The sequence below is a fragment of the Moschus berezovskii genome, chromosome 4 (assembly GCF_049115385.1).
Source record: "Moschus berezovskii isolate FMDL1 chromosome 4, NW_MosBer_1.0, whole genome shotgun sequence".
In the NCBI taxonomy this organism is placed as follows: domain Eukaryota; kingdom Metazoa; phylum Chordata; class Mammalia; order Artiodactyla; family Moschidae; genus Moschus; species Moschus berezovskii.
The window spans coordinates 80,816,545-80,957,312 of NC_142463.1; the positions used below are offsets into that span (position 1 = coordinate 80,816,545).

Sequence of the window (140,768 nt, forward strand, 5' to 3'; positions counted from 1 at the left end):
AGGCGAAACATCTGGTTTAGTGAAGTCCAGTGTTTCTTTACCAGGAGGCTATTCTCTTTGACTTTATTTTCAAAGTTCTAGATGCTAAGCTGAACTCCTGTACAATTTTAGGTCAAAGGAAAGAAACATGGGTATGTTTCTGTGGAAGAGAACCTGCTTTATAGTGAAGGACTTGCATCACATCCAATCATGTTTTTCAAAAGTAAGGGGGAAATCAGGAAAGCAGATGAAGCAATTACTGAGGTTGCCCTGGAGGCCCCAGGTCTGCACAGCTTGTTGGTTTACACTGTCTGCTTACTGACCTCTTTCTATGCAGGTGAGGGTTTCTCCTCTGTTTGCCTTTGCTGCTTCCTATTGAAGGAACCAGAGGTGATGGACCATTTTGCACAGTATATAGGAGCAAAGTGAAAGTAGCTATTTCTCCTTCAGAAATCTACTAAAATGTCACCTGCAGTGAGCATACATTAGACAAAAGCAAGGTCATAGACTTGGCCATGTAAACAGCTTGATCAGAACCAATGGCCCCAGTTTTTTAAAGGCTACAACTTCAATTATGACTTGGCCTAAATGTGTCAGCACCTTCTTTTGAGGGCAACTGTCAATCAAGTGGACACTATTTCATTTTAATATTTTCCCGCATTGAACTTATTTACTAATTCTACTTGTACTGAATTTCTTCCATAGTTGTGCTTTCCTGTATGATATGGATTTAGCTGCTTCTAGGTGCCACTGATAAATAGTGTGGTAGATACAACTTGTGGACTCTAGAGCCGTATTATCTTGAGTTCTGACACTAATTAGCTGTATGACTTTGGGAAACTTACCTAATCTCTAAGTGCCTCAGTTTCCTTACATATAAAATGGGGTCAAGGTTAGTTGTGAAGATCAAATGAGTGTGACTGGCATATTATAAGAACTCCATCAGTGTAAAATATTATTTTCATTATTGATTATGATTAAGCTTTGATACATCATTCAGTCCTTTTTTTTTTGATGATTCAGAAAAATGAATGGTATCATCATACAGTGATTCTGGAATGTTTATTCACTATATCTGTTACATCTATATCATTGTCATAAATGCTGCTGAAGACAGTAAACCAGATTATTAGCCCCTGAATATCTATGGTGAAGTCTGACATGGGGGATACTGGTGACACAAAATTAACATTGGCAGTTTTTAAGGGATCTTTGCAATTTGTTTTTACTGCACCAGTTAAGTTTGCAAGCAAAACGTGTATAGCAGATATTGCTATTCAATATATTGGAGGCACTGAATACAGCATTGGAAAGCCAAAGAAATAAACTGAGTCCTTTTGGGTTGATGGAAGTATGTTGAACCTTAGTGTCTCATCTCTGCGCATTTAGGTTTAACTTGAGAACACTACCTGGTTTCTAAGACAGGGCCTGATACACAATCAATATTCACTGTGTTTTTAATTTACAAAGCATCTCATCCAGAATTTCTCAAGCTTGGCACTATTGACTGTTTGGGCCAGATAATTCTTTGTTGGCATGTAAGATGTTTAGCAGCACCCCTTGCCTCTGTCTACTAGATCCACAGTCCTTTCTCCCTTCTCAGTTGCTATAACCAAAAATGTTTCCATACATTTCAAAACATACTCCAGGGATCATATTTAGCTTCGTTTGAGAACCACTGATCCTAATTTTATCATTATATTTCCTTATGGGAAGAATGGCCACATCAGGCTTGTCACTTACAGCTGGGAGGATTGAATTTTGATGTTTATGTGTCTTATGCTGGAGAAGGCAATCCCACCCCACTCCAGTACTCTTGCCTGGAAAATCCCATGGATGGAGGAGCCTGGTAGGCTGCAGTCCATGGGATCGCTAAGAGTCGGACACGACTGAGTGACTTCACTTTCACTTTTCACTTTCTGGCATTGGAGAAGGAAATGGCAACCCACTCCAATGTTCTTGCCTGGAGAATCCCAGGGACAGGGGAGCCTCGTGGGCTGCCATCTATGGGGTCGCACAGAGTCGGACACGACTGAAATGACTTAGCAGCAGCAGCAGCATGTATCTTATGCAGTGTCCTCTGGCTGGTGACTAGTAGAACCAGCACTTGAATTTGACAGGGCTTTTGGCTGAATCCTCTGCCTTCTGACTTACATGACCGTGTGTGGCATAAAGGCAAATGTGGTGGGGAAAGTGGGCATGACTGACATAGCTCAGTAGGCAGCAAGGGCTGCCTGGCTGATTCAACTGGGCTTGCTGGAATCATGACCACACAGCAACTCTTCAGCTATGATTCTGTTCTCAGTTGATATCTTTGAAAAGAATTTTAAAAATGGCCACAGTTATAGTTTCTGAGGATAGTCCCAAAAAGAATATGCTGTAGACTTTACTTATTTTAAGGGGCAACAAAGTATCTTATTTACAGAGATGGAAAGGGTAGCTTGCTTCAGTTTTCCTGGTGATGGACACAGTTTCCTAATATGGAAGGACATTCTGATTGTGTTTACATTTGTGATAGTCTAACTTAATTTTCCTTTCTTTCTTTTAGTAAAATATTCAAATTGTTCCTGGGGGGAAAAGGTGAGGAAAAGAGTGCTTGATGTCTTAGAGTCTGGTGTAAATCACTGGTACAGACTAGCCTGTGAAATACAATAGCTGCTGCTTCCAGGCGGTTTTTACAGACATAGGAGATCTAAATTTTACATAACTGTGAAGATAAATTAGGGCCTTCTCCAAATGATGCTCCCTGAACTATAAATCTCCTTTGCAGTTTCAAATTCTATCTAAACAACTTGGCATTAAAATTCATTCACTAAGATAAGTTGGGCTAGAGCAGGTGTAAGCAATGATCACGATTAATAAAAATAAGCCAGAGAAGAAGAGATAAAGTGAAAACAGCAGAAAGAGAATGAGGCAGCTGGAGAGAGTTAGAGTACAATTTGAAAATAAGCACATGAAAATGATTTATAAAGAATTTGGTTTAAAAAATGCAGTGATGAGAACTCAGGATTTTAAATCAGATCTCTTTGTACCCATCACAGTGAACAAAAATGTACTCAAGATAGGTTTTAGCTAAGAAAGTAGATACCATCAGAAGTGAGTTTAACAGAAGATTTAGCATTGCTTCCAAACTTATTATTAACGTCATCAGTAAATCTTCCTTTATTGCATCAAGGTCAGAATCGAGGTTCTTGAAGCAAAGATGGGACTAAAGCCATCTGAAACCAAGGGTTTACCATCAACTAATTCTGTAAGCTTAGATCAGTTGTTCTAAGGTTTAAGTCTAAATTGAATGATATGCTGCTGCTGCTGCTAAGTCGCTTCAGTCATGTCCGACATTGTGCGACCCCATAGAAGGCAGCCCACCAGGCTCCCCCGTCCCTTGGATTCTCCAGGCAAGAACACTGGAGTGGGTTGCCATTGCCTTCTCCATGAATGATATGGGGGACTTGTAAAAACACAGATTACTAGGCTTTAACCCAGAGTTTTTGATTCAGTAGTTCTAGGGAGAAGGGCCAAGAATTTACCTTTGTGACACGTTGCCATGTGACGGTGATTGAAGGGAGGCCACACTTTGTGAACTGGGGGTTTCCTCACTGGGACCTACATGAGCATCATTTCCTTAGGCATAGAATGTGACCAAAGACTATCTACCACTATAGTACTTATGTGTGTAAAGTCTTTTAAATGTATATATTTTCTTAAAAATTGCTTTCAGCTACAATCTAAGACTATTTCATTGATTTGGCCTACTTTATTGGGAACATAATCAGATTATTCTAGTACAAAAAAACTATCAGTGATAAATTACAATGTCCTCTTAGAAATTCTGTATTCTCAAAAATGGACATAAATATTATAATTTTTTTAAGAGGAGGCAGACGATTGGCTCTCATGTCTTTTAAGATGGCCTGTCTGAATATGTTTTCCTTTAGCTTTCTGATAGCTTTTGACAGGAAAATGGAAAATACTCTGGTAGTAGGTGAATTCTGAAAATAATACTTCCACAGATCAGTGATAATATAGTTTTTAACATCTCAAAATTCCATATCTCCAACAGGTACTACTCTCTAAGCAGTGTTATGATTTTTACTTATACACTAATTTATGAGCCTGAACACTTTACAAATGACTCATGGAGACTCCTGATTTAGACAGTAGCTAACCTGAATTCTATGGAGTTCTAAAGGACAGAAATGTTAATTAAAAAGTAGTGGGAATTTGAATATTTTATAATACAATCCTCAGTAGTGTATATAGAAATATATTCAAGAATAAAAACTTGAAGCATCTGGGGAAGTGAAATTATTCTTTGGAATTTTGGAGGAATATTCTCATGTTTAAACAGATATTTTGAGTCATACCATGTTCTTGATCCTATGCCAGTTGCCAAGGAAACATTTAAATGAAGGATTGATCTTAGATTTTTTTTTTTTACATATTTTTATTTATCTATTGGCTGCTCTGGGCCTTAGTTGTGGCATACAGGATTTTGATCTTCCTTGCAGCATGTGGGATCTTTAGTTGTGGCCTGCAAACTATTAGTTGTGGCATATGGTTACCTAGTTGCGGTATGTGGGAGAAAGGAGCAGTGATCCAACAAGAGACTGACCCAGACTTACCCATGAGTGTACAAGAGTCTCTGGCAGAAGCCTGGGTTGGCAGTGGCCTGTTGCAGGGTCCAGGGCACTGGACCTTTAGAAGGAGGTAGACATTATCTTCATTACTTCCACCATAGTTTGACCTCAGGCCAAACGACAGGGAGGAAACACAACCCCGCCCATCAACAGAAAATTGGATTAAAGATTTATGGAGAATGAGCCCGCCCATCAAAACAAGACCGCAGTCAGTCTCTCCCGTCAGGAAGCTTCCATATGCCTCTTATCCTTATCCTTCAGAGGGCAGACAGAATGAAAACCACAATCACAGAAAATTAATCAAACTGGTCACATGGACCATAGCCTTGTCTACCTCAGTGAAACAATAAGCAATGCCCTATAGGGTCACCCAAGACAGATGGGTCATGGTGGAGAGTTCTGACAAAATGTGGCCCACTGGAGAAGGGAATGGCAAAGCACTTCATCATTCTTGCTTTGAGAACCCAATGAACAGCATGAAAAGGCAAAAAGGGCACTGAAAGATGAACTCCCCAGGTCGGTAGGTGCCCAATATGCTACAGGAGATCAGTGGAGAAGTATCTCCTGAAAGAGTGAAGAGACAGAGCCAAAGCAAAAACAACACATAGTTGTAGATGTGACTGGTGATGGAAGTAAAGCCTGATGCTGTAAAAAGCACTATTGCATAGGAACCTAGAATGTTAGGTCCATGAATCAAGGCAAATTGGAAGTGGTCAAACAGGAGATGGCAAGAGTGAACATCGACATTTTAGGAATCAGTGAACTAAAATGGACTGGAATGGGTGAATTTAACTCAGATGACCATTATATCTACTACTGTGGGCAAGAATCCCTTAGAAGAAATGGAGCAGCCATAATAGTCAAAAAAAGAGTCCAAAATACAGTACTTGGATGCAGTCTTGAAAATGACAAAATGATCTCTATTCATTTCCAAGGCAAACTATTCAATATCAGGGTAATCCAAGTCTATAGCTGACCAGTAATACTGAAGAAGCTGAAGTTGAATGGTTCAATGAAGACCTACAAGACCTTCTAGAACTAACACCCATAAAAGATGTCCTTTACATTATAGGGGACTGAATGTAAAAGAAGGTCAACAGATACCTGGAATAATAGGAAATTTGGCCTTGGAGTACAAAATGAAGCAGGGCAAAGGGTAACAGAGTTTTGCTAAGAGAGAGAACTAGTCATAGCAAATAGACTCTTCACCTGGACATCACCAGATAGTCGATACTGAAATCAGATTGATTATGTTCTTTGCAGCTGAAGATGGAGAAACTCTATACAGTCAGCAAAAACAAGACCAGGAGCTGACCTTGGCTCTGATCATGAACTGCTTATTTGCCAAATTCAGACTGAAATTGGAGAAAGTAGGGAAAACCACTAGACCATTCAGGTATGCCCTAAATGAAATCCCTTACGATTATATAATGGAAGTGAGAAATAGATTCAAGGGATTAGATCTGATAGGCAGAGTGCCTGAAGAACTATAGAGGGATGTTTGAGACATTGTAGAGGAGGCAGTGATCAAGACCATCCCCAATAGAAAGAAATGTAAAAAGACAAAATGGTTGTCTGAGGAGGCCTTACAAATATCTGAGAAAAGAAGAGACGATTAAGGTAAAGGAGAAAAGGAAAGATGTATCCATTTGAATGCAGAGTTCCAACGAATAGTAAGTAGAGATAAGAAAGCCTTCCTCAGTGATCAATGCAAAGAAATAGGGGAAAACAATAGAATGGGAAAGACTAGAGATATCTCCAAGAAAATTAGAGATACCAAGGGGACATTTCATGCAAAGATGAGCACAATAAAGGACAGAAATGGTATGGTCTTAATAGAAGCAGAAGATATTAAGTAGAGGTGGCAAGAATACACAGAACTATACAAAAAAGATCTTCATGACTCAGATAATCACAATGGTGTGATCATTCACCTAGAGCCAGACATCCTGGAATGCAAAGTCAAGTGGGTCTTAGGAAGCATCACTACGAACAAAACTAGTGAAGGTGATGGAATTCCAGTTGAGCTATTGAAAATCCTAAAAATTGATGTTGTGATAGTGCCACTCAATATGCCAGCAAATTTGGAAAACTCAGCAGTCGCCACAGGATTGGAAAAGGCTGGTTTTCATTCCAGTCCCAAGAAAGGCAATGCCAAAGAATGTCCAAACTACTACACAATCAGTTATCTCACACGCTAGCAAAGTAATGCTCAAAATTCTCCATGCCAGGCTTCAGCAATGCATGAACCATTTAGAAATGGCAGATGAATCAATGATCATATTGCCAACATCCATTGGATCATTGAAAAAGCATAAGAGTTCCAGAAAAACATCTACTTCTGATTTATAGACTATGCCAAAGCCATTGACTGTGTAGCTGACAAGAAACTGTGGAAAATTCATAAAGAGATGGGAATGCCAGACTACCTTAATTGACTCCTGAGAAATCTGTATGCAGGTCGAGAAGCAACAGTTAGAATGAGACATGAACAGTTAGAATGAGACATGAACAACAGACTGGTTCCAAATTGGGAAAGGAGTACGTCAAGGCTGTTTTTGTCACCCTGCTTATTTAGCTTATATGCAGAATACATTATGCGAAATGCCGAACTGGATGAAGCACAAGCTGGAATCAAGATTGCCAGGAGAAATATCATAACCTCAGATACACAATGACACCACTCTTAGAAAGCAAAGAACTAAAGAGCCTCTTGATGAAAGTGAAAGAGGAGAGTGAAAAAATTGGCTTAAAACTCAACATTCAGAAAGCTAAGATCTTGGCACCCAGTCCCATCATCCCATGGCAAATAGATAGGGAAACAATGGAAATGGTGAGAGACTTAATTTTTGTTGGGCTCCAAAATCACTGCAGATGGTGACTGAAGCCATGAAATTAAAATACACTTGCTCCTTGGAAGCAGAGAAGGCAATGCCACCCCACTCCAGTACTCTTGCCTGGAAAATCCCATGGACGGAGGAGACTGGTAGGCTGCGGTCCATGGGGTCGCTGAGTCGGACACGACTGAGCAACTTCACTTTCACTTTTCACATTCATGCATTGGAGAAGGAAATGGCAACCCACTCCAGTGTTCTTGCCTGGAGACCCCCAGGGATGGGGTGGCCTGGTGGGCTGCCTTCTATGGGGTCGCACAGAGGTGGACATGACTGAAGCAACTTAGCAGCAGCTCCTTGGAAGAAAAGCTATGACCAACCTAGATAGCATATTAAAAGGCAGAGACATTATGTTGCCAGCAAAGCTCCATCAAATCAAAGGTATGTTTTTTCCCAGTAGTCATGTATGGATGTGAGAGTTGGACTATAAAGAAAGCTGAGCACCAAAACATTGCTGCTTTTGAACTGTGGTGTTAGAGAAGACTCTTGAGAGTCCCTTGGACTGCAAGGAGATCCAACCAGTCAATCCTAAAAGAAATCAGTCCTGTATATTCATTGGAAGGACTGATGCTGAAGCTGAAACTCCAGTTCTTTTGCCACCTGATGCAAAGAACTGATTCATTGCAAAAGACTCTTATGTTAGGAAAGATTGAAGGCAGGAGGAGAATGGGATGAAGATGAGATGGTTTGATGGCATCATTGACTTGATTGACATGAGTTTGAGTAGGCTTCGAGAGTTGGTGATAGACAGGGAAACCTGGCATGGTACTGACCATGGGGTGGCAAAGAGTTGGACACGACTAAGTGACTGAACTGAACTGAACCATCGTGGGATCTGTGTAGTTCCCTAAACAGGGGTCTATAAGCAGGGATCAAGCCCGGACCTCCTGCACTGGGGGCATGAAGTCTTAGCCACTGGACCAACAGGCAAGCCCACCATCCTAGTTTTTAAGAAGCTTACAGTATGGGGTTTGGGCTCCAAAATCACTGCAGATGCTGATTGCAGCCATGAAATTAAAAGACGCTTACTCCTTGGAAGGAAAGTTATGACCAACCTAGATAGTATATTAAAAAGCAGAGACATTACTTTGCCAACAAAGGTCCGTCTAGTCAAGGCTATGGTTTTTCCCATGGTCATGTATGGATGTGAGAGTTGGACTGTGAAGAAAGCTGATCACCGAAGAATAGATGCTTTTGAACTGTGGTGCTGGAGAAGACTCTTGAGAGTCCCTTGGACTGCAAGGAGATCCAACCAGTCCATTCTAAAGGAGATCAATCCTGGGTGTTCATTGGAAGGACTGCTGCTAAAGCTGAAACTCCAATACTTTGGCCACCTCATGCGATGAGTTGGATCACTGGAAAATACTCTGATGCTGGGAGTGATTGGGGGCCGGAGGAGAAGGGGATGACAGAGAATGAGATGTCTGGATGGCATCACCAACTCGATGGACATGAGTTTGAGTGAACTCCGAGAGTTGGTGATGGACAGAGAGGCCTGACGTGCTGTGATTCATGGGGTCGCAAAGAGTAAGACACGACTGAGCAACTGAACTGAACTGAACAGAACAGTATGTGAAGAAGACTCTGACAAATAACTGTGTATGATACAATGTGAAATCTTCAATGGGAGTATGTAAAAAATGAATTAGAACAGATAAAGTGTATGAGAAATAAAAGTATAAGTGGGAAATCATTTCTAGAAAGAAATAACTCATAGGTTAACAAATAATCATTTTAAATTATGTAGGCTATTCTGAAACAGACTGCTAGCTTTGTGTTTTAAGCAGCAGAAATAAGAAGCTGCTAGAAGTTTCTAAGGTATTTTTTGTTTTGTATATTATTGAGGCCTAAATAAGGATCCTTTGATTACCATGTCTTTCTGCCTGTCCTTTCATCCTTCTAAATGAGACTAAATCATTCAATATATTGGAAATATATGACCATTATAATTAGCCATTATTCTTTAAATACATATATTAGAGTGCTCACAACCTCTTAATCATAGATAGCTTTGAATCCAGGTTTAACAGTAAAATTGAAGATGTTAGATTTAGTTCTTGAAACTCTATAGTGTCATTGAATTGATATCAGAGCTAAAACTAAATTTAAGATCTTTCGATTTAAATATGAATGGAATTTCTGCTGTATAATATTGCTTCCTTTTGAAAGTTGAAATGGAGTTGTGTTTTGAACATACTCAAAGAAGAGTAGACTTCAGATAAGGTATTATTTTAGGCCTGGAGTGGCAATTGTTCTGGTGAATGGATCTGGGTGGGAGAGTAAATTGTTTAAAATGTGGAACTTGAATTAAAGTTTATCAGTGAGCCATGGAAATAAAGACTTTAAAGTCTTTGAAGACTTTAAAATTTTAAATGTATGTGTATTTTAGTGTTAAATTATGACCTTTTGATCAGGGTTATCCCTGTGTGAGTGGTCTCCTGAATATAGCTGCAAGTCTTGTCTTCATCAACTAAGATGGATGGATTTGTTATGGACTGAATTATATCCCCTCAAAATTTTTATGCTTGTCTTAACCTCTAATGTGACTATATTGGGAAATGGGGTCTTTAAAGGTTAAAAGAGGTCATAAGGGTGGGGCCCTAATCTGATAAGACTAGTGTCTTTATTAGAAGAGGAAGAGGAACCAGAGTTCTCTCTCCCCTGTGCATGCACAGAGAAAAGGCCAGGTGAGGACACGGTAAGCAGGCAGCTGTCTGTTAGCTAAGAAGAGAGGCATCACCAGAATCCAACCCTGCTGGCACCTTGATCTTGGACTTGATCTTGGTCTCCAGAGCTGTGAGAAAATAAACTTCTGTTATTTAAGCTGATTAGTTTGTGATATTCTGTTATGTCAGCCTAAACTGATAGAACTGGACATGGAACAACAGACTGGTTCCAAATAGGAAAAGGAGTACATCAAGGTTGTATATTGTCACCCTGCTTATTTAACTTATATGCAGAGTACATCATGAGGAACGCTGGGCTGGAAGAAGCACAAGCTGGAATCAAGATTGCCGGGAGAAATATCAATAACCTCAGATAAGCAGATGACACCACCCTAATGGCAGAAAGTGAAGAGGAATTAAAAAGCCTCTTGATGAAAGTGAAAGAGGAGAGTGAAAAAGTTGGCTTGAAGCTCAACATTCAGAAAACTAAGATCATGGCATCTGGTTCCATCACTCCATGGGAAATAGATGGGGAAACAGTGGAAACAGTGTCAGACTTTATTTTTTTGGGCTCCAAAATCACTGCATGTGGTGACTGCAGCCTTGAAATTGGAAGATGCTTGCTCCTTGGAAGAAAAACTATGACCAACCTAGACAACTTATTAAAAAGCAGAGACATTGCTTTGCCAATAAAGGTCCGTCTAGTCAAGGCTATGGTTTTTCCAGTGGTCATGTATGGATGTGAGAGTTAGACTATAAAGAAAGCTTTATAAAAAGCTTTATAAAGCTTTATAAAGAGTGCTGAAGTTTTTATGCTTTTGAACTGTGGTGTTGGAAAAGACTCTTGAGAGTCCCTTGGACTGCAAGGAGATCCAACCAGTCTATCCTAAAGGAAATCAGTCTTGATTATTCATTGGAAGGACTGATGCTGAATCTGAAACTGCAATACTTTTGCCACCTGATGTGCCTCATTTGAGAAGACCCTGGTGCTGGGAAAGACTGAAGGTGGGAGGAGAAGGGGATGACAGAGGATGAGATGGTTGGATGGCATCACCTTCATGATGGATGTGAGTTTGAGCAAGCTCCGGGAGCTGGTGATGGACAGGGAAACCTGGCATGCTGCAGTCCATGGGGTCACTAAGAGCGAAACACAACTGAGCGACTGAACTGAACTGAACTAAATAGTAAGAAATATTAAGTGTGTGCGAATTCTGTCCTGTCTTACTCTTTGCGACCCTATGGACTGTGGCCCACCAGGCTCTTCTGTCCATGGGATTTTCCAGGCAAGAGTACTGGAGTGGGTTTCCATTTCCTCCCCCAGGGGATCTTCCCCACCTAGGGGTTGAGCCTGCATCTCCTGTTTTTTTTTTTTTCTTCATTGCAGGCAGATTCTTTACCGCTGAACCACTGGGAAAGCTCATAATAGTAAGAAATATCATATCCTAATACTTAATGATCACAACATCTATATATTATGTGACTAGAGATTAGAAGATAATTTTTTTTTCTAAATGGATTTTTCTAAAAATATTTTTGAAAAGGACTTACAGGCTCCTTAATTGAAAGATTAGAAAGTAAGAAACTGCTTTGTCACAAAGTTGAGATGATTTTCTATAATAGTTTAATATGATGATGGACTTTTTGGCCTTTGAAATTATCTAAATATCTATTCCCTGGATAATAGCTACTTTCTGATATGTTTTAACTCTGTTTACTAAATACATTTCTTAAATTTATGTATAGCATGTGCTGTGACTAATGCAAACAGAACAGCTATCAGATTCGTTTCATTAAGAGATTAGATGGAGATTTTGCAAATTTCCCATGAAACTTTAATGTACAATTCATTCCTTAATTAAAAGCAAACAGCCTTGCTTTCTGGGATTAGGCCACTTAATTATGTATAAAAAGAAAGAGGGTATGTTTATAAAGAGTATCTGAGTCAAAACAGAAGAGAATACAATCAAAGAAGGAATGACATCCTGGAAAGTGGAAAGCAAGAATTAGAAGCAGAACCGTTTTTAAATCGTCTGTTCTTCAGATTCCCTCAGCTTATGAAGAATTAGAACGGCCCATGCTCCAGTGAAAGGCGAGAGTCAAGCTTATGAGACTTTGGGAAAGAGTGCAGATACTAAGATTGTTGATCCAGACTATAGAGAAAACCTTGCCCAAGATTTCAGTTTATTCTGACCTCCAGTACTAACTCACTACATATCCACAGGCAGGTGAGTTAATCTTTCTGTGACTTCATTTATGCCTTTGTCAAATGTAAATAACAACACCTCTTCATGGGAGTATTTCGAGGTTTAATTAAATAGTGCTTTGAGCTTCTTAGATGAAAGTTGCTATAGAAATGCAAACTGAAATTATTGAAGTCATTTTTCCTATTCCTGTGTGGAACATGATGATTGAAACACATTTATTTTAATAGAAAATTGACTAATTGCCTAAAGTAATATTCCTTATGGCATATGATACATGTAAACAATAGACCAAACCTGTTTATAATAAATAGGATAATAATCTAATTCCTTAAAAAGTTTAAAAATTTTATGTAATTTTTAATGGTTATATTTCATATACAGTTATTACAAAATGTTGGTTGTATTCCTTGTGTTGTTCAACACATTCTTGAGTCTATCCTACACCCAATAGTTTGTGCCTCCCACCCCCTCACGCTACATTGGCCCTTCCCCCTTCCTCACTGCTGCTGCTGCTGCTAAGTCACTTCAGTCGTGTCCGACTCTGTGTGACCCCATAGACGGAAGCCCACCAGGCTCCCCCATCCCTGGGATTCTCCAGGCAAGAACACTGGAGTGTGTTGCCATTTCCTTCTCCAATGTGTGAAAGTGAAAAGTGAAAGTGAAGTCGTTCAGTCGTGTCTGACCCTTAGCGACCCCACAGACTGCAGCCTTCCAGGCTCCTCCACCCATGGGATTTTCCAGGCAAGAGTACTGGAGTGGCTTACCATTGCCTTCTCCGTCCCTTCCCCACTGGTAGCCATTAATTTGTTCTTTATATCTGCGGGTCTGCTTCTTTTTTTGTTATTTCACTAGTTAGTTGTATTTTTTAGATTCCTCATATAAGTGATGCCATATGGTATTTTGGAGAAGGCAATGGCACCCCACTCCAGTACTCTTGCCTGGAAAATCCCATGAATGGAGGAGCCTGGTAGGTTGGGGTCACTATAAGTCAGACACGACTGAAGTGACTTAGCAGCATATAGTATTTGTCTTTTTCTGACTTATTTCACTTAGCATGATGCCCTCCAAGTTCATTCATGTTGCTACAAATGGCGAAATTTCATTCTTTTATTGGTTGACTGGCATTTCATTGTGTATATATATGCCACATCTTCTTTATTCATTCATCTGTTGATGGACACATAGGTTGCTTCCATATCTTGGCAATTGTAAATAATGCTACTGTTAATATTGGGGTGCATGTGTGTTTCTGAATTAGTGCTTTGAGGGTTTTATATATATATATATGTATTTACCAAGAGTAGAATTGCTGAGTCATATGGTATTCTGGGCTTCCCAGGTAGCGCTAGTGGTAAAGAGCCCTGGTGCCAATGCAGGCGACATGAAACATGGGCTTGATCCAAGGGTCAGAAAGATCCCCTGGTATAGGCGATGGCAACCCATTCCAGTATTCTTGCCTGGAGAATTCCATGAACAGAGGATCCTGGCAGGTTCTAGTCCATGGGGTCACAAAGAGTCGAACACAACTGAAGTGATTTAGCGCACACGCATCGTAGTTCTATTTTTAGTTTTTTGAAAAACCTCCATACTGTCTCCCACCAACAGTGCACAAGAGTTCTCTTTTTTCCACACCCTTGCTTACATTTGTTATTTACATTCTTTTTAATGACAGCTGAATCGACAAATATGAGATAATATATCTTATTGTGATTTTGATTTGCATGTTCCTGAGGATTAGTGATGTTGAGCATTTTTTCATGTGCCTGTTGGCCTTCTGCATTTCCGTTTTAGAAAACTGCTCAGTTCTTCTGCTCATTTTTTAATTGGGTGGGCTTTTTTTGATGTTGAGTTGTATGAGCTGTTTATGTATGTTGACTATTAACCCTTTATCAGTCCTGTAATTGCTAAATATCTTCTCCCATTCTGTAGACTGTCTTTTAATTTGGTGATACTTTACTTTGCTGTGCAAAAGCTTTTAAGTTTAATTAGGTCCCACTTACTCATTTTTGCTTTTATTTTCTATAGAAGAGAGATCAAAAAAATATTGCTGGATTTATATTGAAGAATGCATAATCTGATTCTTAATTTAATGACAAAATTTTAATCTGTGGCAAGTGTGTGCATGTTCAGTCATGTCTGACTCTTTGTGACCCTATGATGTATCCCACCACGCTCCTCTGTCCATGAAATTTTCCAGGCAAGAATACTGGAGTGGATTGCCATTTCCTACTCCAAGAGATCTTTCAATCCAGGGATCTAACCTGTGTCTCTTGTATCTCTCCACTGGCAGCAGGATTCTTTACCACTGTACCACATGGGTAGCCTAAAAAAAGACTTAGTTTTTTCAATAATTATTCAACATGTAAAAATTCTAATATCTTGAAGTAGTAACAGTGGAATCTGGCTTATAGTCTGGTCCAGACATGTGATGACTCCAGTTCCCCAGTTCTTTTTCTTGCAAAATGATTACTTGTTGCTTTTCTGGTTAAAAAACAAAAACCAAAACAGTGCTGTTTAAGAAAGTGTTAATCGCTCAGTCCTCTCTGTGACCCCAAGGACCGTATCCCACCAGGCTTCTCTGTCATTGAATTCTCCAGATAAGAATACTGGAGTGGGTTGCTATTCCCTTCTCCAGAGGATCTTCCCAACCCAGGGATCAAACCTGGGTTTCCTGCATTGCAGGAAGATTCTTTCCCATCTGAGCCAGCTGTTTAAGTAAGGAAGAGGCCAACTTTATGAAGAGAGGAAGTTTCCATGTGAAAAACGATTTTTGTGTGCATTCTTATCTGGGGTGTGATCATGTGAGCAAGTGGCTCAGGACCACTGAGAAAGAGGAGGTCAAGGAACTGAGGGGCTTCAGTAATAGAAATTCATCTGCAGTAGTAGTGTTAGAGAGAGTGATAAACCAGGATGCAAAATTCTGAAATATAAGAGTGAGACCTGAGAGTCTATAGATATTCTACAAAGAGCTGTAACAAGTGTTGAAACCTGGAGACAAGAGGTTCAAAATTGAGTCATGGCACCATTGGAATGAAGGGAGAATAAGTAGCAATGAAGAGCAGAGGGTACCCAAGCTAACCTTCATACCAGTTCCCATCTGAAATTCTAACCTGGGAGACTCTTCCTGCTGGGAGAGGAAATAGCCCTCTTTTGAGAGGGGAAGTCACGTCCTTCAGGGAGAAGCAGGTTTCTTTTCAATCAGGTTATATTACTGAGCAGAGGTGTTTAGAAGTGATTATGTGCTAGGACCTCATTATAAACTTTAAAAGCAATATTGTTGCTGAGCCCCATTTCAGGATAACTAACTCAGGATCTTTGAGGGTAGATCCCAAAGAACAGAATGAAAAATCACACAAAACCTAACTAATATCTCTCCAAGACATTAGGCAGGGTTTAAAAACTAGTACCATAAACCTAGTTTGAGTTTGATCAAGGTGACGGGAACATTGAGAGCAGAGGTTGGAAAGGTAGGGGATTTTGCTTATGACATATTTTGAATTCTGTAGGACATTCTGAATGGCAGTCAGAAGTCTGAAAATGGATGTGTGATGTCATATCAGATTGAAGTGACCTATGTTCCTAGGTTTCTTGGACAAAAAGATGTCAGGCTTCATGACCACAGGCTGTGATCATTAGACAGGGGCATTGGGGATTCAGGGAGTTCTTTCCAGAGACACACAGAGTTTTCTGCTTTCCCTTTCACTTTTCCCCATTAGACACAAGAAAGACAGGAAAGGGAAAAAGTTTATTCTTAGTAATCAAGGCCCCCTTTTGACCCTGACAATGAAAGTAGTTATGAGTATGAACATAATCCAGAGTATGCTTTTTGTTTGCTTTCTCATTTTTTGATAACCAAAATGTCAGCCTTGTTGAGTATTATTATTATTTTTAAATAACATTGACTAAGGTACTTTATCAGGAATTGTGAATTCTTGTTTCATGACCATCTCTTATATTTAGGAAACCTGTATCTCAGATTGAACATGTGTATCTTAGGAAACCTGTATCTCACATAGATGAATACATTAGGCTTTGGTGAAAGATGATTCAGTACTAGCTTATAGTTTATAGATGTTGTGCAATAAAAGTGAATTTATATTAACACAGCCTTCCTGACAACAACATGAAAGGCAGAAGTAGATCTCTGCTAGGGATTAAAATTTAACATGATTATTCTGAGGATTAAATTCTGCACTCTAGATTTGAATATCTGTAAGTTGCTGACACAACCCCTAATGTGTCTGAGGATCTAGATTGTAGAAAAATCTACAGAGTCAACATGAACTGGAAATCCTATATGGTTTAAGAATTTGGTAAGTCAATAAAGTTAACATAGCATTTATATGTAAAGGTAAACTTTTGAAACTGAACTCTCCCCCCCTCAACACCTTACTCTCTTTTTACACTACAGCATTCTGTGGCATTCAGGGGACTCAGAACTTACATGGAACTGGAACATCAGCAAATGGCTAGGGACATCTAATTTATGCAGAATTGGTGCCTGTGTCGTGTATAGCACTGCAAACTTTATGCTTCTCTACTCAACTGGATTCTGTTCCCTGAGACCATTACATCACTCTCACAAGGCATTTATTTCATTTTTCTGGCTGAAACAGTAGGTGTAGGCAAAGCTCTGCAGGATGTTCTGGGGAGACTCTAAAGGCAAGTTACTTATGACTGCAACAGATGTTGATGATTTTTAGGGAACTGCTGACTTTATATTGTGAGTCTCTTTCTCTCTTAGGGAAAAATAAGGAATTTCCAATTTCTTACTAGCTGTAAGAACATAAGGGCTGAACAGCCTAGCTAGAAAAGTAGAATACTAAAATTCTGACAAAGAAAAATATATCTGACAAAGAAAAAAATGAAGGCACCTCAGTTCTTATAGAAAGCAAATTTCTCTCTCAATAGTTTATCACTCCACAAGTAAGAATAAAGGAAAAGATAAGAAATTTAACCCTAAAATTTGAAATATGTGTCTCTAGCATTTGATTTTTATAAAAGGTGAGCACAGAAGTGCAAACAGATGGTATCAATATTTCCAGATATTATCAATCATTCCTGCTGTTGTTAGTCTGGTATTAGTAGTGTAGTGGCAATAGCTATAGAAAGTTCTTATAATAAGCATTCTGTTCCACTGTTACCTCTTGACAGTATAAAACTAAAGTATTTGGCTTGTGTTATTGTGGACTCTCACTGGAAAAGAGTCTGATGCTAGGAGGGATTGGGGGTGGGAGGAGACGGGGACACAGAGAATGAGATGGCTGGATGGCATCACCGACTCGATGGACATGAGTTTGAGTGAACTCCGGTAGTTGGTGATGGACAGGGAGGCCTGGCCTGCTGTGATTCATGGGGTCTCAAAGAGTCAGACACGACTGAGCGACTGAACTGAACTGAACTGATTGTGGACTCAAGACTTGGAGTTTCTCTTAATCAGCTACTTAATCACTTTGTTTAAACAATTATTTTGTTATGACTATAAATATAAAAAATTCAAAGCAATTCTAAAATTAATGAGGAAATAACCAACTAAACTATATCAAATAGTAAGATACACAGTCTGGAATTCAGACTGAGATATTTGTTTATTTTCAATAACTTATTGGTTGATTGATTCATTCAGTTATTTATTGGGATATTACTATATTCTTGGCACTAATTTAGGCTCTGCAGATAAAAACATGAGTAAGACAACTATGATCCTTAGCATGATGGAGCCTCCTTGTTGTTTGGCATCCTGTGAAAACTAAAGAAAATAAGCTGTTTCAATGAAATGAAACTGAATCTTGCAGCTCTGTTTGATCAAGAAACATTTAACAAAGTGGCCCATGTCTGCCTCCTGCTTTTATGGAAGTTACAGCACACCTAGTAAAGTACTGTGGACTTCAGAGTTCATGGAACGAGTGCCTAAGTCTACCTTTAATTATCTTCAGTGTCCACAGTAATTAGTGCCTAGCTTATTTAATAGGTATACCTGAAATAAAGAGAGACCATATATATTTGCTGAATGAGGGAATGGATTGTCTCAACTTAGAATCAATTTGTGTAGGACCTAAACTTACTGTTTTATTACTGAGTTTAATTCTAGTTTCTCTCATTGCCTGATTTCTTTCCTTCCTTTTATAATCATGCATTCTGGTCTTAACTGTCCTCCTCCCCCACTCCTTTTTATTTATTTTTTTGTGGTGAAACTTAAATATTGGGGTTTTTAGAAAGTTTCATTAGGCATAATAAATTTCAAAATTAGCCTAAAGAAAGCCCCAGGAAGGTTAAAGGCCCTAAGGAGAAATTTTACTACAGCCCAGAACTCTTTATTCTTTAACAAATAGTCCAGTTCTCTTTGAGGATTCATTAGATGGGGTTCTGTTTTTTAGAAACACTAGAAAATTTGTCATTCCTCCAGAGCAACATCAACAATTTGAGTTGCTGTGATATGTTGGTTCAGATATGCGGTTTATTTGAAGAGATTGTATAGCATCTTTAGTCAGCTTCTGACAATGTTGATCTTATGAAATAGCACACACACACGGTTGAGAAAGTAATTAATTAGACTGTAAAGTCAAGGACAAGGTTTTATGTATGTCTTATAAATGTGACCTAGTGTTTCCCTGAAAATCATTTCACGACATCACTATATATTCCTGCAGCAACAAAACCCACATAATTCTTTGTGGATTTGTCTGACTCCTATTTTTCTTTATATTTTAATACTGATGCTTTATATGAAATGATTTGGACTAAGTGAGCTTTGCATTTGGCCAAAAGGCATAAGCAAAAATTCTGATTACAGAAGAGGAATGAAAACATTGAGAATGTGAATATGAGTTTAGAGAAAAGAAGGCTTACAGTATGCAAGTAAACTTTATGATTGGACTAGAAAAAGTATATTGGGTAATAATTGGGAAAAAAAGGTGCAAATGACAGGAGGAATTAGAGCAGCTTGAAATTGATGTAATGGGAAATGGAAAACCATGATTTCTTAATGAACGGGGTGTGTGCTAATTTTTATTGAGGTGAGCCTGATAGAAGAATGCAGATTAGATTTTGTGAGGAGAGGCTGGAGAGAGAGAGAGACGTCAGCAGCATTTGGCGTTTTTGTAGGTAGAATATGGTAAGATCTTATATTACTTGAGACATTGAGATGAATCTTAAGATGGAAGAAAAATCCTTTGAAAGATAAGAGAACATTTTTTTTTTTTATTTTAGTGAAAGATTGGATGTAGAGAATCAGGGTGACGGAAGAGTTAAACATGTCTAGAATAATAGTGGTATTATTGATGAAATATAATGGCGTGGCTAGTCAAGTCAGCAACATAATTTGCAGTTTGCCAGGGAATACTGTATTAATATAGTGACCCCAGGAGACTCAGTCCAGGGTGGAAGACAGACAAGCAAACAGATACTTGTAGTAAAAGTGCTGTGATTGAGGCAAGTACCAAGTAGTATGACTACACAAAAAGGGGGCAAATAACAGAGCTGAGAAAATAATTAGGAAAGCTTCTTAGAAGTAGCACAATCTAATCTTTGAAACACAGGCAAGAACTGACCAGATAGGAAAGATACTATAGATAGTGCTATAGGTAGAAGGAGTAGAGGGGAGTAGGGGGAATGCGAGGACTGAAGTCTAAGTATTTATTTGTTAAGGATGATGGAGTGTTGAATGTATTGTGTATTAAGGAGATTTTACTTTATTCCCTAGGGATGATCATTCAAGAAAGATTAGTTGATTTATGAATATTCCACCTTTTTATTAATGGATCAATTGTATTATAAGTACCACTTAGATAGAAATTCTGAATTTGAAGATATGACACAGATTTAAAAGTCATTAAGTAGGTAGTTGAAGCCATGTGATAGGATGAGTTCTTAAAAGAAGTGCAAAAAAGAAAGAACCATGGATTAAATAAAATCCATGGGTAAAATAGATAAAACCATGATTTATTGGGGGATTGGACATCCCTAGTTAGTTTAGTCAAGTAACAGGGCAGTATGAAATTTTTGTCTTAGTTTTAACATAATACAGCTAACTCTGTAGAAACTACTTGGAAACTTTTGGAAACTGAATTAGTAAACTTCCACTTTTATCTCTCCTTTCCTTATGGTGTTTTCCTTTTGAGTCTGAGATGTACAAGTATCCAAGCCCCAGTTTGTGCACAGCTGTTATTGATCTTTGAGAATTACTGATTAGGAGAAGGTTAGAGTTGAAAGAAAACTGGGGGACCTCTAGGTAAATGGCTTTTATACTTAGGGGAAAAAACATGTTTTCTGACAATAAAATCTTAGAAGCATTTTAAAAAGTAGGTAAAATGAGTTTGCTTTCATTGGAGGTGGTGGGGTGATGGGGAGATTGTGGTTCATTGTCCCACCTCAGTTAAGTTCTTTTATCACTTGTGGTAGATTCTGAGGGATCCCTCTAGAAACCTCAGTCTCTATAGGGATGCTTTTGAAAACTACTGATAGACCCCAGTGTTCTCATTTGCAGAAGCCAGCAAACTCACTTAAAGACATACAGTTAGATCTAGTTTTAGAACAAATAGTCTGCCTTCTGGGAGAGTTTCTTGCACTGTAGGAGGAACCATTCTTCAATAATGTTACTTAGAATGTGCATTTACTTAGAATCATTGACAGATTAATGAATATCAGATTTCTTTATTTGTGCTCCCCCTAAAAACACATAAGGAAGAAAGGGAATACATGAGACGGGGATGATGACTGTTTCACTCTTCCCTGCCCTGTTGCTGCTGCTGCTGCTGCTAAGTCACTTCAGTCGTGTCCGACTCTATGTGACCCCATAGACAGAAGCCCACCAGGCTCCGCCGTCCCTGGGATTCTCCAGGCAAGAACACTGGAGTGGGTTGCCATTTCCTTCTCCAATGTGTGAAAGTGAAAGTCAAGTCGCTCAGTCGTGTCCGACCCCTAGCGACCCCACGGACTGCAGCCTACCAGGCTCCTCCATCCATGGGATTTTCTAGGCAAGAGTACTGGAGTGGCTTGCCATTGCCTTCTCCGTCCCTGCCCTGTTAGCACATGCCTTTTTGATAAAACCTGTTTGTTCTGCCAAGACATGTATTTCTAAGAGAAGTCTTACTTTCAGGAGAAAAAAGGCAAAATAGGGAACCAGAAGCTGAGTGGGTGAAAATATAAAGGCTTTTTCCTTTTAAAAGATGAATTTTAAGGCAAGAAATAATGCAAATGACTGTGGTTGCTGTAGAAATAAAATTTATTTCTGAAATTTACTCTGTTATGGAGAGACCAGTTTAACCAAAGAGTAAATTAAGCTCAGTTTTTTCTTCTTTAAATTTATGCTTAGAATATGACCTTAGTAAGAAATGGAAATTATTTTCAATAAAATCAATTTGGAAAAGTTAATTTCTTAGGATGTTCTGAGAATGGAACAATGTTTTTAATGTTTTTAGATATGGGAAGATAATCACATTGTTGTTTAGTCTTATACTTCTTTGGTTATTAATGTTTCAGTTCAGATCAGTCACTCAGTCGTGTCCAGCTCTTTGCAACCCCATGAACCGCAGCATGCCAGGCTTCCCCGTCCATCACCAACTCCTGGAGTTCACCCAAACCCATGTCAATTGAGTTGGTGATGCCATCCAGTCATCTCATCCTCTGTCGCCCCTTCTCCTCATGCCCTCAATCTTTCCCAGCATCAGGGTCTTTTCAAATGAGTCAGCTCTTTGCATCAGGTGGCCAAAGTTTTGTAGTTTCAGCCTTAACATCTGTCCTTCCAGTGAACACCCAGGACTGATCTCCTTTAGGATGGACTGGTTGGATCTCCTTGCAGTCCAAGGGACTCTCAAGAGTCTTCTCCAACACCACAGTTCAAAAGCATTAATTCTTTGGTGCTCAGCTTTCATTATAGTCCAACTCTCATATCCATACATGACTACTGGAAAAACCAAAGCCTTGTCTAGATAGACCTTTGTTGGCAAAGTAATGTCTCTGCTTTTTAATATGCTATCTAGGTTGGTCATAACTTTCCTTCCAAGGAGTAAGCATCTTTTAAATTCCTGGCTGCAATCAGCATCTGCAGTGATTTTGGAGTCCCCCAAAATAAAGTCTGCCACTGTTTCCTCTGTTTCCCCATCTATTTGCCATGAAGTGATGGGACCAGATGTCATGATCTTTGTTTTCTGAATGTTGAGTTTTAAGCCAACTTTTTCACTCTCCTCTTTCACTTTCATCAAGAGGCTCTTTAGTTCTTCTTCACTTTCTGCCATAAGGGTGGTGTCATCTGCATATCTGAGGTTATTGATATTTCTCCCGGCAATCTTGATTCTAGCTTGTGCTTCTTCCAGCCCAGTGTTTCTCATGATTTACTGTGGAATTATTCTATGTCAGACACTGTGCTAGGAAATATAAGTATTATAACTCATTGTCCCTATGTTTGAGGCATGTGTGTGCTCAGTCATGTTGGACTCTTTGTACAGACCCATGGACTAGAGTCCACCAGTCTCCTCTGCCCATGGAATTTTTCAGGCAGGAATACTAGAGTGGGTTGCCATTTCCTGGGGATCTTCCCCAACCCAAGGGCCAAACCCATGTCTCTTGCAGCTCCTTCATTGGCAGATTCTTTACCACTGAGCCACCTGGGAAGCCCTACACTTGAGGAGTCCACACTAACTTGAAAAAAACAAATAATTACGATGTGATGTGATAATTTTGATAATATGAGATCAGCACTTTGAGAGATTTTATAAGCTTCAGCTATGTTACTTTAAGTGAATTTTGAATGATAAATAGAGAGTAAGAGATGAGTCTTAAATGTGAATTATGAAGAAACGTATAAAACCCTTTAATATGACTTGAAAAGTGGGGAGATTGCTTGATCAGGGGATATTCTATAAATCCATAGCTGATGAAAGTGGCCCTTGACCAAAAAGTAAAATTAATTTTGTAGGAAATGAATCAGAGGTAAGTAGATAAAAGAGGTATTTCCAAACAGGGCATCTCTTTTTGGGCATGGAGATGGAGATTAGAAGGTTAATTGAATAGAGGAGGAAACCATAAGTGAAACCAGCAAATTAGAAGATAATATTTGAGACCAGTATCTGGAATAGCATTGATTTAGATTTTACATATGATTAGGTTTTATTTATTTATCATAGATATCTGATAATAGAAGGAGCAGGTGTTTTGAAAGAGACAAAGGTTTAGACTTCCCTGGTGGCTCAGACGGTAAAGTATCTGCCCACAATGTGGCAGATTTGGGTTCAATCCCTGGGTCAGGAAGATCTCCTGGAGAAGGAAATGGAAACCCACTCCAGTATTATTGCTGGAAAATTCCATGGACGGAGGAGCCTGGTAGGCTACAGTCCATGGGGTCACGAAGAGTCGGATATGACTGAGCAACTGCACTCATTTTTCACTTCTGGAATAGCATTGATTTAGATTTTACATATGATTAGGTTTTATTTGATTATCATATATATCTGATAATAGAAGGAGCAGGTGTGTTTAAAGAGACAAAGGTTGGTAGAAAGCAGGGTTGTAGATGGAAGGGTTCTTTATATTAACTGTGGTAGGGAGGAAAAATAGATTGGGGGACAAGTGAAGGAAAAGATAAGGATTTTGGTTGAAACATATTGAGTGTGAGGTGCCAGTGGAATATCTATGAAGAAATATAAACATTGAAACCTGAATATCCTGTTTACTCAGCTGTGAAATCAGAATGATATATTTTGCCCTCCCTATTCCATAAGGATGTTGTAAGGCCTTAAAATAGAAATGAAACAGCCTTGGAAAATAGAAAACAATGTACAATGGAAGAAAGGTTCTTTATGTTATACTTGTTTAGTCCACATTTTCTAAGGAAGAATTATAGGAAAAGCTAATAATAAATTAATTATGCATTTTAACCACTTTACTGGGCCAGACTTTACCTGAAGAGCAACAATGTCATTTGAGTGTAAGAATTCATTACTTATATAAAGACATGTTTAACTTCTTTTTCAATGTATACTGCATTTTCCAAGAGTAAATTCTAATGGAGTTTGATAAATATATTACAGATATTTATTTTTATTATTTTGGTTCATATTAGGGTGGAAGTTAATGAATATCTTCTAAAGTAGCTTGGGAAACAAACAAAATATCACTGAAGGAAGGAGCCTCAGTTCTCTTCTCAGCATGACTTTATTTCTGTGTGTGTGTGTGTCTATATTTATAAAACGAGTTATTTTTTTAGTAAAAATCATTTTTATTTCCCGTAACTGTCGATTACATGCATCTTAACTACAGTCGCTTCTAGACCAAGGCAAGTGTTATACTCTTTCCTTTTGCTGTTTATGTGTTGCTGTGGTAGTTAATTTCAGAAGAGGAATTAAATTTCATGGAGCATATTAACTCTGCTCATTTCCAGTCAGATTCTAATGGTTCTGCTGAAAAGCTGTGTTAGCATTATAAGAGAATGTCCTCCAGACTCCAGGAGATGTAGGACAGGCCTCATAATAGGACCATGGCCCTCAGATCAGGCAAGAATGTGCTCTGAAGGCTGTGTCACAAAGCAATAATTGGATCTGGGTCAGTTATAAAAAAATCCTATTAGAGGCATTTTGTTTTTGTTTTCAAGATTAAGGGGACAACTTAATCTTTGCAACATCAACTTAATCTTAGTTCCTCTGAAGAAAAAAATTACTGTTAATACTAGGATGTTAATTTCTTCGCCATGATCTCAGTTTTTTGAATGTTGAGTTTTAAGCCAGCTTTTTCAGTCTCTTCTTTGACCTTCATCAAGAGGCTCTTCAGTTCCTCTTTGTTTTCAGCCGTAAGGGAGGTGTCATCTACATATCTGAGGTTATTGATAGTTCTCCTGGCAGTCTTAATTCCAGCTTGTGCTTCATCCAGCCCAGCATTTTGCATGATGAACTCTGAATATAAGTTAAATAAACAGTGTGACAGTATATAGCCTTGATGTACTCCTTTCCCAATTTTGAACCAGTCTGTTGTTCCATGTTCGGTTCTGTTGCTTCTTGACTGGGATACAGGTTTCACAGGAGGCAGGTAAGGTAGTCTGGTATTCCCATCTCTTTAAAAATTTTCCACAGTTTGTTGTGATCCACACTGTCAAAGGCTTTGGTGTAGTCAATAAGGCAGAAGTAGATGTTTCACTGGAATTCTCAGCTTTTTCTATGATCTATCAATGTTGGCAATTTGATCTCTGGTTCCTCTGCTTTTTTCTAAATCCAGTTTATATATCTGGAAGTTCTCAGTGCATGTATTCTTGAAGCCTAGCTTGGAGGATGTTGAGTACGACCTTGCTAGCATGTGAAAGTGCAATTATGTGGTAGTTTGAACATTTTTTGGCATTGCCCTTCTTTGGGATTGCAATGAAAACTGACATTTTCCAGTCCTATGGCCACTGCTGAGTTTTCCAAATTTGCTGGCATATTGAATGTAGCACCTCAAGAGCATCATCTTTTAGGATTTGAGATAGCTCAGCTGGAAATCTATCACCTCCACTAGCTTTGATTATAGTGATGCTTCGTAAGGCCTGCTTGACTTTGCATTCTAGGATGTCTGGCTCTAGGTGAGTGATCATACCAATATGGTTATCCATGTCATTTAGATTTTTTGTATAGTTCTTCCATGTATTTTTGCTACCCCTTCTTAATATCTTCTGCTTCTATTAGGTTCATACCATTTCTGTCCTTTATTGTGCCTACTTTTGTATTTTGCATGAAATGTTCCCTTGGTATCACTTGCTCCTTGGAAGAAAGGCTATGACAAATCTAGACAGCATATTAAAAAGCAGAGACATTACTTTGCCTGCCAAGGTCTGTATAGTCAAAGCTATGGTTTTTCCAGTAGTAATGTACGAATATGAGATTTGGACCATAAAGATGGCTGAATGCCAATTCACTGGTGCTTTTGAACTGTGGGTGTTGGAGAAGACTCTTGAGTCCCTTGAACTACAAGGAGATCAATACAGTCAATCCTAAGGGAAATCAACTCTGAATATTCATTGGAAGTACTGATGATGAAACTGAAGCTCCAATATTTTCGCCACCTGATGCAAAGAGCTGACTCATTAGAAAAAACCCTGATGCTGGGAGGATTGAAAGCAGGAAGAGAAGGGAACAACAGAGGATAAGATGGTTGGATGGCATCACTGACTCAATATACATGAGTTTGAGCAAGCTCTGGGAGATGGTGAAAGACAGGGAAGACAAGTGTGCTGCAGGGAAGACAGGTGTGCTGCAGTCCATGTGGTTGCAAAGTGTTGGATGTAACTGAGGAACTGAACAACAACAAATATCTTAGGGAGGTAACTTGGTACTGAACTACATAGATGAGTATGATTTACCAGCAGGTTTCTTGCAGCTCTGTTCCTGAGAACGTGTTCATATTCACCATAGTGCTTCATATCTATAACTATGAGTGATGTTTTAAGATGGTTATCATTATGAAAGTACTGACAAGGTACACATTTATGTTCTTTTTATATTATTTTCAAGTCATGTTCAATAATAATAATTTATACTTGTAAAACTTATATGGCAATCAGTGAACTGAGCTTCAAAGAGGATATGTTTTCTGTTAGTTTGATATTTAGGAGACAAGGCAGACTGCAAAAATGATTAGAGTCTTCTAAACCTGATGAAGAGGGATATCACATAATTTTCAGGTATGAGTCAGAAAAAAATCAGCCTGGTAAAGTCAGTTTGTGGAGGATTTCCTTCTGATTGGTTATGTGGTAGAGTAAACTTTTCTGCTCTTTGTTCAAGAGATTGCCATCAATGGAGTTCATCATTTATAGTTAACTAAAAGTTTGGTATGCGGGAGACCCGGGTTCGATCCCTGGGTCGGGAAGATCCCCTGGAGAAGGAAACGGTAACCCACTCCAGTATTCTTGCCTGGAGAATCCCATGGACGGAGAAGCCTGGTAGGCTACAGTCCACAGGGTCTCAAAGAGTCGGACACGAGTGAGCGACGGAACGGAACGGAACGGAAAAGTTTGATAAAGTTGATTTTCCTTCACAAGCTAATGTTTTCATTGTGTTTTTTCTGGTAGAAGTTCAACAATTCAACAGAACACATTTTATTAAGCTCAGGACCTTTTCTGAAGAGTCACTGATTATGACAAACTATCAGCTAAGAGATTTATGCTGATTTTACTCAATTTTAGAAACAACTCATTCAATGGTCTACATTTTAGTGTAGATACAGCCCACTAAACTGAATGATATGCATTGCCTCTGAGCCTTTCTAGAAATGATTATTTGTAGCTATGAGAAGTCAGAGATTAAGGCTTTGTGTCATCCTATAGCATCTAGGTTTTGATTACTGTTCCTCTCATATTGTGCTAGGTAGACCACTTTATAGTAGCTTTTCTCATGGTCCACTTATCATGTGATGATGGAGAGGAAAAATATGCTTTATCTATAAACTGACATTATTTTATATTATATAAGAACTCAGATTTTACATTTAGTAAAGTGCACAATCATACCTACCTTGTCAAGTTAGCAAGATGCCATTTTAAAAATTTTATTTATTTTTAATTGAAGGATAATTGCTTTACAGTATCATGTTGGTTTCTACAAAAAGGGTGCCATTTTTTATTCTTTTTTAAAATATACTATTTCTAGAAGGCTTGGCTTTTAGAAACTATACAATGCTGATGATTTTTCATATTTGTTCTAACTTGAAGGGATACTTTTAATTTTGCTGACAGTTGCATTCAGATTTAGCTTTTCCAGAAAAAATTTGGTAATCCGGAGTGCTAAGGAGACCAGACAGGGTTTTTAAAAAAATCTGTTTAAGGAGAATAAAGCTAAGGGATTAATGTAAAATTTACCTTAGTAGAAAAGCAACAGGTTTCATTTGTTGATGAACGTAAGTACAATTTTATATTTATGCTTTTAAAATAATTCTTCTGTTTGAAAGATTTGTACTTTTTTTGATGGTACTTTCAGATCTGAAGACTATTTTTTTGATAGTACTAAGAATCGACTTTATGAAAATAAGATTTCATAAGAGAAAATGCTATGAATTATGAAGATGAAATTTATAAATATGGTGATAGGAACCATAGATAGAGATTTTGAGTTCATGATAAATCTTATCACAACCTTAACTCATATGCACACTTATTTTCTTTTTCTTTTTTATCTCTACATATTGGTAATGCTCTAACACACTGTCATTTTCTGAATGCATAGGTATAAGTGCATGTGCAAGTAGTAAGTATTATGATTCAAGACCACAAAAATAAATGTCACACAAACACAGTCAGACCATGATCATATTATTATTTAAATGACATAGAAGTTTGTTAATGATCTGGTTAATTCAGAAAAATACCAGTTATACAGTTCACTTAGAATTAAAACTTTCTGAGCTTGGATTTCTTTACTGATTGAATAACAAGTATGATTTTAAAATAGTGTTTCCCTCATAAAATTTATTTGTTGGACATTTAAAAAGAAACAGTGATTAGAGTAAGTTCTTGTTTATTTCAGGCACAAACTGATAATTTATTAAGAAACACTTTTAAACTAAGTGTTTAATGCAAATCACACTTTTAAACCTATATTACCCCCATTGTAGTGACAGTAGTAAAATCTGTGCTTGCTCTAGCAGCACATACACTATAATTGGATATGGTGATGAACTCTTCCATAGAAAACAATAAAGTGCTTTACAAGCCGTACATCTCACAAAAAAGCTGTGAACATCCAGGTTTTGAATTTACACGATATCATATTACTTTATTTCTTTGAATGTAATGGAGACCCAGATATCCACTAGAGGCCATCTACTAAAAATTCATTCATTTCTGAAATTGACTTTCTTCATACAAACTCTTGATGTACAAAATATTGGCTGAATATTTTTGTAATGTGTCTACAATGACAAGTGAGTCCCCTAAATTTTCTCTCAAAAGCAGAGAACATACGTAAATGTTTCAAAGAGAAGACAGCATTGCAAAAGAACACAGAATGTTCATTAAATCATGCTAATATCTTTTTGTAGGTTGAAAAAAAAAATTGTTAAATTTTAACAATTTCAAGATTGAGTTTTTCATCCTAAAATTTTGATGGTAAGATATTTGAGAATGATATTTTACTTGTGACATTTGAAATGAATTACTCTTAATTATTTCTTTATACAATGCCTTATCTGATTTATTATATCCTTACTTTACAAAGGAAATGATGATATTATGTATATGTGAAACTAAACATTTACAACAATTTAAGTTATATATTGTTTATTATAGAATATACTTTTTAAATTGTAAAACCAGCCCACACTGGTTTCCATAAAACTGCCTTAAGTATGTAGAAAGTACATCTAAACACAGTGACATGTTTCATATACATTGATTATATGTTTTTGGTGTTATTAACATAAAATATTATTAAAGCTCTGTTTTTTTGTTACACCACTTCTGCACACAATGAATCAGGGTAACAAGGGGTTGTCTTCCCATCTTGTGTTCTGAATTGATTATTTAAACATTTAAACTACTTGGGCAACTCCCAAGTTTTCCCACAATTTTCTTTTGTACAAATCTTGCCAACAGCTCTTTAGAATTTATAAGTCTAGATGACATTACAAAAATTTAATTTTAAGGGTTTTCATGTGTGCTTCATGTACTTTTAGAATCCTGACATAAGAGTTAATTATTGCCAGTTATATGTAAAAATTTAAGTTAAAACATTAATATACTTAATTATATAAGAACAAAATTTGAATGTGTAATAAATGAGTAGAGTCAAGTCCAGTTGTGACCAAGCTGCATCTTTGCAAGCAACTATATGGGTTGCTTCCAGTGGAGTGAACAGAGTAGCTCATCCTTACTGAATCAGTTTTAGGATTCCATGTCAGTGATCCAATAAACTTGGGGTAAAATAAAGACTCTCTGTAAGAGATCTGGCTTGCTTTCTTTTTAGTTTATAATGCTTATGTAAAGGAGTAGGTTGAGAAGATACTTCTTTCTTGACCACTCTTGAAAAGTGACCCATAATAATTACTGAGATTAAACTTCAGTGTATTTTATAAAAAATATTACTTACTTTCACAGAAGTGAAGAGATACAATTGCACAATGGTGGTTATAATGGTAGAAATACGTATTGCCCATAAGGTATTAGCAAGAGATTTAAAAATGACTGTACAGCACCGCATCAGATAATTGTATAACAGCAAAATGATTAATATTATTTTCTCATATAAATAAGATCTTTAAATCTGTTTTAGAAATAAATGAGGGGAAAGTGTTTTTTCCCCTAATTCCTACCAAAATATTTTCTGATGTGGAGCAAAACACAGTAAAAAAATGACAGATCAAAAAAAAAAAATTCATGCATTTAAGCCACCATTAATCTCTGACTCTAATATAAGGCAGATCATTAATCTTTTGTAAAAGTATGACTTTAGCCACTTAAGCTCTTTTAGTGCTTTTAATGACAAGGACATGATAGGCCTTGTAAATTAAGAAGTTAAGATGTGTTTCCAACAGGTTAATTTATACAAGTTCAGATGATTTTTGAAACACCAACTTTATAATAAAAAGTGCTTTGGAGAAATGATGAAAGCTATAATAAAGAGAAAACAGAAGGGGTCCTATAGAGTTGATCACAAACGACACCGTTTAGATTGATGACAGCAAATTACATTTGCTTATGTGTCATCCTCAGTCTTAATGATGTGGAAAAGGGTGACATTGAATAGGACCTGGTGACCATTGTTCCAGGCATAAAGAGCTCTATCTCTTGCATTGTAGTCAAGCATGGATATGTGAAAGTATTGGTTATGAAAGGGAATGTCCGTGTACTCATATGTGGAGGTTTTGGTGGAATAGGAATAATACACCTTGGCTCCAGTTAAGTGGGAGTTGGTGACATACAGTGTCCCACAGATCATGAAGGATTCCCCTGCACTTCTTTTGGGATAGCCAGTGTTCCAGCTCTTCATCACCTCCAGTGTATCTTGGTTAAGTTGGCTGATGACAATATTGCCTGCATTCTGGTTAGTTGCATACACAGCCCACAGCCCAATTTCATCAGCCATTAAGTCGATGTCAGAGAACCCACCCCATGTATAAGGGTAAACGTTGTGAAAACCAGCAAATTCCAGGCTTCGTTGGGCAAGTACTCTCCCCATATCAAAGCTGTATTTGATGATGATGTTACTCTGATACTTGTTAAAATAGAGTGAGCCATTGTAGACAACATGGTTAGTTCCTGCCCACTTGAAAGGGAGGTTGTATGTTCTTGATTCAGCCCCACTGACAAAGTCAGCAATTGATTTGTACTCACGGACAATTTTATTGTTGGTATAACTGTCCATGTACCAAACCTGGAAAAAAGAGAGGAAATGGAATAACTAAATTATATACGTTTTTGAGAATTCCAAAATAAAAACACTGAGAATCAGGACATATTACTATTGTCATTCTCAGGCTCTGGAATGTTCTCTTTCCACTTACCTGCTGCAGACTTTGACAAAAAACAGTGGCATGGCCTACATGGAAAGGAACAATGTACTGCCTTGAAATTGATTTGCTTTTTGTCCTTTCTTTTTTGTTTTTAAAATTTTTGATCATTTGGTGCTTATCACTGAGTGAACCATATATCAATGCAAAACACATCACTTTGTTCATTTACCTGACCAACTTGCTTAGTGATAATTGCAAAAATCATAACATTTGGAAAATTTATTTATTCCATTCCTTGCTCTGAAAAATATATGGTCTAATTTTGTACATTCAACTTATTTTCCCTTTATGGACACCACAGAACTTTCTAGTAATAATTATTCATTGGAAGAGCCTATAGGTACAACCACCTTTTAATGAAATAATTTTACTAATTAAGCTACTAAACTTAATTGGATATAACTGGTTATAACTCTTGAGAATCCTAATGTATACTGAGTTCAGTTGAAAAACATTAATAGATCTACGGTAGGTTTCTAATATACTGATTTTCTTAATACAGATATTGCCAAATACCCTTAAAGTTTCAGCACTGTTTTCTTTAAAATTACCCCTACATTCTAGGAATATATGGCTTGTTTAGTGAATTGATTAACTCTTGAGATTTTTACTTATTTACTATTATTTTTTTTTTTTACACTAAGGAGCAAATTATAGAAGGAGTATATGGAGAATTTTGTCCATTTATAATTAGCCCTTTAGAAGCATAAAACAGGTTTAAAACCAATAAAAATTAGACTCACTATACTGATAAATTATAGGATAGAACATTTTACTAAAGTAAGTTTGACATATCTGTAGATATGCTATATCAAACTGAAAATATTTGCAAACAGTATGGTACTTTTCAAGTACAAACTGATGTCCTTGAAAACAAGTGAATAGTCTAGTAGACATAAAGTTTAATAAAACATAATTCTAAGCAAAGGTATTTGAGGAAACAACATACTCTGTTATTTTTCTCAGATGCTAGAGGATCTGTCATCCAAGCGCCAAATCGGGTTCCAGATGTCTTGACTGTAATTGGGCCTGTGATTTTCATCAGTTTGCCACAAGCTGAAAATAGAGTAATATAAACATGTTGGGTGAAAATGGCCAATGATTCCAAAACACATATTTACACCAACAGCAAAGAAACAAATCCTAAAACAAAACAAAGAGAATTAATATCACTTATTCTAAATAAATGACTGATGCTAAAGCTGAAACTCCGATCCTTTGGCCACCTCATGCGACGAGTTGACTCACTGGAAAAGACTCTGATGCTAGGAAAGGTTAGGGGCAGGGGGAGAAGGGGACGACAGAGAATGAGATGGCTGGATGGCATCACCGACTCTGTGGACATGAGTTTGAGTGAACTCTGGGAGTTGGTGATGGACAGGGAGGCCTGGTGTGCTGTGATTCATGGGGTCGCAGAGTCGGACACGACTGAGCAACTGAACTGAAATAAATGATCATTTATGTTGGGTGCTAAGATTTAACTATAATTTGAATCACAAGTAGTGGCTTTTTCAGTGCTGTAAATCCAAAGTGTGGAGTTTTAAAATGAGACATTATTTCTATAATCTGGACAGAAATAAATGAAGAAAGTCATTTTACCAATTCAGCTGCTGTTTCTAAGTAGTCAGAAAAGTTAAACTATCCATGGACCTGTTTACCTGATCTTCAGCTCAGCTTCCCCTCACCTGACCCTCTCTCCTCATGCTTTGAGACTTTGGACTACTTCTATAAGCTAGAAAGAATTCTATAAGCTGATTTTCAGTTTCTACTGGTAAATGAGCAGCTCCTGTGAAAGTTATTTTTATAAAATATAATAATAATGCTGTAATCACAGTCTGCCTGAATGAGGTAAAGTTTTGAAGGGTAAAATGCCTTTAGGTCTGGTAGAACAGCCCTAAGCTTTAGTACAAGGGAAAAAAAATCCCTCAAAAGTCAAGCCCTCAGACCCTGTAGTCCCATGCCATGAAAGATACAGAGTATCAATTGATATAATAAATGATAAAAATTACTTTGTTGAAAAATTATACTTTTTATCACTCTAGTTATAAATAAAATCTTAGGAAGAGCTTGGACATCATAAGTGCCAAAGTCTAAACCAAAAAGGAACCCAAGCATTTTGTAAATTTTTTTTAACAGCAAAATTTAAAAGTGATCTATCATATACATTCTGAGTGTCTATCAATGTTGACTTTGGCCTAAATGAAGAAATATTATTTCCTATCCATTTATACCACTTTTTCCTTTCTGTTATTTTTTTCCACTTAAAAAATTGTTCTATATGGCCCATGCTGCTTATCCACCTCTGCCTGTCCTTAGAATTGATAAAATTCTCCTTAATTCCTTTTGGTTCCTGAGTGTTTGGAAAGAAAAGAACAGATCCCCAAGCAAATAAACGGAAAAACTAATTGTAGCTTAGGGCTTATCTTGGCTAATTTTTCTCTACGTATGTTCCTCATAAGAATTTATAACTGGCAGAATACTAAGCATGCAGCTAGAAAGATGATAAATGATAACATTATATTTTGTTCTATTATTTCATTGATAACTACTCAGTAAGTAATACCCAGCTTTTTATAAAGTCTAAGCTGAAGATATTTCTTCTTTTTTTTTTTTTTTGAGAAAACTAGATGTGATAGCATCTTTGTACATTTTATATATATGAATTACCTTATAATTTCCCAAGACCGGATAAACTGAGCCAATCAGAGGTCGAGTGGCATTATCTTTATTGAATAGCAAGATTGTTGGTTAAACATATTAGCTCAAGTTGGTATAAACTCATGAAAAGTATGTGAGTAAAACATATCAGTTTGAACTAGGAAAAGGTAAATATATCCTGGGTTGTGTTGTGCTTAGTTGTGTCTGACTCTTTGCAACCTTATGGACCGTAGCTGGCCAGGTTCCTCTGTCCAAGACATTTTCCAGTCAAGAATACTGGAGAGGATTGTCATCTCCTACTCCAGGGGATCTTCCTGACCAAGGGTCAGGTCTCCTGACCCAGGTCTCCTGCATTGCAGGCAGATTCTTTACCATGGCACTGTGTGGGAAGCCCCAAATGTATCCCGAAAGAGTATAAGTTGAATGTATTCTCTGAATGCACTCAATAAGTGAAAGCTATATAATTTTTAATGGCAGATTACATAAATATTTGTAAATGCACAGATGATAAGTGCAAGAAAATTTAAAGTATAAGTATGTTGAGATAGATAGAAAGACATCCCTTTTACTAAGAGAACACCACAAAGTAAAATATGTGGCTTCCTCCTTAGGTGTGAACAATAAATTATTTCATTGAACAAAATATAAATATCAAATGTAGGTGGAATATGAAAAGTAACTGACATAGATGATAGTGCTTTTATTGCCTTTATTTTGCAAGATCTCATCAAAATGATGGTAAAGAAGTAAAATGTGGGGGCTGGGGTCAAAGCAAAGAGAATGGTACAAAAGTCATGAGTGGAAAAGAAACTTTTAACACATATCTAGAAGGCAGAAAGTGATGGAGAGTGGTAATTAATTAAAGGTGTAGGATTAAATGAGATGCAATCATGTCTATGCAAAGGAGATAAGAGCTGAGGATGGAGCTGCTCTGCTTTGAAGAAAAGTAAGGGACTCAACATCTAAGAGCACTCAAAATGGCAGTGCAGGAAGATCCTGAACTCACCTTCTTCCATGAATACAGCAAATCTGCAACTACATATGGAATAGTTCCAATGGAGTATTATTCCCTTGGAAAGGGATCTGAAAGCTGAATGAACAGAGCCTCCGCAACAAAGGGTAAGAGGACAGCACTGAGATGGGTAGAAGAGGTAGAGGTGGACCTCTTGACAAGAGAAAAACAAAGCACAAGATTAAAAAGTTCATGGACCATAGGTGAAGAGGATCCACTTCCTGATCTTTAAGCATCTTCTGGAGATGTGTAAAGCAATTGGGATACTACCTATGGACTGAGATGCTGGTGGGAGCAATTTTGCAATCTCAGGCCACCCTGCTGAGGCCAATGATGGTGGCTGCCATTTTGAAATTCTTCCTCTAACCTGTTAGTGCCAATGGGTGCCGAGGAGGTAACTGTTGCTTTTCATTCTAGCCATGCGCATATAATATTGAATTATAATTTAAAGAGTTAATATAGTTACAAAAACTTAAAAGTGGACATTAAAAAAGCAGAAGTCACATTTATATACTGCCTATTGAAAAATCATTCCCAGATTTTTATTTGCCATGCTTCCTTGCAGGTCTAGGAGGTAGCTGGAAATTGAAGATGCAAATAGTCCCCAGAATTGGAAGCTGTGAAAATACTCTGCATTTTAATTTGATTTCAGTACTGTAAGCACTAGATTGAAATTGTGTTCTCTAAACTTCTTTCTCTGTTTAACAATTAATAATGCAATCTCTCTTCAGTTTTTTAATCTTAAAAATGTAGAATCCATATTATGAATTTTAACATTCTCAGTCACTTCATATAGGTGTTAAGCTAGTAAGTGATAACATTGGTTAATACATTTGCAGGAGCTGTACTGAAAGCTACTGATCATGTGATTCCAGTAGAATTTTTTTTTACTTCAGAATAGTAAGGGATTATGACCTTGGAAGAATATGCGCCTATTGAATATCTATTCTCTATAGAAGGAATAAATAGTATAAAATGTCTTTAAAAATATCTTTCAAAGGTGAATAACATTTCATGATCATTAAAAAAGAAGATACAAAGAATCTCAGATGCCAGCTTAAATTAGTAATATAATGTACCAAATATGAAACATAAATGTAAGATAATATTCATCCCCACAAAACTTTATACCCAGAGGAAATAACCAAATGGTAACACAATCAATAATAAATTATGATGATGTCAGACTGTTTTGATACTGAAAGTGAATAGAGATTTTGTAGTTACAAATTTAATATAACATTTTAGATGGACAGACCATAAAGTTAAACCTCAAACTGGGGTTTTTAACCTGTCTTCTCAGCAAAATTGACCCGGTTGCCATAGGCGGCCTCCAGTGCCTGAAGACTGAAATATAGCTTGGACAAAGCAAGAAGATGCAAAGCTCATATTTCCTTCAGTCATATACATACTTTAGATGTTAAGTTGTTTTCTGGGCTTAATGCTCTTTGGGACTAGCATTTTCACCATGAATCTTATGAGTCAACATTTCTAGAAACTGATAACACTTTGGTGGTTTGGGGCATCTTGGCTTCTGAAGCGTTTGGCTTTACCCCAGCATTGTATCTATATGGCAAAGAGATACTGCTAAGCCTTATACTGTTTAGACCAGGAATTAAGATAGAAATTACACCAGACGTTAAAAGCTTCTAAACCTCGACTAAAAATGATTTTGCTTTCCTCTTGCAGCAGTAGGATTTTTCTCTGAAATATGGTAAGAGGGTGAAATAAAGTTATGATTTAAATGTGAAATAAGTATTTTTAAACAACCATTTACTGATAATTTGCTATGTACCAGGACTGTGCTAGATACTGAGGGTATAAGGTGAACAGGAAGACAAAATAGGTTCATAGGTTCTAGCTTCTCAAAATATGATAGTTTACGTGCTATCCTTTCTGTTCCTCTTCTTTTCCTTTTTTGAATTCCACTGGCAAGGAAAGTTAAGTAGAGTTTATTTCATAACAAAACTATTTGGAGAAAAAAAGATGTAGCATTGAGTGCACTAAATATCTGTTGATGATAAATAAAATTGACAGTGATGAGAAAGACATAACACCTCTGTTCTGGTGAAGCTTACATTTTGATGGGAAGAGTGAGAAAATAGATGAAAAATAAGCAACCTAGCTAATAGATCAGATAAGAATAAATTTAGTGTATATTTTAGTAGAGTAATTTGATAAAGAGGGACAGGGGAACTGCTTTAGATGGGTGGATAGGGAAATACCTTTCAAAGAAGGTGATGTTTAATTTAGGATCTAATTGACAAGGAGGAAGCTATGGATCCTTGAAGAGAGATATGTTTAGACAGTGAATCAACTAGAGGAAGGTAGGATCTAAAGTAACTGGAGTAACGGTTTAAGAAATCTGCCTGGATTTGAATCCTGATTGCATCACTCACTCCCTGGGGGTCTTGAACAGTTTTTAACCTCTCAGTGTCTGGTGGGTAATAGCAGTAATAATACCTAGCTCAAACAGTTTTGGGGAGGATTATATAAAAATATACACCAAGTGTTTTGATTAGTGTTTGATACACAGTTAATTGTCTAATAAATGTTAGCCATTATTATAGTTCAATAAATCTTAGCTATTATTATTGTCCTTGCAAAGGAACTGAATTTGAATATGCTTGGTGAGTTAAAAGGGAAACTGAATTAAAAATGAAGAAGACCAGTGTATCCAGAGAAAACTTGGAAAAGTAGAAGGTGAGGTTGTAGAGGTGAATAGAATAAAGCTTTGCAAAATCACAGTAATTATTTGAGGTGTGATGGAAAGCTGTTGGAGGATTTTAAGAAAATGGGAAAGTGACAAAATGTGAGTTGCATTTAAAAAAGGTCACTCTAGCTATACATGGAAAATTAATTGTAGAAAAGATAAAGTATAGGCAAAGAGACCCATTGAATTTTTTTTATTAATTTACATTATTGTATTGGTTTTGCCATACATTGACATGAATCTGCTCTGGGTGTACATGTTTTCCCCATCTTGAACCCCCCTCCCCCCTCCCTCCCCATCCCATCCCTCTGGTTCATCCCAGTACACCAGCCCCGAGTACCATTGAATGTTATCACATTGGACAGATGAGAGATAATGAAAGAGGTAATGAAGACTGGATAAAGCACAAGATGGAACTAAGATTGTTGGAAAAAATATCAATAACCTCAGATATGCAGATGACACCACCCTTATGGCAGAAAGTGAAGAACTAAAGAGCCTCTTGATGAAAGTGAAAGAGGAGGGTGAAAAAGTTGGCTTAAAACTTAACACTCAGAAAACTAAGATCACAGCATCTGGTCCCATCACTTCATGGCAAATAGATGGGGAAACAATGGAAACAGTGACAGACTTTATTTTTGGGGGGCTCCAAAATGACTGCAGATGGTGACTGCAGCCATGAAATTAAAAGATGCTTACTCCTGGAAGAAAAGTTGTGACCAAACTAGACAGCTTATTAAAAAGCAGAGACATTGGTTTTTTGAGTAGTCATGTATGAATGTGAGAGTTAGAGTATAAAGAGCTGGGCATGGAGAATTGATGCTTTTGAACTGTGGTGTTGGAGAAGACTCTTGAGAGTCCCTTGGATAGCAAGGATATCCAACCAGTCCATCCTAAAGGAAATCAATCCTGAATATTCATTGGGAGGACTGATGCTGAAGCTGATACTCCAATATTTGGGCCATGTGATACGAACTGACTGATTTCAAAAGACCCTGATGCTGGGAAAACTTGAAGGTGGGAGAAAGGGATGACAGAGGATGAAATGGTTGGATGGCATCACTGACTCAATGGACATGAGTTTGAGTAAACTCCGGATGTTGGTGATGGACAGGGAGTCCTGGCGTGCTGCACTCCATTGGGTCACAAGGAGTCAGATATGACTGAGCAACTGAACTAAATGAAGATGGAGAAAAGTAGATGAATTCGGGTTATAAATATTTTTTCTTTCTTGGATAAAGTCAATAGGACCAGGCTTTGGATTAGAAATTAGAATGGGAAGTAAAAAGAGAAATTAAATAAAATCTCAAATCGGAAAATAATTGAGATATTGGCTTGTTCAGATGGTCATATTATAGGGTCATTTACTCAGATTAAATGCTCAGGAAGGAATGGGTTTGGAAACAAAACTCAAGGATTCTGTATGGATTATTTTATGTTGTTTCATGACTATTATCCTTACCAGTAGAGAGGTAGAGATGACAGTATACAAATTTAGATAGCAGACACCCTTCTGAGACAGTTTTCAGAGTCTTTTCAGCACATTGATATTAGTGAAAGCCAGAGCCTTGAAGAAAGGGCACACATACAAAGAAGAGGAAAGCATATAGAACAGAGTTCTGGGACATCATAGTATTTATAGCACCCAGTAAAGGAGCCCAATAAGAAGCTATGAATGGACTAGGGAAAATAGTGTAGTGTTAAGAAATCCTGAAGAAGAACATGTTTTAAGAAGGATGAAATACTGACCTCAGGGGAATACAGAGATTGTTCAGAAATAATCAAAGAAATGATCATGGAATTTGGCAGCAAGAAGTCATTCATGATTAGAAGAATCAAATGAAGAGAATGTTGAGATCAGAAGCTGAGTTAGAGTTGGTTTTGAAAAGCCTGCAAACTAAAGCAGGAACTATAAAAGATTATTTTAACTAAGAAGCAGAGAAAGGAGGGTGGAGAAATATGAGGTTATGGGAAAATTTTGTTACTCTAACATCTTGTGCTGATGTTACTCTTGTTGCTTAATAGAGATTTGTTTGCCTTTATAAATAATCTAGTAGAGAGGGAGAAACTGATAAAACAAAAGGAAAAAATGAATTTCATAAGTAGATGATAGATGGTGATTGCAGACATGAAATTAAAAGACGCTTACTCCTTGGAAGGAAAGTTATGACCAACCAAGATAGCATATTAAAAAGCAGAGACATTACTTTGCCAACAAAGGTCTGTCTGGTCAAGGCTATGGTTTTTCCAGTGGTCATGTATGGATGTGAGAGTTGGACTATAAAGAAAGCTGAGCTCAGAAGAATTGATGCTTTTGAACTGTGGTGTTGGAGAAGACTCTTAAGAGTCCCTTGGACTGCATGGAGATCCAACCAGTCCATCCTAAAGGAGATCAGTCCTGGGTGTTCATCAGAAGGACTGATGTTGAAGCTGACACTCCAATACTTTGGCCACCTGATGCAAAGAGCTGACTTATTTGAACAGACCCAGATGCTGGGAAAGATTGAGGGCAGGAGGAGAAGGGGACGACAGAGGATGAGATGGTTGGATGGCATCACTGATTCAATGGATATGGGTTTGGGTAAACTCTGGAGTTGGTGACGGACAGGGAGGCTTGGCATGCTGCAGTTCATGGGGTCGCAAAGAGTCGGACATGACTGAGTGACTGAACTGAACACTGAACTATCTTTTTATGGTTTTGTTGTTGTTTGTCTCTCTGCTCTTACTTCCACAGTTTCTCAGGAAATGTTCTTTTTGCAGTGTATTTCATCCAGGTTAAAATCCTGAGGTGAGTGATAGGAGATCTGGTTTCTGAGTCATAATATTAAATCATCATATAATATGAATAATGTACTTATTCTCCAGGATGGAGTATTCTCATCTCTGAGATGCACGTTCTGAAGTTTAACATTTTGTTACTCTAAGGGGACATGGAATGGATAGAAGCTTCTCTTAGAAATAGTTATTAGATTCCTAAGCTAAAGTTCATCTTGTCAAGTGAAATTAATAAATTAAAATTGCAGGAATTTATAAAAACTGGTTGCTTTTTTAGTTATAATTTGTGGTAGCACTAAGTAAACATAGGTATTCTCATTCTGACTGAGCACAGAAGTTACAAAGTAAAATAAAAAATAAAAGTCATTTCTGTTCCTTGGTTCCCCCAAACTGGCTTTTGCTCAAATAAACATTATTTTTCCCACTTTTCTCTCACTTCCTATGAGGACAAAGGAAGCCAGACAGAAAGGATCAATTCCCAAAATGCCTGGAAGATAAATGTACCTGCAAAAGTGATTGGCATAGAAGGAAGTTAGTTTTGCTTCATTGATTTTCTCCTGCTATGCTCTTCTGTCTGCTGTGAGACACATTAAAATATTAGCGTTTTATACTGTTCTACATATGCAAGGTTTTGTATGTTCAGAAAGCATACTGAATGGGTAGTTGAAAAAAGTAACCATTTTAATACTCTGAGGATTTTAAGATATTAATTTTTTTATGATCAGTTGCAATACATATTTATCAGTAAGTAGTTCAGGAAAAGATATCATTTGGGATTCCACAGGAAGATCAGTTGTTTGGATCAATGAAGCATAAAAACCATCTGTCTTTTTGTTTATTTCTTTAATATATAATTGTACTTTGTAATATCCTGGACTCAGGCTTTGAATCCTAAGGCCATGACCATATAAATAAATGGAGTGGCAAATATGTTTATGACTGAATGTTATTCTTTTTAACTTAAGGCCATTGGAGAACTCATGTAGCAAGAAGTAGATATGACTTGATCTTTGAAGTCTGTTTATTAAAGCTGCTTAAGTTTTTCTCCACCATATATTGGATAGTAAAATCTGTTTATATTTATATTATTTAACCTTTTATTTGCATGTCTAATCTCACCAACTGTGCTGCTGAAGGAAAGATGAGGGATAAGAATGGACATATAGATGCTGTATTGCATAGCTTAGAATGAGTTTTCAGTGGGTGTCTGGTAAATGGGATCAAGAATAACATGTGTCTAAATACCTCCACTTTTCAAAATTAACAGAATTTTACTCTTAAATAATTTTAAAAACTTCCAGAACTTTTTCTGAGCTAAAGCTTATAGTATGCATGCATCTTTAAGGAGAAACCTATTTAATATCCAAACTAAATGAAGCAGAATTGTATCATGAAAACCAGTAATTTGGCAATTCATGCTTGCCTCTGAAAACACAGGTTTTATGTTGTTAAAAGGCTTATAATTTAGTTGCAATCTAGAAAAATGTAGGACATAGAAAATAAAGATAAATAATAATTTATGGTAGAACAAAATATATAAAGTACCCTCCAAAATGTCCTAAAATCACTAGGACCTCAGGGTTCCAGAAGAATGAATCATCAAGTTCATGACACGAGAGAAATTGCATTCTATATTATAATTTTGAATTCTTAGGAGGAATCAGTTCAATTCAGTCACACATTCAAGTCCGACTTTGCAACCCCATGGACTGCACCATGCCAGGCTTCCCTGCTGCTGCTGCTAAGTCACTTCAGTCGTGTCTGACTCTGTGCGACCCCATAGATGGAAGCCCACCAGGCTTCCCCGTCCCTGGGAATCTCCAGGCAAGAACACTGGAGTGGGTTGCCATTTCCTTCTCCAATATGTCAAAGTGAAAAGTGAAAGTGAAGTTGCTCAGTCGGGTCTGACTCTTAGTGACCCCATGGACTGCAGCCTACCAGGCTCCTCCATCCATGGAATTTTCTAGGCAAGAGTACTGGAGTGGCTTGCCATTGCCTTCTCCGGCCAGGCTTCCCTATCCATCACCAACTCCTGGAGTTTACTCAGACTCACGTCCATTTAGTCAGTGAAGCCATCCAACCATCTCATCCTCCATTGTCCCCATCTCCTCCCACCTTCAAATTTCCCAGCATCGGGGTCTTTTCCAATGAATCAGTTCTTTGAATCAGGTGGCCCAAGTATTGGAGTTTCAGCTTCAGAATCAGTCCTTCCAATAAATATTCAGGACTGATTTCCTTTAGGATGGACTGGTTGGATCTTCTTGTAGTCCAAGGGACTCTCAAGAGTCTTCTCCAACACCACAGTTCAAAAACATCAATTCTTCAGCGCTCAGCTTTCCTTATAGTCCAACTCTCACATCCATACATGACTACTGGAAAAACCATAGCCTTGATTAGATGGACCTTTGTTGGCAAAGTAATGTCTCTTCTTTTTAATATGCTGTCTAGGTTGGTCATAGCTTTTCTTCCAAGGAGGAAGTGTCTTTAATTTTATGGCTGCAGTCACCATCTGCAGTGATTTTGGAGCTCCCACAAAGTAAAATCTCTCACTGTTTCCATTGTTTCCCTATCTATTGCCATGAAGTGATGCGACTGGATGCCATGATCTTAGTTTTCTGAATGTTGAGTTTTAAGCCAAATTTTCACTCTTCTCTCTTTTCACTTAGGAAGAATAAGACTTAGGAGGTGTATTCTTCACAGAGATCTTTTCAAGAAAATTAGAGATATCAAGGGAACATTTCATGCAAAGATGGGCTCGATAAAGGACAGAAATGGTATGGACCTAACAGAAGCAGAAGATATTAAGAAGAGGTGGCAAGAATACACAGAACTGTACAAAAAAGAGCTTCATGATGAAGATAATCACAATGGCGTGATCACTCACCTGGAGTCAGACATCTTGGAATGTGAAGTCAAGTGGGCCTTAGAGAGCATCACGACGAACAAAGCTAGTGGAGGTGATGGAACTCCAACTGAGTTATTTCAAATCCTGAAAAATGATGCTGTGAAAGTGCTGCACTCAATATGCCAGCAAATTTGGAAAACTCAGCAGTGGCCACAGGACTGGAAAAGGTCAGTCTTCATTCCAATCCCAAAGAAAGGGAATGCCAAAGAATGCTCAAACTACTACACAATTGCACTCATCTCACACGATAGTAAAGTCATGCTCAAAATTCTCCAAGCCAGGCTTCAGCAATATGTGAACCGTGAACTTTCAGATGTTCAAGCAGGTTTTAGAAAAGGCAGAGGAACCAGAGATCAAATTGCCAACATCTGCTGGATCATGGAGAAAGCAAGAGAGTTCCAGAAAAACATCTATTTCTGCTTCATTGACCATGCCAAAGCCTTTGACTCTGTGGATCACAATAAACTGTGGAACATTTAGAAAGAGATGGGAATACCAGACCACCTGACCTGCCTCTTGAGAAACCTGTATGCAGGTCAGGAAGAAACAGTTAGAACTGGACATGGAACAACAGACTGGTTCCAAATAGGAAAAGGAGTACGTCAAGGCTGTATATTGTCACCCTGATTATTTAACTTCTATGAAGAGTAAATCATGAGGAATGCTGGGCTGGAAGAAGCACAAGCTGGAATCAAGATTGCAGGGAGAAATATCAATAACCTCAGCTATGCAGATGACACCACCTTTATGGCAGAAAGTGAAGAGGAACTCAAAAGCCTCTTGATGAAAGTGAAAGAGGAGAGTGAAAAGGTTGGCTTGAAGCTCAACATTCAGAAAACGAAGATGGCATCTGGTCCCATCACTTCATGGGAAATAGATGGGGAAACAGTGGAAACAGTGTCAGACTTTATTTTCTAGGCTCCAAAATCACTGCAGATGCTGATTGTGCCAGGAAATTAAAAGATGCTTAATCCTTGGAAGAAAAGTTATGACCAACCTAGATACCATATTAAAAAGCAGAGACATTATTTTGCCAGCAAGGGTCTGTCTAGTCAAGGCTATGGTTTTTCCCGTGTTCATGTATGAATGTGAGAGTTGAACTGTGAAGAAAGCTGATTGCCAAAGAATTGATGCTTTTGAACTGTGGTGCTAGAGAAGACTCTTGAGAGTCCCTTGGACTGCAAGGAGATCCAACCAGTCCATTCTAGAGGAGATCAATCCTGGTGTTCATTGGAAGGACTGATGCTAAAGCTGAAACTCCAATCCTTTGGCTACCTCATGCGTCGAGTTGACTCACTAGAAAAGCATCTGATGCTAGGAAGGATTGGGGGTGGGAGGAGACGGGGACGACAGAGAATGAGATGGCTGGATGGCATCACCGACTCGATGGACATGAGTTTGAGTGAACTCCGGGAGTTGGTGATGGACAGGGAGGCCTGGCATGCTGTTATTCATAGTGTCGCAAAGAGTCAGACACAACTGAGTGACTGAACTGAACTGAACTGAATTCTTCACAGTGAAAAATGCTATTCTTCACTTAGGAAGAATAGGACTCCTTAATAAACGTGAAAGTGAAATCACTCAGTCGTGTCCGACTCTTTGAGACCCCATGGACTGTAGCCTACCAGGCTTCTCTGTCCATGGGATTTTCCAGGCAAGAGTACTGGAGTGGATTGCCATTTCCTTCTCCAGGGAATCTTCCCAACCCAGGGCTCGAACCAGGGTCTCCCATGTGTAGGCAGACGCTTTATTGTCTGAACCAACAGAGAAGTTCTCAATTTAATTTGAGGGGGTATTCTTATAAATTTCTCCCATTAAATCTCCAAGTTAAGTCTCATTCTTCAACCCAGGCACACAGTTTGACTTTTCTGTTAATTCTTCCTTTCACTAAGATTTTTACTGTCTCTTGCTTTAAGTGGTGAAGTGAAGTGAAGTCGCTCAGTCGTGTCCGACTCTTTGCGACCCCATGGACTGTAGCCTACCAGGCTTCTCAGTCCATGGGATTTTCCAGGCAAGAGTACTGGAGTGGGTTGCCATTTCCTTCTCCAGGGAACCTTCCCGACCCAGGGATCGAACCCGGGTCTCCCACATTTGTAGGCAGAAGCTTTATTCTCTGAGCCACCAGGGAAGCCCCAAGTAGAGCGAAATATCAGGTATTCTGAATGAAATACTACATTGCCCTTGAAAGAACAGATGGCAACAAAAACCAAGTCTAAAAAAAAGGCTGTGTTTTTGTTGTCTTTTTCCCCCAAAAAAGCTTGTGTTTTTGTTGTCTTTTTCCCCCAAACTGTCTTATTTTACAGTTGACGTACACTGATTTATTTCTTGAAAGCAACATAAAGCTTTTTATTTTAAAAATAGTATTTGCTCTCAGAGACTCTATAGACCCTAATTTTTACCTATTATGTTTCAGGTATTTTATCATACTCTATATAGATTCAACTGAAACAAGACACAGGTGATCCCTGACTTCTCAGTGTATGGGTAACTCCATAAGGTAATAAAGATTAAAGAAAAGCAAATGGGCATTTTGTGTAAAATGCATCTGAGGTGCCGTGGGGAAAAGGGGTTGGGGCATGTGGGAGACCGTGCTAAGGGAATTCAGCCATGTTAAGGAGCAATCAGAGAAGTCTCCATAGAAAAGTTGGTATCTGGTCTAAAATTAAAAAGCAAGCTTCGAATTTGGATAATAAGGTGGGGAGGAAATTCAGAGTCCAGGAGGTGAAGAAGCATGCAAGATTGAGAAATTGAAAGGATTAGAATACTAATGCTTAGAGTGAGTGCATGATGAGAATTGGAGAGAAAAGGCAGAGTGAGGCAAAATCCATGTCATCTAAACAAACCATAAACAGCTATTTAGATTTAATTTTAAAGGAAAATCACTTAAACACGGTGTGATACAATTAGATTTGCATTTCAAAAAGAGTATAAATATCTATTGTGGTGAAACAGGAATGACTTCGGGTAAGGGGAGTGCTTCGGAAGCCTTTGTAGTATTCCATCTGAGAGGTGATGAATGGTGTTCTGGATTAGGGTGGTGGAAGTGTGGATGCAAAGAGGTGGTTTTGAGAAATCCGTGAGGGAGAGGTAAAGATGTGGTAATTGTGTGCGAGTGAAGTTCAGGGACGAATCAAAAATGACTCTGACTCCTTTCTACAGCAATTGGGTTCTATTTACTGAGTTAAAGGTACTGACGTATCCTGGGCATTTCTCTGTTCAGTTCAGTTCAGTTCAGTTCAGTCGCTCAGTCGTGTCCGACTCTTTGCGACCCCATGAATCACAGCACGCCAGGCCTCCCTGTTCATCACCAACTCCCGGAGTTCACTCAAACTCATGTCCATCGAGTCGGTGATGCCATCCAGCCATCTCATTCTCTGTCGTCCCTGTCCCCTCCCACCCCCAATCCCTCCCAGCATCAGAGTCTTTTCCAGTGAGTCAACTTGTCGCATGAGGTGGCCAAAGTATTGGAGTTTCTCTGTTACTAAAGTGAAAATGAAAGTTGCTCAGTTGTGTCTGACTCTTTACAACCTCATAGTGATACTATCCATGGAATTCTCCAGGCCAGAATGCTGGAGTAGGTAGCCTTTCCATTCTCCAGGGGATCTTCCCAACCCAAGGATCAAACCCAGGTCTCCTGCAATGCAGGCGGATTCTTTACCAGCTGAGCCACAAGGGAAGCCTACTGCGGCTCTGTTACTATGTACCCAACAAAAGACATCATGTTTGAGAAAGAAATCTCAGTCTTCCCGCTCAGAAGGACTTGGGTTTAGAGTTGCTGCCTCCAACGTACTTTTGGCAAATTTAAGCTGAGTATCAGTTCCATAAATTGCTAGTAATAATACCTGACCCACAGTTCTTGCAGCAGTTAGGACTAATAAACATAAAAAAGCTGGCAGAGTGTCTGTCAAGCTGTAGGCTCTCTCAACATTGCTGCAGTTGTGTGCCTATGTGCTTATTCCCCACGATAATGCAAGCTTCTTGGCAGTAGAAGGGCACTGCCTGCTACTCATCTTTGTATCCCCAAATACCTGGTTAAGTGCCAGTGCACACTGGAAAGTTAATAAATATTTATTGAATGTACAAATAAGATTATTGTCACAAAGACATTAGTTTCTCTTTTACAGCTAATTTGGCATAAACATGATAAAGATAGTAACCCAAGTTGAAATTACTTATAATTTCAAGTTTCTAATGCTGTTACTTCTGTTAAACATCAAGATTCAGAACTGTTTCTGTTAATAGAAGGGTGTGTCTTATACTTCACTAGATGGCACCAAACCATTGTCCAAAAACACAACATAAGGAAGTGGGGGGGGCGGGGAGCATAAAGGGCTGGAAAGTCAGAAAGCCTGATTATAATCTACATTAGATATCTATTGGTGATCTCAGGGGTTGTGCAAGAGCATTAACTGTGCTTTTCCAGTTAGATTCTCACAGGCATATAATTATAGTTTGCATGCCTTGGAATGTGATATGATTTAATTAAGCACAGGGGACTTTATTCAGTACCTCATAGGAGAAAATTAAGTACTTAGGAAACAGCATTACTGTACCTTATTCAGGCCCATAGAGTGCATTGCTGTTGAAGCTTTTTTTTTTCTTTCTAATTTTTATTTTCTCTAAAACTTTAATTCCCTAGAAGAAATAAGCTGAATGGTGCCCTAGTGATCTCAGTGACTTATGACTCCTTCTCACGACCTTATTAAGTTAAACTTTGCAGGCAATGACACATTTGTTTTTTAGTTTCTTAAAATTCATGTGATGTACACTGACATTTTCCCTAAAAACAGATCAATTGCAAAGGTGAGTGGAAATGTATTCCTCATAGTTGCAGTTTTATTTTCTTTCCCCAGTCCATTTTTATACTCTAATCGTCTGTTTTGTGTTGAGAGGCTTTTGTGAAGAACAGAGATGTCACTGATGGATAAACCTTCTTGCTCCTGTTACTATATTGCTGATATCACAATTATTCAATATCCCACTCTACATCTGAGCAGCATAGCAGCTGGATTATAGGCCTTTTCGGAACATTAAACTCCTGATATGTTCCCCCCCCCCACATTTACTGTGAATGGTCCTGATATTATTTAACATCTATTTCCTGAGTCTGTATGTTCTAATATTTTGATATTCAGGCACTTCTTTATGAGCTTCTGCTGGGTAGGCAGCTAAAAGTGTTCACAGAGATAAGTTGGTCCAATCTATACAAATTTTTATAAAAACTAAGTAGAGTATTAATCAAATTATAACTTAGTGTCACACAAAGTTATATATATATATATATATTTGTATTTTCTGATGTAAAAATGTGTACCTAACCAAGTACCTCCTTTGAAATTGCAGTAATTCTTTTTCTAATGAAAAAATATGAAGATTCATTTATTTTTTCAGGAAGTGTGTGACTCTCACAGTGTCAGGGCTGTTTCTCTCTACCAGGACATGTTTTCTATATTGTAATTAAGCCAATAGCAAACCTCTTTGCTCAGAGAGTCTCAGTAAATGGTTTTGATGAATTGACATAAACACGATGTGATGGAGAAAAGTACCCAAATGCCCCAAACCATTCTTGGGACAAAAGTATAAATTAGAATCATTGGTTGTGGTACTGGCCTCTTTGTTAAGTGAATTGGGATCTGAGGGCTACCAATAATCTAAAGTGAAGCACTTGTGATGTAAGAACTATTTTCAGTATTTTGTAAGGTCATATCAATTAATCAAAGAACATTCATCTCATTAAATAAAAAAATAAATACTAATGTTATTGCTCTTTGATATCTATATTTGCTGGGCTGGATGAAGCACAAGCTGGAATCAAGATTGCTGGCAGAAATATCAATAACCTCAGATATGCAGATAACACCACCCTTATGGCAGAAAGTGAAGAACTAAAGAGTCTCTTGATGAAAGTGAAAGAGGAGAGAGAAAAAGTTGGCTTAAAGCTCAACATTCAGAAAAGAAAGATCATGGCATCTGGTCCCATCACTTCATGGCAAATAGATGGGGAAACAGTGGAAACAGTGGCAGACTTTATTTTTCTTGGCTCCAAAATGACTGCAGATGGTGACTGAAGCCATGAAATTAAAAGACGCTTCTTCCTTGGAAGAAAAGCTATGACCAACCTAGACAGCATATTACAAAGCAGAGACATTACTTTGCCAACAAAGGTCCATCTAGTCAAGGCTATAGTTTTTCCAGTGGTCATGTATGGATGTGAGAGTTGGCCTATAAAGAAAGCTGAGTGCCAAAGAATTGATGTTTTTGAACTGTGGTATTGGAGAAGACTCTTGAGAGTCCCTTGGACTGCAAGGAGATCCAACCAGTCCATCCTAAAGGAGATCAATCTTGAATTTTCATTGGGGGGACTGATGTTGAAGCTGAAACTCCAAAACTTCGGCCACCTGATGTGAAGAGCTGACTCATTTGAAAAGACCCTCATGCTGGGAAAGATGGAAGGCAGGAGGAGAAGGGGATGGAGAAAAGTACCCAAATGCCCCTGAGTAAACTCAGGGAGTTGGTGATAGATAGGGAGGCCTGGAGTGCTTCAGTCCATGGGTTGGCACAGTTGGACACGACTGAGTGACTGAACTAAACTGGTATCTATATTGGTTTCTAGATTGTATATTTTTTATTAGGTAAAATAAAAATAGAATAGCATGTTTTCATTATTTTTTACTTGTTCTTCATTACTTAGATACAGTTTTGGTTCAATAAACTTTTTGTTGTAGTTACCAAAAACATGTTAACTAATTAATACAATTTATTTGACACATTCTTTCAAACTTTGTGGTCCATGGCAGAAAATTAATAAAATGAGTCTTTGGTATATATTGCTGATCACAGTCCTGAGGCCTATGGATACCATAGAGATATCATCCATGTTTCAGTAAGGAGAAACATGTTGAATTTGTGTCTGCATAGATTAACCCTTTTTGTCCCAAATATAATTTTTAATATTGGGGGAGATTCTGTATCAGAGGTTATACATGGATTAGAAAAAACAAACTGGGGGTTGTGAAAGAACTGAGAGGAGTGTAGAATTACCTAACTGTAGTAGCCATTATTTCCAGCTAAGTAAACTCAGAGAGAGTATATGTCAGAAGTAAAGTTCACTTATAAAGTAGAGCAAATTCCAAGAGTTTTCTGTGTTAATCCTTCGAAAACATAACTTGGCACACTCCAAGGTGATGACTAGGTGTAGAACGTTTCTGTTGCTTGTCTTTGTTTTAGTAGAATCCATTTGTATGACTTAGCATACAAAACCAGTGGCTTGGGTTTATTGTAAAATGGTAGGAATGGCAGAGTGAATTGATACACAAGGTCTTTAATTGTTCACCAACAACAAATGGGCCTCTTCCACATCAAACTGAAGCCCTTCATAGACCAGTTCTATGTACTGTCATTTACAGAAAATCTTTACCCAGATGTTTTATGGGCTAATAAATATGCATTTGGATACTTCTTTGAACCACTAAAGTAACTTAGATATTGAGAGCCCTCAAACAATTCTTTATTTGGGATTTTTTTCTTGTTTGGTGTAGATATCATTTTCAGTTCAGTTCAGTCGCTCAGTCGTGTCCGACTCTCTGCGACCCCATGAATCACAGCACGCCAGGCCTCCCTGTCCATTACCAACTCCCGGAGTTCACTCAAATTCATGTCCATAGAGTCAGTGATGCCATCCAGCCATCTCATTCTCTGTAATCCCCGTCTCCTCCCGCCCCCAACCTTTCCCAGAATCAGAGTCTTTTCCAGTGAGTCAACTCGTCGTATGAGGTGGCCAAAGTATTGCAGTTTCAGCTTTAGCATCAGTCCCTCCAAGGAACACCCAGGATTGATCTCCTCTAGAATGGAGTCGCGGAGAGTCGGACACGACTGAGCGACTGAACTGAACTGAATATTTACTCTGTTGAAAGTTTAGAAATTGTTATATGACTGCTTATAGAATTAATTCATTCAGCAAATTTTACTGAGTAATTTAATAAGTTTTTTAGGCATTGAGAGATTTAGAGTGAATATCGTAGACACTGTACTTATTCTTGTGGAACAAAACTCTAACAAAAGAGTCATCCAGTTACATGCAAAATGATAATGAAGCATGGAAAGTTCAATCATTAATGAGATATCAAGATTTGAGAGCACCTAGCAGGAATACAGAAGGTACAGGGGAGGGCTGTGAAGATTCTGCTGAGGCATAACATTTAAACTGAGACCTGCAAAATGAATAAGACTTTGTCACATGTGGCAAGTGAAAGTGTATTTATTGATACAGAAAAGATAAACAGAGGAGAGAGTGTTTCAGGAAAAGGGACAAACCAAGCCTCAATATGGTCCTATGGTTAGAGTGGATACCACATGTGAAACTGGGACATAGTGTGTCAGGGGGGAAAAGACAAGACCTAAAATGAGGACGTGGGCTTCCCAGGTGGTGCTAGTGGTAAAGAACTCACCTGCCAGTGCAGGAGATTTAAGAATCATGGGTTCGATCCCTGGGCCGGGAAGATCCCCTGGAAAAGGAAATGGCAGCCCACTCCAGCATTCTTGCCTAGAGAATCACATGGACAGAGGAGCCTGGCGGGCTGCAGTCCATGGGGTCACAAAGAGTCAGACATGACTGAAGTGACTTAGCAGCAGCAAGAGCAATGAGGATGTAGGGAGGAGCACACATGAAGGGCATCCCAAGCCTCATGCCCTAGGATCAACTGTATCCTAGGGCATAAGGGATGCATAGGAGATTCTAAATAGAGGAAAATAATTTCAGATCTATATTTTAAAAAATCTCTTTGGCAATAATGTGGACAGTGGGTGGAGAAGAGCAAGTAGTGGAATCTACCCAAGTCATGACCTTAGGTGAAAAAGTATGGACCCTGCATGATGAGAAATAAGGAACTGAGGATTACTGCACATGTGTTTACCCTTAGGGGTTTATGTTACTGTCTTCTGATTAATTTTGTTGGATTCTCTTGGAAATCCTGAGATGACTGCTGTGGCCCTCCCATGTGGTTATTCCCCACTTTATTTTGAGATTGTGATTACTGAATGCAACATTTTGCAATTTAGCTGTTTTTATCATTTGGATTGCATCTGTAAAATCAGTAGTCTTTAAAATGTTCTTGTAAGTCATCCAAATTTTAAGTATTTACATTTATTCTCTTAATGTTTCTTTACTAGAAATTCTTTTTTTCAAATTCTTCAGTCCTCTTCCCAGTTTATTTCATATTCCAGAAAAGTTTTTCTTTTCCTTGACAGAACACTTTTTATGGTTATTGAGCACCCCCCTTCAAAATCCTATCATATCACATTAACAACTAAAACATTATTTCTAAATGGACTTACAACCCCTCCTTATTCAATTCGTGGACCCTTATTTATTTCATATAAGTTACAAACTAGCCTCCTGATGACTTCAATTGAGTAATTAGCTTATGCATGCAACAGAAAAATTTGTAAACTCAGACCAGGTTGAAACACACATTTTAGTAGTTAAGAATTCAAGTCCATGACACAAGTCAAATGCTTGGCCCCTTGTAGAGCAGTGAATATGCATTTGAGTAGGTGCCTCTTTTTATTTCTTGCGTGGATCAGAGCATCTGATGGCAGCTCTGCACGGTAGAGGAATGGTTGTTGTTTCCTATAACATAGCTATTTCACATTTGTTCCCAGGGCAACATCTTTTTCCCCAGTCTCTAACTTCCTCCACTCCCAGAAATGGCTTCCCTCTTCCCTTGGCCAGGCAGTGATTGATCATCACCTATCGTCTGTCTGAAATAAAACTTATTTTCATAGTGTAACGGATAGAATTGCTATGTCTGTCAGACCTCTTTATTTCTAGTGACCAAACAGTCACAGGGTTCTCTGAAAGTCAGGCAGCTGTTAATCAGAATGACCAGGAATGCTTAAGACTTTAAGGAACACTTGCTTTACACTTAGAAAGCAGGCACTAGTTTCCCTATAATTAGGAGTTCATGAATATTCGCAAAATGCAAAAAGCAGTTTTCATTGAAACTACTCAAAAACACAACCTGGACAAATGGAATTGCTCTACTCACTTAGCTTCTTCATGCAGTCACGAAGTCTGGTTTCCAAGCTGAGCACCCTTTGATGTAGCTCCTCATAGTCATAGGCACCGATCTCCTCCTGAATTCCCGTGAGGACAGCAGACAGATTCCGGATTTCCTCCTTGAATTGGGTTATTAACTTGGCATCTGTTTTGTACTGTTCTAGCACAGGAATCAAAGGCAGGAGCTCGTCCATCTTCTCTTTCAGCTCCTGTGAAAAGCAGCCAGTTGTTTCTGAGAGTCACTTAACAGATCAAGCAGCTACATTCTTCTTCATGATGCTACAGGAAGGTTATTAAAAGAGATTCACAATGCCTTATTTATTTTTTATTGAAATTGGGTATTTCAGGAGCATATAAGTGGCCACATGATCATTAGTAGTAAATCCACTTATCTCACGATTCAGTACAAGAACATCTCTTTAAATGGTTACATGATTTTCTATGCAACGAACTGATCCTTATCATAATGACAGAACTTCCTATGGTAGCAGTTAGGGGTTTATGTAAAATATTGCTTTCTGGTGACTTTTTATAAAGTGAACAATGCATTATTTAGTCAGGAAATATCAGTAGGGTCCATCTTCTAAATATGAATTATTATAAATAGGTCAAATACCCTGTGTAGCCAAGTCTATCTACCCATTAACTAATTATCAATAATATAAGGGTATTTATAGAAAATTTTGGATCCTGGAAGAGCATTACACTAACAGAATTTTTCCAAATTTGGGCTTGTTCCACTCCTCCCTTCTACTCCCTCTTTTTAATAGCCTTCTTAGCACAGCATCACTAGGAATGTAAGTTCATCAAGTATAAAAAATCATGGAAAGCTTTGCAAAGCTCAAAGAAATGTATGTTGCTGTTTACTGTTTTGAATTATTACTTATACTCTGACTTCATTTGCCTTATCATAGGTGACTTAGAGCTCTTTATGTAGGGGAAAGTTGCTTACCAGTGTAGTGAATTAACTCTTTCAAGGACTAAGGTGGTCATGATTTATGTAATAAATGAGCGCAGAGTTTTTTGAAATGGAAACACTGATTTTTGTCTAGAGAACAAGAAGGATACTTTGCCAACGCAGTTTCCCCCTCATTCTTATTTTAGGACTGAGCCAGACCTCCAGTTTCACTTTTAGTTTCTGGCTGTGTCACCTTTTTTCCCTTTCCTTTAAGTTGATGGTGGTACCCAGTGAAAATATTTCATGAGTTTGATTCAGTTGTGAATTTATTACAATTTTTCTCATTTGTGGAAGAGCTGTTACTGCTATGATCATTTGAGAATAATCCATAGGTGCTGTCAGAAGCCATGCTGTATGCTAACTAATTTAAGGAGCTGAAAATTGCATTTTACAATTATGTTTAGAAGATGTTATTACTGTCAATGTGTTAAAATAACAAGAGCTACCATTGCCACCCTGATTTATGGACTTGTGTGTCTTGTGGGGAAATTTCCATGTGTTCTGTAAGATTGGAATTCTTAGCATTTATCTGTATGTCCATGTTGAGTGGGAGGGGGCAGAGAGTCTTAATGATGAGAAACATTGATAAATATCACAGTTAAAAAGGCAGAGTTGCAGAGCTTTCCTCATTTTAGTGTCTCATTTTGAAATAAACTTCTTAGTTTGAGCATTTTGTGCTATCCCTAAAGGAAGACACAATTGCTTCATTAGAATTTTAATGAGAAGAGTTCTGATAGTACCATTTGCTGCACATTATAACAACTGTTACAGTGATGAGTTTTACATTCTACTTATGGGTATATTGAAAAGAGAGCAATTCAGATGACATTTTTGGTGGCATTTTATTTCCCCTGAGCTAAAATCTATATATAGATATGGGTAAAAGTGTTAGTCACTCAGCCATGTCTGACTCTTTATGACCTCATGGACTGTAGCCCCTCAGTCTTCTTGTCCGTGGAATTCTCCAGGCAAGAATACTGGGGTGGGTTGCTATTCCCTTCTTCAGGGGCTCTTTCTGACCCAGGGATCAAACCTGTCTCCTGTGTTACAGACAGATTCTTTACCGTGTGAGTCACCAGTGTATATGTATATGAATTTTGGAATCTTTTGAAAAATCTATACTAATGCATATATATGGAATTTATAAAGATGCAAATGATAACCCTGTATACGAGACAGCAAAAGAGACACAGGTGTATAGAACAGTCTTTGGGACTCTGTGGGAGAGGGTGAGGGTGGGATGATTTGGGAGAATGGCACTGAAACATGTATGTTGTCATACGTGAAACAAATCACCAGTTCAGGGTCGATGCATGATACAGGATGTTCGGGGCTGGTGCACGGGGATGACCCAGAGGGAGGATAAAGGGAGGAGGGAGGTGGGAGGGGGGTTCAGGAGGGGGAACTCATGTACACCCGGGGTGGATTCATGTCAATGTACGGCAAAACCAACCAATATAATATTGTAAAATAAAAAAAAAATCTATAATTCAGTTATTGGCAGTCAGTTCTAACTCAGGGCAATTGTCAGAGAGCAACGGAAAGTCTAACTAATGTACACATCAAATACTTAAAATATTGAAGTAGAGTAACACAGATCTGTGTGCTTAATAATCCTTTCAAAAATTTCACATTCTACTACATTGCTCTTAAAGCAAAGAGTATAGCTAGACTATCTTACCCAACCAAGATATCTTCATAGAAGAATGACAGTCTCAAGTATGATATCTGAGACTTTTTTTTTAATCCTAAAGGATATAGAAGATATAACCTACTGAGATTTTTTGGCAAGTTGAAGATGGTGTACTAGAGGAGGGTTTTCTTCCAATGCAAAAGTATTAAATGGTAAACTTACTTTTGGAATATGCCGTTTCTTCTTCTCAAATATGGCAGCTCAGCAGCTAGAGCAAAATCTGACTCATGGTAGGTCTTGGTGAATAAACACATTCAACAAGTATATATTGAGCATTTAATTATTATTATTATATTTAATTCAGAGAACTATGGTTTACTTGGAGAGGCAATGTAGCATTGGTTTAAAGAGGTTTAACTTGGGACTTGGACTTTGTAGTTCTGATTCATATTAGATATACGATCCTAGATGAGTTGCATAATTTCTTTGTACATGAGTTTCTTCAATAGAATGATGGGAATAAACATAGTGTCTACCTTACAGGATTGTTGTGAGGTTTAAAGTAGTTAATATATAATATATTTAAAGTTATTGAAACTATATGTTGAATACATGTAATTCTTCAGAAAAAATGATGCTATTATCATTATTGCTACACAAGTTCGGTATATACATGGATTACATGAACTAGGAAAATCAAAATCATTATGTCCTATGATGCTGCCTGAAAATTAAGTTTTCTTATTGGCAGCTTGTCTGATGCTAGACACACTTATAGAATAGGCAGTTTTCTCTCTTTTTTATTTTTTCTCTCAGCCTTGTATCTTTTTGTTTCTTTGTCTCCTTCTTCTCCCAAAAGTTCCCATAGATGCACATACATCATCATGTGTCACCAACTCTGCCAGCCCTGGTCCTGCAAGCAGTTCTTTGGCATGAGTTCTATATTGTCCATCTAACCTTAAATGATTTTCACTTTGAGCCAGAAACTCCGAGCTCCTCTTCTTCTGTCCCTCTTCCTTTCTGGGGATGCTCCCTAGGCACTGTAAGTGCCAGCTTGTCATTTCCTACTTAGTTGATGGCTGCAGCATCAGGCTCACTGTATTGCTGTATACCCTAATCTTGAATATTGAAAATTGACATAGAAAATTTTTTGGTTTTCTTGCTCTTCTGTGTAATTTAATATTTTCTGGGGAAGAAAGTGAGCACTAGTCCAAACCATTTTCTTAATTATTGGTAAATCTTTCCCTGAAAGGATTTTTGATAACCCTTCCCCCGAAGTTGTCTAAACAAAATTCATAACTCCTCCCTTTGTGCTGTTAGGTAATGTTTATGCCTCTTTTTACTGTCAGTTTGACCAGTTTGTTAGCTCTCTTTCACAGAAGAGAGTTTATGCATTATATACCCAGCAGAGGGCCCAACACTATGTGCTCAATAAATATTGGTTAAAATTAATTTATTTGCTTGTCAACCTTATATTCTTCTGTGTGTACCATTTCTCCATAAATTCTCTATCCAAGTTTGCTTATTCTCTCCTTCACAGTAAACTTCCAATTTATTTTTATCTTCTAGGCCTTGCTCTAATTTGTTAAAATTTCTTAACCTTCTGGCTTTGCTTGCTTCTCTCTTTAACCTCAAGGTTCATCACATTAGCCCCCTCTCTCATCAGTACCCTGAACTTTCTTACCCTCTTGTCCTTCTTTTGGATCTTTCTGATAAAACTTTAAAACTGGATCTCTATTCAGGCTCCTGAGCAGCAATGAAGAAAATAACAAAACAATGATAATTTCTGCCATATTAAACTGTGTCCCTGACTATCTTGTGTCCCTATTTTGTGTCCCCGACTATCTGTCCCTATTTTGGACTATCTTGTCCATATTTTGTGTTCCTGACTATCTCCCTGCCAATCACAATTATGTGTGAAAAGCACTTCTGATGTTTGACCAAGAACTTGAATTCAGGCCCATTCCTTCAGCCTTAGCAGCGAATCTTACTTCCTAATTGGCAGGGAAAGCAGAGGCTATTATGTTTATAAAATCTTAGTAAGTTTTATAAACTATGTCCTGTGCCTTTGTCAGGCAGACTGTGTATTTTTCATAGAAGATCAAATGGCATTATCATGGTCAGATTTTGTTTCAATCTATGACAGTGTCATACATAGTTAATAAAAGTCCACATAGTATGCTTAAAAGCACCATTTCTCCATTTCCAGTGTTTCTAGATAGTCAATAAATAGCTTAAAAAATGAAAAAGAAAACTTTATTTGTATCAAATAGTGAAACCAATCCTCTTTTATGTGCTGTTAATAATGGTATTATTGCTTCTTTTAATAATTTGTATTCTCTATATTTCTCCTCATATTAGCAAGGCATAAAATCATCAGAAAGTCTTTGACAAATTTAGTTATTAATTTTCCTAGATTTCCCATTGGCATACATATTGAAATGCCTTTAAATCTATCTACAATCTCCACCCAGCTCAAGGAGGGTGAGGCTGTTTTTATAGTAAGTTTTCTATTTCCATTCCAACCAGCTAATGGTCAGTTTCAGTGGAGAGATGACTGATGTCCCCATTGAGTCTTGAACCTTATGTATATAGGCCAATGCACAGTTATTTCTAGCTGAGTGTCATGGTGGCTATCCGTTGTACTCAGTGTCTTATTTGCATTAATAAGACAGCTGAAGTCACACCTACTTGAAAATGCTTGGTCATTAGTGTCTTCCGGTCATCTTCAATCTGCCGAAACTTGGCCTTCAACCCTTTCATTTGTGTTTCCATTTTTAGGACGTATTGGAAATCTCTTTGAGTTCTCAAGTTTAAGACTTCAATAGATTGAGACATATTCTGAACCTGTTAAACAAGAACACTGGCTGTACATTATTGTCTATACTACTGAGGTATATGCAGAAAATATTTTTTCCACTAATAAAACTGGCAGTGCCAAATCCATAATTACATTTCCACAGGACATACTTTCAGAAGGGCAATTCTTCATAAGAAACATTTCAATAATGTAGCAAAAGAAAATTACAGCTAGGCAGGAAATAATAAAATGAACATTCTAGTATTAGAAATGACTAAATATAAATAAGAATTTGATATATCATAATAATAAATTAAAAAAAAATATTCATTCCAGGGCTTAGTAAGCTTATGATGGCTCAATCTGTTAAATGTTAAAACAAATTGTTTCTATCAGTACTAACTCTGACATCCTCAAAGTCTAGGATGCTGATCAATTTTGGATGGTAGTGAAGTGTCCAACACATCTAGAATGCATTTATTCCAGTACAGTTACTTCAAGCTGCATGTGAAGTACTCCCAGAGGTGAGGCTGACTTGAGCAAGATGAATGGTAATAGGCTGGGACACCTCCTGACTTGGAGAGGGTCCTGTTGAAGAAACCTGGAAATCCCTTTGCTGTTCACCTATAACTGTCACAACATTATAAATTCGCTATTCCCTAATACAAAATGCAAAATTTTAAATGATGTGCATCAAGATATGGAAGGATTTAGAAGAATTTTTTAGGTGGTTGATATTACTTTCCTGGTGGGTGGTGAGATGTGGGTGAGAAGAGAAGTAACAAAATAAATATTGCAGAAAGATGTCCCTGATAATTATTATATATAAATCCATCTACTTAGAATTATGTTTTTACTTGCATAAACGAATACATGAAAGCATGGTAAAAAATGGTGGGATTTCAGGTAAGTTTTGCTTCATTTGGGCTTCCCTGGTAGCTCATCTGGTTAAGAATCTTCCTGCACTGTGGGAGACCTGGGTTCTATCCCTGGGCTGGGAAGATACCCTGGAGAAGGGAACAGCTACCCACTCCAGTATTCTGGCCTGGAGAATTCCATAGACTGTATAGTCCATGTGGTCACAGAGTCAGACACAGCTGAGCGACTTTCACTTTCACTTGCTTCATTTAATATATTTTTATCTGTTTTTCCATATGTTTTAAAATAAACGTATTATTTATGTAACACGTAAAAACTTATTTTCATTGTAAAACTTGTGAGTTACAAATAAGAAAGGGATGATTTGTTCAGAGACAAATTTCTGTCATCAGGTAAAGTCACAGAGCTTAGTGGCCCAGCTAGCTTTAAAGGGCCCATTGTCAATACATCCCTCAGATCTAGAATATTCAGAAAAGGCAGTGAATTCTTCTGCCTTGGCTTGCCTCAGTTCATCCACTATTTTTCCCCCAGAGGTCATATTTTTCTGTTTCTCTTTCTGCTGTCTTAATGGATAGACCTGTCTTTTAGGGCATACTACAATCTCAGATATGCAGATGACAAATCCTGTCTTTTAGGACATACTACAATCTCAGATATGCAGATGACACCACCCTTATGGCAGAAAGTGAAGAGGAACTCAAAAGTCTCTTGATGAAAATGAAAGAGGAGAGTGAAAATGTTGGTATAAGGCTCAACGTTCAGAAAACAAAGATCGTGGCATCGGGTCCCATCACTTCATGGCAAATAGAAGGAGAAACTGGAAATAATGGCAGACTTTATCTTTGGGGGGCTCCAAAATGACTGCATTGGTGATTGCAGCCAGGAAATTAAAAGATGCTTCCTCCTTGGAAGAAAAGTTATGACCAATCTGGACAGCATATTAAAAAGCAGAGACATTACTTTGCCAACAAAGGTCTGTCTAGTCAAGGCTATGGTTTTTCCAGTGGTCATGTATGGATGTGAGAGTTGGACTAATCGATGCTTTTGAACTGTGGTGTTGAAGAAGACTCTTGAGAGTCCCTTGGACTGCAAGGAGATCCAACCAGTCCATCCTAAAGGAGTTCAATACTGAATATTCATAGGAACAACTGATGTTGAAGCTGAAACTCCAATACTTTTGCCACCTGATGTGAAGAGGTGACTCATTTGAAACGTCCCTGATGCTAGAAAAGATTGAAGGTGGGAGGAGAAGGGGACAACAGACCATGTGGTGGCTGGATGGCATTGCCGACTCAGTGGGCATGAGTTTGAGTGAACTCTGGGAGTTGATGATGGACAGGGAGGCCTGACGTGCTGCAGTCCATGGCATTGCAAAGAGCTGGACATGACTGAGTGACTGAACTGAACTGAAAATTGTCTTTGGCTTTCAGTAGCAGTAAAAGTTAACAAGTTGATATTTTAAGAAAAGTGTCTTTCTCCTGTCAGTGGTTGAGTTCAGTTCAGTTCAGTTCAGTCGCTCAGTTGTGTCCGACTCTCCGTGACCCCATGAATCACAGCACGCCAGGCCTCCCTGTCCATCACCAACTCCCTTAGGCTACAGTATTATATGGCTCTGAAATATTTATTAATTTACTATCATTCCTACATTCAGAAAGCTTCGTTTAAAAAATTTTTGATTCAGCACAAAATTACTGAGGCAACATTGAAAGCCTGGTGACTGCATCATAGATAAATGCAATGCTTTCAAAATAATTTTCAGCTCCCTTATGGTTAAGCATGAATGAAGAAAAGCCATTTGTGTTAAAGAAACACTCTACACATTTAAATATTGTATTTGTCTATGAAGACAGTCATCATTGGCATGGCCAATATTCTAGGATTTCTGTGTATTTTGTCAGAGTCTGCAGAGTTAAGGAAGATCCCCTGGAGGAGGGCATGGCAACCCATTCCAGTATTTCTTTCTGGAGAATCCCTGTAGACAGAGAAGTCTGGTGGACTATAGTCCATGGTGTCAGAAATAGTTGGACCTGACTGAGTAACTAAGCACAGCACATAGAATTAGAAATTGATAGACAAGTGAGATATTCTGGATAGTTAAAACAGCCTCTCTTTTATTTTATCTCTAAGTTACCCTATGAAGTTAATTTTCAACTTTATTTGTGTTATGGGAAAATGTACTGAGAGAAGTTTTGCTGAGACTTAATTGTGACCTTCAATATTGCATCAGTTCAGTTCAGTCGCTCAGTCGTGTCTGACTCTTCACGACCCCATGAATCACAGCACGCCAGGCCTCCCTGTCCATCACCAACTCCCGGAGTTCACTCAAACTCATGTCTATCGAGTCGGTGATGCCATCCAGCCATCTCATTCTCTGTCATCCCCTTCTCCTCCCGCCCCCAATCTCTCCCAGCATCAGAGGCTTTTCCAGTGAGTCAACTCGTCATAATCATGTATAATTTTAAGAGCTACCTTTGGGGTGTGACTAGAGATTGAATAGTCTAGTTGGGAAGGTTCTGGACTGCCTTTTACTTTTCCTGATGGCTGTACCTCAGATTGTTTACTTTCCCACTGGTCATGGAGACCCACTGAAAATCAGTTCCCTGCTGAGACTCGAGACTGGACCCCCAGCATTACAACTTGGGAAGGAGACTTCCTCTTCTGTTAGTCTGCTTATCACTGATGTTCTGCCATTCAGCTGCCTACTCATGTCTCTCTCCACAGTGTGGCAAGCTTATTGTCCCCTTTCATGCATAGTTTTTTTTTTTTTTAATTATTTATCCTGTTTTTTAGGATAAATGAAATGTCTGAGTCCTTTCCAAAATAAACACAAATTAATTTAGATTTTCACCCCCATTTATAATTAGCGTCCAACTCTTTGCAGACCCCATGGACCGTAGCTGGCCAGGCTCCTCTGTATGTGGAATTCCCCAGGCAAGAATATTGGAATGGGTTGCCATTCCCTTCTCCAGGGGATTTTCCTGATCCAGGAATCAAAGCTGGGTCTTCCACTTTGCAGGCAGATTCTTTACTGTCTGAGCCACCAGATAGTCCATAACTAGTGCAGAGGCTACTTAAAATTTAATAATTAAGCCCTACAGATCAATATGCTTGGATAGCCTTGGGGTTAACACAACTAAACAGGGATTTAACTACGGTAGGTCTCCATGGAACCTTTAGTATTAAACTCTGTGATGGAAATCTTCAAGGGTGATGTAACATGTACTGTTGTTTAAAATTATTTTATTGGAAGGATGTCACCAGCGTCCTGTTTCAAAAATCACATTTTAGGAAATACTGACCTATACAATGGAGGTTTGTACAAAAAAGCTAAATAACTGACAGACAAACTTTTTTTAGGTGAAAGATTTTAGCTGGGACACACTAAGGCCTGATGTATTGTAAAACAACTGTAATCTTTCTAATATTTAGCGGTATAAATGTACTTGTTTAAAATATTTTACAGAACGTGTATTAAATAATTGTGGGTACCACCAGTGGCATTTTTAATGACACTGGTATGGTGTTAGAAAATGCGAAGTTGATCTGGTATGGATTCGCAGTCTACTGATTGAATGACAATGATAAGGTTTTTAGCCTCAAAAAGCACCGTTTTCCTTTTATGTAAACTTAGAAGGACATCTGTCTGCTGTGAAACTGGAATGGAGCAGATACAAATATAATAGATGGGAACTATTGTTATTAATATTATCCTTATTACGAGTATTCTCTTATATGATTAACCAACCTTTTTGTTAATAGTGAAATGGGCTGCTTAATGGTCATGCTTCTATTTGCCGTCCAGTACCTTGGATATTTGTAGAACTATGATGTCAGTAGGGGCTTCCCTGGTGGCTCAAATAGTAAAGAATTTGCCTGCAATGCAGGAGACCCAGTTTTGATCCCTGGGATGGGACGATCCCCTGGAGAAAGAAATGGCAACACTCTAGTATTCTTGCCTGGAGAATCCCATGGACAGAGGAGCCTGGCAGGCTATAGTCCTTGGGATCACAAAGTGTCACAAAGAACTGACTGAGCCACTGATCCTTTCACTTTTTCAGAGAAGTCAGCAGGGAACTGGCTCAGTCTAAATAGAGAATGCTGATTTCAGATATGCCTTCTTTGGGTCAGTGCAGCAAACCAGTGATATTTTCATTCTTCAGGCCACTGTGTATAGTGCACACAATTTACTATTCTTCTGTTTCCATAAAACTACCAAATGAATTTGATAAACCTAACTTGGGGTAACCCTGATACTGTTAATAAATTTTATCTTTTGTATTTCATTTAGGTATTGATGAATTTTTAAAGATGCAATTTTCTATAATTTCTTTAAAACTGTAAACAAATTACCTATTGAATGGTGTGGTCATATAAATTTCAGTGATTGCTTTCAATCAGTTACTTTTAGTTGTACTCTTCTTGCCTCATTCGTCCTTCACAAATTTTAGCTTTTATCATAGCTCTGGAATACATTTCACGCTGGACATGTAGAGAGTATTATCTACTTCCTGACTTCCCCAGTTTATTTGAATTTTTCAACTGATTTTTGAGGAAATGTCAATTTTTAGATGTGTGTATGCGATAATATACTGAAAATAGTAATACAAATAAGACAATTATGTCTAACAAAATGTTTCTCATCAAATTTGTAGAAAGAAGATATTTTTTGTGTGTAGAAAAGAAGATTGGAGTAGAAAGTAATGTGAGAAGAAATACAAACTAATAGAAAAGCAAATTGGACTTAAAAGATTAAATCTTTTTACCAACCTAACTAATTTCCTTAGTAACCAAACAATACTAAACTATATGTTTCAATTTTTTTCATAGATATAAAGAAAATCTAGATTGGAAAACAATACACAAGAATAATCATAGTTCATATGTCATGATTTCTAACAGTTGATAGCTGGAGTCATTAACTTGAAAGACAGTTAAATTTGCTCGTCTTGGAGACAGATTTTGAAGGAACAGGGAAGACTGGATCTTGTTTAAAAAGAGTCTTAAGAAAAGAGAGCAAATAGATGATGATAACTCCAAGGATAAGGGCATCAGAAAGACTAATCTCTGTAGGAAAATATGAAAAAAAAAAGTCTTCTTAAAATCTTAGGGCATCAATACACTTTCAGATAGTGTACACTGAGGAAAGTTATTTTATTTATGTGGCAGTGGAAGAGAGTTCAGTTCATTTGAGTTTAGTCGCTCAGTCGTGTCCGACTCTTTGTGACCCCATGAATCACAGCACGCCAGGCCTCCCTGTCCATCACCAACTCCCGGAGTTCACTCAAACTCATGTTCACAGTGTTGGTGATGCCATCCAGCCATCTCATTTTCTGTCGTGCCCTTCTCCTTCTGCCCTCAATCCCTCCCAGCATCTTTTCCAGAGTCTTTTCCAGTGAGTCAACTCTTCGCGTGAGGTGGCCAAAGTATTGGAGTTTCAGCTTTAGCATCAGTCCTTCCAATGAACACCCAGGACTGATCTCCTTTAGAATGGACTGGTTGGATCTCCTTGCAAGGGATTCTCAAGAGTTTTCTCCAACTGCTGCTGCTGCTGCTAAGTCACTTCAGTCGTGTCCGACTCTGTGCAACCCCATAGACGGCAGCCCACCAGTCTCCCCCATCCCTGGGATTCTCCAGGCAAGAACACTGGAGTGGGTTGCCATTTCCTTCTCAGATGTGTGAAAGTGAAAAGTGAAAGTGAAGTCGCTCAGTCATATCTGACTCGTAGCAACCCCATGGACTGCAGCCTACCAGGCTCCTCCGTCCGTGGGATTTTCTAGGCAAGAGTACTGCCTAGAATTCTCCAACACCACAGTTCAAAAGCATCAATTCTTCGGTGATCAGCTTTCTTCACAGTCCAGTTCTCACATCCATACATGAAGAGAGTTGCTGCAGCTTAAATTCCATAAAATAGGAATGTCTGTATTAACAGATTCAGTGCTTTCATTTTTCTAGTTTCTCTATTTTCTGTTAAAGCTTCCTGTTTTGTGCCATAATTGTGTAGATGATCATGGAAATGATATTACACAGAGTGAATTGTTGAGCATGATATCCCCTGAAAACACATACTACCTAATTTATCTTATTATCCCTGAAGGTATTTAAAATTCAAATATGTTGTCATCCTTCCATGAGTCTGGCCACTCCAGCTGTCCAACTATATTCAGGGACTGATACAGTGAAAGTCTGAATGAGAAAAATTGAAAGAACCATTCATTGTTTTTTTTTTTCTGTCCCTAAACTAAACATAAATAACCTTTCATGAGAGGACTTTCATCTGTGAACGAGAATAAATCAAGGGCATTCTGCATTTGATTGTTATGGATCCAGCTTAAGTAAATTATATGGAGAGAATGCTCTTGAATGAAATTGAAGAACTGAATGTTCAAAGGAATGACTTAGAGGATGATGATAAACCCTTAGAATTATTCATTATCTGTCCAGATAGCTTGCATATTGTATGCAATTATTTTTACTTCCTTGAAAGGTTGTTAATAAGATCCAAAATTATGAGCTCAAAGAGTTTAGTGTGATCTTGAGAGTTGAGGCTAAATTTCTGACATAGCAATAAGGCTTCGTACTATTTTTTTTCTTAAGGAGAGATCAACTGGATATTGAGAAATATGATGGAAATTAGTCTTAGAGCAAGATTGGAAACAGTAAAAGTCATAAATAGAACAGTAGAGCAGGAATCTTGCGGTACTGCTTTCAAGGGAGAAAAACACTTATTTGAGAAGGTGGGAAAAATTGGAAGACTCCTCCTTACCCTAACTTGCTTTCCCATATTTCCTTTACAAAGAATGGTAGATTTCAGTAAGAATATTCACAGGTGACAGAGGACACCTACCTTTTCCAGCAGCTGGCGAAGCTGCCTGCTTTTGGCATCCCGGGAACACAGGTTTTGTTCTGGAGCAACCACTGTGCAAATGCATCGTCCATCAGGATCCTGTGCTGAGCTATATACCTGCCACCCTTCTTTGGGACTAATCTGAGTCTGAGGAAACCAACAGCAAACATACAAAACACACAGAGAGTTAAAGAGAGCATGAGTTTGTATAATTTTAAGCAAAGTATCTTTTTATTTTTACAGTTTTTCTCTAAACAGTTCTCTTAAACAGTTTTTCTCTAAAGTTAAAAATGAGATTGAACAATTCAAGTAGGCAGCACATCTTCATTCACTTACAACTTCCTTTTCAATGGACAGAAGGAGACTCTACCTTTTGGTTCCATATTATTGATTTTGATTGTGTATTATTGATTGTTGATCCTACACCACTCCCTGATGCTTTCTGTCATATTTGGACATTTTAATGCAACTTTAGAAGTATCTGCTAAATACTTAGTCACATACCTCCAGTCTTTCTGCATAAGATCTGTTAGTTTGTCTTTTTCAACACAAATGGTAAATAGTAATATATATGTATTTTTTCTGAGTATTGTTCATGTGTAATCTTCTGAAGCAAAATTCTCTCCCAGAGAGCTTCCTATGTATTGAAGGGTCAATTATTAATAAAGCTGGAAAGGTATCACATGAGAAAATAGGGTAGAAATAATTAGACCAACATTGTTTTGCAAAGGATATAGAGTCTCAGAGGAGTTAAAGACAGTATTTTGGCAGAGGCCAAATTACTCTGGCAATGTTGATCTTCCCAGATTACTTTTATGCACTTATCACCTGCCTCCCTAGAAGCTTATCTCAAAATGATGTTTCTGTTCTACTGCAGTCTGCCTCCTATTTATGTTTGTAATTTTACCCCCTGTATCTTCCTATAAGAAACTTCTTTCCAGGCAAATCGGTCTTGGTATATCCTGAAAGCATGCCCACCTAGATTCACACCTGCGTAACCATTTTGTTCTCCTACTTGAAATACCTCCCTAATAAACCTTCAGTTATTCAGCCCTTATGGTTTCCCCTTGGGATTCCCTGGTGGCTCAACTGGTAAAGAATCTGCCTGCAATGCAGGAGACCTGGGTTTGATCCTTGGGTGGGAAGATCCTCTGGAGAAGGAAATGACTGCCCACACTAATATTCTTGCCTAGAAAATTCTATGGACTGTCTAGTCCATGGGGTGGCAAAGAGTCAGACATGACTGAGTGACTTTCAGTTTCACTTTATGGTTTCCCTGGTGGCTTAGTGGTAAAGAATCCACCTGCAGTGCAAGAGACGAGGGAGACAACAGGTTCAGTCCCTCAGTCAGGAATATCCTCCGGAGGAGGAAATAGCAATCCACTCCGGTATTCTTGCTAGGAAAATCCCATGGACAGAGGACCCTGGCAGGCTATAGTCCTTGGAGGTCTCAAAGAGTTGGACATGACTGAGCAGCTGAGATTGAGACATGGTTTCAGCCTCTTCTGAAGGATTGTCTGTACTATTCACTAGGCATTTAATATGCATTGTCTAGTAGTATTATCTATCTTTCTTATGTCTTGTTTAAATAATTAGTCTATATCCAACTACGGGATATATTGGCTATTTCCTGTCTGCTATATTAATTACATTCTATCAAGTACAAAAATAAGTAACTCATTTTTGCCTAGTTATTTTTCAGAAGAGCTGTGCTTTGAGCATAGAGTCTGCATTATACAATCAGAAATTGTGGTTGCCTTGATGCAGGGCTCAGAGAGGCACTCTTTCATTCCTCCAACTGCTGAGGGTATCAGTGGCTTGACCCTTAACTGAGTTCTCTTTGGGGTTTGCTGAGGCTGAGGAATGCTGCCTGCTCAAGATTAGACACTATTGCAAGGGACAGCTCACATGCATTGACTTGCTAATGGAAGGATACAATCAAGGATGCCAAGAATCAGGAATAATAATTATTCCCATTTCACAGAAGAGAAAGTTAGTTAACCTGCCTAAGAATGTGCAGCTTGTATGTAGCAGAGTTTTGTATGAAGCAAGAGTGGTACTGCTCAATAGATTGAGAGCCACATGGATAATTTTAAATTTTCTAGTGGTCAGGTTTAAAAAAATAAAAGGATATAAGTGAAATTAATTTAATAATATATTTTATTTAACCCGATATATACAAATATTATTGTTTCAACATGTATAATCAATATAAAAATTATTCATGAGATATTTTACATTGTTTTTCCCCCTTTTTTGTACACCGTTTGAAACTGAATGTGCGTTTTACTCTCAGGGCATACCTCAATTTGGACTAGCCACATTCCAGTAGCCACAGTAGCTACCTTATTAGACTGTATATAGCTATATTGTCTTGCTGTTACTTCCAATGTTATGGCCATATTAATATGATGCTGAAAATCCAGATAATTATTCTTAAAAGTCAATCATATGGATACTGAAAAAACTACATAACAGATGTTACATAGACAGACTATCCGGTTTGCATCTGAGTTTCTTTTTCCTGTGAAAATACCAGATAAATTGGTGGGCCTCTTTCTAGCTAAGCTCTGACTAACTTCTGCAACTGGGATTTGAAATTCTTTGGCTTTTCTTTGCCTTCTCCTCTATGTTTTCCAGGGAATCAACATAAAAGGAAGTATTTCTTAAGTGATTAGTAGAAGAGAGAGATGAATTTTGTCTGTAAAAGAAGGTATTTAAAGATTCAGGCTGAAGGGAATAGAACAAGGGAGGATGAGAGAAGGACTGAGGTGGGGTTAGAAACAAGGAGGTGACCAGCAGAGAAATATTTTGCATAATGCTTGGTGTAATTGCGCTGGTGTGTTTGCATAAAAGTATACTGAAGCACTTTACTTTGTAGGAAGCAGATTCTTAAGCTAACTCAGCCAGGCTGAAGTCTTTACACAGAGCTGCTGTGGAATCTTCCGTCTTGGAATTTGCAGAACAGATATACTCTCCTATTCTCTCCCAGGCCATAGCTCATCACACACCATCAACCAACACACAGATTTTTTTTTTTCAAGAGCTTTAGAGATAATCACTACAGGGTGCTTAAAGTCATTCCAACACCCATCATGCAGAGGCTATAAATTTTAAACTTATGAAACTCAGATGTCATACCTTGTCCTTGGTCTGTAATGAAAAGCAACTGATACCAAACCTACCTTTTAATCTCCTTTTTCAAATAATTCATAGAAGTATCCTGTGCTGCCATTTATTTCTGGGGTGTTGGATTCATTACCATTTCTTTTTTTTTTTTTCCATTCCCCTTACTCCTTCTTTCTAGCATTTATGCCTGACTATCTGGTTAGGATAGAAAAAATGTACTTAGAATTATATATGACTAGGATAGATAGGATCTTAAAGATAGTCTTTTTTTAATTAAAGAAGAAAAAATGCAAAGAGATTATCTACAGAATGGGGATAGGTACAGCTTAGCAGAGTACTTTTAATGATATAATTAAAGGTTTAAGCTGAGTGACTGCATGGAACAAATATATCATGACACAGATCCTATAGTTTCAACTAAACTGCTCTTGACATTGGACACAAATCTCAAATGTGTCAGAAAACTAAGGCTTCTCACTAGAATGTGTTTAGCTTTTGTATAAAGGAGAAGGGGGCACCCAATTATAATACTAAAATATCTTAAACAGCAGTGCAAATACTGATTATTAAACCTGGCAGCATTAATATTGATGTTTGCTTGCCAGGTGTTTGGCTAACTAGTGAGGAGCTTATCACATCTGGGCAAGGTGTCAGTTGCTCTCTGGAGTGAGGGAAGCAGAAAAGGTGAGTAGAATTTGATGTTCATTTATCATTCTTCCTGAAGTGTCAGCTTAATAAAAATAGAATCTGGTCTTGTTTGTACGTTCAATTGTCTTTTAAGTATTATTGAAAAGAAGCCTGGCCTTATCTTTACAGAATTAGTTTGAATGATCTCAAATTTGGCAGCTTACCTCTTTGACAAGAAAAGGTAACTTAAAAGAGAAAAAAGCTAGTATAAAAGATGAGGGCTTGACAGTTGTGTGGGTTTGATAGAGATTTCTGTGTCAGGTTTAGTGATGAAGGAAGCTTTGTGAGTAGCTCTAGTGTTCTCATTTATGGCACCCATATTGGCATTGAAAAGAGGGTAAAAATAAAACCAACAAAGATCTCAGGTAGAAAAAGTTATATTTAGATGGGTTTTAGATACCAATGAGAAAAGACCTGCTCCCATTTTAACTTAAAAATGATTCCTCAAGTGTCAACATGAAACTCATGTAATAGTAATAGAAAACATTTATGGAGCTCCTAGTCACCAGTTGGCAGTTCACATGCATTACTGCCTTTGAATATCACAGTAACTCTATTGACCAGATGGTATTATTCTGCCCATTTTATAGGCGAGGAAACTGTTAATTTGAGACAGTAAGAAACTTGCTCAAGGTCATGATGGTGGTAATCAGCAGAGCTTGGATTTGCATACTTGCACAGTCTGGTATCAGAGTTTGAAAGTTTAACCACCACACTGCACCACCAGTTGTCTGAAATTCCCTTTTTTGTATGGTGAAGATGATTCTGATAGCATTTTCTGAAGTCCTGAGGAGCTGGCTGCTTGGACCTGGAGGGTGCAGGGGATTATTACTACCCAAAGCATTGCTATGCACAGTGATTACTGATGCAGTTCTCTTTGAAACTTTTGTGTTAATTAGAAGAACTAAATGAACTATTTAGCAGTTTTTAATATTACAAAACTCATAAAATATTTAAGAATGCTCTAAAGAGGAGAATTAAAATGATAATTTTAACAATCGGATTTCAAGTTGGGGTTTTTTGTTTATAATTTAATTACAAACCTATGCTTTATAAATATAGAACTATTACTGCACGAGAAGCTCTCAGAACTTCAAGGACTTTGTAACAGAAAAGAAAGATCCTGAAGACTGGGGTAAAAGTAAAAATATTGTATATATTTCAGCATATTTTTCTTTTTATAAAATCCCTTCTCGTATTTGTTTCACTTCTTTTGAACCACCTATCCTTAGGAATAAGCATCATCTTATTTATGAGGAAACTGAAATTCAAAGAACTTAGGCAATTTTTTTCCAACTCATCCGTTTAGTAAATGACATATATGGGACTTATACCAGTTTTTCTCCAGTTTTCAGCCCAGAGCTGTTTATGTTTATGCCTTGCAGATAAGTGCCTTTGTCCATTCACCAATAGCTGAAAAAACTGTCTGTAGAGGAGATGTACTCAGGCAGGTGGAGGGCATTATCCAAACTGTGGAAGCAGGCAGCAATTGGATCTCTACAGGAGTGGTTAGCAGTAGTCTTGACAGGACACAAGTGCAGGGGCAGGTGAAGGGACAGAATTCTGATCCTTTGAAGAGGACAGAATCAACTAGTTGCACATTACTAGGTCTTATGTTTTATGCTGAGTGCCTCGGCATTTCTTAAAAGTACAGACTGAGGCAAAAAGAATAAGGGCTTTAGCTATTAAACGTGGTGTACAGGCAGAAGAAAATAAAGTAGAAAAAAAATCTGTTTACTGAAAGCTGTTTAATTTACAATAGGAGATACCTGATGCATTAGAGGAGATACCTGATGAAAACTCCTTATAAATTTTCTGTCTGAGGATACGTTTGGTTTCGGATAATGAAATGTGGTTTAGCATGCTAATGGCTTTAGTTGTGGGGAGCAAAGAAATGCGAGGACAGAAATTACAGAGATGCTGACAGACCACGCTAAAAGAAGCTGTGTTATGGAGGATGTGTTAATAAAGATGTCACTGCATTGCAGTTCTCTTCCCATTTCTTATGAGACTAGTTGGAACTAAAATAAGAAATGTATATTCTTCACTCAAGACAACCTCAGAGCTCTAAGGAAAACAACTATAAATACAGAACAAACAGTAAAAAGACTGAAGGCATCATCAAAGTTACGTCGGTTGATCATTTCTGCTCCTATTCTGGAAATCACAATGACAGAGTTGGGAAAGACTTAGAAGTCGTACCTAGGACTGTCTTTCCACTCAGTGGCTCTTCTGTGTATTCTGCTTGTGTTTCCACTTAAACTCTGCATGATAGGAATTCAGTTTTTCATAGGCACCCCATTTCATTGGTGGAAACCTGAAGGACTGGATCTCTGTAATTTTCCCCTTTGGCCCTACTTCTTTAAGTACTTAAAAAGGAGTAAATCTACTCTCTTACCCACTTCATAATTCTACTCTACAAAGGCAATTATCACATTCTCTGTGTCTTTCAAGGTTTACCATTCTGTTCTCTCATCCATCTCCTTAATGTGTTTAGTTGGTCTTTCACAAAATGGACATTGCCTAGGGATTTGGGGGAGTAAAACAGTGGTACAAAACAGGGAAGTCAGATATTTTCGTCCAGAACTGAAAATAAAATTGGTGAGTTAAGAAAGTTGGAAAGCTTTGAGAGTTTGTGTTAGGGTAGTCTACTCATTTTCCAGAACTTAAAGTGACTGACTCATTGAAGTAGTTATTTGTGAGGAGAAGCTATTTGAAAATGTAGCAAAACAAATCACTTATGCCCACAGGTCCCCTCGAGGCCTCTTCCCACCGCAGCGGTAGGGCTGACTGAGAACAGCTGGTGTGAGCCGAATGTCCTCTGCTTATCTAATTGCTCTTTACCAGGTTCTTCCTGGTGTGGAATCCACAGCATGGGGGATTTCTCAGAAGCTCAGCCTAAGGGGGAAGTTACTCTGCATCAGAGAGATGTGCCAGAGGGAGCCTGAGCTTTTTCAGAGCCAAGGCTTTGCCTTTGCAGACACCAGCTCCTCCAAAGGCTGGAACAATTAGAAGGAAAAGAAAACAGGGCCAAAGAGAAGGATAAAGGCATGTTTCAAGATTCGAAGAGAAACAGAGAGAGCGCTTTTTCCCCTAATAAGGAGCTGTGTTTAACTTACTTACTAACAAAAATATCTTGGAAATTTAAAAATCTGTTTAAGCTTTTGAGCAATCAAATGTACACTACCTTTTTCAGAGGTACATGCCATAAAAAGACTTAATTGCCTTTAATGATTAAAACCCTTTGTATCTTATTTTTGTTTTTTAAGGTCTTTTGAAACTACCATTTTAAAGAAAGACCATATCCATATTTGTGTAAATCTGCATTTTTTGCCATCTGTGCATCCCACAGACTCTCATAAAACAAATTTTAAGACCTACACTATTTATTTATTTGAGCTGGTATCACCAACTCAATGGATAAGAGTTTGAGCAAACTCCAGGTAACAGAGAAGGACATGGAAACCAGGTGTGCTGGCATCACAGGGTCTCACAGAATTGGACATGACTGAGTGACTGAACATCATTTATTTATTTATTCATTCATTCATTTTGGGGGATGTTTCAGGCTTATACCATTTGTACCACCTAAAGTGAATACAGATAGAGTTTGAGAAGGGCTGGACATCATAGTTCTGCTTGCTAGAAAGGGAATTGTCTATTAACTTCCATCTAAGGAAGTGGAGTCCAGGGTTATAGGAACCCACATGAACTGGGTAGAGAGAATCTCATGTGGCACCAGGGTCCAGGAGGAGTAGGGAGAACAAAGCTGTGTGAGATGACTTCCCTGGCCAGGACTGCAGTCAGGTGGCTTGCTTCCACCCTTGGCTCTGCCATTAACCAGAGAGGGGAACTCTTTTTAGTTATGTACACATTTAGACTGCAAGTCAGTCCTCCCACTTGCAGAATAAGGAGGTTGGATTAGATCAGTCATATTTCCAGCTAAGCTCCTGAGAGTTTTAAGGTTCCCATGGAGGTATTTTGATCAGGGAAGGGGGTTGATTATGTGGGGAGGGAACAGATGGTAGAGGCCCATTAAGGCCTCTACCCATCATTTATTTTTTGACCCATAACCTGTTTTATATATTAGATTTCCACTTCAGGAGTCATTCAACAAATATTTATTCTGCAAGTATTACGTAAGATTTAATTAAAAAAAAAAAAAAAAAAGAGGCACCACTGCCAAAAGTAGTGCAAAAATAACTGGCCTGGATAGTTTCTAAGATCTTTTCCAGTGTTAACATTTAATGATCTTAATCTAGGAAATATATATTCATTCATTTTTCACCATAGGAATCCTGAGATAGGAGCAATTATCTTGTATAGTTAAGGTGGAGAAAGTACTTCTGTAAAGTTTGCCACTTCTGTAAAACATGCACATAGAAACACATACACACTCACTAGCATACACTTTTGCAACCTGATTTCTCCATTCTAGTGAATACCATAGTGTAAACTTCTCTGAATTCTAGTTTGGTTTTTGTCACTCAAAGAAGATTCAGTTGTGTCAGAACATTTGTAGGCTATACCAATATTTCATATTTTTCAACCAAGATTGCTAATCAGAAAGTAAAGGAATGGATTTACTTTAAACTCATGAAAGAGTAAGAAATCCTAAAAGAATCGTTTATGATTTTGGAAAGTTGATTCTCCTCCATCAACAACAAATAGAAGATAACCAAACCAATATCTATAGATGCAAAAAATATATATCAGAACCAAGTACCATGTTTGAAATATAATTTATTCATGAATTGCTTAAATGGTTCATTTCCTGAAAGAGTTAATTCAAAAACTAAGTAGTTAAAAATCACCAGGTATTTGAACATTGAAGATACTTGGTTTGGTAAATGTTAGTTTACATTTCTTTGTTTTTTTATATGCTTTCTTTATAACTACGAGTAATCCCTTTTACACCCTTCCTGCCACACACATCACACAGGGAAGGAGGGCATTCTCAGTCATGGAAACACTGAGGCAGCAGCAGTGACTGGAGGGAGGTAAACATGTGAAAGCAGGTCACAGTGTGCCTCACATGTGCTCTGCTGGTGCCCTGAGCACTGGGTGTAGCTGGCAAATTATGCAATTAATTTGATCTGACTCTACTCAGTTAATTATACATTGATTGATAGAGTGATTATTAGTAGTTGCAAACAGGTCTTGAAGGTGAATTCCTTTTTTTTTTTTTTAAAGTATCTGACTTTTTCTGATCTGTTGGAGTAGTTCAATGATAAAAACAGATAAAAAAAGTAAAGGACTCCAAATACTAATGATTTCTGTAATTTTTATTTGCTAACACAGAAATTGTTTTCTCGGATATTCCTTCTATTTTGATTTGTAAACTTCTATTTGACAAAACAATAGTTTTTATTTGAAACACTTTAGGGTATTGCTAACTAAACCATGTTTCATCAACTATGAGCCAAGACATTTGTTATAATGTGGGAAGGGTTAAAAAAAACATTAACGAGCAAAAACTACAGAAGTACAGGAGTTAAACTTGTGACAGGAGATGTCTTTATGAAACAATCCAGGGAAATGATTTTATCAAGTAAGTTTTCTGTTGTTCATGATTCTTAGCTCTCAAAAAAAAAAAAAAAAAAAAGGTATTTTTTGGTCAGGCCTTAAATTGTTGAGCTTTTATTATTATTATTATTATTCATTTATATTTAATAGAGATTGGTTTCTCTGACTGAATACATTTCAAACAGTCACAGGAATTGAATTCTGAAGAAGAACCGGTTATAGTAAAACTAGATTAGCTAGACTATACTCTGTAGCATACTCTGTAGGACAAATTATGAGGATTTTACATATGTTAAAAGACGTGAAATCATAAGAAACAAAACATACTTTGAAAAAAAAGAATCCTTTAAAGCCTCAGAATAATATAAACTAAAGCTTTTCATTAAGAATTTAATGAATCTAGTATTTCCTGTCACAGCTAATTTCTCAATCAGTTCATTTATTCTTTGATGTAACATTAAAGTGTTCATAAAATAATAGCCATGACTATAGGTACCACATAAATACTGTATTGTTGAAGTAGACCTGTGAATAGAGAAGCAAAATCTCAGCCTTTGCAGTTTATTAAAAAAAAAAAACGCCCACTGTTTTAATGCACTTAACTTCCCAAGACAGCCAAACCCACCGGAGTGACTTACTAAGGTATCTGGCGTTGATAGCCTCGTGGTGTTCAGTCCTACCAAGGATGGGAGAGTTTGGGACATCCAGTTTGAGATCATTGCCATGGTACTAAGCACAGCGCCAAGCTTCAGCAGTGGAAGGCTCATTGCTGTGGAGCTAATGAGTTTTCATAGTGACTGATTAAGATCCCGGTGCTGGGCTGGCAGCGGGAGGCGTGACTGCAGCAGCCACATCCACGGCATGAAAAGAGATCAACTTCCCCAGCTCTAATCACGCGGGAAAGCTCACAGAACCTCTTTCCCCCACCCTCTCGGGAAGTGCCCTGTTCTTCCTTTCCCTCCTTTACCGCATACTTTGCTGGATCATCACACAAAATATTCTTGATGGGGCTTGGTTGGTAATTTTTAGAGCATAAGGAAAAACAGAGAAGGAAACTTGAGCTTTTCCTGCTCCACTGTAGTCAGTTACCATGAAGAGTTCACTGCCTCTGGGATTTCTGTCAGGATAATCAGCTGCTCCTTATTCTTCATGAAAACAACAACAACAACAACAAAAACTCTTAAATGAGGTCTGTCACAGCACACGTTTCAAACTCCAAACTTACTGTCTACAGATTTCTCTGAGCATGGAAAAAGTGGTTTTAGACAAAACATGAAAATAAAATCTGCAAAGAATATCCAAGATCATTAGATACTGTGTAAGAAATTGTTATTTTTTTAAATCTAGTAGCCTAAAATTAGCACTGTTGCTTCTTAAAAGAATTGTCAGAGATTAATAACTACTGCCTGTGGAGGACATTGCCCTAGAAAAGGCAGCCTTGGAAAAAAGCTTCTGATGATGAAATTTCATAGGTTTCCAGTTTTGCTTTCATGAATGAATGCTTAGCAGCTTCACAGGCACACAGCAAACTCAGTTAACTCTATTTTCACCTTGTGCACAATGACAGACTAATACTGGAAGTCTATATCATGAGAGAACATTAAAAAAGCACAGGGATTGGCTTCAGGGAATCTTAGGGTCTAATTCCTTGTTCTCTTTTAGTTAGTCGAGTGACTGACCAGCGAATTAAAACTCCTCAGCTTCACTTTGTTTTCCTTCAATGTATAGAGGTTGAATTCTCTGCTCTCCAAGGCCTCTTCTAGCTTTAAAATCCAATGATCTGTTTATTAAGAGTTATGTCGGTAAGTGTGTGTATTGAGTTTGGGCTTATGGGTAATTTTAATATATTCTTTTTACAAATACTACAAAATTGCCCACATCTAAATCTCAGGTCCCAGATGGTATAAATCAGAGGCCCCTGTCTTATATAATATATGTGATTTAAAATAAAAATGCAGAGAGAAGACATGAAGAGAAATATGGCTGAACAAAAATTAAATGAAAAGGAATCTTGTAAAAAAAATATGTTTTGATTCCTTAGGAGAATTCTGGAATTATTTATATCTAGAAAGACATATATATTTTCTTCAACAGTTTGGCAGAAGAAATAAAGAATATATCTTTAATAAAATTGAAATTATATATATATATTTATAGAGTTGTGTGCCTTTATCCTTAAAAACAGCTTTAAACTAGGGTGAGTACTGAGACTCCTCAAATCTTCCTTGTGTTTATTATCCTGAAATCCAGGCTACTTTTTTCCTTCAGAATATATCCAGATGATTTCAGTTGGCTCTTATTGTTTAACCACAGTGACCAGAAAACCAAATACTTCTTATTTTTGTCTTTTTCAAAAATTGCATCATATGGTAAATTCAACATAAAAGTACAATAGTTTATATATTAAACATAATATTAAATAACAGAGCATTCATGGAAAGGACCATGAAATTTTACATTATTATTACAATATGGCAGTAACAAAACATAAAGTAGATTCACAAATCTAATTCTAAAAAAAATTACCTGGTAATAAAAGGAGAAGAATGTCTTTTCAAGAGCTTAATTTACAAAATTGAAAACTAATATACATGCAATTACTGGATAATTTAATATGCAACATGTCAGATGATAATTATACTTATTAATGAACTATCAGTCAACAAAATAATAGCATCCTTAGAAGACTAATAGTATGAATGTCAGGGGAAATAGGTACTCTTATTTGCAAATTAAAGTGAAATGAAGAAAAATACAATGTAATTGGAAGCCTTCTTACAGTTTCCCAGAAATGCAAATACCTGCACTGAAGAACTAAAAGAAAACAATAGTGAAACTTTATGATTTGATGATGTTTATAAACAACGTAAAAGCCATAATGTGTTTTCAGAAAAACAGATTTAAAAGACACACACTGAAAGAAAAAATGCTTAAATTATGATAATTGTTAGTTATGGAAAATAAAAATAGCTATGATTTGTTAGGGTTAAACAGTTTGCATTTCTCTCATAATCTAGTAAATTGATTATAATTTCCATTTTATATGTTGAGTTCTCGTCTGCAGATGGGGGGAGCTGAGTTTTCTATACAGATGTAGCAACCTGTGTTCAGGACTAGAAACCCAGTGGTTACAGAAGTTCTATTAATACAAACATGGTGTGAATGCTGATGGGGTACGTAGCAAGAAATGAGACTGGAAGTACTAGCAGTTACCAACTCCCAGGTCTTCAGGGTCAACCAAAGATATTTGGATATTATCTTGGATGTAATTCAGGAGTCTTAAGCAGGGCTGTGAAGTCATTAGTTTTGTGTCTGAGTTTATTACATTGGCAATTTTATGATTTGGGATAGGCAGATGGGGTTGTAGAAACAACAAAGCATATTAGAGGTAAGAGCATCACTTTAGGAGCATATTCTCGTAATTTGGGCAGGAAGTGATGTCCTAGAATACTGTCAGTGGAGTTCAAAAGGATGGATTTCATAAAGAACTGGGGTGATATTAATAGCACTTAGTGGTTAAATAGATATGAGAAGTCTAGGAGAAGAAGTTGCTTGGGGGAATTTCCAGGTTTGGGAATTGGGTGGTGAATGTTGCTCTGCTACTGCTAAGTCAATTCAGTCGTGTCTGACTCTGTGTGACCCCATAGACGGAAGCCCTTCAGGCTCCCCCGTCCCTGGGATTCTCCAGGCAAGAACACTGGAGTGGGTTGCCATTTCCTTCTCCAACGTGTGAAAATGAAAAGTGAAAGTGAAGTCGCTCAGTCATGTCCGACCCTTAGTGACCCCACGGACTGCAGCCTACCAGGCTCCTCCATCCATGGGATTTTCTAGGCAATTGTACTGGAGTGGCTTGCCATTGCCTTCTCCGATGAATGTTGCTCATTAAGGTAGTAATACAAGTAGAAGTATGAATTTAGGGAAACAGTAGATTTTATTGTTATACACTAGATGTTAGGTGGTAGAGAGAGTCCCTCGATGGTGAGTTACCCACATACGGAGTTCAGAAAAGAGTTACATTTCATTAGACCATGCAAACTTAATGACCTAATAATAATAATGTGTCCTACTTAAATAACAAAAATGGTTAATTTTGGAATATAGTGTTAAAATTACTAACAATTTTATTTAGACTTTAATTCAGACAATCTCTAGATTTAATTACATATACATAATTTCCTATATACTTTTCTTTAAAAATAGCAAAGTAAACCATACATTCCTGATCCTATTTTCTCTTCATTTATTTCCCCTATTATTCACTATCCTTTTGCAGCATACCTTCTTGAGAGTTGTCTGTATTCAGTATTTTCAATTTATCTTTCCCTAGTGAACAAAAACTTTCACTAATGGCAAGTTTTTGTTCATACTTCTCTGCTCCACTCGATACCACTTTTATCAAGGCTAAGGATAATACCACCTTGCTAGATCCAGCAGTCAGTTCTTAGTTCTCAACTTTCTTGACCTATGAAAAGCATTCGTCAGACTGTTACTTTCTCCTCCTTGAAATAATTATTTTTGTTTTTTTATTATTAGATTGTAATTGCCTTATAATGTTGTTAGTTTCTCCTATATGACAAATCAGTTGTAAGTATACATATATCCCCGCTGTTGAGCCTCCCTCCACCCTCCCACCGCATTCCACCACTTGACATGAAGGATACCACATTCACCCAGTTTTCCTTCTACTTTCTGACAGCTCTTTCTCAGTCACTTTTGTTGATGCTTCTTCATCTATATGCTAATGACTCCCAAATTCATTTCTTCCTCACAAACCTCTCCTATCAATTCAGACCTGTATATCCAATTATCTACTTGACATCTCCACTTGGATGGTTAATAGACATCTTAAATTGAACATGTTAAAAAAAAATGAGCTTCTGATATGCCTTCCTGCTCTCTAGTGAACAAAACAAAAGAAATAAACTAAACAATTATATACATGCGATCATTCCTAAATTCTTCTTTATTTCAGTTCCATAGTTGAAAAGTTAGATTTCAACCTTAACTTTTTCTTTTATTTTTCACATCTTATCAGTTTCATCAGCAAATCTTTTCATCTCTACTTTCAAAATGTACCCGACATTCACCGTTTCACACCACACTTATTGCTACCAGGCTGCTCCAAGTCATCATCATCTTTTCATCTCGTTTGTTACAAGAGACACCAGTTACTGACCTTGTATCACTTCAGTCCTTTTGTAATCCCCTAATCAAAGTGATTCTGTTAAGTTATAAGTCAGATTCTTCTGCTTTAAGTTATTTACTAGATTCCTATTTCACCCTGGTTAAAGCAAAAATGTTTAGCATGATCTATAAGGGTCTGCATAATCTGTTTTCTCTTACTTCTCTAATCTCATTTCTTATAACCCTTCCCTTCATTCTCTTCAATGGAGTCACTCTCGTTCTTCAGGGATGCAAGATAATTTTCTACCTCAGGACTTTTGGAATTGCTCTTCTCTGGTGGAATTTGTTTCTCAAATGTCTTCTCACTTCCTTTCTGTTTTAATTCAAAGGTCACTTTCTTATAAGATCTTTGCTGACCATGCTGTCTCAAATTGCTACACTTTTCATCTAATCATTTCATGTTATCCTTTGCTGATTTGCACTTTTTTTCCCCATAGAACTTACCACAGGTTAAGATCCTATATAATTATTCATCTTGTTTTTCACTTGGTTTCTCCCCGAGAAATAAAGCTCCAGGAAAGCAGGAATGTTGCCTATTTTGTTCACTGGGGTATTCTCTATGGCTAGGAGAGTGCCTAGTACATGTCAGTACATGCCAAGTAAATGTGTGCACAAATTAATATACTACTGTTTTGTCCTTGAACTTCCCTCATGTTAAAAGGAGACCCTTTCAAATGCAAAAATTGAAATCGAGAACCCCTCTATTTTTTGCAAAATAAGCTGGAGTAATATTATTGTGTTTTGCATGTGTGTGTTTGTGTGTGCATAATGAACGTATACCTGAGTATAAAGATAGTTTATACTTAAAAGTTAAGAATGCTTTTTCCTTCCAAAATCGAGATTTAGAATGCAAGCACTTCTGGTGTAAGCCAAGAAGTACTGTTTCTAACTCATATTCTGACTTCTCCTGATAAGCCTCAGGTCACTGGAACCCTAAATAAATATGAAAGCAGTCTTCTTTTCCTTTTGCCTTTGGCAAATGAAGTTTGTCTCTGATAACATAGGGGGAGATGGAAGAGACTGTAGGCTATGGAAAGGATGGGTTTAAATAAAATGAATTGGAGAAGATGGAGATCTGAGTGTCCATTCACTTGACTTCCTTTCATTTGTCCCTTGGCAATCAATTAGGGACCACTTGTGGCTCCTGGAATTCAGTGCTTTGCCATTCTTGCCTTGAGGTTTCAGTGATGTCTTAAAAGTGTTCACTGAGAAAGAATGAATTGAGTGAAAAACATTAGCAAAGTTCTCTAAAGGAGGGATTTCTGTCTTCTCATCTTTGCCTTCATCTGTGAAGCTGACTGATGCTGTATAAGCCCGGGGGATCCTCTGTTGGCAGCTGTTGTTGCTACTTCAAAGGAGAAAAAAATGGATGTGTGGGGGAGGAATATATTCAGGGCAAACATGTTTTTTTTCCTCTGACTTTCTACTCAAAATTGAAGAAGTGAGAAAATATAAATCCAGGATTGAGCTAGAGGGAAGGAGAATACAAAGTGGTGCAACAGATAGCCCCTCAGACTTTAAGGCAAAAGACTTAAATTTTGCATCATCTTCCTCATTGCCTTGCTCCAGGTGTTCTACTGGGAAATTAAGAAATTAAACTGAATTTCCTATATAGTCCATTCCATGATATAGTGCCATATTTAAGAGCTCAGGTTTGATCTTTGCAGTCACACAGGCCCTTCCTTACTTTCTGCTTTGACCCTACTAGACTAGATAGCTAGCTGTGTGACTGCCCAGAACCTGTGTATAAATTGGGTATAACAAGAGAATCTGATTCCTTAGGAATTTGTGGGGATGAAATAATCATCTACATATATAACCCTTATCACAAGACCTGGAAAACAAGGGGTTCGCAATCAGTATTTGTCATCATTATTCTAGTGCAAAAGATGTTTATCTTTTCCCCACATTTATAGAAGAAAAAATAGAGACAGAAATTGTTAGAAATGAGGAAGTGAAGATCACCAAACTTTGTATAAATTACCGATAGAAGGGTTTAGATGTAAGAGTTTTAAAAGTGGAAAATATTCTTGATTCTAATATGATTGATTCAAAGGGAATGACTGCTCACAATATCATAGAAAGGATCTAAAACACATACATCCCATAGGCCAGCTTTGAGGAGCTTCTTATTTAAGCCTGTCTGCCTGGCACTGCTCTTAGAACTTCATTTGAATGAATTCATTTGATTCTCACACAAGGTCTATGAGGTTGGTATAGTTACTATAACCAGTTTGTAGATGAGGACCTGAGATACTGAAAGGTTAAGTAAGCTCGCTGAGGTCACACAGCTAATTAAGGGCAAGTTCAGCATTTGAACCCCAGCTGTCATGTTCCAAGTATGCTCTTAAGTGTTACGCACACACACATTCACATACAATAACAGTATTAAAGCAACTACTTATTTCAAATTTTATCTTTTTTAAATAATCAGGATTATTTGGGGGAAGCATTGCAGTGAAGTTACTGCATGATCTCGGTAAATGAATAATTAAAGCTGAACATAAAAACTAAAAGTAACATGTTTTCACTTATTGAGTTCATCTTTGAATGTGACAGAGCAAGGCTCTCATCAGGGAGACACTGACTCTCAGGTAAATGTTCACTCCCTGCTTCATTTTCTTTGGAATCTATTTTCAGATTTTTCTAACTTACCCAGCTTATGAGGGCAAACAGAAGTGTCAGATTATTGCCAAAAACTTTTTTGGAAGAAATTGTTTAGGAAGAGAAATCTCAAAAGAGGTTGGAAAATTGCCTGGTGATCAGAAAGAAGACTGTTCCAGTGGTAACATGAAAGAATAAAATTGGGTCTTGAGACGTGCAATTTTCTAAAAGGCTGTTGTTAAGTTGTTTCGTAAAGCATATCTCCCCTTGACATTTGAAATGTTTAGCTGGAACTAAAATTCTGGTAGTAGTAAATAACACTGAACCTCAGAATATAAGAGAAGATTACATTTGTAGCCTGCTTTTTAGCAAATTCACAGAAATAGCAGGAGCTCTGGATAGCATATTAAAAAGCAGAGACATTACTTTGCCAACCAAGGTCCGTCTAGTCAGGCTATGGTTTTTCCAGTGGTCGTGTATGGATGTGAGAGTTGGACTGTGAAGAAAGCTGAGCGCCGAAGAATTGATGCTTTTGAACTGTGGTGCTGGAGAAGACTCTTGAGAGTCCCTTGGACTGCAAGGAGATCCAACCAGTCCATTCTAAAGGAGATCAATCCTGGGTGTTCATTGGAAGGACTGATGCCAAAGCTGAAATTCCAATACTTTGGCCACCCCATGCAACGAGTTGACTCACTGGAAGAGTCTGATGCTGGGAAAGGTTGGGGGTGGGAGGAGAAGGGGATGACCAAGAATGAGATGGCTGGATGGCATCACCGACTTGATGGACATGAGTTTGAGTGAACTCCGGGAGTTGGTGATGGACAGGGAGGCCTGGCGTGCTGTGGTTCATGGGGTCGCAGAGAGTCGGACATGACTGAGCGACTGAACTGACTGACTGGAGAGTTAGTTTATATGTAGCAGCATTAGCTACTTATTTGTCAGCATTGTTCCATCCTCAGTATGTGTAGTCAAGTTTGTTTTGTAGTTTTTCAAGAAAGATCCAGCAGAGAAACATAGTTCAAGGTAAATGTCTAAAGATCTGAAAATTGAAACATCAGGCAGGCTTTGTCATTGAAAGTTTTTTCATAGAACTGTCATAAGAGTTATGCAGTTCTATGAAAGGCGGTCAGAAAAACGGTTAAGGCCAGGTCATCAAAATAACCATCACATAAATGATGCTGCACAAACTCATTACCTCGTTCCCTTGTCCTTTTTGTTTCAACACATTTAAGAACTACTGACTTTGTAAAAACAGTTTTAAGAGGGCATAAGTAACTTGACTTAGAAATAGCTCCCTTTGTGAATGCGCATCTAAAAGGGGTCCAGTGACATATGTATGAACTTGACAATGGACAAGTAATAGAAAACAGTGTTGATAGAGGTTGTCTCTTGTTATTGAAATCAAATTCTTTTTTCTGCTTCTTATTTTTTTTTTATTCTCTCTGTATTTCCCAGCCTAATTATGTATTATTTTATGGTAATTAATTGTTGATAATGAATTTCTGATTATAAATTATTGTTAGAAAAACAAGCAGAAGTATGTCATTATTTGTCATTGACTTTTAAAGACACTGATCTACTAAACATTTATTAGGCATTCAATATATTCCTTGGGCCAGAAAGACTACTATACTGAAAAATGCAAGATTGATTGGGTACAGCTTCATCTTTTGGGTAATTTATCAATCTGGGAATGTAACAGAGTATAAGCAAATATGTACAGATGAGCTAAATAGTTCTAATCTTATAGATGTACTGGAGGAGTAAAAGAAAAGGAGATGGTACCTTATAGTGAAATGGTTAGGAAAAAGATAGTGCTTGAACTAGTTTTAAAAGTTTAACTCTTAATTCTCTAAAATTTTCACTCCAGGAAATGGACAGTGTCATTTACTATGGGCCGCAAAATAAAATTTAAGTCACAGGAATTTTGTTTTATGCTTCAAAAAGTAGAGAATTACATTCTTTAGCCCTTCCTTTGACAATATGCACCATCTGTGCTAATACTTTACATTTTTACCTCTCTTCCAATTAATAAACCCATTATATTTACCTAAACCATAACAATTTAGGGCTGCTGAGTGAAAAAAGAGACTAGAAAAAGTGAACATTATTGTGAAAACAGCATTTTCTCTGAGAAGGAGGAGACACAATAGAAATATCAAAGGTCTTGAAGGACATTGAATTATCAAGAAAATTGTATTTAAAATTACATACACATGTCAATCAGCAGTAATTTGAATTCTAATATACATAATCTGAATCATAAAGCATATGGCTGAAAATGTAATTCTAGTGTAGAGGCTTCTTGTCAAGTGTCTGCTAAAAGGTATGAAGACACAGTATAGCATGAAGAATGTTGAGATATTGCCATTATTGAAAGTAGATCATCTTTGGGATGTATTCTCTTTCCCCCTCCCCCCTCCCTGCTTTCCTTTCTCCCTTTTTTCTCTCTTCTTTTCATCTTCCACTCTCCTGTGATTCTGATGTGTTCCCTAGGCTGTATGGCTACAGTTTAAGCACAGATAATCCTAGTATTTTACACTTCCAATTTGGAAGTTTTATGTTTTACCTGTCTACTCATTCAACACTATGTAAGAAAAAATAAAAGTTCCTTTTTCTGAACATTCATGCATGCTATCACCGACTCTATGGACATGAGTTTGAGTGAACTCCAGGAGTTGGTGATGGACAGGGAGGCCTGGCGTGCTGTGGTTCATGGGGTGGCAAAGAGTCGGACACGACTGAGCGACTGAACTGAACTGAAAGCTATACTTGACCTCTTACTGTGATCCATAAAGTTTTCAAGAAGTTATTGAACTTAAAGCTGGAGATTGCTCATAACTTCTGTTCAAAATGTATGTCATTCATGTGCACCTCATTAACAGCTTTTTCTTCTAAGAGTGATTCAGAAACATGCCTATGATAAAATATGTCCTTTCTTATATAGTTTGCCTTTCAATAATATATTAATATCTATCAAAATACATGTATAAGTTAGTATTTTCTATAAAACTTGCATTTAGAATTATTTGAGGAGCAGTGTTTATTGCATGGTGAATTACTTATGCATTCAACAGGGATTTATTGATCAGCCTCTGTATGTGTGTGCATGTTAAGTCATTTCAGTCATGTCTAAGTCTGTGTGACTCTATGTACTGTAGCCTGCCAGGCTCCTCTGTCCATGGAATTCTCCAGACAAGAATACTGGAGTGGGTTGCTATTTGCTTCTCCATGAAATAGAGTATTGAAGAAAAAGTGCTGGGGAATCATCTAGAACAGGACTAAATGTTAAGGTACATATGAATCACTGGGGGGTGGGGATCTTGTTAAAATGTAAATACCTTCTATTTCAGATGCTGAGAGCAGGACCAGAGGTTCTACATTTTTAACAAGCTCCCAGGTAATCAGAAGTGGCTGATCTACAGACCGCTTTGAGTAGATGGGGCCACGGAAGCCAACCAGAGACAGTAGAACTAAGTGAAGAGCTGATGTTTGTGGACACATTCTGTGTGATGAAGGAGGTGCAACCAAGGCAAGAAAAAAAGGTCAAGTTCTGCAAGAGAGGGGAGAGTGAGGATTCCCAAACAAAAATTTCTTACTGAAAAAAACAGGTTGAAGAGTTCCCACCATCCAGACAGTTGTTAGCAGAAAGCAGACATTTAAATTTAATACATTTTAAATGGGTCCTAATATTTCTTAAAAGTAAAGTTCTAGTGAGAATTTTATCTTGAAAAAGAAAAATTAACACAAAATATCTTAAAATTATGGAGATATATTAGCATGGATAAGAATAGATGAATAATATATGTGTATGAGATTATTATTTTTTTATATCTTATCATTTGGTTTCATAGCACAATCATAAAGAGATTTGTTTTTGCAAAACTCTTCAAGGAATTCCCTAGCTTTTTCAGAACCTCTCTTGTTCCTTTGATGTGCAAATCATTGTCTTTTAAAGAGCTCATTCTGTAATTTCTGTCTTCAATTGTTAAAAGAAATAAATTTGCCAGTTATTGTTTAATAATTCCTATGTATTTTATCAGGACAGTTCTCTCGTAACACTTCCATCACTGCCTGAAATCATGATTTCATGATTTTGCATGATCTTTTGCATGATTTTTATTAATTTCTCTTATATTTGCATTGAATAGCTTTGTATAGTTGCCATATCTAAAAATAAGTGGCCCTTGATGGATGCTATCATTAAGCAGTAAGGGATATTTTAGTAGGATTTGAGGGTTTTTGTTTTAAAAGTGGCCATAATTAGTAAATATTTGCGTTTTGATTGTTGTTGCTGCCTTATACAACTTCACACTGGCAGAACTTGGGTGACATGAACTCAGAGTTGACTAGACACTTAGCATAGGCAGTTACCCATGTACTCTGATACTGGGATGAGTGGAATAGAAAAGGATGATGTTTTCACATAATTTACTCATTTTACGGAAATAGTGGGGCTTCCCTGGTGGCTCAGTTGTTAAAGAATTTGCATGCAATGCGGGAGACCTGGGTTCGATCCCTCAGTTGGGAAGATTCCCAGGAGGAAGACATGGTAACCCACTCCAGTATTCTTGCCTGGAGAATCCCCATGAACAGCGGAGCCTAGCAGACTACATCCATGAAGTTGCAGAGTCAGACATGACTGAGCGACTAAGCACAGCACAGTCTTTTAACTATATCTAGAAAGTTGATGCATTGTGTTTCAGCAATTATGAAAACTGAAATGTGTTCATTTGATTTGGTTATATTCTCATCTACCCAGGGAGGAAATAATCAGGAAATATGTGGAGTTCTGGTTACTGCCTGAAGGTACCAGTATTAGAGTCTTACTGAAGGCTCCAGGACCCCAGGAACATACTGGGCCCACAGAAGTTTCAAGCTAAAGGAAAAACCTGAAAAGTTGCTGATTGGCGGCTAAACAAAAATGAAACTTCCCACGTGTTAAGGGTTGGGAGGTGGGGATACCTGGATTCTAATCCTAGTTCTTCATTTAAATTTAGCAGTCTGGCATACCTTAGTTACCTTTTTAGCTCCAACATTCTCTGACTCTGTGTGCAGAGTGTTAAAAGCATGGGTTTTGAAATCATATAGACCTGGGTTGGAATCCCAGTTCTGTCACTTACTTTGTGATCCTGAGTACTTTCTGAAACTCATTCTACTGATATTTAAATTAAGGACTTTAATAACTACTGCTAGAACCTATCTGATAAAGAACATCCATGCCATGTATATAGTCCAACAGAGTTAGGCTTATTAATTTGTCACATCAAGAGAGGTGGCACACCAGGATAACCATGGAGCATCTCATCAAGTAAAGGAAGGAACAGTTTTAAATAGGACTTGAGGGAAGGATAGAGTTTACATAGCATTTAAATAGAGCAGAATTTTGATAATGCTAAAAAAAGAGCAAGGCTCTGATGTAAAGCACTGAACATGAAGACTGAGTTGAGAAGTGGACTCTCAATTCTGTTTCCTTGGAAACTACAAAGTTAGGATGAATGCTAAACATGGTGTCCAAAAAAACCTTATCTAAGTTTTGTACCTGGGTTGGAAATAGCGGCTGCTTCTCAGTGTCAGAGTTGCTCATATCCTCTAGGCAAGAGTGGATTGTTTCATCTTTACTGATTTGATTTCAAACAGCTAAGTTTCTGGTAGTCTGTGGTTTCAGCAATCCAAGTATCCTGACACTACCTCCTCCAGGAAAGTAACAAAAGTCGTTTTTAGAGGTTGACTCATGAGCCTGTATTGAAGTGGGCTATCATGCCCTTCTCCAGGAGTCTTTCCAACCCAGGGACTGAATCGGGGTCTCTTAAGTCTCCTGTATTGGCAGGCAGGTTCTTTATCACTAGTCCACCTGCAGAACCCTACTAATAAAATTAGACAATGCATATGAAGTGCTAGGCACAGCTCCTGTCCTCTAAGCAATTATTATAGTTATTAGTAGTAGTAGGATTGTTTAGCTGTCCTTTCTCACATAACCTTCCCATAATAAAATTGGCTGTTGATTTTAAAGTGCCCAGTCTTTCGTCACTAAAACACAACTTTGAAAACCTAATCAGTCAATAAAGGGATGGAATCTATTGTGACCTTATGAGCCCAATGCCTTGAAGAGACATCTGGATGCAGTATCATCACTCATTGCCTTTGAAAATATAGATTTCCTGCCCAGGCCTGATCAGAAATGCTGCTCAAGGGGCTTGGAATGGAACATATATTTGTACTTTTCAAAAATTCCTGGTGTTGATATCTAGCCAAAATTTCAGAAACATTCAAATAAGCAATTGAGCCCAGGGAAGCATCATCATAGTATGTACACTCTGATGGAGGGATTGGGGGCAGGAGGAGAAGGGGATGACAGAGAATGAGATGGCTGGATGGCATCACCGACTCGATGGACATGAGTCTGAGTGAATTCCGGGAGTTGGTGATGAACAGGGAGGCCTGGCGTGCTGTGATTCATGGGGTCACAAAGAGTCGGACATGACTGAGCGACTGAACTGAACTGAACTGAACTGAAAGATTTAGAACATCAAAGAGTATGGCTTAAAGATCATCTAGTCCAGATTTCACTTAATACTGAAATGCACTTTGCAACATCCTTGATACTAGCATTTTTCATCCAAGATACTTTCAGTGTTGGTAAAATCAATCTTACACAACTAGCTAATTTGATATTAGATATGTCCTACTATGAGTAAGACCTTGTTGCCACTCATATGCTGTTGACCATTTTGGTTCTGCCTTGTGTTATACCAACTGAGAGGTCTACTTCTTTCTGTTATGATATGGCCCTTTAAAATAACAAACTCCCTAACCTTGCCGTTTTTTCAAGTAGAATATGCCCAGACTTTTTGACTTTTCCTTTTATGATATGCTTGCAAGGCTTTTACCTTCCTTTTATTCTTATCTGGACAAACTCCCGTTAATTAATATTACTATGCTCAGAACAGAATGAAAGTCTCTGAAATATGCCACGTTTGTCTGACCATCCTAGATCAGAGAAGAATAAAAAGGCTTATTGATATATGTTTTTCTTTCGCAGGATTAATGAAATTTATTGCAATTTAAATATATTATCCTTCCCTCAATGAATTTTTAGTGTAACTGACTTAAAACATGTTTCACTCTAAAAATTGATGTTTATTAAAGTCAAATCCAGTTTGAGAGAATATGAAAATTTTGCACCTATGATAATCTATATCTCAGTGGTGAATCAAGTTAAAATTTTCTCATCAGTCCACAGGATGATTTAAGAAACATTGTATTTTTAAAATTCCTTAAGAGTCACTATGCTCAGATTTCCCAAATAGCTGATCTGCAGAGAATTTCAGAGTCTTACATTCTGGATCTCCAGGCATCTTGCTGATTGAGAAGTGGGCTGCATCTCAGTGGGGAAAACAGCTTAGAGGCCACCAGTGCTTTTTCTGTTTTATGGCTTTAAACTATAAAATTAAATCCTCTTCCTCTTTTCCTAACCCACTTAGCAAACTCAAATGTATTGGATTAGCTGATATACAGTTGGTTAATTCAGGGAGGATGTCAATATAATGTATATTTAGATTGGTTCGTATGTATTTTTTCCAAATTATTAACATCTTGCACCAAAAGTAACAGAAGCAAAGTACAGTAGCACAGCTGAACACAGCAAGCTGAAGTTATGTGGTTCTTTATACATTGTCCAAGGTAATTTTTCCTCCCATGAGGGGGACATGCACTTTGTCCTTTAGCTGAATACTCCCAGATTGTGCCTTTTGCTCTTTATAGCTCAGTTGACTCAATAGGTCCTTACTTCCCTTTGCATCAAGTTGTCTTCAAATTTTCTTGAAAGTTAAAATCCTATATTTACTGAAATATTTCCTTACTTATTAGAAACTATATATTTTAAACCATTTTAGTATGCTAGTACAGTTATTGTTTTGTTAGTTCTCTGATCAGATTATATAGATGTGAGTGGTCTGACATAAAACATTATCTTGTAACCCTTCTTGTTTTTAATGCATGATTTTGGAAACGTGATATTTTTCTTCAGGTGTTTCCAAAATCATGCATTGAAACAAGAAGGGTTTTATTTGCAGAGTGCTTAGGATTTTCCTAGCCAGAATTGGTTGAGGGATAGTGTGGTTTGAGGGGTTTTGCAGGGCTGGGTTGGGCTTCCCTGGTGGCTCAGAGGTTAAAGCGTCTGCCTCCAATGCGGGAGACCCGGGTTCGATCCCTGGGTCGGGAAGATCCCCTGGAGAAGGAAACGGTAACCCACTCCAGTATTCTTGCCTGGAGAATCCCATGGACCGGGAAGCCTGGTAGGCTACAGTCCACGGGGTCGCATAGAGTCGGACACGACTGAGCGACGGAACGGAACGGAACGGAACGGGATCCTCTAACCCTCAGCCAGCTCAGTATCTGTGATTCTTCTAACTCAAGTGTTGGGGTCACCCTCAACATCAGTGCCAATATGGCTCACTAAATGTGAACATCTAATGGCTGAATAGATGACACTTCTCTCTGTCAGGGATTGTCAGCCACCTCAGTACCACCACATGAAGAGGCTGGCCCATAAAAGCAGATGCTCAGGGTTCCTATAGTTTTGCCCCATGTTGATATAGCCACTATCCATTCCATTTGGCATTATCCATGATTTTGCTTTATCTTTATTCCTTGGCTTTAATTTCTTGCCTCAGACCCCAGAGTTGATAAGTATCACTTTCCCCTTCACACATAGAATTCACTTTCACTTTCCTCAGGTGTGTGTACCACACAAACTTTATTTCTGTGTGGTTTCTTGTTTATTCTGTCTTTTCTATTACGTTTCTAAGCACAGTGGATCCTTCTCAACCAGGCAGATTTTTCTTCAGTGTCTCTGGTTGGAACAGCCTTGGCCAATCCTTTAGAGGAAGCTGATTTAGAAAGACTCTGTCATGGGAGCACATAATGACATTTTTGATTCTAAGGGCTTACTTTCAAAGACACTATTACTTTCCAATAAGGCTGTGCCTTTTCAATCTTTATATCTGCAAAAGCAATCTATTTATTAGCACAAGACCAGAGTGGAATTCAATTTATGCTGCAGACCTCTATGCCTTTCATTCTTCTTTTATAATGTTTTATAATGTTATTTTATATTCTGGTAGATTGTTCAAGTATATTGACAATTTTCTACATGGGGAAGGATATTAGTGTAGATGGTAAAGGTACATTAATTTTTCCAGGTCAGTGGCAGGTCATTCAGGAATATTTTGTGCCATATAAGAACGCCCTAGTCTAAAATCATTAGTTTTTATCCTCGCATATCTAATAAATCCATAAAATCACAGCCTGGACAAATCCTGGGAGACACTGGCTGTGGTGCCCTCAGTCTAGAACTAGTAATGTTCACATGGACTCAGAGTTGGTGAGCTCAAGGACTACTAGATCAAAACATGAAACTCTTGAACATTTAACTTCACCAGGTATTCCTTTAAGAAAAGAAAATGAAAGATTTTTATTAAGGTCCCTAAGAATTCACACATTTTTTGGTTGGTTGAATGTTTATATATTTGGTCAGAATCTTTCTCAAAGAGAAAGATAATCCAATGATTTATCATTATATGTAACAAAGCTGCTTGCTTTTATAAATGCACTGAAAAACTAAAACAGCCATTATGTTTAACCAACTGAAAAAAACCTATCAGTATGTAGCGCACTAATGACCATTCATTTGTGTATTTAAACATAGCCAGATGAAATAACTTGTCTCTAATTCCCAGGAAATTGTTTTACCAGCCAAGTATATTTAAGGAAATACCATTTATGTTTGGTAAATATAAACTAATAAAATACGATTATTTCTGTTTTAAAAATGTCATTGCTGTTTTGGAAGTAGAAGCTCAGTATTTTGTCTCAGTCCATAGAATCATTGATTCTGATTAAAATGTATTTTTGTGCTTGATTTAAATTGAATAAAGCTTTTTTAACTATATCTATATTATTTCTTTTACCAAAATTAAATGCTTTCAATGTCATTGCTTAAATACTGTAATTTCATGTTGAATCTATCGATCATAAAATTTTAAAATATATAATGCCACCTCTGAGTTTACAGTGATTAGTGCCTTAATTTAAATGCTTGGCTTCATAATATCATAAGTACTTTGTTAAATGTCATAGTATATTTGGAATGCAATCTCTGTTTTAAAATCCAGTTAGTGTTCATTTTAAAAATAGCTATAAAAGAATATGGGAAATTGAAGAGCATTTAATGGTACTTAATGTAAGCCCAGTAAATTATCCAAATAAGCATTCATCTCCATATTAATGTTTTTATATATGCATTCTGCATAAAACTTTGCAAGTTAGGTGATCATTGAACTGCAACAGGTAATGATCATTTACTCAAATATTTGAAGTAGTTTTTTTTAATAAATAATAACTAATCAAGGACGACCCAGAGGGGGAGGATAAAGGGAGGATAAAGGGAGGAGGGAGGAGGGAGGGGGGTTCTGGGGGGGCGAACTTATATAAACCCGGGGCAAATTCATGTCAATATATGGCAAAACCAACCAATATAATATTGTTAAATAATTTGCCTCCAATAAAAAATAAATTAATTACTTAAAAAAAATAAACAATAAGTGAAGCACAGTACTGGAATATAGTTTCACTAATTTTAGGTTTTATATGTGTCAATGACTTAAAATACTTATTTGTTTTGACTGTGTGTTGTGCCTGAGAGAAACCAAGTAAAAATATTACATTTTGATATTGTTAGAGGACAGTGCCATTCTCTAAAATTCAAGCACTCGGCTCTCTGCTTACACAGTGGTGACTGACTGGTCCGCCTTTTGTGCCGTCTCGGGCAGCAGTGTGACAGTGCAGCCAAAGCAGCACTTTCATTTATGAGCCCCTACAAGTGGCACCAGTGGTAAGTGCCTGCCTGCCAATGCAGGAAATGTAAGAGACGTGGGTTTGATCCCTGGGTCAGGAAGATCCCCTGGGGAAGAGTACGGCAACTTTCTCCAGTATTCTTGCCTGGTGAATCCCATGGACAGAGGACCCTGGCGGGCTACAGTCCTTAGGGTGGCAAAGAGTCTGCAACGAGTGAAGCAACTTATCTCGCAGACACGCACTCCCAGTTGTATTACCAGCACTTAACAACAGGCTTTTGTGGTTGTTTTGTATTGTTAAGCCTATTTTGATCATGAACAACTGGAAGTCCAGAGAGTTTAAAAACATTTGTCATACAGCAAGGTGACAGAAAAAAAAAAATTGAAGCATCTGATTCTTCAAATCTGGAGATTATAGTTACTGGTAATTTTAGTCTTTGTGATCCTCTACAACTAGGACACTTTTGCTGTCATAATGTGAGCACTAATCTAAAAATGATAGACTGCCATAGTACTGTATATAGTAATGTTCTTAATATCCAGGAAAAGTGCTACCAAAGGATTGTTACTCCCTGGTGGTTACACAGTGTTTATAAAGAGGATGTGGACTACAATGTTATTCCTCTACCTGGTTGTTTCATGTTAGGCAGTATTCTGCTCCTTGAAGAAGAATGAGGTTCATAATTATTTATCCCACCATGTCAAAATAACTCAGTGATAAAGAGCGTTCCCTAGGTTTAGCCAGAACCAGCTGTGGATTCTGGTTCTGCTACCTTAACAACTCTGTAAGGAAGTTATTTAACTTATAGATACTTCAGTTACCTTATCTTTATATTAGGAATAAATACTAAATAAATTAGTATTTATTCACAGTTATCACAATAACTGATAAAGTTATTGTGAGGATTACTATGGAATAATTGACCATCTAAAATGCTTAGTATAGTGTCTAAACTATATTAATATTAAAAATATTAGCTGTTGCCTATATTGACTCCCAAGAAATACCATGTAGTCAGTAAATAATTGTGAATTTTGCTTGTCAATTAAAAAGTCAGTTTCTTTATCTTCCCCACATACTGTGCATATTATCTCTTTGGACTTGGACATTTAAAAGATCTCTGAGATGACATTAGCTTCAGAGATGTTGCTCACTGTTTTAAAAACCCTCTATAATTCATCAGTAACACTGTGCTAACTTTTGCCCCTAACAATCTTCCCTGACACACCGTTTCAGGTACAGTGCACAACAGTGACCTCATTGTCCCACACTGGTATCACTGAGACTAGTGAATGTGAAATTATCCATACTTGAATTGGCTGCAGATAACACAGTTGCCTCATCATACAAGCATGGGATTTGCAGTGTTTTCATAAAGTATATGTAGTCCCTGCCTGGCTTTCCAACTGCTTATTCTACTTTGGCCTCATAAGTCACAGTATAAGACATCCCAGTAACTAAGTTTCTGGTTCCTCTGTGCACTTAGATACTATTTCTTTCTTCTAGAATATTAAAGGGTTTCTTATCCATAAACATTTAACTCAAAATTTGTTTTCTCTCTGAAGGTTTTCTCAGCTCCTGCACTTCAGCTAACTTAGGGGAGATCAGAGAGGTGTTTTCTTACAATGATTTCCAGTGGAGGTAGAGGTAGAGTGAGAATTAGAAGGATTTTTTAAAAATATTTGTACGTTAGGGACTCTACCAAATGTTGTGGGAATGAGCACTGGAATGTATAATATAAATTTTTTTCCCCACATATTTCTAAAGCATCCACTACTACTTTCTGTCACCCCATAGAGAAACAGTGAGTCTTGATTTTGTGGCTCTTATACTACCTAGTTAAGGTGTCAGTCAGTGAGTTCAGTCGCTCAGTCATGTCCAACTCTTTGCAACCCCATGGACTGCAGCACACTAGGCTTCCCTGCATAAGTGTAATACTTCTGTGAATCCCCTCATGACTAACAATTAAAGCTGTGGTACATATACACAATGGAGTATTACTCAGCCATTAAAAAGAATGCATTTGAATCAGTTCTAACGAGGTGAATGAAACTGGAGCCTATTATACAGAGTGAAGTAAGCCAGAAAGAAAAACACCAATACAGTATACTAACGCATATATATGGAATTTAGAAAGATGCAAATGATAACCCTGTATACGAGACAGCAAAAGAGACACAGATGTATAGAACAGTCTTTGGGACTCTGTGGGAGAGGGTGAGGGTGGGATGATTTGGGAGAATGGCATTGAAACATTTATGTTGTCATATGTGAAACAAATCACGAGTTCAGGGTCGATGCATGTTACAGGATGCTCGGGGCTGGTGTGTGGGGATGACCCAGAGGGAGGATAAAGGAAGGAGGGAGGTGGGAGGGGGGTTCAAGAAGGGGAACTCATGTACCACCGGGGTGGATTCATGTCAATGTATGGCAAAACCAACCAATATAATATTGTAGAATAATTAGCCTCCAATAAAAAAAAAAAGAGAGAGAGAGAAAAAAGAATTATTTCTGAGCTCATACTGCTTGGTGAAATCAATTTAAAGAAATTGGTTTATGAAACAAAGTAATTAAATCTAGTAGTAATGAAAGAAAGTGAAATGACTCTGTATACAACAGAATTTTTAAATAGATAATCTCCCTTATACTGGAAGGGAAAGTACTGAGATGTCAGTTGGTGAGCAATCTGGAAAAGAACTTAAAATACATATTGATTAAGGGTAAGTGAAACAAATCTGTGTGATATTGTAATGGTGGATCCATGTCATTATACATTTGTCAAAATCCATAGAATGTACGATACAAATAGTGATTCATAATGTACACTGTGAGTGAAAGTTGCTTAGTCGTGTCCGACTCTTTGTGACCCCATGGACTATACAGTCCATGGAATTCTCCAGGCCAGAATACTGGAGTGGGTAGCCTTTCCCTTCTCCAGGGGATCTTCCCAACCCAGGGATAGAACCCAGGCTGATTCTTTACCAACTGAGTCACAAAGGAAGCTCAACATACACTGTGATCATTATTTAATAGCAATGTGTTAATATTAGTTTGTAAATTCTAACAAATGTACCACATTGTATTAGTTTGAGTTACTGTAACAAAATTCTGGGTGTCTTGGTGTCAGAGACTTATCTTCTCACAGCTCTGGAGGCTGTAAGTCAGAGATCAGGGTACCAGCATAGAAGGTCCTGGCGAGATCTCTCCTGACTTGCAGAAGACTGGCTTTACATTGGGTCCTAACATGGCAGGGAAAGTTCTGATCTCTTCTGAGGGCACGAATGCCATCATGAGAGGCCCACCCCTCATGATTTCATCTAAACCGGCTTATCTCCTGAAGGCTGCATTTCCAAATACCGTCACATTGAAGTTTAGGGATTTGATATGAAATTCAAGTAGCATACAGTACAGTTCATTGCATGCATTAATACAAAATATTAATAATAAAGGAAATTGTGCAGATGTGTGCACCAGGAAGTTGTATTTGATAGACTGTACTTTCTACTCAATTTTTCTGTAAACCTAAAGCTATTATGAAAATGAATTTTATTAATCTAAAAGTTTGAAATACATATTCTGGGACACAGGAAGATTTAAATGAGCAAATTAAATTGCATATAGGAAGTGGCAATTCAATATACTGAATATTGACCTTCCCAGATGGAGCTAGTGGTAAAGAACCCACATACCAATCAATGCAGGAGGCCTAAGAGATGTAGGTTCAATCCCTGGGTAGGGAAGATCTGGAGGAGAGCATGGCAACCCACTCCAGTAAGTCCTGGAGAATCCCATGGACAGAGGAGCCTGTTAGGCTGCAGTCCATGGGGTCACAAAGAGTTGGACACAGCTGAAGCGACTTAGCACATACTGAATGTTATAAAACAGTATTATTTCAGATATGCTGTTTTTCTGTCATTAGACCATTTGTCCCATTTTGAAGCTATAACAAGACCCCCCCAAAATGTTTTTATGGAAAAGAATTGGAAAATATCATCAATTCTTATACCTAACTTCCATAATCTTGCAAAAATGGCCTTGCCAATTTTGAAATAACTACAAGGAAAGGTTTTAGTGGCATGATTTAAGTGTCACAAAGTAGACTTTAGTTGAATTACAAAGCAATTTAAGTTTGCTTGAAATTCACATCAATGTATGGCAAAACCCACTACAAGGTTGTAAAGTAATTAGCCTCCAATTAAAATAAATTAATTAATATTAAAACAAATTTGCGCAAAAATGAGGAAACAATTTACATAAACGACTGGTTTGCTCATGCTAAAAAGAATTTATCAGAATTCTCTGGCAGATTCACTGTTGCTGTCCTAATTTATTTACTGTACTTCAGATTAAAGGATTTCAGAAGTAACACAAGGAGGCTGTAAAATATTTAAAAGATGGTGGCTTAGATCAGCAATTCCTAAGGTTCTCAGTTTAAAATTTATTTTTCCCTTACACTTAAAGTGAAGATTGGGATTATTCATAAATATTCATTTCATGAATATCTTTCTACAACTCTCTTCCTACTGCGGAAGCCACCTGCTCCGAGCAGCCTTAGAGTGCAAACCGTATCAGAGAGAATTGGCATATGCCAGAAGGCAGTGGTGCCAAGTGTTGGATGCCTTCTCAAACTCCTTCCTCCAGACAGCAATTCCAAAGACACCTGGACAGTGAGTGCTGAGAGACATGATGGCTGCTGGGTAATTTCATAATATATGCTCTAAAATGCTTTTACAAACTGACATATTTTAAAATATTTCTGTATCCTCTGGAATGAAGCATACTAAAAGATATGTTAGTTTCAGAAATTTGGGGTAGTCAGTTAAATAGTTCTGGCTCTGTTGTTTTATTTGTATACGTTTTAAGATAAAAATGAGTTTAAGATGGTCCATAGTGAGAAATAATTTAATGGGAATATTCTACCATGTCTGACTCTTTGCGACACTATGGACTATAATCCACCAGGCTTCTTTGTCCATGGTATTCTTCAGGCAAGAATACTGGAGTGGGCTGCCATTTCCTCCCCCATGAGATCTTCCCAACCCAGAGATTGAACTTTTGTCTCTTATATCTATTGCATTGCCAGGCATGTTCTTTACCACTAGCACCACCTGGGAAACTCCAAAAGTGAGAACAAATTTAATGTGAATATTCCAAAATGAGTAGTCATTCATCTAGTTTATTAAGCTTTTCTATATTTCAGTTTTTCCATTTTTTGTTCATAATAACCATTCTACGTTAATTCTATATGTCAAAATTTTTTATACGACTGCATGGTTTGTCTAAGGGTTTCAGCATGAAAAAGTGAAACAGTAAAAGTGTTAGTTGTTCAGTCTTGTCTGACTCTTTCTGACCCCATTAACAGTAGCCCACAAGGCTCCTCTCTCAATGGAATTCTCCAGGCAAGAATACTGGAGTGGGTAGCTGTTCCTTGTCTAAGGATTTCAGAATAGGCTGTAGCAAATCATTGTATCACATACTTGATGTTAAATTGCCTTATCAGAGGGAGTATCCTTTAGTGGGAAGAACATGGGATGAGATTTGGATCTCATATCTAGTTCTGTCACTCTTTTATGTGTGACAACAAATTGTTTTTCAACAAACTGTTCACATGATTTCTGAAACATAATCATTGGTAAATGGATCTTTCACTGAGCTAATTTAAAGAGTGAGTGAGCTTCCATGTGATGGTTCTTTGTGAACAAAAAAGTAGCATGCAAATATTAGTTATTCCATATGCAGATAAGTACAATATTTGACAAGCAATCAGTAGCATGAACCATGATTATTTTTCATTTGTTGATAATTTGAAGCAGTGTAGAGTTGAACCAAAACCTTAAAATTTCAACCCTCCTGTTTGTTTAAGATAAACCCATAAGAGTAGCCCCATCAGAACTCTGTTGGGAAAAATGAAATCCCTCTCTTTTCATCTATTTCCCACCTAAATCCTGACAGACTTCCTGACTCTAATTAGGTTACCTTGATCTCTACTTTATAAGATGGAGATCAGTAGATCATAAAGGTGGTTTATGCCTTAGAATAAGACGAAGTGTAATATTACCTAGGAAGAGAGGCCTTGGCAATATTTTTAATCAAACGATGATATGGAGGATCATTTATTCAAATTTTTGGTTCAGTGGTCATATGCTTCAGTTCAGGGTATTGACTGATATGCAATGCTAGTATAGCATGCCTGAGCACACCTCTGCCTAGACTGTTCTACTGTGGATCTTGTCAATGCCAGAGGAACAGATACAGTTATCATGGAGAGCCCACAAAGCACACAGGTGTCCATGGATGTTGGTCAGCCCATTAAAACATCACACTGGAGAGAACTGTTTGCCAAAAGCTGATACAACTTATGTCAACAATAAGGGCTAATGGTGCATTTGTAGCACTGAGGCTCTAACACTGAGTTGAGATTGGTGGTTTTAGGTAGCAGCAGGGGGAGAAATAATAGAGGCAAGATTCTAGTATTAACCTGGGCTCATGCCAGAAGCCACGGCCTGTGAACTACCAGTATAGTAGCTATGCATCTTCTGGGTAAATCTTTTGAGTAATGGCAACAGAGTCCTAGGAAGCAAGCTTACGATGGTAGCAAAAAAGTCTTACTATAGAGTTTTGGAAAACAAAAGCAGTCAGAATCCCTGAAAACTGATTCAGAATTAGCCTCTATACATATGTGTTTCTGCTTTAATCATATTTGTTGATGTATTGACCAGCAATTATTGTAAAAATTCTGAGGCATGTCACCCAGGGAGAAAAATGTGAAGGGGTGATTTGGAATGAGCTAAATTATCTTCTTAGCCTTGTGGTTCTAACAAAATTAGAAGAGAGCTATAAAACTTTGTCAGAAGATTTCATGGGATCCTGGTGGACTGCAGTACCATTCTTTTTTGAAGGATTAATGAAAATCCATTTCTGTCTAAAATACAAAAGATAGGACTTTATGTTAGTCTATTAATCATTATTTTCTTCTCAATATCAGTTTTTATGGTATTATTTATATGTGTTGCTAACTACACAACAGAGTTTGAATGGTGACCTTCTGAATTTGTTCATATTTCTTCCTGTTTTTGATAGTATCTGTATTTGACAAAATGAAAAACTATTCCCTAAAAAGATAACCTTCTTTCAACTCAGTATTTCAGCTATTTTGCTGTATCTTAAATTATTTGTTGCTGTGTTTTGTGTCATTTTATCTTCTCTTTGTAAAAGTTTTTATTTTATTTTTGTATCTTTCTTGGGCTTAATGAACTGTTTTGCCTTTTGATGCAATACATTGGATCTGATGCCAAAGTCCTTTTCTCCTGTCTTTTATCATGGCTGGAATATTACTAATTCACATAATAAAAGGGGTTTATATAGAAACCTAGGTTTAGCTATGGATTGATTGAATTTCATTGTGATAAATGCAATTCTGAATTAGCGAATAACCACATATCTTATATTCCATGTTCAGAAAATCTTAATTTATAGAAAGCTGATACAAAGCCTATTTGATTAATACATTTTCTAAAGTTCTCAAATATTCACAGCATTAGCAGTAGCATAAATTTGCAAGAGGCAAAACTGCTTAAATATCAAGTTTCTTCTAAATTACATTCTCATTGAAAGGAAAAATAGTCCATAGTATATGGAAAAAACTCCATTTTAGGAGATATGCTCCATACCCTATAATCTGGAATTATAAAAAGAGTAGTTGATACAAGAAACTGCAGACCTTTTACTAACAGAAATCCCATCTCTTTTTCTGTATTCTTGCCTAAATATTTAACATTATGTCTAGCTTTCTGATGAAATCATGTAGGAATTATTAACCATTTCTTCATGATTACAACAACTTCACGATTACAACGATTACAACTCTTCACGATTACAAGAGTCCCAAGAAAATTCATTCCACATAATATAATTTCTTTAGGTTTATATATAGTACCTAGATATTTAGCCATATGAAATATTTATATATAAACATATCTGATTTTAAGATATGATTGTGTATAAGATGCTACATTAAGATTAATAGTATTTTGAAGAAAACTGTATTGAACAACTATTGATTATAAAATAATCCAATTTTCAGATTGGATTATTATATAATATATTATATAATATAATCATATATTTGATTTAATTTTCATATATGTATGTATATACATACATATATGTATATGTATATAAGTTTAGGGTAACCCTAAAAAATATGCAAACCTTCAATGAAATCCCTTTCTTGTCTACATCAGTGCTGTCTCCCAGTTCTGCAGCGCCAGCTGCCTATAAAAGTCTATTGATCTGGCACCAGGAGAGGTGTTGGAACCTGGAAAACTGCTTTAGTTGCAGGAGGAACAGTGATGTCAGCTTGAAGTGCAGGAGGGGGTAAAGTATGAGAGTCTGACTATGACCTTGACACCTGATGCATCTTTCTGCAGAAGACTGCTTTCTGGACAGCAATCTAGACCTTCTGGACAGTGCTAAGGTGACATTGACCAATTACAGTTAGTTGTAGTGATCAACCTAATGAAGGTCTGATTATTCTCAACAAAGAAGGGGTGGCTGTCAAGAATGATGAAGTCCAGTAAAATAGCTAGAGATTTTATGAAGTCCAACCTTCCATGAAGAAGTCCAGTCACCCCGCTGCAGAAGCACCAGTAAGGATCATCTTTGTATAGATCACACTGAAGATCAGCTGCCTTTTGGCGAAAGTCTAAATAGTACTAATTGTGGTGACCCAAGGACGAAGGAGCAGGTAAAACCAAGGAGGGTCTTGGAATGCAGGAACGGAAAAACGAGATGCTTATTGTCCTTCCCTCTTCCATATTATAACTATTAACGGATTTCAGGTTCTCCTGAGCAGCATAACCTGTCTCCCCTCCTACCCCATAAGGAGAAGGTATTTGCCTTACTCTTCCCCCACCCAGGATGAATGCCTCATTCAATCAGAATATGACCCAGAAGACCCTTATCCCACTCCTTAAACCCTAGGTATTAAAGTGGACTAAAGACCCCTGTTCAAATGTTGGTTCTCCCTTGAATTGGCCTGCCATTCTAACAGCATCTTCCACTTGAACAAACTTTATTTCCCTCTCATTCTGTTTCATATCTGGAAATTCTTTCCCAACCTGCACACGGACCAAGACACTAATGCCCGATCTTGCCCATTTGGATAAATAGTTCATAAATCAAGAAAATGAAGTGAATACTGACTGTAGATTATAACAGAAGCCTTCAGGAAACTGTCAAATATTTGAGTATCTCTATGTTAAACAGGAGAAGGTGATGGCACCCTACTCCAGTGCTCTTGGCTGGAGAATTCCATGGGCGGAGGAGCCTGGTGGGCTGCAGTCCATGGGGTCGCGAAGAGTCAGATACAACTGAGCGACTTCACTTTCAATTTTTACTTTCACGCATTGGAGAAGGAAATGGCAACCCACTCCAGTGTTCTTGCCTGGAGAATCCCAGGGACAGGGGAGCCTGGTGGGCTGCTGTCTATGGGGTCGCACAGAGTCAGACACAACTGAAGCAACTTCAGTTCAGTTCAGTTCAGTTCAGTCGCTCAGTCGTGTCTGACTCTCTGCGACCCCATGAATCACAGCACGCCAGGCCTCCCTGTCCATCACCAACTCCTGGAGTTCACTCAAACTCATGTCCATCGAGTCGGTGATGCCATCCAGCCATCTCATTCTCCGTCATCCCCTTCTCCTCCCGCCCCCAACCTTTCCCAGCATCAGACTCTTTTCCAGTGAGTCAACTCTTCACATGAGGTGGCCAAAGTATTGGAGTTTCAGCTTTAGCATCACTTCTTCCAATGAACACCCATAGAGGGCAGTGGTTGCTGAATGTACCCACTGTCATTTCAGTTGTCTACGAATTAGACAAAAAGTTGAAATATATCACAATTATGCATTTCTTGGGGAACCAGGTAACTGCGGGTGAAGCTGTGTAAGTTGTAGCTGGTCAGTAGAAAGTCTAAAAGTTAAGAGATCAGGAAGATCGCTAGCACCAAGAAATTTCTTTCTATGTACTGCTGTATTACTATCATGCCTCTCCCTTTCTGTGTCATGTAGATACATCTGTCAGAATCTCAAGTTGGAGTCACAGATAAGAGAGAGTAGAGCATCTACTCATGAGTAGATGCTCCCATTCTCATTTTTTTTTTATTTGGACTGTTTTTTTCCTTTTGAAAATCTGTTTCCATCAAAGAACCTAGTTAAAATACCTCTAGTCATAGTTTTTTGGTTTAAGGCTTTTGGTAGTGGTTACTTTACCATATATTTCGCTTGAGTGAAGATAAGGAATAAATAAGATGTGGGAATTAAGTGAGTCTAAGGACATGGAACAACGGACCGGTTCCAAATAAGAAAAGGAGTACGTCAAGGCTGTATATTGTCACCTGCTTATTTAACTTATATGCAGAGCACATCATGAGGAACGCGGGGCTGGAAGAAGCACAAGCTGGAATCAAGATTGCTGGGAGAAATATCAATAACCTCAGATATGCAGATGACACCACCCTTATGGCAGAAAGGGAAGAGGAATTAAAGAGCCTCTTGATGAAAGTGAAAGAGGAGAGTGAAAAGGTTGGCTTGAAGCTCAATATTCAGAAAATGAAGATCATGGCATCTGGTCCCATCACTTCATGCCTAATAGATGGGGAAACAGTGGAAACAGTGTCAGACTTTATTTTTTTGGGCTCCAAAATCACTGCAGATGCTGATTGAAGCCATGAAATTAAAAGATGCTTACTCCTTGGAAGGAAAGTTATGACCAACCTAGATAGCATATTAAAAAGCAGAGACATTGCTTTGCCAACCAAGGTCCATCTAGTCAAAGCTATGGTCTTTCCCGTGGTCATGTATGGATGTGAGAGTTGGACTGTGAAGAAAGCTGATCGCCGAAGAATTGATGCTTTTGAACTGTGGTGCTGGAGAAGACTCTTGAGAGTCCCTTGGACTGCAAGGAGATCCAACCAATCCATCCTAAAGGAGATCAGTCCTGGGTGTTCATTGGAAGGGCTGATGCTAAAGCTGAAACTCCAATACTTTGGCCACCTCATGCGAAGAGTTGACTCACTGGAAAAGAGTCTGATGCTGGGAGGGATTGGGGGCAGGAGGAGAAGGGGACGACAGAGAATGAGATGGTTGGATGGCATCACTGACTCGATGGACATGAGTTTGAGTGAACTCCGGGAGTTGGTGATGGACAGGGAGGCCTGGCATGCTGTGATTCACGGGGTCGCAAAGAGTCGGACACAACTGAGCGACTGAACTGAACTGAACTGAAGGTTATTCCTACCTGTCACCCCTGCAACTCCTCCAAGAGCCATTAGCATACTAGCAAAACAGAAGGAAAATGTAGCCTATATTTCAATTAAAAAACAAGAAAAAGTCATGTTTCCACTTTAACCCAAGAGGAGTCTGGCTGGGATGAAACCTGAAAGTTTACCTGCTGTATATCTGCTTTTGGTTTTAATCTGTGTATAAGTGCTTCCCTGGTGGCTTAGTAAAGAATTTGTCTGCCATGTGGGATACCCAGGTTCTATCCCTGGGTCAGGAAGATCCCCTGGAGAAAGGAATGGCAACCCACTCCAGTATTCTTGCCTGGAGAATTCCATGGCCAGAGGAGACTGGCGGGCTACAACAGATGGTGTTGCAGAGTAGGATAGGACAGAGAGGCTAACACTTTCACTTATGCATATAAATCAAAGGAAAAGAAATACTTTCAGAACTTCTAATGCCAGTTAAAATAATGTAGTCATACAAAATTTTAAGTCATTTCTTACTCCGCTGGGATGTAAGCTCTGTGATTTCTAGGTGGTAGGAGGAGTACATCCTATTGTATATTTCAAAATACCTTCCTCTCTTTCTGTTATGTGGAAGGGAAATACCCTTAATATTTTGGATAATGTCCAATTCTGTCACCTTTTAAAGTCATGTTCTTGTTACTTGGCTTTTCCAGCTGCATCCAATACTAGTTTTAATATAAGTACCTGTCCCCTCCCCAGTTTTTTTTTTTTTTTTTGGTTATGACTGTACACACTATGATTTAGAAGTTGTGTGCAATTACATATATTATATGTTATTTTTATATATTTATTATATCTTTGCTTTCTTAAGAATGGACAAGGGTTTAATACATTCATGACACTAATGATATTAGAATAAGAAACAGAAGAGGAAAGGGGAAGGGGAGAGGTTCCATTTAGCCTTACAAAAGGCAATAACTACTTCTTGCTGTATGTATATATATAGCTGTATATATGTATATATAGCTGTATATATATATACTGTAGCTACTGTAGCTCAAACAGTAAAGAATATTCCTGTGATGCAGGAGACCAGGGTTTGATCCCTGGGTCAGGAAGATCCTCTGGAGAAGGGAATGGCAATCCACTCCAGTATTTTTGGCTGCAATATTCTATGGACAGAGAAGCCTGGTGGGCTACAGTTCATGGAGTTGCAAAGAGTTCGACATGACTGAGCAACTAACACACACACACACACACATATATATAACCCTGTTTTATATTGTCTCTTCCTATCTTTGGAGCCACTGTCATCAAGAGCCTTACCAAATAAGCAGAAACCTAGGTTTATTTATTAACATTCAGAGCACCGTCAGTTATCTAGAAGAATCTGTGTGCTTTCCTTGGCTGCTTCTTAAATCTTTTGATTGCTAGATTCATCTGTGGACGTTTTGGAGCCCCAAACTTCCCTCAGTACCTTCTGAGACCATTTTTCTTGGTCTTCCTGGAATTTTCCTCTTTACTTGTCTATCTCTTTTTTCATATTTCTCTGCCTATATGTCATTAATGTTCTTTATGCATTTTTAAAATAATTTGAAGAAGCACATCCGTTTCCCTTAATATGTATGTAGACATCAGAGACAAAGGAAGAGGGTGAGCCCTTGTCTAAGTTGATTTCATGTAAAAGGTATTACAAAAACTTCAGTTGAATTTCTGAATGCTCAATGAGGCCTGCAGCTAAATGTAGGATGTGAACAAGAGGATGTGTGTACAAAATGGGAAGTTATTTTCCCCTGATTTCATATAAATATGGGAAGATTTTGTGTTTATTTTCCTCCCTGAGATTTGGGATGGAACACAGAAGAGAGATAATGGAAGAGAAAAGATGAAATATGTGAGAAAGAAAGGAAAGGAAAGCCCAAATACTTTTAAAATTAAGAATAATTAATACTCAATTTCAAGTTGATGGTTTTACAGTATTGAATCACATGTTTTGGCTAAAAGATAACATACAGAAACATGAAATTGTGGGAGGGGTGTGACTGATGGTGGGTCTGTAGACGGGGAATGATTTTTTGCATCCATCAAAGAAATTGTTGGTGCTTTACATCTGGTTCAGTACCAGGGCAGGAAAAAAAAAAAAAAAAACAGACTGGAGAACGAAGTAGGATCAAGGGCTTGGGATGAGTTTTAGAAGAGTTTTATGGATCTTATAGTAGAGGAAGATCCTGGCAGATAGTTGCAGTAGTGAATTTGTAGGAGTGTATTTTTCCCGTCAATGAACACACATCCTAATAGTAACATGTTTGTATATTCCCCTACCAAATTGAATCCGAGTCATTTTCATGCAGTAAATAAAATAGTTTGCAAGTGCTGCGGAGAAGTCATCTGAGATGACTTCAGCCATCTGACTGCAGCTGCATGCTGCTGCTGCTGCTGCTAAGTCACTTCAGTCGTGTCCGACTCTGTGTGACCCCATAGACGGAAGCCCACCGGGCTCCCCCTTTCCTGGGACTCTCCAGGCAAGAACACTGGAGTGGATTGCCATTTCCTTCTCCAATGTGTGAAAGTGAAAAGTGAAAGTGAAGTTGCTCAGTCATGTACTCTTGCCTAGAAAATCCCATGGATGGAGGACCCTGGTAGGCTGCAGCTGCATGAGAGACCCTAATTAAAAGTGACACAGATGAAGCCCATCAACCCACAGAGCTATGACAGACCATAATAAATTGTGCCAAATATTTTGGACACTAAATTTATTAGACAGGAAATTTGGGGATAATATTTTACACAACAGTAGATAATTGTAACTCACTCCTTTACCAGTTTACTTATGAGATCATATTTTCTCTTTGTTGATTATTTCTTGTTCATTCAGCTGACATTTATTAAATGTCATATATTATGACAGGCTCTTGGTATTCTAAAGTAAATAAAATACCAGTGGATTACTCAAAGAGGAAATTTTTACATGGATATTAATTTTGAAAGAAATAATAACGTGCCTTATTAAGAATTCCATATAAAGGAAGATAGCATGAATAAAATGCTAGTTACTACTGGATGGATATATTAAAATAAAAGCAATAGAAATCAAATATAAGCACAAAAATATTGATGATCTGCTGACCACTGTTACTCATAGGAAGCACAGTTTTTTATATGGAACAGTTTCTTATAGCATATTCTCACTTTAAATGGATTTGCTTTATTTTTTTTAACTTAGGTTACAAGTCGATTCAGTGCTTTCACAGTGTGATATGTAACAAAGACCAGTATTTATGTGCACTATATCATCTACATTAATGCCAATTTAATTTTGTAAAGCCAAGCATGGTCTTATCTATTGAAGAAAATAGATGTTAATAGCAAAGTTTCTGATGGGTGTATGCAAAACTATCTACATTTTATATTCATTGCTAGTGTTTACAATTTCAGGTTTGGCATAGACATTATTTACTATGAAAATAATGATGTGTAGTGATATTTCACTACATTAGAATTATGTGAAGTTGGCATTTTATAAAAGACACAAATGTTGGCATAGGCAATTTTACATGATTTAATCAAATCCTTATTTCTCACAAAATTTCAAAGTTGCCTTTACATGCATTGTGAATGTTAAAGTTCAGTTCAGTTCAGTCGCTTAGTCATGTCCGACACTTTGCGACCCCATGAACCACAGCACACCAGGCCTCCCTGTCCATCACCAACTCCCGGAGTTCACTCAAACTCATGTCCATCGAGGCGGTGATGCCATCCAGCCATCTCATTCTCTGTTGTCCCCTTCTCCTCCCGCCCCCAACCCTTCCCAGCATCAGACTCTTTTCCAGTGAGTCAACTCGTTGCATGAGGTGGCCAAAGTATTGCAGTTTCAGCTTTAGCATCAGTCCTTCCAATGAACACCCAGGATGATCTCCTTTCGAATGGACTGGTTGGATTTCCTTGCAGTCCAAGGGACTCTCAAGAGTCTTCTCCAACACCACAGTTCAAAAGCATCAATTCTTTGGCAATCAGCTTTCTTCACAGTCCAACTCTCACATCCATACATGACCACAGGAAAAACCATAGCCTTGACTAGACGGACCTTGATTGGCAAAGTAATGTCTCTGCTTTTTAATTTGCTATCAAGGCTGGTCATAACTTTCTTTCCAAGGAGTAAGCGTCTTTTAATTTCATGGCTGCAATCAGCATCCACAGTGATTTTGGAGCCCAAAAAAATAAAGTCTGACACTGTTTCCACTGTTTCCCCATCTATTTCCCATGAAGTGATGGGACCAGATGCCATGATCTTCGTTTTCTGAATGTTGAGCTTCAAGCCAACCTTTTCACTCTCCTCTTTCACTTTCATCAAGAGGCCTTTGAGTTCCTCTTCACTTTCTGCCATAAGGGTGGTGTCATCTGCATAGCTGAGGTTATTGATATTTCTCCCGGCAGTCTTGATTCCAGCTTGTGCTTCTTCCAGCCCAGCGTTCCTCATGACATACTCTGCATATAAGTTAAATAAGCAGGGTGACAATATACAACCTTGACGTACTCCTTTTCCTATTTGGAACCAGTCTGTTCCATGTACAGTTCTGACTGTTGCTTCCTGACCTGCATACAGGTTTCTCAAGAGGCAGGTCAGGTGGTCTGGTATTCCCATCTCTTTCAGAATTTTCCACAGTTTATTGTGATACACACAGTCAAAGGCTTTGGCCTAGTCAATGAAGCAGAAATAGATGTTTTTCTGGAACTCTCTTGCTTTCTCAATGATCCAGCGGATGTTGGCAATTTGATCTCTGGTGCCTCTGCCTTTTCTAAAACCTGCTTGAACATCTGGGAGTTCACGGTTCACATATTGCTGAAGCCTGGCTTGGAGAATTTTGAGCATGACTTTACTAGCGTGTGAAATGAGTGCAACTGTGCGGCGGTAGTTTGAGCATTCTTTGGCATTGCCTTTCTTTGGGATTGGGATGAAGACTGATCTTTTCCAGTCCTGTGGCCACTGCTGAGTTTTCCAAATTTGCTGACATATTGAGTGCAGCACTTTCACAGCATCATCTTTTAAGATTTGAAATAGCTCAACTGGAATTCCATCACCTCCACTAGCTTTGTTCGTCATGATGCTCGCTAAGGCCCACTTGACTTCACATTCCAAGATGTCTGGTTCCAGGTGAGTGATCATGCCATCGTGATTATCTTCATCGTGAAGATCTTTTTTGTACAGTTTTTCTGTGTATTCTTGCCACCTGTTCTTAATATCTTCTGCTTCTGTTAGGTCCATGCCATTTCTGTCCTTTATCGAGCCCATCTTTGCATGAAATGTTCCCTTGATATCTCTAATTTTCTTGAAAAGATCTCTTGTTTTTCCTATTCTGTTGTTTTCCTTTATTTCTTTGCATTGATCGCTGAGGAAGGCTTTCTTATCTCTCCTTGCTATCTTTGGAACTCTGCATTCAGATGCTTATATCTTTCCTTTCCTCCTTTGCTTTTCGCTTCTCTTCTTTTCACAGCTATTTGTAAGGCCTCCTGAGACAGCCATTTTGCTTTTTTGCATTTATTTTTCATGGGGATGGTCTTGGTCCCTGTCTCCTCTTCAATGTCACGAACCTCCGTCCATAGTTCATCAGGCACTCTATCTTATCAGATCTAGACCCTTATATCTATTTCTCATCTCCACTGTATAATCATAAGGGATTTGATTTAGGTCATATCTGAATGGTCCAGTGGTTTTCCCTACTTTCTTCAATTTAAGTCTGAATTTGGCAATAAGGAGTTCATGATCTGAGCCACAGTCAGCTCCTGATCTTGTTTTTGCTAACTGTATAGAGCTTCTCCATCTTTGGCTGCAAAGAATATAATCAATCTGATTTCGGTGTTGACCATCTGGTGATGTCCATGTGTAGAGTCTTCTCTTGTGTTGTTGGAAGAGGGTGTTTGCTATGACCAGTGTGTTCTCTTGGCAAAACTCTGTTAGCCTTTGCCCTGCTTCATTCTGTGCTCCAAAGCCAAATTTGCCTGTTACTCCAGGTGTTTCTTCCTACTTTTGCATTCCAGTCCCCTATAATGAAAAGGACATCTTTTTTGGGTGTTCTAAATGGTCTCGTAGGTTTTCATAGAACTGTTCAACTTCAGCTTCTTCAGCATTACTGGTTGGGGCATAGACTTGGATTATTGTAATATTGAATGGTTTGCCTTGGAAACGACCAGAGATCATTCTGTCATTTTTAAGATTGCATCTAAGTACTGCATTTCGGACCCTCTTGTTGACCACGATGGCTACTCCATTTCTTCTAAGGGATTTCTGCCCACAGTAGTAGATATAATGGTCATCTGAGTTAAATTCACCCATTCCAATCCATTTTAGTTCACTGATTCCTAGAATGTCGACATTCACTCTTGCCATCTCCTGTTTGACCACTCCCAATTTGCCTTGATTCATGGACCTAACATTCCAGGTTCCTATGCAATATTGCTCTTTACAGCATCGGACCTTGCTTCTATCACCAGTCACATCCACAACTGGGTATTTGTTTCGCTTTGGCTCCATCCCTTCATTCTTTCTGGAGTTATTTCTCCACTGATCTCCAGTAGCATACTGGGCAACTACCGACCTAGGAGAGACGCCAGCACCAGAAGCGCAGAGGTGAGAGAAGCCGGCTCCGGCGGCGCAGATGCCGGTGCTCGGCACAACCAACCACGCACAGAAGCGCAGCCCAGAGGAGCTACCCCACGCCCAAGGTTAGGGCGGTGGCTGAGAGGAGCTGTCCCACGTCCAAGAGGTGGTGGCTGCATGGGCACAGGAAGGCCGAGAGGAGCTACTCCACATTTAAGGTCAGGAGGGGCGGCCTTGAGGAGATACCCCTCGTCCAAGGTAAGGTACAGCGGCTGCACTTTGCTGGAGCAGCTGTGAAGAGATACTCCACGACCAAGGTAAGTGAAACCCAAATAAGACGGTAGATATTGGGAGGGGGCATTAGAGGGCAGACACACTGAAATCATAATCACAAAAAACTAGTTGATCTGATCATATGGACCACAGCTCTGTCTAACTCAATGAAACTAAGCCATGCCGTATGGGGCCACCCAAGATGGACGGGTCATGTTAAAGTTGCTGCTGCTGCTGCTGCTGCTAAGTCACTTCAGTCGTGTCCGACTCTGTGTGACCCCATAGACGGAAGCCCACCGGGCTCCCCCTTTCCTGGGATTCTCCAGGCAAGAACACTGGAGTGGGTTGCCATTTCCTTCTCCAATGTGTGAAAGTGAAAAGTGAAAGTGAAGTCACTCAGTCGTGTCCGACCCTTAGCGACCCCATGGACTGCAGCCCACCAGGCTCCTCCATCCATGGGATTTTCTAGGCAAGAGTACTGGAGTGGCTTGCCATTGGCACATTTTAATTTTTTCTAATGAGGAGCTAATTTAATCATATAAAGCTCACAGTCCTCATTATCTTAAGCTTTATATATTCTCTGTTCCTGCTGGATAAAAATAAGACTCTACCTTGAATGAGACATTAATATTTTTGATAATAAATGATTCTGAATTTTATTTTATTCCCACCTAAACTGTATGGGTGTGCCAAACAAGAGATGTGCAATGGGTCTGACCTCAATCCTACATCAGAATGTCTGGAGAAGACTAGGGAAAAGATAAGTTTTTGTATTTTCCCCAACTATTCTGACTACAAACTGGTAAAACCATAGCAGATAACTGGTCAAATTTATTGTTCTATCTAAGACTTCATACACAGAGGCTTATAAAACCACTGAACTATAGGCTTGAAGTTGAAAGTTGTACATTTATCTGACACTCACCCTTTCCCTGACAATTTTTTTTTTCCAAGATGCAACCTTTGTAGAAAAGCAGTGGTCACTTTTTACTCTGCGCTGCTACTGCTGCTAAGTCGCTTCAGTTGTGTCTGACTCTGTGCGATCCCACAGACAGCAGCCGACCAGACTCCGCTGTCCCTGGGATTCTCCAGGCAAGAACACTGGAGTGGGTTGCCATTTCCTTCTCCAATGTGTGAAAGTGAAGTCGCTCAGTCGTGTTCGGCTAGTAGCGACCCCATGGACTGCAGCCCACCAGGCTCCTCTGTCCATGCGATTTTCTAGGCAAGAGTACTGGAGTGGCTTGCCATTGCCTTCTCCGACTTTTTACTCTAGAAATTTGAAAAATTTTACTTGGAAAATTTGCTTTACAGTATGTTCACATATCTTATATTTTCCCCTCCCCTCCTCCCCCTACTTTTTTTCATTTTAATGTCAAAGACTATTGAAAGAGGACCGATAATATTCCTCACTCATATTTTAAAACCAGTGACATTACATTGCATGCAAAATGCAGCAACAATTTGACTGATGTCCAAACCATTTAAACACCCATGAGTTGCTCTGAGCATTATCATGTCCTTGGTGTAAGGAAACTACAGAACCTGATAAAAGCATGTAGAAGAAGGAATGTGTTTAGAGGCAAATATTTGTCCTCCCTATTCAACCCGGGATTTTTCAACAGATTGAAGGTAGTCATAGTCATAATTTGCTATCATTTTCAACTCAGTATTTTTGGTGAAGTATAACAGTAATAGGACTTTTTTCAAATAGATTGAATGCTAGCTTGAATGTGGGTGCACATGTTCATTTTTTCTGCTAACGAACCTCAATTTCTGAATGCCTGATCTCTCATATAGTGAAAGGATCTTTACAGATCTTTGATCACTGAGGAAGCTGTCAATCTGACAAGAATAAGCAAGACCAAAAAGATCTGTTCATTTCTTTTCAACATATAGTTTTAAATTTGGTTTTCAGAGTCACTTAATAGGTGATATATCACGGAGAACCAGAAATATAAGCTCAGTGCTCTACTAATGGAGATGTCAGAAGGGAGGTGATTATTTCCAATTATTATTTGATATTTCTAAGGCCATCTCTTTTGAAGTATTAACTATATATTGTAACCTATAAAATGGTAATTAATTATCTGGTTTGTTAAATCAGTGCTCATATTTAGTCCAGATACTTTAAACCCTTAAAACAATGTTTCAGGTGGATTGATTTTATACCTTATATGCTGCATAAACTCAAAGAGAATGGCACTTTCTCAGGATGTGCCAATCTGCTACTTTCCATCTTTAAGAAAATGGAGTTTATAGTTTAATAAATGATTAATATTATCTTTTGTGTCATATTTGAATTATCTTTTAAAAATTCATTTTAAACTTGTTACATAGTTAAGTGAATGTAACAATAATACAACTTATAACTGTTATTCAACAACTTAACCTACTTGTTCCATAAAAGTATAACTTCAGGAATATTTAATAGGCATCATATACATTAAAAGGACACCTGCCATCTTAAGCTTGTTATTAGCATTTACTTGGAAATATTTCCCCAGTGGAGCTGGAAATACATATGGTGTAGAAGCACCTGAGTGATTTCTTTTATTTGGCACTCTTAAGATATAGAGGACAGGATCCCAGCACTGAGCTGTTTACCTTTCACAGAGAGAATAAATGTGAGTACCGATAGACATAAGCACTCTGCTTAGTCTCAGGTCAGCAGGGGGTGGAGTGACGGAATAAAAGGCCCGGGCACTGGGTTTTACCATGTTTATCTGTAAATCTTTTTCTGTGAATCATTATGCCCTTGTCCAGCTGCTAATTTTTATTTCTAACCTCAGTTAATGGGATTTATTTCTCTGTGGGTTTTACCGTAGTCCAGGACTAAATTCCTTCATATGCTTAGTTGTTTGCAATCTTTTGTCTTGTTTCTGCTGAATTCTTTTACAACCCCAAACCTCCAATTCAGTTGGTAGAGGTAGATTATGCATATAAGCACATGCTGATCAAATTATTCTTTATTCAGGCTAGGATTTTTGAATTCAAGAATGTGCTATTCTACTTTGGAAGACCACAAGAAGATTGTTATTATTATTTGCTTATATTAAAGTAGACCTAAATTCCAGGTCTGTTAATCATTTTCCAAGTCTCATAATACCCCATGTATTAATGACAACTTTTAACTTTTCTTTTCATTCCATTGAAAGTTCCATCCCTCCTATTGGGCCCATTCTGGATCCATATCTGAACCATATCATGGCACCTCCTGAAGGATGGTTAACTGTTGGGCAGGAATGGGGGCAGTAGCTTAGAAATCAGATGGTTTTCAGTTATTAGCTTATGAAATTAATTTAATTGGTCGTGAATGGCTTTTGAAACTAAAATGGAATAGAACAGGATAAGATTTAATTTTATAATTCTTATATTTCCAGTGTAGGTGTAAAAACTTTGAAACTTTTCTTGTGTGTTTATGTGCTGCTTGTGGTATATATAGTTCTTACTCTCCTCTGTTTGAAAACTGTTAAAGTCTCGTACAGAGTTTCTCAGGCTAGAGTCATCAAATGAACCCATTTAAAAGGTAGATGATGATAGTGAAGATGATACTGTGAATGGCATTGTTTACTTAGGTTGACTTTTGTAATATATGTACAAATGGACGTGACTGGTGATAGAAGCAAGGTCCGATGATGTAAACAGCAATATTGCATAGGAACCTGGAATGTTAGGTCCATGAATCAAGTCAAATTGGAAGTGGTCAAACAGGAGATAGCAAGAGTGAACATAGACATTCTAGGAATCAGTGAACTAAAATGGACTGGAATGGGTGAATTTAGCTCAGATGACCATTAAATCTACTACTGTGGGCAGAAATCCCTTAGAAGAAATGGAGTAGCCATCATGGTCAACAAAAGAGTCTGAAATGCAGTACTTGGATGCAATCTCAAAAATGATAGAATGATCTCTGTTCATTTCCAAGGCAAACCATTCAATATTACAGTAATCCAAGTCTATGCCCCAACCAGTAATGCTGAAGAAGCCGAAGTTGAACGGTTCTATGAAGACCTACAAGACCTTTTAGAACTAACACCCAAAAAAGATGTCCTTTTCATTATAGGGGACTGGAATGCAAAAGTAGGAAGTCAAGAAACACCTGGAGTAACAGGCCAATTTGGTCTTGGAGCACAGATGAAGCAGGGCAAAGGCTAATAGAGTTTTGCCAAGAGAATGCACTGGTCATAGCAAACACCCTCTTCCAACAACACAAGAGAAGATTCTACACATGGACATCACCAGATGGTCAACACCAAAATCAGAGTGATTATATTCTTTGCAGTCAAAGATGGAGAAGCTCTATACAGTTAGCAAAAACAAGACCAGGAGCTGACTGTGGCTCAGATCATGAACTCCTTATTGCCAAATTCAGACGTAGGTTGAAGAAAGTAGGGAAAACCACTAGACCATTCAGATATGACCTAAATCAAATCCCTTATGATTATACAGTGGAAGTGAGAAATAGATTTAAGGGACTTGATCTGATAGACATAGTGCCTGATGAACTATGGACAGAGGTTCGTGACATTGTACAGGAGTCAGGGACCAAGACCATCCCCATGGAAAAGAAATGCAAAAAAGCAAAATGGCTGTCTGAGGAGGCCTTACAAATAGCTGTGAAAAGAAGAGAAGTGAAAAGCAAAGGAGAAAAGGAAAGATATAAGCATCTGAATGCAGAGTTCCAAAGAATAGCAAGGAGAGATAAGAAAGCCTTCCTCAGCGATCAATGCAAAGAAATAGAGGGAAAACAACAGAATAGGAAAGAAAAGAGATCTCTTCAAGAAAATTAGAGATTCCAAGGGAACATTTCATGCAAAGATGGGCTCGATACAGGACAGAAATGGTATGGACCTAACAGAAGCAGAAGATGTTAAAAAGAGGTGCCAAGAATACACAGAAGAACTGTACAAAAAAGATCTTCACGACCAAGATAATCACGATGGTGTGATCACTCACCTAGAGCCAGACATCTAGGAATGTGAAGTCAAGTGGGCCTTAGAAAACATCACTACGAACAAAGCTAGTCCAGTTGAGCTATTTCAAATCCTGAAAGATAAGGCTGTGAAAGTGCTGCACTCAATATGCCAGCAAATTTGGAAAACTCAGCAGTGGCCACAGGATAGGAAAAGGTCAGTCTTCATCCCAATCCCAAAGAAAGGCAATGCCAAAGAATGCTCAAACTACCGCACAATTGCACTCATCTCACACGCTAGTAAAGTCATGCTCAAAATTCTCCAAGCCAGGCTTCAACAGTGTGTGAACCGTGAACTTCCAGATGTTCAAGCTGGTTTTAGAAAAGACAGAAGAACCAGAAAACATATTGCTAACATCCGCTGGATCATGGAAAAAGCCAGAAAGTTCCAGAAAAACATCTATTTCTGCTTCATGGACTATGCCAGAACCTTTGACTGTGTGGATCACAATAAACTATAGAAAATTCTGAAAGAGATGGGAATGCCAGACCACCTGACCTGCCTCCTGAACTCCAGGAAGCAGCAGTTAGCACTGGACATGGAACAACAGACTGGTTCCAAATAGGAAAAGGAGTACATCAAGGTAGTATATTGTCACCCTGTTTATTTAATTTATAAGCAGAGTACATCATGAGGAATGCTGGGCTGGAAGAAGCACAAGCTGGAATCAAGATTGCTGAGAGAAATATCAATAACCTTAGATATGCAGATGACACCACCCTTATGGCAGAAAGGGAAGAGGAACAAAAAAACCTCTTGATGAAAGTGAAGGAGTAGAGTGAAAAGTTGGCTTGAAGCTCAATATTCAGAAAACTAAGATCATGGCATCTGGTCCCATCACTTCATGGGAGATAGTTGAAACAGTGTCAGACTTTATTTTTTTGGGCTTCAAAATCACTGTGGATGCTGATTGCAGCCATGAAATTAAAAGACACTTACTCCTTGGAAGCAAAGTTATGACCAACCTAGATAGCATGTTAAAAAGCAGAGACATTACTTTGCCAACAAAGGTCCATCTAGTCAAGGCTATGGTTTTTCCATTGGTCATGTATGGATGTGAGAGTTGGACTGTGAAGAAGGCTGATCACCCAAGAATTGATGCTTCTGAACTGTGGTATTGGAGAAGACTCTTAAGAGTCTCTTGGACTGCAAGGAGACCCAACCAGTGCATTCTAAAGGAGATCAATCCTGGGTGTTCATTGGAAGGACTGATGCTAAAGCTGAAACTCCAATACTTTGGCCACCTCATGCGAAGTGTTGACTCACTGGAAAAGACTCTGATGCTGGGAGGGATTGGGGACAGGAGGAGAAGGGGAGGGCAGAGAATGAGATGGCTGGATGGCATCACTGACTCGATGGACATGAGTTTGAGTGAACTCCGGGAGTTGGTGATGGACAGGGAGGCCTGGCGTGCTGTGATTCATGGGGTCGCGGAGAGTTGGACACGACTGAGCGACTGAACTAAACTGATATGTAACAAATATGTATAAAGATTAGGAATAAACCTATTATTCTTTTTACTCTTATATAACTTATACATCTTATACCCCTTTTACTCATATAACTGAAAGCAAAAAAAAGTAAAATTTTAAAAATAATAAAATTTAGCTCAATATTATTAATGTTATTAATATAATTAATTGCTTTCTTAACTTTAAACTGACCAGGTGAAGCTTAATGCTATAAAGCTATATTGGCACCTTTTAATTTTAATTTTCTATTGTTTTTATCTTTTAATTTTGAGAATGTTGTATTCTTTCTGAATCACCGTCCAGGTCATTGTAATTATTTTGCACACTGATGTGACACTTACTATTTGGGAACTGCTATCAGAGATATGTTCTGGAAAGAGCAGCTGCACTTAGTGCACTCAAAGTTTGTCCTTGGTACTTATTGCAGTTCTGCTGGCCTTTTTATTTGGGTTTATTCTGCTTATGCCATGCTACGTTCAGTAGCTAATTTGTGACCAACTCATTGTAACCCCATGAAGCCTGCAAGGCTTCTCTGTTCCTGGAATTCTCCAGGCAAGGATACTGGAGAGAGTTGCCTTTTCTTCCTCCAGGGGATCTTCCTGTCCTAGGGTTCAAGGCTATATCTCTGACACCTCCTGCATTGGTAGATGGATTCTTTACCACTGAGCCACCTGGGAAATCCCAGCATGCTTATGCACTATGTACCTATACAAGGTCTCCATTCTCTGATCACATTTTTCTACTTGAACTATTGAAAAATGTGTTTTATATCATTCCTTGACTTTGACAGTTCGTGAGAACGAATGCAGTAAAAGCAAAAAGAAAAGAACAACAAAAAGTAAATGTAAGCAATAAAATCCTGAATCAAAACTACAATGAATGATGATCACAGGATGATCTAGAACATGACTGAATTTAACTCTGAATTTTCAGCTTATCTTTGAAAGAGAAAACACAAAATTAAAACCTGTCATGTAACTTTCCAGAGTATATTGAGGAGCTCAGGAATTCCTTAGACTCCAACGTGGAAAACTTTCCCTGAAGGATTTCTCAAACTTTTTTGACTGCAGTTGGATATGTGTGTGTCTGTATCTCATGTGCCCCAATTATCGGTAGAAAAATAATCTCTGATAGAAAAACTATTGAAAGAAACAAAATGGTAGCAATGCATGAATTTACACGTCGAAAATTAACAAAACCATCAATTGCTCTAAAACATATATCACCATAAAATATAAAAAAATAGATACCAATACAAGATGGCAATTATCATGGCCTTGTAACAAAATGTTCTTTGCAAAATTTATTAGAATTCCAATAATTTATATTAACATATATACACAAAGAACTTTGTAAAATGATTAATTATTATATGGAGAACATTAAATTATGATGCAAAGTAGACTCTGCTCCTTAAGCAGAGTAAAGGCCCTTCTGGCCTTTGGTCTGTGAAGGCCAAACCTTTATTAATTCTAATGGCAACCCACTCCAGTGTTCTTGCCTGGAGAATACCATGGACGGGGGAGCCTGGTGGGCTGCCGTCTATGGGGTCGCACAGAGTCAGACACGACTGAAGCGACTTAGCAGCAGCAGCAGCACATTTCTACTATAGCCCTTGAGTGAGCATAAAAATGAAACTAATGGATAATGATGGATAATGTGTGAAATTGAAGGGTGTGTTTTTAAAAATCAGTTTGATCCATAGGAATACATATGGGTGTACAGTATAGATTGGGAAACACTTGACTAAAAGTTTAAATATAGTATTAGAAATAGAAATAAATTTATCAAACTTTAGACAGGTAAAAATAGATTATTCCACATTGAAACATAAAAATTGACCTATAGTCAATTAGTTCTGGATGTAAAGCTAAAAAACAAATGAATATAATTCAGGCAACACATCTGATGTAAGATGGAAAATCATTTCTAAAGTAAATACATCTTTTAAGATTATGATAAGGAGTTATAGTGTATAAGATCATTAAAGAAAAAAATTCCTGTTTCTGTGGAAAATTTTTGTAATTCCTTTTGCAACAAATCCTATTAATAGTATATTTTAATTACGTATCTCTTTAGCTTGAAAAAAATCATTATATAGCTGAAAGCAAAAATAAAGTTGCTTTTTTTTTGCTTCTGGACATTTATTTGTTAGTTTTTAGATAGGATTTTTTTTTCAAAGAAATGAGTTATTCTCCCTTAATATTCATCCACATTAGAGATATCTTCAGCTTACTAAAGAAAAGTTTTAGAGGGGTTATTCCATATTTTCCATTTTGGAAGGATGATTTTAAATATTTACAATTTGTGAGCAAATGCATAGGAGATAATAACAAATAGAATATCTTATTTCCTTCTTTATCAAAGATTTTAATGTTGAGTCACATTGCACTGCATTTTTGCTATGCTTTTCCTTGGAGAAGAACATATTTACTTCACAAGTAGGATTTTTCCCCTTAAATTTATAGTTTAAAAATAAAGGACCCTTATTTAAAAAAAAATGTTTCTTAACTATGAAATACATTTTCAGACTATGCCAGGATATAAGGGGAAATAACAGAAAAGTATAGTTGGCATTTTTCAAATTACAAAGCTTGGCATTTTCAAATTACATCATAATATTAAGATGACACTTTAATGAAAGAATTTGATGGATTAAGGATATTCCGATTGGGAAAAGTTAATGGCAATTCTGTGTGCTTTGACATTTGCACATGCTCAACAAATGCAAATCTGTTTTACCATTTCTTGAGCTACTGAGTACATACACACAGCATCAAGGGCTATAAACAAATGAGCAATAACACACTTAAAAGTGAATGATTTTAAAATGTTTAATGATAATTCAACCTCTGAGTTCCAGTCTAAGTTAGGAATTCTTAAGAATTCTTTCAGTTCAGTTCAGTCACTCAGTCGTGTCTGACTCCTTGCGACCCCATGAATCACAGCACGCCAGGCCTCCCTGTCCATCACCAGCTCCCGGAGTTCACTCAAACTCTTGTCCATTGAGTTGGTGATGCCATCCAGCCATCTCATTCTCTGTCATCCCCTTCTCCTCCTGCCCCCAATCCCTCCCATTAGATATATATAAATTTTCAAGTGGAGTTAGTATGACCTGGGTCAAATATACTTCAGAATGCAGGGTAAATTGGAACATTCAATTTACCTTTCTGGAGATTAAAAAAGGATTTTTTTAAAAAAGGATCTCTGTTGGAGGCTAATTATAATAGCTACATTTTTGCCTACTATTGGTCAAATATGTTATTGAATTTAATCTTCATATAAGCCTTTTGAAGTGGATTATATAATCTCCTTTTGACAGATTGGGAAATTAAGGAAGTTTAGTGAGGTTAAATTGCTCACCCAAGATCATATAGCTAGTTAAGTGGCAGATCTAGGATTTGATTTTTGACTGATTCTAAATACATGCAGTAACAGCAGCTTTACTTGTGAAGTGATTAGAAATTTTGCAATTATAGTAAGTGATTAAATGTAATTTTAAATGATATTCAAATCTGACTTCTAGGTGTTTAGAAGATTTTATTTAATACTGTGTAATTTGGGGAACTAACTGATATCAGTAAGTATGCATTTCCCATAAAAGAAAAAAAAAAAACAGAATTGGAAGATGAAAATAGAAAATCCTCAACATTTAATTCACTCAATCAGCATTTATATGGGTGCCACAGAGAATACAAAGGTTTTTATATTTGATATCTATTGCTGTATAACAAAGTACACCAAAACAGTTGCTTTTAGAAAACAAACATTGAGTATCTCAAAATGTATGTGTGTCAGGAATCAGTACAGCTCAGCTGATTGCCTCAGCCTCAAGTCTTTCATGAGGCCACAATCATGCCTGGAGTTGTGATCACTTCTTAAGACTCAAATGAGGGAAGATTGGCTTCTGAGCTCAGTCGTGGGTGTTGGCAGAGTTTAGCTCCTCACAGGTTATTCAGCTGGTGGTGTCATTTCCTCCCTGGTTATTGGCTTGAGACTGCCCTTCGCTCCTTGCTATATAAGTTTATTCCTAGGGCAGCTCACGATATGTTAGAAGAGAAGGAGAGAGCGTGAAGGACGAGTAAGAATAGGTGAAAAAAAGAGGCTGAGGAGCAAAAGCCCAACCCCTTGGCAGACAAGGGAATAGAGGGTTGACTTAAAAATTTTCTTCAGTGAGCAAGAGCATAATTTTTTAAACATTCTTAAGCAGGAGAAGTTAGAATAACAAGTTAGTTAGAATACGAGATAAGTATCTTTGTAACTTCATATCGAAAGTATAATTCTATTACTTTTGTGAATTCTGTTCATTAGAAGAGAGTCACTAGATGGGACCATAGTCAAGTAGATAGGATTCCATGGAGCATGAATACCAGACAGAAATCTTTGGGGTCAGTGTGGAAGCTCCCCGCCAAAGTAAGCAATATTTGTTAATTTCTGGTTGACATTGGCATATGAATTTAGGGTCTTACCAATTACCAAAGCTTTTATCTCATGAGTTTAATCTTTAATCACCAAAGGAAATAATTCTTATCCAAGGATAACTTTTAATTGCAAAAATACATGTAAACAATTTGAATTCTCAATAAAAATGGATTGAATACATACATTAATATATGTCCAGTATGGAAATAAATAATTTAAACTTGGAAATGTGTATATATATTTCAATTAATACTTAATATGTACATTTTTATGTATTAAACTGCACTTCAGTTTAATTAAACTGTTTTAAAATTAGCTTTTTAGAGAGGACTTCTCTACCACATAATGGCCCTAGAATCCTAAGTTGGATTATAGAAGTTGAATCATTACAAGAAATTTTAAAATCCTCATTTGAAATAGAATATTCCATTACTGTGTTTTATTTTTTCCTGTTGCCTGACATTACCTATTAATTTGCTTATGTTTTTGATGTTTCCTTCACTCGAATGTAAGTTTCGAAGTGATAAGAAGTTTGTCTTTTTTTTTTTTTCATTCCTGAGTACCTATTATCTAGACAAATCCATGGACACAGACTTAAGAACTATTCACTGAAAAAAATGAATATAATGGATATGCAGATTTCTGGGCTTCCTTGGTGGCTCAGTGGTAAAGAATCCTCCTACCAATGCAAAAGATTCAGGAGACATGGGTTCAATCCCTGGGTTGGGAATGTCCTCTGGAGGAGGAAATGGCAATCTGCTTCAGTATTCTTGCCTGAAAAATCCCATGGACAGAGAAGCCTGACATGCTGCAGTCCTTGGGGTCACAAAGAGTCAGACATGACTGAGAGTATATATATATGTACACACACAGATTGTTATGCAGCATAGAAGAAAGGGTCCCTTGCCAGACTGTGAGTCCATGAGATGTTTTATCACAAAGTTCCACCAGAGGAAATAATGCTCAAGCTAAAACATGCTGGAGTTAGAAGAAAGGAAGGTGAAGGTCCTAAATTGATAGTGATACCAGTCTGTGCATATATTTGATCTTACCCAGAAGCCCATGATCTGGGTGATATGGAGAAGGCATTCAGTGGGTTGCAGTTTGGTTGTGAGGATAAATAATGAAGCAACCAAACTGAATATTAAAGGAAGAAAGTATTTGGCATAGGAAATCAAGGGGTCACAACTAGATACTGAAGGAAGTGAAGCCAGGAAAGAGGTTTATAACATGCAACAGAATGGAAATGTTACTTGATTGAAAAGCTCAATGTGACCAAAGACAAGTAGAATAAATTTGAATATTGGAGTTTATGATTGAGATATGGAACATATTTGTGATGACAAATTCAGAGTGGGTCATGGATATAAGTAGCTACAGCAGTTTATGTTTGAAGGTTAATGGAATCTCTTTTGAGGACATTTTAAAAGTATTAACTTTCTAGATTTAGTGAAAATTTTAAAATTCCTCTCAAAAGTAGATGTGTATACTTAAAGAAATCATTAACCATGTTCAAAAAATAAGGTTTCAAAAATGTAATAGATGTTCATGAGATTTTTGTATACTCTATGTCCTTTACTTCTAAATATCTTTCACCATATTCCCATATATAAGTCTATTTCAATGATTCAGTTTGCTACTATTTTTCAGAGCCTATTATGTGGCATGAGAAATACAAATATGGTAAGATATGATAAAATCTCTTCTTTTAATAAACTGATGAAAACTAATACTACTTAAGGCATTCAAACAACCTTAAAAGAGGTTTGCATTATTTTGAATATGCAAAATAAACAGTTGTCACTTCAGTTGGGAGAACCAGGGAGGACTTCGGGGAAAATTATATCAATCACACAGAATGATGTATAATTTCAGGAGGAAACAAACCCTGAAATTAAGCAGTGGAGATAAATGTGAGAGATATTTGGAAAGAAAAATACAGACGTGGAATGCCCTTCAGGATGCGGGGTATAGAAACATACAGTTGGGAAGGTTAAGATAGGTAGAGAAGCAGGCTACAGGAATAGGAGCTTAATGTGTCTCTGATGGTCTGGAAAGAAGAGCTGAAAAATGGTGGTACTGTTATCTAGAAGCCAAAGGAAGAGGAGGGTATGATATATAATTAGGAAGTCAATAGTAGTTTGGAGAGAATAATTTCAATATTTAGTAGACCTGTTGAATAGTACAGGTCCACACTTAATCATGATCACAAGGGATAAATTTGGAGAGTAAATAAATTCTGAGAAAGTGGAAGCATCAAGATGTGCTGTTTCCATAATTTTGGCAGCATAGTGAGGAGACAGATGGTATAGAAACTTGAAATAGTTGCATCACAAAGAGGAAATGAAGAAATTGAACATATTTGCCACCCAGAAAGGAAGGAACTGCATAATATGCAGAAAATGCATGAAGATGGAAATGAAACTAAAAGGAACTAGGAAATTTAGACTAGACATAGGTCAAGAGTGCAGGTAAAAAGAGAAATTGTTGCACAAAAGGAGGTTACAGTCACCAGATATACAAAAAGAGAAGTAGAAATGTTAGAAATAATTTATGTGTTAAGGAAACTCCATTTGGTTCATCCTAATTGCAGCAATCAATGAGAAAACCTTAATATTTATTTAGGGGTTGCTGTTTGCTAGGAACTATTGCTTAATGGTTTATTTGTACTAACTCATTTAATCTTTCCAACAGCTCTATGGAGTATGTACTGTAAATGCTCTCATTTTAAATATAGAAAACCATCTTTAGAGAATATAACCTGTTCAAGGCTCTTATTGAGAGTTATCTGTATGTGGTCAGTCACTCAGTCCTGTCTGTTTGTAACCCCGTGGACTATAGCCTGCCAGGCTCCTCTGTCCATGGGATTTTCCAGGCAAACATGTTGGAGTCGGTTGCCGTTTCCTGCTGCAGGGGGTCTTCTCAGTCCAGGGATTGAACCAGGGTCTCCTATATCTCCTGCATTGGCAGGCGGATTCTTTATCACTGTGCCACTTGGGAAGCCCATTGAGAATTAGGTCAGTGAATCAAATCCCTGAACACCTTGCTAGGGTAGGTAGGTTGAGAATGTAAGGATACAAGAGATTTCCTAGCAACCATGATGATGATGATACACTCAGACAAGCGCTAATGTATTGTATTGTTCAGTTCAGTCGCTCAGTCGTGTCCGACTCTCCGCGACCCCATGAATCACAGCACGCCAGGCCTCCCTGTCCATCACCAACTCCCGGAGTACACTCAAACTCATGTCCACAGAGTCGGTTAGGCTGGTTTTATGACTTTTACCAGAAGAATTTGGCAATATGAGGAGAGAGAAGATTGTAGAGAATTTCAGGAATTGCAAGGAAAATATCTCAAAAGAACAGGAGGGAAGATAATTCTAAGATGAATGATGGCATGTATTTGAAATGGCTGACATCAGAGTCCAATCTGAGCAAGAAAGAAAGAGAAGCCTTAAGGAAAATAGCTAGTTGGAAACACAAGGAATAATCAAGAGTATGGACTTCACAAGAGGAACAAAAAGAGAGAGTTAATTGGTATTAGAGGATGAAACACTGTGTTAAGAGAGTGATTTCATTCTTTCAAAAATATTTAAATGCCAAATAGATGCCACTGTGATGAGCTCTTGAATGTACAAAGGTTAATTAGATATCATTCTGCTTGAAAAAATAGGTTTAATAGGGATGAAATAGATTGGAAATGGGGGTTGCAGTAGTTATGGAGCTGAAGAACATGATCCAGGGATAGGCAGAGATTATAGTCAGTGCGTCATGTTAACTGTTGAGTTGATGAGGCTGATAATATTGACTTCCCAAAAGTTAAACAAAATACAGTTTTCTTTTACTATTTTATGCTTTATGATTAGTGGTGCTTAAGAACTTCTTGCTTACAGTTTCTGTTAAAATCTATGAATTCTCTCGTTTCTTATCAAAGAAAAACAATTCTTAAAACTCTTTTCCATATTTACACTTTTGCATATTTTGAAACATGCCTTTGCTAAGGGAATTTAGTATTTGAAAAACTATGTGAGACAAAATATAATAGCATTTTTAAATGGACAAAGGATTTTTCCATAGTAGGAATTCTTATGTGTCACAGTAAATTATTTCTAGTTATTATTTTTAATGATTCTCTGATTATAGTAAATAAATATTATTGTGTTTTACTTACCCATGTGCTGTAGACATAACTACATTTAACTATATTTTTCTGTATTTAAGTTCATCATTATTCATAGGGCTTTGGATACACAAACAAGACAAATCCTTTATTTCAATAGAATCATTTTTTTTTTGAACCTTTCTTTTTCTATAACAACTTTCATTCACTAGAGAATATGGGCAACTATGGAGTAGTTTTCCTATTGATTCAGTCATCATTACCGTTTGTGAAATTATAATTCTTTTTGTTGTGAAGTCTGCCATCACACGCCTGAAAACTATTTAGGATCATCAAAAAATAAATGGAAGAAATTAAAGGATTTATTGTGGAGTGATTGAAGATAGGAGAGGATGTGGTCAAAATAGATTGGAAAACAACATCAAAACTCATCAGGTCAAGAAGGGGGAAAAATCTTGACTTATTTTAGGGGCCAGTCAGAAGCTATTTGTAACATTTAATAGGATAAAAGAAGATAGGGACATTCCATTCTTCATTTCTAAAGATGTGGCTGCTGGCTACAAGTCCTAGCCTATCAAGTGGTCCACATTTCTCTAGAAAGAGGAGATGAGAATGAATTTTCAATTTCTAATTTTAAGTAACTTGGGATATATTGTTCATCTTTTCATATGAGGAGGAAAGCTAAATCTCTTTTAGTACTTGAATAAATAGTTGATACATACAAAACTGTGTTACACTAAGCTGTGAACAAAATTTCTAAAAGGTATTGGCCAGCAATGCAGTGGTGACAAGTGACTATTTTTCAAAAAATTTCTTTTTTGGAAAATTGAAGCTTCATGGCAAACAGGTCAAGGGAGTAACTTGCTCCTTATTCCTGAAAATAACTTACTGTTATAGAAATCAGCCATCTAGGAAAAATAAATCTGCTGATATCAATTCTTCTCCCTCCTGTTTAACTCTGCTCTCCACAATCTCTCCAACCACCACTACTACCAGCATCAAGCCAATGTCTGGAACAACTCACTGTCAGTGTGTGGACAAGACACTCTTGTAGACAAAAAATAATGTAAAAACTGACGAGGTCTGAGGAGGTATTTGTTAACAATTCTTGTGCTATGATAAGATAAAAGGAATCTTTCCAATGATTTCCAAAGAAAGTTTTGATATCAGTTTGTGGCAACAAGGAATTTGATGAGTGTTCATGCATCACATCATATGTTGTGCATATTTGAGAGATTTTATTTTTCACTAGTAAGCCTTCATTTAGCTACTGTTGCTCTCTATGCACATTCTTCTACCCATGGTGCAAGTCTCCTTTCATATTCCAACACTCGAATGCAACCAAGGAGCAAAACCTCCCCCAGTTTTTAAAAAGCTGAGAGTAAGCTTCTGTGTGACCTCATAGACAGAAGCCCACCAGGCTGCCCCGTCCCTGGGATTCTCCAGGCAAGAACACTGGAGTGGGTTGCCATTTCCTTCTCCAATGAGAGTAAGCTGAAGGTAGTTAAACATTCACTGGATCATGATGGACTGTAATGATTCCAGATAATCTTTCTGGAACATCAAGATCTCATTAAAAGCAGCCATTAAATAAGAATATCACTTGAAATGCAATGCAATGATGGATTCAGGCCAAATGTAACCAGATTGGGTGTAAGAAATTGTTAACTCCTGCAGGTGTTATGTTGCTAAAAGAGTTATTTTATTTTAGATCTATTAACTTCTTGGGGGAAGACTACAATTTGCTCTGTAAGAGTTCCCTTGCAGATCTGAGAAAGTTGTAAATTTCTCAGTGGGGAGTGGGGAGTGACCATCAAGCTAATAGCCTGTTTCTAGGGAGTAAATAAAACCTCTGGAGATGTGATTGACTGTATCACAGGGAGAAGGCACTATGAAAACGGTGATCACTGACTTTGAGAATTGTAATTGGCCGTTATTGCTTAAAATCACAGCTGCACTCAGTGTTTTGAAGATAGTTACTGGTAGCAATCAGTATATGTTAGAATACTCAACAGTTGGCTAAAGTTTACCTTTCAGATTTAATGAATAATTCAGAACTAAAAATAATCTGCCTCTTACTTGCAGCAGAAGAACATAGTTCTCAGCAGTACAACCAGGGTATGATCTATTCTCATTATATTACCTTTTTATGGGCTTCTTTTCCTTTTCAGTTCAGTCCAATTCAGTTGCTCAGTCATGTCTGACTCTTTGCAACCCCATGGACTGCAGCACACCAGACTTCCCTGTCCATCACCAATTCCCAAAGCTTGCTCAAACTCGTGTTCATTGAGTCAGTGATGCCATCAAACCATCTCATCTTCTGTTGTCCCCTTCTCCTTCTGCCTTCAATCTTTCCCAGCATCAGGGTCTTTTCCAATGAGTTAGTTCTTCACAGCAGGTGGCTGAAGTATTGGCATTTCAACTTCAGCATCAGTCCTTCCAATGAACACCTAGGACTGATTTCCCTTAGAATGGACTGGTTGGATTTTCTTGCAGTCCAAGAGACTCTCAAGAGTTTTCGGTAACACCACAGTTCAAAAGCATCACTTCATTGGCACTTAGCTTTCTTTATGGTCCAACTCTCACGTCCATACAGGACTACTGGAAAAACCATAGCTTTCATTAGACATACCTTTGTTGGCAAAGTAATGTCTCTGCTTTTTAATATGCTGTCAAGGTTGGTCATAGCTTTTCTTCCAAGGAACAAGCATCTTTTAATTTCATGGCTGCAGTCACCATCTGCAGTGGTTTTGGAGCCCAAGAAAATAGTCTGTCACTCTTTCCACTAATTTTTTGTCTGTTTGCCATGAAGCGATGGGGCCAGATGCCATAACTTTGTTTTTTGAATGTTGAGCTTTAAGCCAACTTTTTCACTCTTCTCCTTCACTTTCATCAAGAGACTCTTTAGTTCTTTTTCACTTTCTGCCATAATGGTGGTGTCATCTGAGTATCTGAGGTTATTGATATTTTTCCCAGCAATCTTGATTCCAGCTTGTGCTTCATCCAGCAAGGCATTTTGCATGATGTACTCTGCATAGAAGTTAAATAAGCAGGGTGACAATATACAGCCTTGACATACTCCTTTCCCAATTTGGAACCAGTCTGTTGTTCCACGTCCTGTTCTAACTGTTGCTTCTTGACCTACATACAGATTTCTCAGGAGGCAGATCAGGTAATCTGGTATTCCCACCTCTTAAGAATTTTCCACAGTTTGTTGTGATCCACACTATCAAAGGCTTTGGCATATTCAGTAAAGCAGAAGTAGATTTTTTTTGGATTCTTGCTTTTTCTATGATCCAACAGATGTTGACAATTTGATCTCTGGTTCCTCTGCCTTTTCTAGCTCAGACATCTGGAAGTTCCCAGTTTCCGTATTGTTGAAGCCTGGCTTGGAGAATTTGAGCATTACTTTGCTAGTGTGTGAGATGAGTGCAATTGTGCAGTATTTTGAATATTCTTTGGCATTGCCATTCTTTGGGATTGGAATGAAAACTGGCCTTTTCCAGTCCTGTGGCCAGTGTTGAGTTTTCCCAATTTGCTGGCATATTGAGTGTAGCTCTTTCATAGCATTATCTTTTAGGATTTGAAATAGCTCAGCTGGAATTCCATCACCTCCACTTGTTTTGTTTGTAGTGATGCTTCATAAGACCCACTTGGCTTCGCATTCCAGCTCTAGGTGAGTGATCACATTTTCATGGTTCAGTTCAGTTCAGTTCAGTCAGTCATGTCCGACTCTCTGCGACCCCATGAATCACAGCACGCCAGGCCTCCCTGTCCATCACCAACTCCCGGAGTTCACTCAAACCCATGTCCACAGAGTCGGTGATGCCATCTAACCATCTCATTCTCAGTCGTCCCCTTCTCCTCCCGCCCCCAACCTTTCCCAGCATCAGAATCTTTTCCAGTGAGTCAACTCGTCGCATGAGGTGGCCAAAGTATTGGAGTTTCAGCTTTAGCATCAGTCCTTCCAATCAACACCCAGGATCGATCTCCCTTAGAATGGACTGGTTGGATCTCCTTGCGGTACAAGGGACTCTCAAGAGTCTTCTCCAACACCACAGTTCAAAAGCATCAATTCTTCTGCGATCAGCTTTCTTCACAGTCCAACTCTCACATCCATACATGACCATGGGAAAAACCATAGCCTTGACTAGACGGACCTTTGTTGGCAAAGTAATGTCTCTGCTTTTTAATATATTATCAAGGTTGGTCATAACTTTCCTTCCAAGGAGTAAGCGTCTTTTAATTCATGGCTGCAATCAGCATCTGCAGTGATTTTGGAGCCCCAAAAAATAAAGTCTGACACTGTTTCCACTGTTTTTCCATCTATTTCCCATGAAGTGATGGGACCAGATGCCATGATCTTAGTTTTCTGAATGTTGAGCTTCAAGCCAACCTTTTCACTCTCCTCTTTCACTTTCATCAAGAGGCTTTTGAGTTCCTCTTCACTTTCTGCCATAAGGGTAGTGTCATCTGCATATCTGAGATTATTGATATTTCTCCCAGCAATCAAGATCTTTTTTGTATAGTACTTCTGTGTATTCTTGCCACTTCTTAATATTTCTGCTTCTGATCTGGTTAAATCAGTTGTAATCAGTAAGAACCAAGGGAAAACTCATACTTCCATATCTCTTCCACTTTCTAAGTAGAGTGAGAATAAGGCTGAATTTAGAACACCTTCTCCTTGAGGAATGGCAACCTACGCCACTATTCTTGCCTGGAGAATTCTGTGGAGAGAGGAGCCATGGGGTCCCAAAAAGCAGGACAGGACTGAATGACTATCACTTTCACTTTCTCTGTGAGGAGTCAGGGGAAGAATAACTCTTCTCCCCTGAAATTGGAGGTGCTTCCTTGACTGCTAAATTTACTCCGCAGAAAACAGGTTCTCGGCTCTCTTAGAGAAATGACTTTTATAGCCACAGTTCCTCTTAATACTTTTGTGTTTAATACACTTATAAAATACATCTTATTTCTTATATAATTGCTAGATGAATTGAAACAAACATATTTACATAAATGATACAGACCAGATTTTAATGAAAAGCCTATCAGTCATGAAAAAATTCAGATATCCAAATCTAAATGATAGGTTTCATCTAAATGATAGGTTTCAGTATTTCCAACTTCTCATTGCTTAATAAGTATTCTCATATTTTATATCTCATGTGTCTTATATTACCAAGTAGATCATCTTAGTGATAATCTATTTTAGCACCCTCATTATATATGTATGAAAACTGAGGTCCAGAGAGGTTAAATTATTTTCCATAATGAATAAATAATATTAAATGGAAAGCTCGGTCTAGGATGTAGAATCCTTTTATTCTAGCCTAATAATCTTCCCATGATTATTAGTGATTCCTGCAATATTTTAACAGAAAACAATAAAACTATGGAAGAACGTCACATTTTCCAGGTCTTAAAAAACTAAAGCAAGAATGAATCTCTTATCTTAAGCAGTGGCAGCTTGTAGATAAAGATTAGACAGTACTCTTGACAAAAGCTAAGCTTTTGACAGAAGAAATGGAAATCTACACCAATCATTTGAAAATCTGACAGTTAGACTCACTCACTTGACTTCCAATGATATTACCAGCATCCATGACCAGATTTTAAATATGATATATGTATACATATGAAATATATATATATATATATACATATACATGGATTTAGAATATATATATGAAAACATATATACACACATGCAGACATGCATGCATGTGTAAACATGTTTTTAAACTAAACCAGTAGAAGTCTTTGAATGAAATATTTATTAATTTTTAGATTCACATTTCATATTTTTTATACTTTAAGCTCTTCATTTTGAAATGAAAGTGTTCAGTTTTAACCATTTTCTTTGACAAGCAAAAAAGGATTAAATTTGAGCTAAAAGATATATGTGACTATCTAACATGTGAATTGAACTAGGTTTCCATTATAATAGCAAGAAACTTTTAAAAAATAATTTGCCATGGGATCCAGATAAAATCACAAACTGATTGAGATGTTTAGACAATCACTTAAATACAGTGAAAGGGAAAATGTCTATAAAGAATTTTATTTTTTATCTCTGCAAATAATATAGTTAAAATACTTCTGCTCACAAACACATGTACCAATCACACATTAATTATTAGAACTATTTCTATATCTCCTAGATGAAAAATCACTGTGATAACAAATGCCATTCTCTGATTGGGTGGTATTAAATGCAAATAGAGAAATTCTGGTTTCAGAATTTGCCTTACGCCTATTGACTGCTTGACCTTACCTGTGCAGTCTATAGAAGGAAGTAACTCAAGTCACTCTGACTTTGATAGTAGTTCCTGTAGATTTAACAAGTGGAATTGCAGAAGTGACCCAGTCCACCCAGAAGTAAGAGCAAAGGCGAGGTGGTGGTAGGGGGAGCATTCTCCAGATGGGTTCCGAGTAACACATTTCTAGATACTCATTTAAAAGTTTTTCTTATGTTACATATCCTTTATATTACTACAGTGTTTGTCAAAGCCTTTTTGGAACTAGTACCATTGTCTACCCTAAGGCAAACTTTAAAGAAAGAGGACAGAAGTCCCAGTTAAATCTGGGACATTTTGTGGTTTCCTATTTTAAATACAGAAGTATATTCTTCTAAAAAGAAGAGGATCCTTGGGATCTTTTGAAAGTTCCATTTTTTTAGGAAACATTGAGAAACTGTACCACGCAATTATAATTTTTGTCCTTGCTAATGAAATTTTCTACATGCCTGTAAAACCGGTACTTGCATATTATTGCTTTATCTATATGCAGTCCAAGAATATACTAATTATGAAACCTTATGGAGATATTTACAGCCATGAAATTAAAAGACATTTGCTCCTTGGAAGAAAAGCTATTCTCAACCTAGAAAGCATATTAAAAAAGCAGAAACTTTACTTTGGCGACAAAGGTCTGTCTAGTCAAAGCTATGGTTTTCCAGTAGTCATGTATGGACGTGAGAGTTGGTCCATAAAGAAAGCTGAGCGCCGAAGAATCGATGCTTTTGAACTGTGGTGTTGGGACTCTAGAGAGTCCCTTGGACTGCAAGGAGATCAAACTAGTGCATCCTAAAGGAAATCAGTCCTGAATATTCATTGGAAGGACTGATGTTGAAGCCGAAATGCCAATACTTTGGCCACCTGTTGTGAAGTACTAACTCATTGGAAAAGACCCTGATGCTAGAAAAGATTGAAAGGCAGGAGAAGGGGACAACAGAGGATGAGATGGTTGGATGGCATCACTGACTCGATGGACATGAATTTGAGCAAGCTCTGGGAGTTGGTGATGGACAGGTAAGCCTGGCACGCTGCAGTCCATGGGGTCATAAAGAGTCAGACATGACCGAGTGACTGAACTGAACACAGATGGAGATATAATATTTGAAATGATCTACTTAGAATTTGCTTTTCCCCCCAGACATGGAGATATGATTCAAAATCACTGCATCCACTTGTTTTTACATTGACTTCTACATGTTAAATGGATTTGTCTGCATAATTTTATCATTGTACGTGCCTATGAGAGAAAATATTTAATCCTCATTTTACAGATACAAAAAAAATTCTTAGTTTAACTGATTTGACCAGGACTTAGCAGGCAAAATCCAATCCTTTTTCAGTGCCCTTTGTAGTCTTGATTGTACTGTGTATTAGTACTAGAAAAAACAGCTGTAGCTAAAACAGTCAGGGAGGATATTAAGAAATGCTGTCCAATCTAAATCAGTAAATAGTGGGAGACAGTAATGATACATGCTCAGTATTCTTGAATAGTTTCTACATTTTGTCGGAGGAAGTTATAGACAGAGAAACTATCCAGCCTAGGTAGTTCTCAGGGGAGTAATACTGCACACACGAATGTGTTTTAGGTATCTGTAGGAGAGTTTTTGGTTGACACAGCAAGGAATGACAGAACAGCAGCCCAGAATGGAAGAGATTGCAGTGAGTTGAATGACATCCCCGACAGATATGTTCACACCCTAAACCCCAGAAACTTAATACTACCTTATTTGGAAAAAGGATATTTGCAGATATAATTAAAGATATTAGATGAGATCATCCTGGATTATCCAGTTGGGTCTTAAATCCAATGACAAGTGTCCTAATAAGAGACACGTAAAAGGAAACATAGAAGAGGAGGCAATGTGACTACAGAAGCAGAGATCTGAATGATGTAGCAAGAAGTCAAGAACTGCCTGGAGCCACTAGAAGCTGGAAGAGTCAAGAAACTGAGTTTCCTCCAGAGGTTTCAGAGGATTATTGATACCTTGATTTCAGACTTTTGGCTTCTAGAACTGTGAGAGAATACATTTTTGTTATTTTGATCCACCAAGTTTACGGCAATTTGCTACAGCAGCCACTGGAAAATAATATAGGAATGTATCAGACAATTTTTGTGTTTTATTTCTACCCCGCCTACTTTTTTCTTCAGCCATTGCTGTGAATTTTCTGCCTCCATTCAGCTATCTTTTTCTGTCTCACTTACTTCACTTAATATGATAATCTTTTAAGTCCATCCATTTTGCTGCAAATGGCATTATTTCTTTCTTTCTAACAGCTGAGCAATATTCAATTATATGTGTGTGTGTGCGTGTGTGTGTATACCAAATCTTCTTTACTCATTTCTCTGTTGATGGACTTTTAGGTTTCTTCCATGTCCTGGCTATTGTAAATAGTGCATTGGGGTGCATTTATCTTTTCAAATAATAGTTTTCTTCATTTCTGGATATATGCCCACTAGTGAGATTGCTGGATCATATAGTAACTGTTTTTAGTTTTTTGAGAATTTTTTATACTATTCTCCATAATGGCTGCACCAAGTGATGAGCTTTTAAATTCAAGTATTGGTACATTATTTTGTGTGTAGGTTGACAGGTCCTTTTTCTCAAAGAATTGCTTTGGGGGCTTTAAAAGATTTGTAATAAAAATGATACATATGTATATATTAGCTTGGAAAATATTACGTTCCTTAAGTTAGATGTATGTCGTTAAAGACATATCTGATGTCAAGGTAAAATACAGAATCATCCAATGAGATTCTTTGCACCATGAGAGAATAGCGTTTTTGGAGGAAAACTATGTCTGTGTCTTGTTGCATAACTTTTTTTTTTTTTAACTTATCCCTTGTCCCAAAGAGGCTTCCACTCTATAGTTTATTGAGTACCTATGATGTAAAAATACATTTTGAATGAACTGGAAACATAATAAATTTCAGAATTTTGTCCTTAAAAATTTTATCAACAACATAAATACATGAACTAAACTTAAAATCATGGTCAACTCTGTCACTTTCTTGCCTTTCTTCTGTGGTTGGTTAGCATTTTACATGTCTTTTTATGTTTTTTCTTGCCAGTGTTTTCTGGGATTGTACAGTCCTGAGGGTTTGGGCCATATTTAAATAATTCTCTTTGTACATACCCTAAAATAGCACAATGCAAAATTAGTACTTTAGAATTCTTTTTGATGAGGAAGCAAAGTTGTGTCTAAATCTCTGATAAAAATCATTCCTATTTGCAAATTATATAACTGATATATTTAAAGCTTCTAATATGGAACAATTTGTCAAAACAAAGATTCACTGATGCATTGGGGAAATTTAGAATTCTACTGAGCAATTTTTTTCAGGCACAATCTGGAAATGATGTTCACACTATCGAATTATTGACTTTGTGGTGCTAAAATATTTGAAAGGAAACCAGCACAATGACATAACAACTCAGAATGGTAACATTTTATGAGTTTTGTTATTATTTCATGCATAGCTGCCCTGTGAGTAGAGGCATTATAAATCTAGTCAATGATTGACTCAGGAACTCAGTGGATATTCTTTGAACAAAAGAGAAGTAGATATCTGGCAGGGTGAAGGCATAATCTCCTGCAACCTAAAGTTATGTCCGTATATAAAGTTACAGTATATAAAGTTATGTATACAGTATATACAGTATATAAAGTTATATCTGATAAATAGCAATAGAATATGTTATAGGGGGAAAGGGTAAAAATATATTAGGATGGGATATTTAATTTAAGTGGAGAGAAAGATATTCAAGAGAACCAATACCAGACGACCAGTACTCAAATTTCGAAGTATGGGTTGAGACCTTGTGGCAAATTCAGGCACTGTGATAATGACTGGAATTTTGTGGATGTATTACTAGCCATTGGTAGGGAAAAAAAAAAAAAGATTTATTTTAAGGACTTTCTCGACATGTCTACCTACTTAACTGTAATACAACAGAAGGAAAAGAATTGAAATTAACATGCTCTGGAGTATTACACTTGTTACCCAATTTTAACTTCACAGTAGTCCTCTGAGTTTGTCAAGTGGGCACCAAATACTAACTGAGAACTTACTGCAAAGACAGTGAGTGATGAGATATAGGCACACTTACTGTGGAGGATCTAATGTAAAAAAAGAAAGGAAGACTATAATTGCCCAATTTCTTAAGAAGTACAAACTAAATCAGATTAAGAAGCCAATACAAAAGCAGCAGTCTGTGAATTGCGGATGGAAGATTTTGAGTCTAGAGGTTTATTTGAGTCTTCACACTACCCGAAATTGTGTGATTTCAAGTTACTTCCTTGAACTCTCTCCCATATTTTGAATTTCTAATCTTACTTAACCAGATAATTTCAAAAGATGTTTTATTTAAAAGTTCTGGTTGTATTGTTATTTTCATATTGAGTGCATATTATTAATATTAAAAACATCACAAGTAATGAAGCTTGGAGATGAGGAATGACAGCTTCTCAGTCAGAAGAGAAAGGGGTTTTATTGAATACCTCTTGATTCTGCTTGAAATTCTCTTGACCCACATATTTATTCCAGTTATTGCTCTGGCAATGGACCATGCACTTATAACCTGACAGTATGCTTTCTAGGCTGCATCTCATGACTTTTATGGTTTTCCTGCCTTCACGCTTCTATATTCCTATAGAATGCCTATGGGAACCCACTGTGTCATTTGGATTTACATATATGCAGATCTGGAAATGCAAGGTGTTTAACACTGCAAATCTTAACTAACGGGAAATCTAAGCCAGAAGATAAATACTCCTCCCTCAATCCCTTGTGTAAGCAGAGTGAGGAGCACTCAATATGACTTCGCAGAAGCTCTTCAGTGTGTTTGAGCCCTGGATGCCGTTCATTTAATCTTTACAGCGCCCCTATAAAGTAAGCTTTACAATTTATCTTTACATCAAAGATGAACAAGTTGAAGTTTATAGATGTAAAACAATATGCCCAAAGTCAGAGATTCTTAATGGAATATTGGGGTTTCAGCTCACATCTATCAGATTTCATGGTCTATGCTCTTATTTACTGAAGCAGTGCTGTAGAGATGAATCTGTTAGCTAAAGGAATTTAGGGCAGAAGTTGAGAAAGCCATGGGAATGCTTACTGTGAAAAACAAACGACTATGCAGTTGAGGTGCATTGAAACGTGTGTCTTTTGATGTGGCGTAATTTAAAGAAAACCCAGATGCTATCTTCCACTCACAGTCTCTTACCTGCTACCCTCCATAATAATCCAAATCTCCTTCATTAAACATTTATTATATCTTCAAGATCTGCTAAAATGCTAGTACCTTTTAGAAAGTCATTATAGATTAAACTCTAAAAGGGGTTAGTTGTAAGCTGAGAGCAATAGCTTTGAGAGAGTGGAATCCAGTCCTAGCACACCAAAAATACAGGGAAGGAACTGGAACTAAAAGTAAAGGAGCCACAAAGTAAAATTTCACTTTCATTTCTTTTCTCTAGGGTTTCTTCTATCACTAACTATGAAAAAGTGTAAAATTTCAAAGCAAAGTTTCCACTGAAAGTGCTACCGTCTCCCTCTTGACACATTATAATGCCAATCTAAAGATTAATTACTGGGAAGACCTGATTTGAAAGCCTTGAAAGTGTTTCAGGAGCAATGCAATTTATAAAGCAGTATTCCAAGTTTAGCTTTCTAGCTTTAGTAAGGATATAAAGAAATAATTATATGTCTGGTTTAGTCATAATTGCACCATCCTCCCTCTCATGAAAGGCTACATATTATGTAACTGTAGCTATTGATTTTCCACCTCAGACACATTAACTGAAAGGTTAAGAGGAAGCTGGGTTAGCAAAGTTTGAGGTTACTAATTCTGCATTAAATAATTTGGGACTTAAACTCCCTCGACAAGAAGCCAAGAATTTTAAAGAACAATTTCACTTTTTTGGAAAAGGAGTATTACTATTGCCAATCAGAAAAAGATATTTAAATCCTGGCCTGAAATAAAACACATGAACTTTATATAATCCTGGCTCATGAATGAGATGTTTGGCACTATTTACTTTTACTATTTATAATAGAGGCTATAATAGAGGCTATAAAAACCTAACTGCCACTTTCCAGCTAACACTGGTTTTCATTGACAACTGACACTGACATTTGGAGTGCTCAGGTGAAGATGTCAGTACCATCACGTAGTAACAATTGGCATCCAGAGGTTACAAGTCCAGTCTTCAGTCGTAAAAATCTTACACAAAAGAGAGATCAATACCCACTACTTAACTGTCAAAAATACTGATGCCCCAAGACCATTAAGTAGCAATAGAAAGCATTGCCTGTG

General features: G+C 37.7%; 1 protein-coding gene across 3 annotated transcripts; it reads right to left on the reverse strand.

Annotated features, from left to right (window-relative positions):
• Positions 1-30,975: 30,975 nt before the first annotated feature.
• On the reverse strand, positions 30,976-77,184 carry OLFM3 (olfactomedin 3). Of its 3 annotated transcripts, none has more exons than XM_088834880.1 (7): positions 77,039-77,184; positions 76,076-76,102; positions 67,076-67,211; positions 59,244-59,399; positions 53,951-54,170; positions 32,791-32,897; positions 30,976-31,702 (listed from the first exon to the last, which is right to left on the reverse strand). In XM_088834880.1, the coding sequence occupies exons 1-7, from the start codon at positions 77,182-77,184 to the stop codon at positions 31,025-31,027; spliced, it is 1,470 nt and encodes a 489-aa protein (XP_088691006.1). In that variant the 3' UTR covers positions 30,976-31,024. The 3 variants fall into 3 exon arrangements, with proteins under 3 accessions (XP_088691006.1, XP_088691005.1, XP_055258822.1); XM_088834879.1 differs by lacking the exon at positions 76,076-76,102 and adding an exon at positions 69,950-69,966 and having other exon boundaries at positions 77,014-77,184; XM_055402847.2 differs by lacking the exon at positions 76,076-76,102 and having other exon boundaries at positions 67,076-67,222; positions 77,056-77,184.
• Between the last annotated feature and the right edge of the window lie 63,584 nt (positions 77,185-140,768).

Excerpts from the sequence above, each read along its gene's own strand:
- OLFM3 (XM_088834879.1), bottom strand. The coding sequence starts at position 77,184 with ATGAGCCTTCCACTGCTGAAGCTTGGCGCTGTGCTTAGTACCATGGCA. Across the intron at positions 54,171-59,243 it reads TAATGACCAAGCATTTTCAA|GAGCTGAAAGAGAAGATGGA; the intron begins GTAGGTGTGACT and ends TGCTTTTCACAG. Across the intron at positions 32,898-53,950 it reads TGACTGCATGAAGAAGCTAA|CTTGTGGCAAACTGATGAAA; the intron begins GTGAGTAGAGCA and ends CTCTATTTTCAG.